The sequence below is a fragment of the Maylandia zebra genome, linkage group LG22 (assembly GCF_041146795.1).
Source record: "Maylandia zebra isolate NMK-2024a linkage group LG22, Mzebra_GT3a, whole genome shotgun sequence".
In the NCBI taxonomy this organism is placed as follows: domain Eukaryota; kingdom Metazoa; phylum Chordata; class Actinopteri; order Cichliformes; family Cichlidae; genus Maylandia; species Maylandia zebra.
The window spans coordinates 22,051,026-22,187,970 of record NC_135187.1 but is presented as its reverse complement, the minus strand read 5'-3'; the positions used below and the strand labels follow the sequence as shown (position 1 = coordinate 22,187,970).

General features: G+C 41.3%; 6 protein-coding genes and 1 long non-coding RNA gene across 18 annotated transcripts; 3 read left to right on the top strand and 4 right to left on the bottom strand.

Moving 5' to 3' along the window:
- The first annotated feature begins 2,308 nt into the window (after nucleotides 1-2,308).
- oxnad1 (oxidoreductase NAD-binding domain containing 1) lies at nucleotides 2,309-14,785 on the top strand. Of its 3 annotated transcripts, none has more exons than XM_004547868.5 (8): nucleotides 2,309-2,994; nucleotides 3,275-3,387; nucleotides 5,367-5,433; nucleotides 5,552-5,655; nucleotides 10,256-10,397; nucleotides 12,583-12,828; nucleotides 12,943-13,051; nucleotides 13,243-14,785. In XM_004547868.5, the coding sequence occupies exons 1-8, from the start codon at nucleotides 2,989-2,991 to the stop codon at nucleotides 13,398-13,400; spliced, it is 945 nt and encodes a 314-aa protein (XP_004547925.1). In that variant the 5' UTR covers nucleotides 2,309-2,988; the 3' UTR covers nucleotides 13,401-14,785. The 3 variants fall into 3 exon arrangements, with proteins under 3 accessions (XP_004547925.1, XP_076735185.1, XP_004547924.1); XM_076879070.1 differs by having other exon boundaries at nucleotides 2,313-2,938; nucleotides 5,364-5,433; XM_004547867.5 differs by having other exon boundaries at nucleotides 2,318-2,994; nucleotides 5,364-5,433.
- rftn1a (raftlin, lipid raft linker 1a) lies at nucleotides 13,862-39,400 on the bottom strand. Its single transcript, XM_004548148.5, has 10 exons — nucleotides 39,094-39,400; nucleotides 32,635-32,786; nucleotides 25,830-26,013; nucleotides 21,868-21,976; nucleotides 19,306-20,029; nucleotides 19,018-19,221; nucleotides 18,309-18,418; nucleotides 18,042-18,145; nucleotides 17,534-17,609; nucleotides 13,862-17,216 (listed from the first exon to the last, which is right to left on the bottom strand). Exons 2-10 carry the CDS (start codon nucleotides 32,780-32,782, stop codon nucleotides 16,767-16,769), a joined length of 2,109 nt encoding a protein of 702 aa, XP_004548205.1. The 5' UTR covers nucleotides 32,783-32,786; nucleotides 39,094-39,400; the 3' UTR covers nucleotides 13,862-16,766.
- A 583-nt stretch (nucleotides 39,401-39,983) lies between these two features.
- dazl (deleted in azoospermia-like) lies at nucleotides 39,984-46,017 on the bottom strand. 4 transcript variants are annotated; one of them, XM_004547869.2, is made up of 10 exons: nucleotides 45,880-46,017; nucleotides 45,080-45,202; nucleotides 44,003-44,094; nucleotides 43,708-43,759; nucleotides 43,540-43,606; nucleotides 43,295-43,434; nucleotides 42,224-42,304; nucleotides 41,957-42,032; nucleotides 41,457-41,527; nucleotides 39,984-41,276 (listed from the first exon to the last, which is right to left on the bottom strand). In XM_004547869.2, exons 1-9 carry the CDS (start codon nucleotides 45,880-45,882, stop codon nucleotides 41,469-41,471), a joined length of 693 nt encoding a protein of 230 aa, XP_004547926.2. In that variant the 5' UTR covers nucleotides 45,883-46,017; the 3' UTR covers nucleotides 39,984-41,276; nucleotides 41,457-41,468. The 4 variants fall into 4 exon arrangements, with proteins under 4 accessions (XP_004547926.2, XP_004547927.2, XP_004547929.1 ...); XM_004547870.2 differs by having other exon boundaries at nucleotides 41,957-42,007; XM_004547872.2 differs by lacking the exon at nucleotides 45,880-46,017 and adding an exon at nucleotides 45,635-45,828.
- Nucleotides 46,018-54,356: 8,339 nt separating this feature from the next.
- Nucleotides 54,357-77,333, top strand: LOC101473012 (dynein axonemal heavy chain 3-like). The gene is given in 43 exon segments (XM_076879049.1): nucleotides 54,357-54,365; nucleotides 54,469-54,676; nucleotides 54,844-54,885; nucleotides 54,988-55,149; nucleotides 55,359-55,421; nucleotides 55,533-55,649; nucleotides 56,751-56,832; nucleotides 65,679-65,832; nucleotides 65,994-66,084; nucleotides 66,639-66,820; nucleotides 66,915-66,943; nucleotides 67,108-67,204; nucleotides 67,207-67,398; nucleotides 67,574-67,679; nucleotides 67,914-68,040; nucleotides 68,399-68,555; nucleotides 68,679-68,793; nucleotides 68,880-69,073; nucleotides 69,734-69,846; nucleotides 70,268-70,298; nucleotides 71,114-71,208; nucleotides 71,337-71,438; nucleotides 71,675-71,894; nucleotides 71,989-72,123; nucleotides 72,177-72,288; nucleotides 72,464-72,619; nucleotides 72,811-73,041; nucleotides 73,074-73,364; nucleotides 73,367-73,413; nucleotides 73,487-73,643; nucleotides 73,646-73,723; nucleotides 73,831-74,050; nucleotides 74,137-74,260; nucleotides 74,262-74,347; nucleotides 74,349-74,407; nucleotides 75,140-75,177; nucleotides 75,230-75,394; nucleotides 75,444-75,541; nucleotides 76,240-76,284; nucleotides 76,402-76,600; nucleotides 76,881-76,979; nucleotides 77,080-77,262; nucleotides 77,265-77,333. Coding segments are annotated over 43 exon segments (5,280 nt in total).
- LOC105940847 (uncharacterized) lies at nucleotides 60,836-62,374 on the bottom strand. 2 transcript variants are annotated; one of them, XR_013095400.1, is made up of 4 exons: nucleotides 62,361-62,374; nucleotides 61,983-62,272; nucleotides 61,769-61,848; nucleotides 60,838-61,685 (listed from the first exon to the last, which is right to left on the bottom strand). It is a non-coding gene; the product is annotated as an uncharacterized LOC105940847 (long non-coding RNA). The 2 variants fall into 2 exon arrangements; XR_001167491.2 differs by having other exon boundaries at nucleotides 60,836-61,685; nucleotides 61,983-62,368.
- Nucleotides 77,334-82,490: 5,157 nt separating the features above from the next.
- LOC101474746 (inactive phospholipase C-like protein 2) lies at nucleotides 82,491-109,107 on the top strand. Of its 2 annotated transcripts, XM_076879188.1 has the most exons (13): nucleotides 82,491-83,040; nucleotides 91,393-91,494; nucleotides 91,684-91,833; nucleotides 92,042-92,202; nucleotides 93,293-93,761; nucleotides 93,850-95,058; nucleotides 95,415-95,664; nucleotides 95,761-96,047; nucleotides 98,318-98,521; nucleotides 101,483-101,558; nucleotides 107,559-107,668; nucleotides 107,851-108,036; nucleotides 108,643-109,107. In XM_076879188.1, the coding sequence occupies exons 1-12, from the start codon at nucleotides 82,795-82,797 to the stop codon at nucleotides 108,031-108,033; spliced, it is 3,447 nt and encodes a 1,148-aa protein (XP_076735303.1). In that variant the 5' UTR covers nucleotides 82,491-82,794; the 3' UTR covers nucleotides 108,034-108,036; nucleotides 108,643-109,107. The 2 variants fall into 2 exon arrangements, with proteins under 2 accessions (XP_076735303.1, XP_004547930.2); XM_004547873.5 differs by having other exon boundaries at nucleotides 107,851-109,107.
- A 1,706-nt stretch (nucleotides 109,108-110,813) lies between these two features.
- tbc1d5 (TBC1 domain family, member 5) lies at nucleotides 110,814-131,297 on the bottom strand. 5 transcript variants are annotated; one of them, XM_004547877.4, is made up of 23 exons: nucleotides 131,163-131,297; nucleotides 125,514-125,566; nucleotides 125,111-125,229; nucleotides 124,280-124,334; nucleotides 124,002-124,110; nucleotides 123,691-123,780; nucleotides 123,389-123,463; nucleotides 123,125-123,192; nucleotides 122,928-123,030; nucleotides 122,514-122,602; nucleotides 122,345-122,395; nucleotides 122,185-122,254; nucleotides 120,664-120,836; nucleotides 120,405-120,547; nucleotides 119,708-119,814; nucleotides 116,513-116,598; nucleotides 114,987-115,282; nucleotides 114,726-114,782; nucleotides 113,362-113,570; nucleotides 113,159-113,258; nucleotides 112,841-112,920; nucleotides 112,480-112,737; nucleotides 110,814-112,100 (listed from the first exon to the last, which is right to left on the bottom strand). In XM_004547877.4, the coding sequence occupies exons 3-23, from the start codon at nucleotides 125,208-125,210 to the stop codon at nucleotides 111,819-111,821; spliced, it is 2,601 nt and encodes an 866-aa protein (XP_004547934.2). In that variant the 5' UTR covers nucleotides 125,211-125,229; nucleotides 125,514-125,566; nucleotides 131,163-131,297; the 3' UTR covers nucleotides 110,814-111,818. The 5 variants fall into 5 exon arrangements, with proteins under 5 accessions (XP_004547934.2, XP_004547932.2, XP_076735233.1 ...); XM_004547875.4 differs by having other exon boundaries at nucleotides 124,280-124,337; nucleotides 131,163-131,296; XM_076879118.1 differs by lacking the exon at nucleotides 131,163-131,297 and adding an exon at nucleotides 130,951-131,096 and having other exon boundaries at nucleotides 124,280-124,337.
- Nucleotides 131,298-136,945: the final 5,648 nt, after the last annotated feature.

The window sequence follows — 136,945 nt, the reverse complement described above, 5'->3', positions numbered from 1 at the left end:
GAAATGAGGGGTGGCTGAAGACTTTTGTACTGTATTATACAATCCTTTATCCTCCACATCAAAAAATGTGAAAGCAGTTGTGAAAAAAGCAAAAAGCATGTGGCTGTATTAGTGAAATCATTAAGAAACATTAAACAAACATGAAGGAGACTTTAAAAGAAGGAGCAAGCTGTGTGTCCTGGTCCCAGGCTTTCTAAGTTTTGGGCCTGTTTTGAGTTTTCTTTATCCTGGTATTTTTGATTATCTGTGGCCTAAGGGTTAGTCTTTTATGTTCTGGTTTCATACTTTAAGTATTATTTATTGGTTTCAGTGTGTTACAGGAATCCCTGGTTATTCCTGCCTAAATGTGTTTCTGTCTCTTGTCTGTGTTTGTTTACCTTTCTGTCTTTGTGTCATGTCTGCCTTTCTTTTCTTGTATTCTGTTCCTTCCTTCTTTTTGGGGGGTTTGTCTCCACTAAGCCTCGTGCCGAGTTTTACTTCCTCCGATGTCAATATGTTAGTGATCCCCAGCTGTGTTCCCACCTGTTTCCCATCCTCTTGTTATCCTGTGTTTGTATATATTTGCCTTGCCCTTGCTTTTTGTCTCATCCTCCTGCCTTGTTGTGTCTTCCCTTGCAGTAATCCTCTTCCATGAAGAGTTGTAGATTTTATTTTTTCATCTTATTATATTGTGCTTAGTTTAAGTTAATAAAGCCACTTTTTAGTTTGTGCTTCTAATTTCCGAGTCCTGCATTTACAGTGGGGCAAAAAAGTATTTAGTCAGCCACCGATTGTGCAAGTTCCCCCACCTAAAATGATGACAGAGGTCAGTAATTTGCACCAGAGGTACACTTCAACTGTGAGAGACAGAATGTGAAAAAAAAAAATTCCATGAATCCACATGGTAGGATTTGTAAAGAATTTATTCGTAAATCAGGGTGGAAAATAAGTATTTGGTCAATAACAAAAATACAACTCAATACTTTGTAACATAACCTTTGTTGGCAATAACAGAGGTCAAACGTTTACTATAGGTCTTTACCAGGTTTGCACACACAGTAGCTGGTATTTTGGCCCATTCCTCCATGCAGATCTTCTCGAGAGCAGTGATGTTTTGGGGCTGTCGCCGAGCAACACGGACTTTCAACTCCCGCCACAGATTTTCTATGGGGTTGAGGTCTGGAGACTCGCTAGGCCACTCCAGGACTTTCAAATGCTTCTTACGGAGCCACTCCTTTGTTGCCCGGGCGGTGTGTTTTGGATCATTGTCATGTTGGAAGACCCAGCCTCGTTTCATCTTCAAAGTTCTCACTGATGGAAGGAGGTTTTGGCTCAAAATCTCACGATACATGGCCCCATTCATTCTGTCCTTAACACGGATCAGTCGTCCTGTCCCCTTGGCAGAAAAACAGCCCCATAGCATGATGTTTCCACCCCCATGCTTCACAGTAGGTATGGTGTTCTTGGGATGCAACTCAGTATTCTTCTTCCTCCAAACACGACGAGTTGAGTTTATACCAAAAAGTTCTACTTTGGTTTCATCTGACCACATGACATTCTCCCAATCCTCTGCTGTATCATCCATGTGCTCTCTGGCAAACTTCAGACGGGCCTGGACATGCACTGGCTTCAGCAGCGGAACACTTCTGGCACTGCGGGATTTGATTCCCTGCCGTTGTAGTGTGTTACTGATGGTGACCTTTGTTACTTTGGTCCCAGCTCTCTGCAGGTCATTCACCAGGTCCCCCCGTGTGGTTCTGGGATCTTTGCTCACCGTTCTCATGATCATTTTGACCCCACGGGATGAGATCTTACGTGGAGCCCCAGATCGAGGGAGATTATCAGTGGTCTTGTATGTCTTCCATTTTCTGATGATTGCTCCCACAGTTGATTTTTTCACACCAAGCTGCTTGCCTATTGTAGATTCACTCTTCCCAGTCTGGTGCAGGTCTACAATACTTTTCCTGGTGTCCTTCGAAAGCTCTTTGGTCTTGGCCATGGCGGCGTTTGGAGTCTGACTGTTTGAGGCTGTGGACAGGTGTCTTTTATAAAGATGATGAGTTCAAACAGGTGCCATTCATACAGGTAACGAGTGGGGGACAGAAAAGCTTCTTACAGAAGACGTTACAGGTCTGTGAGAGCCAGAGATTTTCCTTGTTTGAGGTGACCAAATACTTATTTTCCAAATTCTTTACAAATCCTACCATGTGAATTCATGGATTTTTTTTTTTCACATTCTGTCTCTCACAGTTGAAGTGTACCTCTGGTGCAAATTACTGACCTCTGTCATCATTTTAAGTGGGGGAACTTGCACAATCGGTGGCTGACTAAATACTTTTTTGCCCCACTGTAGGTCCAATTCTTGCCTGCTCCACAGCCAGCCTTGACACTACCACAATTTCACCCTCTGGCGTTGCAATGTTCACTGTTTATGGCCACAAGATGGAGCCAAATTTATTTCTATATTGCCTGTTATCCATGCATTAATAAGTAAAATTCAACAGAGCAGCCATGTGACAAAAAACTAAAGTGGAGATTGCCCTCATTAATATGGCATTTTGTTAATTTTTGAATTAAAGTATTTAAAGGATTCTATCCATTAAAATGGGCTATATAAACTGTGAGACTGTCTAATACACTATGGCACCTATAACAGAGAAGGCAAAAATCTCCTGCAGAGCTCAACGCTAAACATTAAACTTTGGTGAATAAGTCACTATTAAAATAATGAGACCGTAGCACAAGTGACATCTGATGGATTTACGTTGTGTTTGTGTTTTTTTCTGAGGGAGTACAATTGCTTTTGAACTAAGAATGTGGGTTCTGGTCAGGCGCTGGATGCTATTTGCCAACAGGGGGCGTTACTAGAACAGAAGAAGTCGCCAGCCGCAGTAAAACGACGAAGAAGAAGTCACCTGTCGCGTCATGTCATCATAAGACCACCAAGGTTATTCCGAAGGTACACGAGACAATTATGAAGAGCGTTTGACAGAAGTAAAGTCCTCTCTTATGCCGGTAAGAAGAAAAATATGATTAGTTTGTGTCAAGTAATGAAATGTAACCGGCATTTACTCGGTAGCTAGCTTCAACTAGCCGGCTAACCTCATGATGGAGGCGGTCACACCAAACTCCATTAAAAATAGTCTGATTTTAATACATGGAGGTGTATACTGATCGGAAAAGAAACAAAAGTGGGTGTATAAAATACTCATATGTGATGCTAAGCATAAGGTACAGACTCCGGCTTTGAAAGCTAAATCCAGGTGTTTTCTGCTCTAATCTGACATGAACCCAGGTCGCGATGAGGATCTCCTGTTTACTGTCCGCCACTGCTCGAACCTTCAGTCTGTCGTGTCCTGCAGCCGGTCTGCTCTGCTGTAGGCTGCTGGGCCCCAGCTCTGTCGTGAGGTGAGTTTCCTGAGGGGGCAAAGTAGATTCTGACAACGAAAGAAGTGTATGTTTTTGAGTGGACCCCCATCTCCCCTGTTCTTGTATTACGAGCAACAGAAAATCAGAGCCCATATAGTCTGATTTAAACTATCCACAGGCCTAAATGAAATGAGAAAGAATGTCAGATTATGGCTTTTGTTCTCATTTTTGTCTTCATCTCTTCTTCAAGATCTTGGAGACTACCTCCAGCATTGCTGTTATTTTTAGATCACTTCCTATAAGGGGTAATCCTTACATCAGCCTTGAAATTCATTCTTATATTGCTTCCTATATATTTCTGTTGCGTCCCATTATGATCATTGCACTGTGATTTCACTGTGGCTCTTAAACATTTGCAGAGAGCAAACATCATCATTATTTGGTACCAACTGTCCTGACTTCAATGTGTAGAATCATTGGAGGCGGTGAGTTGGGTCTCTAGCTACAAACAAATAGTTTTCATTTATGTCCATGTGGGAAATAGGAACAGGAATTAATTTCGAGGCTGATATTGTCAACTTGGTTATCCACTTTGCCAAAGTAGACATCAGGTGTAAGGATCACAGTTTTGACATACTGGTGGAGATCCCGCATCCTTTTTAGAGCCAAAGTGCACAAGCAAGGGTGCATAATGGAACTTCTAGGATGTGATTTATATATTTAATGGTCACATTCCTGGAACTTTTCAGTGACACTTTGAGAAATATCCATGTGCCCAATAATGACCGTTCCTTAAATCTCGGTTTTTGAATAAACTGAAAAAACTCAATAAGAATTATATTTTGGCCCCTAGTAAACACAAAAGAGCTTTAGTGACATTAAATATAAAATGTTCCCACAGCTGTGATGGCAGGAGAATGGTTGCTGGGATTTTCTGTGTTACAGGTGCATAACACAGAGTGTACAGAGTGAGACGTGCATAAGGTCCAGACTGATCTCGAGTCTCTGCTTGGATTAAATTATGGGAATAATTACTAAAGATCCTGCTGTTGTGCTAAATGTGTAAATGCATGCAGCTCTCTGGTTACATGTTTCAGTCTGTGGCTTTTCTCAGCATTTGTGAAATGTTTCTGGGTGTAACCCTGATAAAACAGTCATTCATTAACTAATGAAAAATCAAATAGAAGAAGAAAATATGCAGTTCGTTTACCCACCACAAAAAAAATGATATACAAATGTATCAGTAATGCATCCATGTAAACACGTGGAGTAGTTCAAATACTGTAACCTGCAAATAAAATTGAAGCAAAAAATTATATCATTTTATAATGAAAAAATTATGTCTTATTCTGTATTAGCAGGGTGTAGTAATACACACTAATAATCCTGCTGCTTTAAGTAACCCTATAAATCTGCATGCTTTTAATAAACTCACAAGAAAGTCAGCAGTTAACAACAAGCACTACTTCAGCTGCTGTTTTGTTAAACCCAGGCTGCATTCATTACTGGTGACTCTCATTAAGTAGTCTGTGTGCACATCATGGTAGTAGGCAGCGGGTCTGTTGCTAACCGCTGGGAGATGAAGTAGGGGGCACCATAATTCATTGTAGTATTTATATTGCTTCTAATTGTCTGACGGTGCCTAATGTACTTTTTCTTGAATTTAAATAAGTTCTTATGATTGTTATGATCGATGATCATTAGCCTGTTTTGGAGCCCCCTCCAGCACTTGGTGCCCTGTGCACACCACAGTGTGCGAGGTGCTGTGAATGAGCTGCGAAGAGTTAGTGAGAAACTGTGTTTTTGTTTTAGGGTTTTTTGTATTTTTAATGTTGATGAACTGGATCCTTAACTCGATGGTTCCCTGTTGACAGTGAGGGCAAACTCCACTTGCTGCCTATATTTTTTTTTTTTTTTTTCTTGTGTGTGTGTCACATGTGGCTGCTTTCTTGCTCTTCACTGCACGACACAGTATTTTTCATACGAGACAAGTGACCAGACCGTTTCCTTTTCAGTAGAAGAAATATGTCCTCCAAAAGGCAAATGGACCACCTAGAGAGGACCTCGAACAACTACAGACAAAATGTAAGTCTACAGTGTGTAGCTGAGGAATCTGATCTTGATGTCTGTTAACTGTGCCACACTATTATTAACCCACCACTGAACTCTTCTCTGTGTGTCTCTAACTGGGTTTTTGACTTAGACTCTGTATCCAGCACAAGTATGTGGAATTATAAATGAGTCAGAGACGGTAAAAAGACTGAGAATAGCCGTGCATCCAAACTTCACCTTCAAAGCAGGCCAGTGGTGAGTAGACTCTCATTAAGTTTTAAATAAGAGAAGGTACAACTGAAATCAGCATTTTCCAGGTCAAACTACACACAGTACCAGGGTCGACTGCAGTTTTCTGAAACTTATGTCTGTGAGAATACTCATATGACAGCTTCAGTCAGTAGTAGAAGATCCCAGAGTGGGATACACTCTAGGAGCACATCAAACACAACTTATAGACAGTTATAGACTGTATTTGAACAGTATTCAGTATTTGAACAGTATTACCAATATGGATCATTCTGTCATATTTAATGGCATGCCAGTATTAAAACTTTTTTTTTTAAATACACAATGCTTGGGGTGATTTAGAAATGGTGGCATGACAAAGTTTGTCCGACTGAACATCTCCTACCCAAGTAATTACTACTATCCTATTAACACAGGTTGGCACATTCATAGTAAAAGTCAAGTCAGAGTTCATTCCTATATGCTATATATATATTCCAGTCACTAAATCACCATTCACTATACACTGAAAATCAAATAAAATGAGTAGATAAGAGTGTTTGCATTAGGGCTGGGTATCGTCACTGATTTCTAGAATGGATTTGATTGCAATTCACAAGGCCCCGAATCGATTCGATTCAATTTGAATCGGGGAAATTTTGCCTCAGACAGTCAGAAATATTATAATTCAGATCATGCATCAGTACATTTCCATATTCGTATACCTATAAAAAGAAAGCTGACACTTGCGAGACTTTACCAAAGGTGTGAGCATCACAGCAGATGCCTTTGTGTCAAAGTAGCTGTGGATAAAACACAGAAAAACATGAAGGTGATTTTCCTGGCCTGGGATTTTATAAATATATTGTGCAGTCAATCAAAAACGAAAGAAAACCATTAATCAACATATGAATATTACCTGATGCTGCTGAAGTGAAGCAGAGCAAAGTTACAGATGTTTTATTAGAGACACAGCCAAGCGTTTTGCAATTTTGCATAATTTTAAAAAGTTTAAATTTGTTCAGTAGCTTACTGAACAGCAGAAATGAGGAAAAAACAGCGGCCGACAGCGCTGTAAACAACGGTAGACTTGTGCGCAAGCGAATAATGAAGAAAACAGATTTTTAGATGGGAAACTGTTCTTGAAGTATAATGTGAGAGAGAGAGAGAGAGCTGTGCATGAAGTGTGGTTTTTATCGTGGTGGAAGCAAAACAGCAAAAGTCAGAGTGAATTCTTGACGATGTTTATGTGAAGCAAAGTTTGGATCTTCTTTTGCTGCTGGTTCAGTCAATATTGTTTGGAGAGAGATCAAACTAACAGCTTTAGAATCAGCGCAAAAAGGACGTAAACACAAAGCGCAGACCCGCCGAAACATCAGAATCAGCGAGCTGTCAGCTTTCAGCCCCGACCGTGTCCGTGCCGTCAGGTGAGAAAGGCAACATCTCACTGCTTCTGATCCGTTGGGTCCGCGCTTTGTGTTTACGTCTTTGTGCAGAATCCATGTTCCTGCTCTCATTTACTGTTTTAGCTGTTTGGTGGTTGTTGAAACTTTGTGAGGTTTAACCTGAGATTCTGGCATTTCGGGCAAAATAAATTTATATTAAAAAATCGATTCAGGATTTTAATGAATCAATATCACGTTATCCAAGCCGGAATCGATTTTAATTGATAATCAAAACCCACCCCTAGTTTGCATACTCTGCTCTGCTCAACTAGACTTGAAGGTAAACAAGAACAAATATGTTTTTAAAAGTGGTTTAAAATGACTGAGAAACTGGGGATCTCTTATGTAAAAAGGTTGCAGAGTATATATCACAGCTGATGATCTCAGAAGTTCAGTGTTGGTCAGTGTCAGTTTTTAACATTTGAATAATTCAGAGTAAAATGGTTCTATTCACACACTGTGCTACAACTTGGAAATGTTAAGAGTTAGCATGGGATAAGAGTCCCTGAGGCTTTCTTTGCTTTATTTGTCTTGACAAAACGTAAAACCTCAGTTAGAGATGGCAGGTATCACAACAGTAACTGTAAGCTTTCTTTGTTAAGCCAGGCTTTCTGCTTCATTGTCTGTGATATGACTCTTCTTCCACACAAATGAGCCCTGATAGTGTGTCCTACTCCAATCAGAGGTGATGATACAGATAAAATGGTGTTTAGAAATCTACAAAGAACATAAACAAATACCAGTAAATTGTAAATAAAGGAGTGTAATGCTGCAGAAAATCATTAATCTGGTCATTTAGCACACCGAGCGGAAAAATAAACATTTTAATTTAAGGTAAATTGCACGTTAAAGCTCTGCAACATTAAACTGGATACATTTTAAGATTAAAGTTTACTGTCCCATAGTCTAATAAAGGAGACCTGGGAATCGCTTTGGTTTATGGCCGGCTCAAAGAGAAATTAGATTTATTGATTCAGCTGGTATTCTTGTTGTGTTTTCTGTGCCTTAATAGCTGCATTTCCAACAATATAAAAGAGATTAGTCATCAGATTAGAAACAAGTATAAAAACATTTAAACATTTTCTGCATCACCAGCTGAATACATAAATACATAAAGGTTATGTGTTCAGCATAAGTTACTGCAGTGATTTAGCCAGATAGAGACCCATTTTTCTGATACAGAAAACTCTGAGTTCAACATGGCTTACGAAGCTATTAATCTGGCCTCGTAGTACACCCGTCTGTTCAGACTTGTAATACATATCCTGACACCGCTGGCTTTGTCGTTCTGTTTATGCAGTAGTGTGGTTTTTCAGACATGCCCATGGCGTTTGCCATATGGGAAGTACACTAAGTGGCATATAATGCATGATGTTTTCTTTCTACAGCACGGCACACAAACAAGAGCGTGTCCTTGTTTTGTTTTATTACACTGTAATTTATGTGTAATTGGGTATAAACAGCATTGTTAGCTCCAACCACGAGTGCTTGGGCCCGTCATTCTATATGCCTCAGGTAAAATGGCCGTATTGTTGTGTAGTGACACTGGGTTGTAATAGCGTCTGTCAATTTAGAAAAACCAAGGACGACAAAAGGCAACAGAGCTGCATCGTTATTGGTGTGACTCGAGAGTGCAGCCTGGTAATGTGGGCAGAGATTTGGCTTTCAGTTGTAAACTGTAGTGCTGTAAAAGAAAAATGCGTCCATTAACACACAAAGGCCTGTTCTCTTTCTAAAGACTTTGGGAATAACTTAATTTAAAATAGTGGATACACTCCCATCTTCTTTGATTTCTAGCTGCAAAAGACAATAAATTACATAGCATGTATTCATAAAGTAATTACAAGTATATTTGGTTTACTACTAAAATTTAAGCTAATAGTTTTTCTGTTTTCTTCATGGTGCCATTAGAAACCCAATACAGTGATAGCACTTAGGTCTTCCTTCATCAGTCATTGTCATGTAGTGCCTATAATCACCACATGGGGGCAGGGTTGTGTCAGATTCATCTTTTCCAAGCACTTCTTACAGAACTTCCAGTAAATTTCAGCTGTAGTCCTCATATTGGTCAATACCATCAACCGGAGGAAGGATCGAAGCCTCTTAATCATTTAAAGCCTTGAGTCAGATGAGGATGACTGAAAATAGACACACGGGGAAGCGTTTATCGTCCTTGATGTTGCTCGTATACTGGCAGCTTTTTGACCGATGCATAACATGAGGAAATGTTTAAGCTAACGTCAAGAGACTCTTCCAATAGCAGGTTGGGAACTTCTTCAATGAGCCAGAGCTTTTTTTTTTTTTTGGTTCTGTTTTGTTCTCAGTCCTGGTCTGTCAGTCAGTGTTGCCATTGTTAATTAGTGTAGCTTGCACATGCAGTATGTACATGAGCCCATACTGTTGGTGGGCGGTGGTGAGAAATAAAACTGGCAGCCAGTTGCCCTGCGGCGGCTGATAATGAATGTAAATAGATGGAAATTCTCAACTTGCAATGTTTTTTAAGAAAAAAGGGACTGTTTAGTTGTTCATCTCCAGGTGGGAGAGGAGGAAGAGAAGGAGGAGGTGGATGGAACATATGTACATGATTTCACAGCGGATCCATATTTATGATGCCTCTGAGGGTCTCTCTGGTGTAACAGTAGGTCATTGTGTTGGTGGAACATTAGCCCAACTGTTTAGCACTGCATTTTTCCCACTGTGACTACTCTATTGTTCCTACTGATTGACAGATGTGACTATGTGTAAGAAAGAGATGCTTCACTTTGAATAAACTGATCAGCTTTACATCTGGTTCTGTTTTGTTGTCCCTGGTTTCCAAAAGAGGATTTCTGCTGCGTCGATGCACATGGAAACACTCTATAAGCATTTCGACTTTGGCCCTGTTTTTGTTTTTGCTGTTTTATTAACTGTTAGCAAGTAGGCATGTACCAATTTGTGCTACAGTCACCATTCCTGGCCCTTATGATGGCTAGACCCGATCAATTTCCCAAAGTTTGTCTAATATATTACTCTTCTTCGCTGGCTAACTGTTCAAAGACATCTTTATATTGTTCCCAAAAATAATAACTAAGTGACAATAAAATCAGTGAAACAATCTATGGATCAAGTTCAAACATCTGCTAATGTAAATAATCAATAAACTGAATGATTAAATGCTGTGTTTTGCTGTTGTGTGTCTGCAGGGTGGATTTCTTTATCCCTGATGTGGAGAAGGTTGGAGGCTTCTCCATGTGCTCCAGCCCAGGTCTGCTGCAGAGGGAGGGAGTTGTTGAACTGGCTGTCAAATATGCCAAACACCCACCAGCCCACTGGGTCCACACTACAGTGAGTACAATAATCAAGACCTTTATGGTATCCAGATCTCTGGTTTTGTATGAAAATCAAGAAAACTGAAAGGAATATTATAAAACAGCAGAGGTTCAAAAATCATGAGGCTAAGACCAATAATGGATAAGGTGTTACAGCATTACAATCCACATTACGACATAATCACACAAGTGTTGAATGGAACAAGATAAATGAGCTGATATTTTTAGAATTGTTTGATGTGTGTGTGTTTGCATACACCCTATTATCTGCGAACAACCATTAATTGAGCTCTCTTGTATCTTTCCTTTTGTGTCATTTATTTATTATAATGGTGGATTTAATTTTAAACATGGCTCAAAATGTCACACAGTGAGGTCAGCAAACATGAGTCAGAAATTCAGACTGCTCTAAATGCTCAGTGTCAAACAGTTTCTTTGCTCCCAACTCATGGCTCTTCATGATGTCATCAAGAGCAGATGGAGATAATTTTGTCATCTCAAATAAACACCTCTGACTGTATGTACAGGAGGGTTCCCTTAAACAGAATAGAATAGAGTAGCCTTTTATTGTTATTGTACATGCAATGTTCCCTCTAATTTTTCACGTGTCTGAGCGAACACGCAAACTCCCCGAGCGGTCCCTTGGACCACTGTGAGCGACATCAGACGTGTGCACTGTGGTCACGCCAGCATCAAATCCATCCAAGTTACATGGTTTATTAAAATAATCAAATTACAGCATTTACATTTATGTTAGACTACTTTTAATTAACTGCTTTAGCCCATTTACAATGAAAATTTTTTAAAAATCTAGTCATTGACCTGTGTAGTATGGTAACACTATTGGAAGTAAAAATAACTTGAACTCCAATTTTGAAAACACAACTTTCTTTCTTTTTAAAAAAAGCTTTGACTTGTATTATGAGTCTGTGGTCTGGTTTTACGTGGCCTATCAACACAATTTTAAAAACTGGTATAAAGTCCACACTTTTTCCGTCAATTGTTCCGTCTGTCCTGCTCACATCTCCAATGGTTGTACACGTTGTCATTAACGTGGCTTCACTCCACATCAGCCACGCCGCTTTGCTAGCTAAAACACCGGTGTCGGCACATAAGGACGCTGTCATAGCTGTCAGCAACGTTGATTAACTGCGTATATACGAATGTGAATCGCATCATTGGCTGGACTATGGGATATGGTGGCATCGTTCTAATCCCATACTGGAGCAGCCAGTTACTTACTGACTAACACTGCAAAACAGAATTGTTAAAGTATTAATTTTAATTTCAATGCAGGTTAGATTTTTTTCTTTTGTGCGCAACACAGATTTTCTGTGCGCAGAGGGAATATTGTGTACATGTATAACAAAATTGTCGGTGATCTGCACCAACTCTGTTGGAATAAAATATAAATGGTAGACCGCAGGAATAAATGACAAGGGTGACAATTACTTTTTTTAAAACAGGACCAGATAGGTATGGATAGCTTTTTTCACAACAGTGTGTGTGTGTGTGTGTGTGTGTGTGTGTGTGTGTGTGTGTGTGTGTGTGTGTGTGTGTGTGTGTGTGTGTGTGTGTGTGTGTGTGTGTGTGTGACAAACGCATCATTTTTAAACTCCACTGGTGCCAGTAGTTGTATGAATATTAACAGCGTTTTCTTCCAGCTCTGTCTCCCTTTCTGTAGTCTACATGTTTGTTTGCAGCTTCTTTGTTTGATGATGGGCTCAAAAAAATAGCTTTGAGCTACTATGCTGTGTGTAAATAGGAACGAGCGATGTGTGTTTGAGGGTACTGAGACTTACATCTATCAGCTCTGAGATCACTTTATGATCCTTTTGTTTGATATTGTGTTACAGGGATAGTGTAGGGACCATCACAGCAGATTACGACTGCATGCATTATCATGTGGGCGAGTGGTCATGTGTGCTAAAGCAGATAAAGGCATATTTAGTGCTCTCCTCGACTTCAAAAGGCCTTTTGTAACTTGTAATATCGGCTGCACTCGTACAGCAGCAACATCGATTTGTAGTGCGTATGATCTAAAATTGGCTTTTTACACTTGTTGAGGCTGGTTTTAGATGCAGTTTGTTGTCTCTGAAAATTTTTATTTCAGCTTCTTATCACGGATGGATGCGAGTTAGCTGGCTTTGCAGTTTGTTTCAAACTCCTTCCACTTCTCCGTCTCTCCCTCTTCCTCTCAGTGTACAGTGGGCTCCAGAGTGGCCATGCGTGTCGGCGGGGAATTCTTCTTTGACCCATCGCCATCTGAACCCTCTGTGGATTTGCTGCTGGTGGCTGGAGGTGTAGGGATCAATCCCTTGTATTCAATTATGCTGCACACAGCAGATCTGCTGCGTCTCAATCGAGCTTCAGGTGGCCAGGATTACAACATAGGCTCCGCCCACCTCTGTTACAGTGCCAAGAACACCGAAGAGCTGCTGTTCAAGGTATGCTTTAGAAAATTTCCATGTGTGTAAAATCTATGAGAAGGTTTGTTTTTTTTTTAAATTATTTTAATAAACTTTTATAAATGTACAACATCCTACCTTCTGTGTTCCCAGAATTCTATCATTGAGGTGTGCCAAGAGTTTCCTGACAAGTTCTCCTGTGACTTCCATGTCACGCAGCAGAGCACAGACGTCGACCTACAACTCCTGCCGTTTGTCAACCGTAAATACTGCACTTTCGCTTTTCTTTGTTTGGATGAGATGATTGAGTAACTGTCACATTCAACCACAGCCTGTCTTGGTTGATTTATGTGTGTCATCATAGGCTAAGTCTCCATGTAGGCGACTGAGATGGGATAGGTGCCGCAGCACCGCGTCTTAATTAATTGATTTGCTTCCCTTGTGTCTCATCAGATGGGAGACTCACAGAGGAAGTGTTGCGGAAACACGTGGACCCACAAAAAACTCTGTGTTACTTGTGTGGACCCCCGCCAATGATTGAATCAATTTCAAAAACCCTCATGGACCTCAGCCTCCCCAAAGATAGGATCTTCTTCGAGAAGTGGTGGTAGGGGCCCTCCTACAGCTCCCAGAAACCAATTCCTGCCTTTTGTTGTCATCAGTGGGGAAGGTGTACATCTGGGAGAATGGAAAGCAAGTGAAATGTTCCAGTGATCTGGATTTCAGTATGAATGTTTGTGTAGATGAGGAAACTCATCCTCTGATCCCTGCCACAGCAACCCGTGCTTGATTTGCGATAGACCGCTGGGACCGCCCACGCCTCAGCTAGCAGCTGACACACAAAGACAATAGAGATTATTTATATTTCCTATAGTATAAACCAGCAAGATGAGTGAAATTCCAGTGTCCTGTACATGTGTGCATCTTCAGATCTGTTCACATTTGCAGACACTTCTGCTGCAATGTCAAATCAGGTTTTCAGCGAAAAACTGTGTTAACAAGGGGACCAAGAACCAATGTAGAGGGGAGAGACTAAAGAAATAACAAAAATGAAGACCGCTGGAAAAATCAGCATGTTTGAAGGGTTTTAATTGTGAAACAGAACTCTTCCTTTGGGAAATAAGCTTTTGGTGTTGTTGAAAAGATTGATCTGTAAAATTTAAAATTAGATTACAAAGTTGGACTGTATGAGTGTGAGGAGATATGTTGCTAACTGAAAAATACTCCAATACAAAACAGTTTGTAAAATAACGACTTTTTTTTCACAGTTTCTGCACCGATGAAACGAGCGCTAGGTAAAGTGTAACCAGAGAGATTTGGAAGTGATAGCAGATGGACTTATTGGGTGCTTAAGTTATTTAAAGGAAATGGAGGGATATTTGAAACATTAGCATTGTGTACTTTTATTTTACGCTGTACATTAGCGTTTTAATGACTCTCTTTTAACGCAGTACCTCACCTATTTGATACAATGTAACTTAGAAGTATTACGGTGTTTATATTCAGTGTACTGACACTTTTTATTTAAAGAGCCGCAGGTTTTAGAGTTGCATCAAAGCATTTGTTTTTCACATATTACTCCTCAGCTTTACACCACTGATCATATTTTTAGATTTAAAACTTCACAGGCTCCCACACATTGGCCAGTATCCCCCCCCGCTTTACTCACTTACGCTGTTACCACATGCATGCGCAGCGCCCATCCCCTATACAGCCTCTTCTTCAGCCACAGGCATTCACATACCCATAAACGGTTTCTCATCACAGGGTAGAGTAAATATCCCATGGTGCCATGTAATGGAACCTCCAGGTGGTCTGCAATTGGCTCGGATCACTGAACATCCCTCAGAGATGGTTGCAAGCTTCCTGTTGTCATCTCTCAGTGGGGGGTTGTACCGTTGAGACTCAATTTTGAGTTGTTTGTGCATTTCTTCCTCATATGAGGACAGCTGTTTATGATTTTAAAGGAAATAAAGAAAATTGAGTCAAGTCCGCCTGCAAAGACTTTATTGACTCTTTTTTTTTTTTATATGAAGACCTACATGTTACACTACTTATACACAACACAGGTGGTCCAGGAAATGAGTCGTAAATATCTGATTTTTAAATTACACATTTTCTAAGGTCAAGTTTACCCAAATTACAAAAAAAGTAAATTAATCAACAGCCTCTAGTAGTTTCTAGCCCTGTAGACAGTTAATTTGTTTAACACAGGCTTTGTTATCTTTTCCTCTGACAAATTGCAACCAACACCTTATTACAATAATAAAAACAAAACTCAAGACTTCAGTGCACTTCAAATCCCGACCCTTGCTGTTTATCTGAGATTCATACTGATAATGTTGCAGGATAAAGGTTTATAAACCGTTAGTTTTTTCTATATTTCTGCACAAATTAGATCCAAACTGTTACCGGATTTTAACAAAAGTCCTAACTACTGATTAAATTTTTAAAAAAAGATGCTCACTTATTAACTTCATTTAGTTATTGAGGAAAATGATCCATGATTGTATGTCTGTGTGTGGCAAAGGTAGGTGAAATCTGAACCTAAGAATTTCCAGTTTTAATCAGCTAAAACTTGACTGTGTGTGTGCTCTCTGTTTTTATTTATAGAACTATCAAAGTCTATTCTTCATAACTCACATTTAGGGAAGTGAATAATTACCCTTTGTCGCCGTACGTACAAAGGAAGGAAGTAATTTCTAAGGATTTCAGAATAACAATTGTTTACGCTTACCACCCTGAAAAAGGATGCAAACCCACCCACTAGTGTTGCCCTCCCCAGGAGTGGCTGACAAAGAGAAAGGAGTACGAACCCCAAAGAAACCCAGGCTAACTGCTTGGATAATGTTTGTAAGTCTATCATCAGGAGAACACTGAACAATAATGGTGAGCTGCAGAGGAGTGTAAGGCGAAAAGCACTGCTCTCCAAGAACACTGGTGCAATTTACTAAAGATCACATGCACAAGTGAGATTTGTAGCTCAATGAGACTAAAAGAAATTGTCTTTTTGAAAGCACCCCATTGAAGGATAAGAACCTCGTCTGATATGTGAAACCTAGTGTTGGTAGACTTATCGTTTGAAGCTTTTTTTGTGGCATCTAGGCCATAATGGCTTACCAGTGGCCAAGTCATACCAGTAAATGGTCACTTTCCTCAATAGAGAGTGTCACATAATATTTTCTACTTTTCACACTAGACAAATTTGATGACATATTAGATCATGTTGTTACAGAAATATGGAAAAAAAACTAACTTTTTCCTGCACCTGTGAGAATTTAAGCCATCTGATAATTATATATGTGCTATTATTATTCATTCTAAACAAATCCTTCAAAATAGGGTAGATTATTAACAATCGTGACCGAGATACGTGAGCAAAAACACACATTTAAGCGCTCACAAACTGGAATCAAAACAACGTATCAAATGATTTAAATACCATCAACATCACTGAGCTGCATCCTTGTTACTCTTCCGCCGTCGCATAAGCGAACACAAACGGATCGATTCAGGCTGTAATGCAGTACTACGCACTTGTTTTTCCTCTTAAATTATACTTTTTTTCATACATATAAAAATACAGTGAGCCCATTGAAATCAAAACTCACAGTCCTATTACAAGAATGTAGTAAAATACAACAGTGTGAAAGAATAATACTTAAGGCTTGGACTGGAGGCTAACTCTAGGTTGTACAGTCTCATTTCATTTAAAGACACATAGCAGCACCAACCCGAAGCAGAAGACTGCACAACACTTTTCCCATTTACAGGAGCTACGACCTCAAAAGGCATTGTGTTAATGCCCTAAACAGAGCAGATAGAAGCGTTAGCAACAGAACGCAATATGAATACAGTGGTTATTTCTGGGCTTGTTCACAAAGAACTAAAAAAAATGCAAGTCAACAAAAAGTTGAAAAGCTTTTTTATAGACTAACCAGCTTTTAGTGCCCTTTGCCCGCTTTGTGCCGAATATGTCAACAAACACCAGAAAAGAGCTGTTGTCTGATCCGCTCTTCCACCCTCGCCGCCTCCTTGGGCCCTGCGTTGGCTTCCTGATAGAAATCTGTCCATCTTACTGACTTCTCCTGCTTGGGCAGTGGGATCTTGTCAATGTCAGTTTCCTCTTCCTGGTCTTCAAGAGAAGCCCTGCTCTTCGACAGGAACAAGAAGTCCTTTTGATGTGGTGCATCCTCTTCCCCTTTATCCCCACCTTGCTGCAGGACTGCTCTTTTGCGCTTTCCGCTGTCCCTGCTCTTCCCTCTTCCTCCCGCCTCCTCTTCCTCCTCCTCCTCCTCCTCCTCTTTTGAGTTTCTTCTTAACCTGTCCATCTCTGTCTCTATCAAAGGGGACCTGGTTTCTCTCTCTTCTAGTAATTCTCCAGTAGCACTTTTCTTTGCCTTGCTGCGACCCCTGAGGTTCAGCATCTGAAATCAAATACATGCATTTGAGACAGTTTTGTGCTTTGTGTCATGTCTTCTTCTTTCTATCTCTCCAGACACCTGACAAAGTACAACAAAGCCTCTTTTATTGATGCCTTCTTCCTGTACAGTTTTAGGCCAACTATTTGCCTATTATTAGACTTTTCCAGAGTGGATTTATATATTCGCTGTACATCCCATATTTAGAAACATGACTTTTTAATGGCACCTTCTGTGACATAAAGTCACGTGCCCTAAAGGCACAACAGAAGAAGAGTGACAGGTTTGTTGCGAAGATTGAAGAAGAAGAAAGGGAGACAAACCTTGAAGTCTTTTCTCTTGCGCTGCAAAACGGGTCTCTGAAGAAAAAGAATTTGCTTCGTCGACAAACTCCCGTCACTGCACAAAGACAGAGAGCTGCACTTTTACTACTGTTAACCCGCTACGCTGTAGTGCGAGAAGCGTGCACGCCACTGTATTTACTGAAATCCAGTTTCTGCATGCTGCAGTTTGTAAAAGTGACAGGTTACAAGACAACAGCAGTTCAATGACAGCGTTACTGCTCGCGAGCCCTGGCTGATTTCAAAAGCGGTTTCATGTTGTGATGAGCATATGATCAAGATTTGTCAGATCTTGGACCATCTGTCCTGCATATCTAAGCCACGCTGTCAGTCCTAATCCTAAAAACAATGAGGCAGGCAACATCTTAGGAGAAAGAATCAGTCTACAAAGCGTAGTCCTTGCTGAGTTTAGGTGATACGATTCAGAGCACGTACTGACTCAGTGGATCTGGGTGCATGGTAGGACAGTTGTGTGTTTTTTCTTGGGTACCTGTTTGTCTTGACAATGGGTGTGGGTAGCACGCACATCAGTCTCCATCCATACGGAGCTAAAGACTGAAGCAGTGGGATGTAGTCTGTCTTCACCATAACACCCTGGACAGAGGAAAGAGTGCTAATGTCTCACATATAAAGAATGCAGTCATACATATATGCATGCAAAATGCAAGCAGGTAGGTAATGGCACAAGCTTAAGGCCAAAATGGTTGCTCAAAAGAGCACATTTTATCTAGAGCTTTAAAAGCCTGAAAAACCTCACGTCAACAACTGTCCACTGCTCAACTACGATAGCATCATAAGAAGTGTTTGCAGTTTCCTCAGCAGAGGTCTGGAGGATGAACACGCTATCCACAGATGAAACCCCATTAGCTGGAGAGAAAAAGGGGACAAATTGGAGACAAGAGTTAGATAAACACAAATGGATAAATGGGATTCAAAGAGGAACTAAAAACTAAATCTCTATTCTCCAATCTCTCATTTTTCATCCCCTGTTCCACTCGACTTAAGCCTGCTTATTCCATGGGTGGCTGAACAGTGACTTATGGCATAAGCCGTGGACTTTCTGCACATAACACCATGCATATCATCCATTACTCAACAGTGAAGCATGGATCTACAGCCTGAGCTCAGGCTGTAGATCCATGCATCCATGAAATGCAGTGTCATAGATTTAGTGGGTGAGGAGTTTGTGCTATTGTATTGGTTATGTTAAAGATGGGTGCTTTCCACACCATGAATCTATGCAAGCATATAGTATGAAAGGATTCATTTAGATTAATTACTGAATTGGATAAAAATAAGCCAAAATGACTCCATACTTTCAGTTTTGAAACTAAAATCAAACAAGTGAAAACAATCAATTAAAGACATGAAAGGAGTGGAAGCACAACCTTGGTCTGTCAACTTTTATTTTACGTATGACAGTACATGGAAAAATGGTGTTGCATTGCTATGGTTACAGGACTTACCGTTATCATCTCCGAGATGGAAAAACCCATCAATGAGGTGTGCTCCGCTGTTGAAATGCTGGGTCAAGTGGTCGAGCCAGTGTGCATCTACTCCTGTGATTAGCCCTGCCTCCTTTTGCACTTGCAGTGGCACCCTGAGTGAGTAGAACCTCATAGAGCTGTTCAGCTCTTCTGTGTGGTTGTACAGTGCAAAGAGCTGCATTCCTACAGGACATGCAAACAGGTAAAATTCACAAACGGAGAAACAACCCAACGAGTAAACAAGCAAACAGGATCCTGCGTACTTACTGGCCTGTGCCAGTGGCGAGGTTGCCCCCTTGTCTTCTTCGGAACTCTTTAGCCTGATGTGGTTGTTGTTGTGCGTCGTCACTGTGCTCTGCCCACGTGCACGAGCAGACTTTCTTTCACTGTTACGATCCAGCTCTGGAGAGCTGAGCCAGCTGTCTGAGCTTGAACCACGTCTCTCTCTCTGGTCTGGAAGGCTAAAACGTTTTTCTGTGCATCCACTCAAGTTTCCTTTAGCTCCTGGTACACCACGCTCCTGCGGCCTTGTTGAACCTACTGTTTCTGGAAGGGTCGGAGTTAGCCCGTTCCCCTGGGTCTCTGCAGAGCTTTGAACTATGTCTAAACCAGGTTTGACGTGATTTTGAGGTTCATTTGTTGACTCTTTGAAGCTGATCTGTGAGGTAAGAACTTGTTCACTAGACTCTCCTGGGGCGGGGCTAAAGTCTGGTTCTCTTGGGCCCAAAGTGCTGTGCTCCTGTGGATTACATTTAAACTCACAATGATCTAACTCAGAGGAGCACCGATCAGTTTCAGCACCATTTTGACGAGGTTCTGTAGGATCCGTTGGGCTGGTGTTGGCACTGAAGGGGTGTCGATGTATGGGAGAAGGGCTTGAATGTAAGGACGACAGCTCGTCGGGATCCCAATTTCCTAAGAAGCAAGGTCCTCCCCCCGGCTGCTGGAGAAAGCCCACAAACATCACACCTTGCTCTGCTACATCCTGGATCTGCAACAGCAATATATGCACACCCATACGCTCTATTACAACAAAGCTGAGCGATGCATACATATAAAGGATGTCTTTCACTGCACCACAAATAAATTTGCAGTCTTTTTTTTTTTTACTATAGGCAAACAAAGCTTCATTTACACACAAACAAAGGCTGACATACGCAGACTAGATATTCTGCAAAATAACAACCTACCTAATCATCTGCAAAGATCAAATATTCAAATGACAAAAGGACCTCATTATCTCAACGCACCCGTGTGTGTACATGTGTGACAGAGTTTGTGTGTGGGTCTGTGTATGTGTGCGCATGCTGCTCCCTCCCACGGAGCTCTGGTGGTTAATTGTCAGCTGATATTTGGGCTGACAGTTTTAGACAGACTCGACAGGAGAGAAATCAGATCGCAAACTAACACTGAACAATAATGAGACACATCTTCCCCTATTACCCGCTACTTTTGACACTTCACTCGTCCATACATGCATATCACATTTTTAAAAACACTCGCTATTACCAACACACGCGCAAAGTTTACACACAGATTTATCTGATGAGTATGTCCAGAGGGAGACAGAGTGGGTACCCTAGTGGGGCGAGAAAAAAAAGTATAAAATTTCAAAACTGAACACACACACACACACACACACGCGCACACACGCGCACACACGCGCGCACACACGCGCACACACGCGCGCACACACGCGCACACACACGCGCGCGCACACACACACACACACACACACACACACATATATATATATTCCATCAGTCTGCCTGCTCGATGCAGCTCCTGGGTTCTTATCTCGAACTCTCTCTGGCAGCTTGTGATCTGATTGGTTATTCATGTCACGCTGCCGAAGCCTATCATATTATACTCAGTGATGTGCATTTCCATCCAATCAGGTTTTCCTTTGTGCTCTCTGGGTGTTCAAATGCCAATCTATTCAATAGTGCACATTTTCATTTCCCAATGTAGAACTGTTGGAGAATTCATGAGCAGAAAGACTAAAAGTGAGTTTAACAGCTGATAAATGCCAACCATGAGGCTCTGTGTTGGCATGCCATCTTTGGGGCTTACTTCTTTCTGTAGTTTACAATGACACTCTCTTCGTTATGTTCCTTCTCCTTTGGTTTCCTTGTTACGGGTTTAGCAAACAGTGTAATTGGAAACTAGTCAAAATCCAGTGTCTTTTGCTGATTTCTTCTCTTCCATCTTTTTTTTTTTTAAACTCCCTCTTGGGTCCTACGTATGACATCTGGGCTTGGGTTTTTGTTCAGCTCCTGTCACAACGCGTTGTTAAAATCTCTTCAGCCAGGTGAATTTGCAAGATTTTAAAATGGAAAAGCCCCATTTGAAATGAAGACGATCTGCATGCTAGTACCAAAGGCAGAGCTACCATATGGCACAGACAGGCAATTATAGGCAGTTGCCTGTGGCCATATGAGCAGGGTAATATTTCCTTTACCGTCACAGTCGTGCTGTGCCAACGTGAAACACACAAACACACAGAGAAACAGTGCAACAGGTATGGAGACAGTGAGCGAGGAGGGTAAGTATGGTAAGGCAACCATGAAAGAAGAAGAATTTTAAATATACTTAATGTCTTCCTGTCTTCTTCTGACCAAGCAGGAAACAACCTGTGTGCATTTTTCACAACAAGGCCTTTCCTCCAAATACTTGTAGAAACATGAGGACCAGCATTCTGCACATGCGGCTTCAATAAAGTAACACTGGATGATGTTTTGGGTATACAAGGTGATGAAAGTGACATACTATTTTACATCTATATGACACAGTGAAGCTTGAGCTGCCTACACTTGCAATTGAACTCACCCTCTTGACGTAGCTCTGGATGACTTCTGGGTCAGCGGCTTGATGACCAGCCACACAGACATCCGTCTCCAGACGATTTCTTGCCCATCTCAGTTGGCTTTTCTCTGAACTAAAGGGTGAGAAATAAATTTAAGGTGAGAAATGTATACTTTAGCTAAATTCTGCTCTTGTGAAGTAGAAAATGCCAGAATACGCTGGCTCTCTAATGACATTGTGCTAGACGGTCTCATTTAGTTTTTTATGTCCTGGTCATTATAGCCACAGCATGACAAAGTAGCATTACATAGTAGCATTAGTCTAAAGGAGCCACAGCTATATAGTATCTGGCAGATGTGCTCCTGTTCACAAGCACTCATTGGCTCAAAATGATTGCAGCAGAAACATAATGTCAAATCTGATTCAGGGAGAATTTTCCATTTTAGGAGAACACACATTCATCAAAACCACAAAAGACTTATTAGACAGAAGAAGGACTGAATTTCCTTCTGCTCCCGCTGCAAGACACCATCATAAAAGGAGTATTCAGATACGCCTCTTCAGATTTGGATTGAGGTCAGTGGGAAGGCCGTGGTAATATCTTGCGCTCTGAGGCGTGAGCGACATTCTCAGCTAGATTTGAAACAGTAGATCTGTCATATTTTTTTTCCCTTTCATTTTTAGGGTTTTTGATGAAAGGGGATGGTGGTGATGGGGAGATAAAAGGCAGAGTAAAGGGGACGAAAGGGGGGTGACGAGGACAAAGGAAAAGTGGGGGACGGTCATCACTGAAGAAAGCAGATGAAAGGATGGAGAGATGGTTTCTCTCTTTCAGTGTGCCGTTCCCCTCTGGCGAGTGCTGATGATGCAATCAGCCGTCTCCACGGTGACAGGTGCCAGGAAGCAGCAGGACCACTTGGCAGGAGGGGCATCAAAGGAGCAGCTTGGCACCTGTCGGTACACTACAGAGTGTGTGTGTGTGTGTGTGTGTGTGTGTGTGTGTGTGTGTGTGTGTGTGTGTGTGTGTGTGTGTGTAAACCATTGCTTGAATTCACACAAGAGGAAGAGAGAAGGCTAGCCAAAAACTGCAGACTAAACAAAGTAATGCCTTTAATTTCATGGTGTATAGATGACAACCAATGGGAGTTTACAAACTATGTAATCAAAGCTCTCTGAATAAAAGACAAAGGAATGATCCTGTCTACATGAGACATCTTTATTCAAATAATTATTTTAAAAAGGTTCTAGTAAGATGATGACTTGTTGGAGAGAGCATGAGCTGTTAAAAGGATCAGATCCTATCCATATATTTTGAAAATGGAAAAACAAATAGTGACAGAAATGGGATGCAATAAACTACCACCATCTAAAAACAATATCCAAAGAGAGAATTTCCTCTTTGTTCAAATACTGGTGGGCTTATAGACTGCAGCTCTGTAGCCATGCTAGTTCCAACATGAGACACGCCATTGTTTTTATGCTAGCACCACTTCCACATGCTAGCCTGCTAACCATAGACCAGAGGTGTCCCAGGACCAGCATCACCCTGGCAAAGACTCCAGTCCAGCCCACTTGAAGACTTTGGAAAATGTGAACAGTATTTTCACCACTTTAAAGCTTTTCTTAATGATAAAGACCTCCGCCATGGCACTTCATATTACACCAAAGTAATCAAGTAATGGGTAAAAAAAAAATTTATGACAGAAGATATCCATTTTTTCCCCACTACAATAGAAATATAACATTTTCACAGTGAAGAAAAAAAAATCTGTCATCAAAAAAAATTGAAATGTAACTTTTTTTTTTCTTATATTACAATATTTGAGAGTGAATTTGTGTAGTTTAACTTCTTCACACTGACAGAAAGAGGAGTTTCACTGGTCCGGCCCACTTAAGATCAGAGTGATCTCTACGTGGCTCAAAGTGTAAAATTAGCTTGATATCCCTGCCATAGACAGTAAAAAGCATGAACATAACTTCCAGGTCAGAAAAATAGAAGCCAATGCAGAAGTGCCTTGAATCTGAAGGCCACTAGATGGGAAAGCTGTGGCTACAAAACCCTTGAGGTGTTCCTCACTCACCTCTCATTCCATCAGTAATGATTAAACTCTGGCTCTCTTTCACTGTTTGTCTTTTGGCCTCTCTCTCCCATCATCCCCAACCTGACGCAGCAGATGGCTGCCCTTCCTTGAGCCTGGTTCTGCTGGAGGTTTCTTCCTGTTAAAAGCGAATTTTTCTTTCCCGCTGCCACCAAGTGCTTGCTCATAGGGGGTCATCTGGCTGTTGGGTTTTTTTCTCTGTTATTGTAGAGTCTTTACCCTACAATATAATGCACCTTAAGGCAACTGTTTTTGTGATTTGGTGCTATATAAATAAAAATGAATTGAACTGAACTGATGACAGTGCTAAACCTTAGTGAATCCCTGAAACATAAATGTTTCTCTAAATTCAGTCGGGCAGATTTTTAGGTAAGTCACAAAATGGGAGAAACATTTTAAACCTCTTATGGTCAGACTAGCCAACCATTATTCTTCTACTGGGAGCAACTGAAGTCATCATAAAATTTAGTACTCCACAAACTATAAAACTGATCTATCCTCTGGGTCTGAAAAGTAATATGCAGCAGTGCCCTAAACTTATTTTGTTTCTAACAGCCAGTACGGGAAACTCTTGTCCAAAGAAGTTTGATCATATAGAAGACCATGGGAAATGTACCAAACGTCTGGTTCAATATTCCTCAATAATAAGGCCTCATCATATCTTATAGACCTCATAGTACCATCGTATCCCAACAGAGCTCTTCAATCTCAGAGCGCAGAGGCATATTTTCATTTTCCAGAAGAAGAGCCTTCAGTTATCAGTTTGGACTCTGAAGACAGCCACCCTATCTACTTTTAAGATTAGGGCCCAAACTTTCATTTTTGATAAAGCTTAAAATTGGGGCTGGATCACATGACACTGAACCCTTACTTAGTTGTGCTGCTTTAGGCTGGCTGAGCATTCCTCCTCCTTTCACCATTGTTCATTGCCAGCTCGTTTTCATGCCACAGTAGCATTTCATAAACTTTTCTCTTCTGTCTCCTAAAGTTTGTGTTTTGTCTGTGCTCCTTTTTTTTTTTCCTCGCTCTTTCTCCTCCACCACACAACCAATTGCAGCAGACAGTTCACCCTCCCTGAGCCCAGTTCTGCAGTTTCTTCCTGTTAAAAGAGAGTTCTTCCTTTCTACTCTCACCAAGTGCTTACTCATTGGGGATTGTCTGACTACAGGGGTTCTCTGAATAATATTGTAGTGTCTTTACCTTACAATACAGTCTCAAGACAACTTCCTGTGCCAAAATGGCTAAAAAGCTAGCACAGGCAACTGGAAAAAACAGGAACGTCAACATAGGATAAATGAAAATCAGGAAAACAGACGGAGAACGTTGGGAAAACTTAATATGATGCAAAGATAAAAATGAAACCGAGCCATCAATAAACACATCAACAGGACTACACATATGATGATATATACTCATAAATAATGAACAGTGTTAGGAGAGCTCATGGTTTATATTTGGGTTCATTAACTTCTTTGATGAGACGCTGAAAATGAACTCAGGTTGGAAACATGCAAGAAGTGAAGAAGAACTGGGTTACAGATGAGACAGCTACACGATTTAGTCTCAGTACAGTATATTACATTTATAGTCAAGAGTGAGAGAATTGGGATACAGAGCTAAAGTTAGCCATTTTAAGTGGCTGACTCACCAGCAATTTAAAAAAAAAAGCAGGTGAGGAAGCTTGTGATAATGAGTCTCAATTGGCTTCCATGTCAAAACAATGAAGTCACATAGGTTGGCAGCTTCAAACGAGTGCCTAAATGAGGCTGCAAATTAATCATCTTAATTATCTTAATCAATCTGGAGTGAATAATCTTACAGGTTACAATTTCTTCCCTAAAGCTGGGTACAGTTGCTCATAGGCATAAGCATGTTTAATAGGTTTACCTCGGTGTCTCTCGGACCAGCACGGCCCGGTGGAGCTGGCGCTGGATGTGTGCTTGGCGGGGCCCGCAGGGGTGAACAAAAGGGTGGACGGCAACCAGGACAAAACCCTGTGTGTAGAGCTCCCTGACTTGAACCGGCAGCTCTCTGACCGAGGACAGACAAAGGACTGATGACACCGGCACCTCTGGAGGGAGGAAAATGGGTGAGAGGAAAGGGAGAACAACAAGGTTATACAAGGATAGGGTAATGGGAAATAAGGAGCAGGTTGTAAAAGGTGGCAGAGAATTACATAGGAGTGGATAAAAGCTGAAACAAAGAGGTGGGGGCAGAAAAAAAAACAGAGAGGTGGGGAAAGAGACAAAGGGACAAAGGGTGTGAAGGAACAAAGATGGAGCATGTTTCATTATGATAATTCACACTGAACAACAACACATGGCATCTTCATGCTAAATCTGAAACTAATTACACCGGAACTATTAGCCTCTGTCCTCACTGTCACCAGCACAGTCTGGCTTTTGGAAAACACACACAAGTGTGCAGGGACACACACTGTTATGGATGGACAGATGCTGGAAAGTGCTTATTAGGAACCACATTCGCCCATATTAACAGAGAGTTTAACACATCTTTCCCCCCGACACAGACACACACACACACACACACACATCAAAAGGTTTGACAGACAATGCTATCACATCGCCTGTTTGGGCGTACGGTATTAGCAGCAATCGCTAACACAGAGCTGCTTCTCTTATTACCAAACACAATGGAAAGAAAACCCGTTTACTTCAGTGGAAATGGTTAGCAGAGCTTATCGTATGGAGGCAAATCCACCAGGGAGAGCGCAATGTTTGTGAGAGCGACCCTCTTGAGGTCGGTGCATTGTAGTAAGGCTCTCTGCCTGTTTACAGGCTTTTAAGGAAGCATGCACATGGCTGGGTGTTTGAGCGAAGCCAGGTGTGTGAGAGGGAGGAGGGCGGCAGGGAGGGGAATAAAAAAAAGAGAGAAGACAAGTAAAGAAAACAGCAGACAGAAAGAACGAGTCGGTTAGCAGAGCTGGGTTGGAGAAGGAGGAGAGCAGAGAAAGAGAGCGAGAGATGAGGCTGTCTGTTTGTGCCTGAATGCTTGTCATCCTTCCCCATTCAATCTCATTTGCATGGGTCTGGAGAAGAGAAAATAACCTGAATAAATTAACTAGACACACACACAAAACACACAGACATCCACACATGGAGAGAGAGAGGGAAAGAAAATGTGCAAACCATCTCATTTTCAATTTGTTCCTCATCATCTGGCATGTTCACACATACACACACATACAGACACCCAAGAAGCTGGCAAGTATGTTAGGGATACAAGCACATGAGGACACATTCTCCTGACTCCCATCTCAGTGAAACAATAGGAGAAAGAAAGGGGAAAAAAACTCCCAGAGAAAATCCAACCATCACATCATTTTGGCATAAATGCTTGGAACCACAAGAGCCTTTCATCAGGCAAACACTTAAAAGGGTGTCTGTGGGGACTTATCAAAAGCAGTACAGTGATAATAATAATAACAGCTGGAGACTGGGGTAGGGTGGTGGTGGTGTGGGGGGGGATAACAACGATCCTGTCACCGTAAACAGTCATTAGCCGTCATTAGCCCTGCACGGCTGGCACTCACCCACCAACGAGATGCAGGCGAGGCATCGCAGCTAATGCCGACAGGAATACAGAAAGTTATTAGGGTGTTCTGCAAGTGCTTTAGGCTGGGAAGCGACTTCATTTATACCGTCTGCCACTGTGGGATTTAAAAGGGAGGATGCGATTCTGCTCCAGAATGGGAACGGCTCAGGGCCGAAAAGCCGGCTGGAGTTTTGTGGTGCCAGGGAGGTTAGTGTCAGAAGGGTGAAAGAGTCTGATGGGTGCATCAGTATCAAACTGTCTTTTTTTCTGTGACTTTTGGGGTTTGAAACTAAGAGGGCAAAGTGCACATTTAAGTAAGTATGAGTGTTTTTATCAAAATGTCCATCCACACACTACAACTGCTTAAAAGAGAGACTAATCCAAGGATACATTGTTTCACGGGCACAAGAAGCAACTGTGGGACAGTTCTGTGGATCTTCTATTTTTATCTCAGCTTTGACCACATCATTGCCACACTGGGCTAAAGGCAATGTCTCACTTTTTGACCCATGATTTCACAAGCTACATGTAGAGCGTGAGAGTCATCCCCTTCCTGTAGTTGCCTGAAAGGGCTTATTAATTCCTTGTACAAATCCCAGAATTTCAATGTGTGACTGTAAAGCATATTTTGCAGTGTATGTGTGCCACAGCATCACTGTGCGAGCGAATGCGCGTGTGCGTGCGGGCCATCTTTTTGCCTCTGTTGTCTGAGTGTGTGCGTGCGTTAGGAAGAAAGCGCTTGCGCTAAGCCTGCTAGGTGATGCATGCGGATTACTACTTACAGCCACCCTCAAGGCTTATCCCCCTGCTTGCTGGAGGTTCACGTTTATTTAAATAGCCTTCTAATGACTTGCAGAGGTTTTAGGCGAGAATATGTGCCAAAACAGTGACTATAAAATAATCAACTTCCAGGAGCCTGGAGCTCCCCCGCCGTTTGAGGAATGTAGCTCCAAGTTATGAGAGTTGCCGGTCAGTATCTGAGTTTTGACAATGGAGGAACGATGTCCTCAGTACACACACTTTATGAGAAATGTCTCAGAGAAAGCGTCGGGTTCACAAAAAATGGCTGACAAGTACAAACCAGAGAGAAAAGGTTTTGCTGTGGTGAGAACACAGTGTGGCGCTTAAGGCACATACAGTGCCCATGTACTTGTGATGCTGTGAATTCCAGTCTGGCTCACTTTTGACACATAGCATCTCTCTGCCATCTTTGCTGGCATTCTCTCAAGGCCTTTTGCCAATAAGACTGAAACTGCAAAAAAAAAAAATGGGATGATTTGAACTACGTCAGGCTGACAAGCTCTCCGTTTTGAAAAATGTTGATATGCTTACCTTGAAAAAAAATGCGTCAGGCAATGTGCAGATGCCACAAGTGATGGATCTGTGGCATGCCAAATGCATCACATGAGATATTCTAATAGCAAGGCCATGTAAGGAAAAATCCGCCATAACGTTGTGGTGTGAGTGAAGTACACAAAAAATACTTCAATTATACACGCAAAACCATTGCAAAAACTGTGCGCATAACTCTGCTCGAAAATAAACTTGCCCACAGGTATGCAAAAGCACCGCAAACAGCTCCAGCTACACACACACACACACACACACAGGGACACACACAGAGCTGAGCATTAGACACATGTTGTAAGTTTTAATGAGCCGAGTGGGTCTCCATCTCTGCAGGGCAGCAGAAAGTCATCAGCAGAGTTCAGCTCCTCGCTGTCTGCTCCAGAGACCAGCGTTAGTCACACAGCATCACACCTAACTTCCTTCCTCACACGTCGGCAGAGTCCTGGCTCCCGCTCACTCGTTCTCACACCTCTAGCTCTCTCTCTCTCGACTTCTCCTCTCTCCTCACTCACAAGCTGCTCGTTCCCCTCCCCGCACCAGACCCAGCGAGCATTCACCACAACTCTTCTTTTTTTTTGTCCTCTGTTCTCTAATAAACCACCATGACTGCACTCTCCACTCTTTTCTACCTGGTTTTCCATTCTTTTCCATTTCTTCTGTTCATTACTGAGCAGATCTTCCACACCAAAGCCGGCCGGGTTTAAATGCCACACCTGGCTGTTAGATTTCATACATTCACGCTGACAATGTCGAGGTAACCGATCAGTGTTACAGCATCGATAATGAAGATCATCGTACCTTTCGCCAAGCCAAGACGATCTGTCAAGCTACAGCAGACCGGTGATTAGAGAGTAATAAGACCGCTGAATAGAAGGAGACATTAGAATGGAGTCACGTGACGAGACGCGCCTTGACAAACCAAATAAATGGCCATGTGTGAACCGCAGGGCAAATGCCCGAAATGTTGAACATATTTCTCCTCATCCTCCTTGGATTAATCACAGGGTTGCCGTGACCCGGAGCTGGGCTTAGTCACATGGAAAACAAATAATATTTTTCTTTTTTAGCTCAACCACTGCGAGAGCTCAGAAAACAAAGGCTGACACTGTATCATCAGCAACATTGTTTCTGGTGAGTTTCATCACTCAGCGGTCAAAGGTCAAGTTAGAAATCACACTGTGTTCCTCCTCACTCTGAACATTAAGTTCCTCTTCCCGAGAACACAACTTAGTTTAATAAACAGCCATCCAGTCTTCCATATTTCACAGCGGCACCGGGGAAAATATTTGTTTTTCGTTACTGTGGAGGAGTCATCAAGTCACGCTGGCAGGGAAATAATACTATTAATGGAAGCCAAATTGAATTAAAGCACGCATTTGACCGTGGGTTTCCTCAATGACACAGGCTGACATACAGATTCCTCTATCTGCCTCCTACATACACACAAACACATACACGCGCACACACACAAATACAAATAAATCCCTTTGCTGGGAATGAGGTCTCTCAATCTCCACAAACAATCAGATAATCCTCCAGGAATCCTTCAATTCTCTTGGTCTCTCTATCACAAATGGAGAGAGAGGGGCCGGCATATACACTCTCACAGACACACACACACACACACACACAATCAATTCATAGTAGCTGTGTTTATCCTAAAATAGTCTACCAATCTTAAGCAGCTCAGGTGGCGTCAGTGAGTTTACCATATAAATGACCTGCCTGTCTGTTGAACGATAACACTAACTCTGTTGACTAAGTGCTATGAAGTGTTTTTTTGTGTGTGAATGTAGCACCGTGGATGCTTATATGATCACCGTGTAAGAGTGTGTGTGGTCCTCCTGTATCTATATGTGTGTATGCTGCGGCACATGTGATTAGACAATTTATCTGCTACCGCCTTCAGCAACAAGGAAGACAAGCAATCCTCATGTCTATTGTCTGTTTTGGTCACCACCATTTGGGGTTGCCATATTTCTCTCTGCCAACACTAGAGCCTAACCCACTTGCCAAACATAACAGGGCTGGCTGAAAACGAAGCCGACTGGCAACCGGACCAGTGCCACTTGGCTGTGGCTTTGTGCCTGCTGTCTGTTACACTGTTGCATTTGAAACTCGAACAGAAAAAGGATTTCGGTGAGCTGCTCGCACCTGCTTCTCCTTGTCAGGTGATGAAGTGCACAGCAGAGGGTCTTAGAAACATTAAGCCATAAGGCAAAGAGGCTTCGACGCAACGGTTTCTCCTTCACACCCCTATTTTTCCCCTCACGCCTTCTCTCCACAGACCACACCGGCATAATGGCAGAATTAGTATTTTTAGAAACCAAATGCCTCTTGAGGATTCTCATCAAATGTTCTAAAGACGCAGTCAGCATACACGCCCACGCATTATCATACACACAATTGTTCATATTTGCAAAACGGTGCAAACAAAAACGCGCATTTCCAAAGGCGGCATGTCGCGCACACTCGTCAGCTTTACTACACTGTCACTGTGAGAGGGAGCAGCAAAGGGATGTTAGAGGGCACTGCTGCAGCACAATAACAGCTGAATCTCAGAATTAGAGGCTTTGAACTCACTGCAACAGGAGCTGCACACAGAAACAACTTCAACTTATAAGCCACTTTCTTCCCTCAAGATACTTAATGTAGGAAAAAAAAGACAAGAGCTGCTGACCTAAACATTTCACTTGACTGTTTAAAGTTAGAATAGCTACTGTGGCTATTTTACGAGTAGTACACACACACATGCGTGCGCACAAATCTGTAACCAGAGTTCAGGATGACAAAGCAAAGGAGAGTTCGACATAAAACAGCAAACTACAGCAAACAACCAGGCTCAGTTTAAAGAATTCCTCCGAATCACTTTGGAATGGCCAAATGTGAAGGCACATTCCTCGGAGCCTCCTCCAGACTGGAACTGGGACAAACAGGAATCAGATCTAAATGAAGCTTGCCTGCTGCATATCAGGGCCAAGATTTATTCTTCTTATTTGAGCTGCGTCTGAAATCTCTATCAGTCATTCATTTAGTCAGTCACTCATTCATTGCTGTCATAACGATTGTTAGCAAGCAGAAGGATTCGGGAACTAAAATTTGTAAAGGCATCTTTAGATTCGCTCTGCCAAGAATCAATTATAAAACCGATCTATCGGTTACAAAGGAAACAAATACTGAGAGAGCTCTTGTTAAAGCCAATAGCTATTAGACTAAGCTGAAACAATATGGAACAGACAGATGATACTGCTAATGGGTGATGACTTAGTTTCTTATTTATGGTTCTGGCACTTAAGAAGGAATAACTCTCATCATCTGTTTTAACTTTTGTTACTGGTTAGCTGGAAAACTGAGTCAAGTATCCTGCAGCTCTTCCTTCCTTCAGTTTTGGCCTCTAGTAACCATGGACTGTATTTGGCTATTTTAGCTGCTAATTACACACCTATGTTTGCCAGCTACTCACTCACTCGCTTTAACGTCAGTTTGGCACTTGGCAGGAGCTCATAGTCAGGTTGTCAGAGCTTTTTTTTCACCGTAGAAAACAGGATGGCATCAAAACCGTAAAGGCATAGGTCGTATAACTAATATAATGAGCTGAAGGATGCTGATAAAAAGCTCCACACAGCTGATGTGACCAGCGATCTTGCCGTATGTGTTTCAGCGAGATTACGCAGGGCCAGCTTGCGCTCTCAAGAAGAACAAAGAAAACACCTGTACACATAAATGGGGATATGTTTCTGTCTGTTAAACAGAGATGACTGACAGGACGTGGAGCTGCACTTCATACCTTCTTTTCCCAACAGGAAATCCAGGAAGTGGTAGGTGTAGGCCACTCCTACTTTGGTCTCCACCTGAGGACGTCGGAGGGTGGAGTAAATGTTTCCTGGGCTGTGCCTCTCTTCGGTCTTGCGCAACTTTGGGAGCCTACACCCCATATCTCTGTGTGAGGAGAGGAGATGGGTGAGATTAGAAAGCTTGTTCAAAAGATCTGCGATGATAAGAAAAAAAAAAAAACAGAGAAGCATGGAACAAAGACTTGAGTGGGAGACATGGAATCGATTGAGTTTCTAAATATACAAAATGCATTAGCACTTCCAATAAAGTGTGTGATAGTCACACACAAACCTAAATCCATTTTTTGGGGGGGAGGTAATGTGTGTATCTAAGGTTTGCACGTTCATACCTCACACAGACACGTGTGCTGCTGTAGCGCACTGAAATATGAGAGCGTCAGCCATTACCTGTTTGGTGGGGTGTGATACGGGCATCTCCTAATCAAATAGGGCTGATTGAGAGCGACATGTTTGATCAGAACGAATTAAAGGAGAAATGAGACTGATTTCCTGCCCTGTCAAGCAGAGCGACACGAGACTAGATAGAAAGAGGAGAGGAGAGGGCAACCAAGGTATTAGGCATGTTGTACAGCTAACCAATTTATATGTTGATCCAAAGCTTGCCTTGAAGCACAAAGAAATCAGTGTTCTTTTAATAAATGTAAAAAAAAAAATGATGTAAGGACACCAGATTGCCTTGAGAACAGGTGATTGGAAAAACAGCTCGGTGTATGGCTTGAAATTTCTCTGGAAAATGCTATAAATAATTGGGAACAGAAAGTAGAATTACAAAAAGAGGGGGGCAGAGAAAGGGGCTAAATGACAAGAGACTGGGGGGTGTGGCCAAAATCAAGCTAATCAGATGTGACAGGGTTGGCACTCTCCAAACATCTCCACAGATAAGCTTAATATTCCCGTCTACCACGGCCCGTAAGAGTCACAAGATGAGGCATCTGCATATCTATGGGTGCGAGTGTGTTCTTGTGAGCGTGTATATGTGTTCCCCAGGGCCAGGTCTATATCTGTATCGCCATATCTGTTCAGGGAGCATGGAGAATGACACAGACGCTCCCATTGGGCCAAGTGCATGGACATTAACTCGGCTAACGATCCCAACAGACTACATTAAGCCTGGTTTGCGCATGCATGCATGTGCGTGTCTATGTGTGTGTGCGTTATGTGGGTTTGGGTGACTTACAGTTTTTATCGTATTGTACATGCATTTTTGAAAGGTTAAAAAGTTGCAAAAAATAAAAAGGGAAGCAGCTTTGTTATATTTTTGTAGGTCATCTGTCTTAAAAGAGTACACTCCGTTATAATAAATTTTGCAAAGAGAACATAATTAAAACTCATCATTCTTTCAATAGAACATGCTGCTTCATAATGAGGACAAATGAGGAGAGATGGAGGGATGATGCTTTGGGGGAAGGACAAGGAGAGAGTCAACAGCATATCTTATCAGATTGTCTCCCTTTTCCTCTTGACCCTTCTTAAACTCCCATAAACCATTAGATCTTCGCTGTCTCCTGTTCTTAATTTGCAGAACGCTCGCTCTTACGTCTTCTGTCCACCACCTTTGATTAGGGCCACTCCGTGCACACTGCTGGCACAATGGCCTTGATTATCCTTACAGTAAACTCTTCATTTTTCTCATTCTTGCTTTTTGTGTCCGTCTGATTGCCAGTCTTGCAACATCCTCTTTCTTGTCACCAGTTCTGACCTCTACATTTGCTTCATCCAACCACATTTCTTTTCTTAACATCTCTCCAGTCATGCCATTTCAGTCCTCACCTTGCCCGACCTCGCTTCTCACTGTGTCCCTCATATCACCATGTGGACCCCAGGAAGAATAGATACTGCTGTGCTTTAGCTGATGGGAATTCCAATAAACTAAACCTTTGCCGCATCTATTGCCATGTGCCACTTCTAATCCTTTCTGTCTTTACAATATAACATTACAGTGTGCCCTTCCACACCCCCTGTCCTCTAGCCATCCATTCCCTTTGTCTGTTGTCTCACGAGTCTTCTCCCCTGCAGAGCCTACTAAGTCCCGTAAAAGTATTACAGTGTCTCCAGACAGGCAAACAGACAGTCGAGTAGGCCCCGAGTTATGACTGAGTTACAGCATGTACATCCACTCCTAAATATTTTCCCTCCTGGGCTCTACTTTAATACACTCTGTCTGCTGACGGGGGTAAAGGTAGGGTAATGTGGGGATGTTTAGCAGACTTCATCCTGGCTGGTTAGGGAATAGGGATTTAGGTTTGGGAGTAGATGGTAGGATCAAATTTAGGAGGGAGGAGGAAAGATGGGGAGTACAATCATATAGAAAGACAACAGTCTTCCATCACTTCCCTTGGATCTGCTCATCATCCGATTCCAAGTTTTGCCCCACTCCATGCAAAATCTTCAGACACATCACATCCATTCAAAGTCTCACTCCATTCACAAGGCACTATGCAACAGTGGGAAACCATCACCACTTGGGATAACACACTTACCGTTTTGATAGTAACAGCTGATTTAGTTGTTCTTAAATAAATTGTGATTGGTCTTGGTCCTGACTGGCCAACTGCTCTATTCTATTTATTCGACACCTCATTATCCCTTTCGTTGTATTCTGTATCTGTAATTGGACGCAACACTGAAATGAAAAACCTAGGTTGTAGTGCAACAGAAACTCGTCTGAGTTGAAGACTTGAGGCCTTTTTCGCTACACGCGAGGCCTTTTTCTCTACATGTCGACTTCAAACAGAATCTCTCGCTTGCTGTCGCGCAAACACACAGGCAAGAAAAGGCCTTGACAGCAAAAAAACATCCATTAAACGGGTAGAGACAGGAGAGGGAGACAGATAAAAGGAGAGAAGAAGAGAGAGAGGAGAGTGAAGAGGGAGACAGACAGGGAGTAGCAGAGGGCTTCTCATTAGAGAATCTCTTGTAACAGAGAGTTTTGAAATGACAGCAGATTTACGCGAGAGCATAATCCGTCTGCACTATGCCACCGCTCTGCTAACTCCTGTGCCACACGGGAAGGGGTGGGAGGGTGGGGGTGTGGGATGCCCGATTTCCAAGTAGCAATATTCATCGGCAGCAGAGTGAGAGCTAAATGATGGACGCAGGCTGTGGGAATTTCACAGTAAATGCAGATAGAACCACTTGGGAGTCACCACAATGGTGAAAAGCTGAAACTGGCATTTTCTGTCTGATACTGAACACTGTTATTGTTTTAGGTCTAACTCAATAGCATACCTGCATTAGGCCCCTCATAATCTATTGTATTAGTCGCTTTAGCTGAAAACAGTGGCATCTGGTGCGGTCTTCTGCAGCTGTTGCACATCTGCTTCAAGGTTTAATATGTTGTGTGTTCAGAGATGCTCTTCTGCATAACCTGCTTGTAAATAGGGGGGAATATCTGAGTTACTGTTGCCTTCCTGTCAGCTTAAAGTAGTCTGGCCATTGTCCTCTGAAATCTCCCATCAACGAGGCATTTTTCCCCAAGGAACTGCTGCTCACTGGATATTTTCTCTTTCTGGACCATTCTCTGTAAACTCTAGAGACGGTCGTGTGTAACAATCTCATCAGATCAAGACCAGCCCATCTGGCACCAACAACCATGCCAGATACAAAGTCACTTAAATTGCCTTTCTTCCCCATTTTGATGAACCTCCCATACTGAAGTTCATTTTGAACATCTTGACATATCTACATGACTAAATGAACTCTTGTTTTAGCGTTTTATTGTTTAATAAACTAAATAAAAATAAATAAACTAAAAAACAAAACAGATGCATATAAATGTGACACTTCTTGAATGTGTAGGAGTTTTTTTTAAACAACCTTATACACAAATACACCCTAAAATCATTTACTGACATTTGACATCTTCCCAAAAATACAATAGAACAAAAGAGGAAATCCTACCTGTGTGCGTGTGTGTGTGTCTATGTGTGTGTGTGTCTGTGTGTGTGTGTTGACTGATCAGGGCAAGTTGCCAATTATTTAAAAGCAATGGAGAATGTCAGAGCTTGGCTGCAATATATTCCAGTATGTGCTGCTACAAAAATAGAGATGTTTCCATCATACACAGAAACATGGATCAGCATATTTACAAGTAAATCATCTGAACTAAAAGGTCAGTCCTCTGACTGCTGGTAAGGCTCAGATTCAGACAGGTTTCTCTCTCTTAGCTCTTTATGCTGTCAGACAGAGCAGACACACCTTATATGGTCATCTCAGGTGCACAGCTCTGGATGTGATCCCCAACCACCAGCCATTCAAATCTTCTGCTTATGAGGGGCAGCCAATCACAAGAAAACTGACTTAAAAGAAGAGGGAGGGATGCACTCTGGGCCAGCGTAAAATAAGCAAGGATTACTCTAAACTGTGACTTTAAGTATATTATTATCAGAGTAATAACATTAATATCTCTTCGCTATTTGCTAGCATAATGAAATACTAACCAAATTCTAATGAAAACCACATGCTTATTTAAACCAAATGATTACAGTAGTCTAATTTACAGTTTCTGGGATAGTAAAAATATAACAGGGGCTTGAAATTGTACCATGCTTGTTACCAGAAGTTAAAGAAGAGTGTTTGCTTATGCTTGCTGCAAAAGGCAGCTTATAGTGCTTGTTATCTTGTGTATCTGTTGCACTAAAGTGATTTATAGCTACAAAGAGGCAAATAAAACAGTCACTGCTAGCTTCTATTTTACTTTATGGGCCAACTTTAAAAGCCACAATTTGCACTATTTGTGAGTGGATGGCATTATAAATAGGTTAGTGTACATGCAGAGTTTTGTTATTAGTTTATCTTATTCCCCTTTAAAATCTATGTATTTGTTGAATTTATATATATTTTATATAAAATATGTTTCAAATATTATTTTTCTATTTTATATGACATATTTTAAGTCCATTGTTCAGTACTTTGGTCAGTGGTTACTGTTTTTAAAACGCTTTATAAATAAAGTTGGCTTGGCTCCCAAAATAGTTTGGAACTCTGATTTAAGTCACGCAGTTTACGCAGTTGTTTAACAGTAAATCAAGGCACTATAATGAAAACTGCATGCTTATTTTAGCTATCTTACATACATGCGTTTGCACAGTATTTCACTGAATTTCAAAATTAGAGGTGACAGACTAAGCCCTGGGGCGACAGCTCACCTCCCACTGGGTGGGGAGCTCCACTCAGATCCTATTCAAGCATGATGGACGCTGATCATCAGGAAAGAGAAGGGGAAAAAATACAATGAGGCAAAAGGAGACAGAGAGAGTGATAAAAGACAGGCAGGGAGCAGAGAGGGAGCATGTCAAGTTGCTAGGAGCGAAGTGTGACTCCCCCTAAGCAACAAAGTAGTCACCTCAAACGGTGTTTTAATGAGGATGCACTGGGAGGATAAAAACAAATTATGACATTGATGTATTGGTCTGTCTCACAGCTTCTCGCACAGCCTATTTTTCTTTTCTTTTCTTTTTTTAAAGCACAGTTTATGAACAAAGGAAGATGGCTTAGACTGGAGCATCAATTTACTAAGCCCCGAGGTTCCTGAATCCATCATACACGGGCCTATTAGACTGGATATCAGAGGAGCGAGAATAACTGGTGACACAGAGAACATCAGGCAGCTCTTAGCACGGCCAGTATGATAAACTGGGTGTCAGTCACCGCTGTTGCTGTACAGTGAGCAGTCATACATACCCGTGTAACTAATCGCTGTCCCGTGCATTTTGTGAGCGCAGCCTAGCTTGAAATTACATGTTTCTGGTTTTCCTTTCCCTCCCCCCCTCTCTGGTGTGTTCAACCCCAACCACACACACACAACACGTGGCTGGCTGGTGGAGCCCGTTAACGGCGGTAGTTTAGTGAACGGGAAATGATACATGACAGGGCGCTTACGCACCAAATCCTTCACGATGTGACGCGCGCGCACACACGCACACACACGTGCGCTTTTCCATCTCCGCTCGGCACATTTAGCTTACTCCGTCACGCTATATCTTGAGTTCACTTCAACCTGTGACAGTGAGCAGAAGGCTTATTCATTTCGTTCCGCCATGAATATAAATGGCACACAACATCACACAAATCAAATGACTGTCTGAACGTCTAAACCAAAATCATTTCTCTAGCTGTCACCGGTGTTTTATAGTGCAAGGCTCCCAAATCTAAAGTAAAAAAGAACTAAAGAAAGAAGGATTTCTTACTCTTGGAAACGCAACCCCGCCTTTTAAGTTGTTTTGAAAGCTGTACGCTCTAGAAGATAAGTTACTCAACAGTGAGAAAAGTTATATAAACATTATGTGCACTTTAAAAAAAAATGCGCAAACTCCAAACGCCAAGAATCATATATACATTGCTCCCATTACTTTACAGAAATTAAAGAAAACCCTATAGTTGTTTTTACTCACGATCACGCAAGTCCCGGTCTTACGGTGTACTGGAAACCTCCTCACGCTTGAGTCAGTCTACGCGCTTCCCTCTCCTCTCTCTTATTTCTTTGCCGTGTGCGCTCCAGTCACTGCTGCTGGAATGAGACGCACTCACTCTCCTCTCTGACAGCTCCAATAGGTAGAAAACACGAATCCTTCATTTAGAAACAACTGACTTCACTGCAGGCTAGCGATAAAGTCCCTCTTCCTCCCTGCAGCAGCAGCGTGTGGTGGAGACGAGTGAAGGAGAGGGCGGTTTATCTCATCCTCTCTCCTCCTTCCTGTTGTTCCTCACTCGCTGCTCTAGGTTTGGATTCTCTGAAACACTTTAGGAGAAATATGCACCCCTTTAGATGAGGGAGAAAAAAAAAGTTACCTCAATGACTACCCCAGGGTAATTTACAGATGTTTTTGCTCCAATAAGTAGTCACAAGTCACATTCTGGGTACTATTGGGGTCATTAGGCTCTGAGACTTTTGTTTTTCCAAGGGCTACCCCCCTTTTAAAATTCATATTTCATAAGAAGCAATCCAGACTTATCCATAATTCAGAAACGTCTGACTGAGGGGGGTGGGTGCGGTTTGGTGGGTGGCCACAGGGCTGAACAGAGCACCCTGGGGAACCCTGTCACACCACCAGACTGTGACAAAAACAAAAAACTGTGACCAGGAGATGATGGGCTTGTTGCCAGGGAAAGACAGGCAATCCAACCCTGACTGAAAACTAGCAGCCACAGACAGGCTTATGAGGCCTGGGAGCAGCAGCTGCAACCGGTATGTTGCCTGTCTGTACCTCCACACAGATCACCAAAGTATGACAAACAGGAAGTTTCAAAATAAGCAAGAGATGGAAAAACATTAACAGCCTCAAATGATAACACATTTCAACTTTTATTTATCAACAAACCCTGAAAAACATGAACAGTAACAACCCTAACAGTGCTGTGCCCAGGCTCTCTGAACAAAACAACACAATCATGTCTGCGCACAGCAACAAGACCTCAGAGGTCAATCTCCATATGTAACTACACAGAACTGGGTCAAAGAAAAGCCGTGATGTACACCACACACCGATGTGCATTTTCAATCACACAAAGCTACTTCTACTATTAAACCTCAAACACATTTTAAGTGCACTTACTGGAAGAAAAATGCCTAAAAACATTTCTCAATTATGACATATCTGTAAAACACTTTGTGTAAACTGCACTAAAATCCCAAAACAAATACAAACTAAACCCTAACAGTGAACCTTGTCTTAAAGAGATGAAATACAGCATATTGTTTTAAATCATGTCCTTCATTTTTTAAGTATGAGTTGATTAATGAGTTAATGTAAACAAAAATTATGCCGTGATTGTCCTCGAGTGTGGAACCACTGGACAAACATTAGACCAATGATGAAGATGAGAAGTAAGTAATAATGATGAGGCGACTGAGATTGGTTTACTGCCTCAACCTACACCCCATGAATCTAAATAAACAACCAAAAAAAAAAAAAAAAAAAAAAAGGAAACAAAAGGAGGGTGGTGCGCTCCAAATTAATGGAATGACCAAGTGCTCTTATGCTATAGTAAACAAGTTAATGAAGATTATTAATCTGAGGAGCATTAGACCAGAACTTGAGTTAGAAGACAAATATGCCAATGCTGAAAAAAACAGATTGAGGTCAAGACATTGTAGTAATATACAAATATATACATATGTACAGAGAGCCCAAGCACAGGATAAAACCCTCCAACCAAACATTTAAAATAATTCCAAAAGTAAATTAAAACTAAAATATAAATAAGCACAAAAGGTGGGCTTAAAAAAGTCGTCCCGTTCTATGTTTGGGATACTTAAAAAGAAAGAAACAAACAAAAAAAAAAGTGATCCCATGTGCCAGCTGGTTTGGTGAGGGTGCTTTGCTCTTCCTGTGCTGTCACTGTGATCCATGTGGGTTAAAAGCAGCTGACTGCAGGTCAGCACTACAAATTGTAATTGTGGGATGAGATTAGCTGAAGTGTAAAGATCATGCAGTTTGGTGTTAAAATGGCTCTCAAACGTTTGAGGCATGGAATGAGAGGCGAGGGCATTTGGAAAACAGCCTGAAGAGTTGGGTTACTCCAGATGTCCAGAGTATCAAGGTGTAATCTTGTCTAAATTCTGACTCCCTGAGGCCTGCAGAGAAAGGACAAATAAATAAATCGCAAGTAAGTAAAGTTGTTTTCCCAAATCACACAGACAAACAGAAAAAGTCTTTTTAAAAGCGTTGGTCAAACATTTTTGCTTTGTGTGACTTCAATAAAGATTAACAAAGTTCTTAGGAAAATACAACCATTTGCAGTGGTTCTGCTTTACCTGGCATGGTTCTCAGTAGCTGTGGACTACAGCACAGTCAGCATGGTCTGGACTCCACAGTCCACAAAGCTCTGGAAACAAAGTGTAACACAAGAAAAAGAGTTTGGTGGAATAATCCTATAGATGTGCTTCAAAGACATGAACAACTACAAAAACAAGCACAAACAGAAAAGCACTGGATGTGTCATGAATTGTCAAGCCCACAAAATTAACTTTTGTGGAAAAAAGGGAAGGTTAGAGTGCATTGTTGAGCCATTCTTCAGGATGCCAACACAGGCCAGACAACACCATCTAGTGGTGTACATGGACATCACAGTTCTGGACAACAATGACTTTTGTTCCTAGGGGGGCAAACCAAAAACGGAGGGAAAAGAAAAGAAGGGAAAAAACGAAAAAGAAAAAACAAGGTTCATCTGCAATAGTTAACCAATTCTCAAAGAACATCTGTTTAGTCTTTCTTTTTAATGACTTCTATTCTTACTCCTATTCAATGCAGTCACCTGATTGACAGGCCGTGTCCTCTGGTCCGGCGTCCAGGGAGGTGGGGTGTACTGTGTATGAGGGGAGAGGCGTCAGCTGTCAAACAGAGGGCAACAGACAAACCCAGACTCGCTACTATAGGAGGACGGGAGGGTATGTTGGATTGTGGGGTAAGCAGGGCCAGGTGTACTTTAACCAGATTAAACCCCTCATCTCACATGCAGGAGCATATGTGCAATGGCTGCGAGACCCTTTGTGTGGGGGTGTGTGTTTTTGTGTGCGTGTACCTGATAGGCATAGGCATTCTGCGCGTAATTCACTGGCATCTGCGGGATCATGACCCCTCCAAAGTTGGCATAGGAGTATGGCTGCAATCAAAGCCAGTAACAACACATGAAACCACAGCACAGAGTTTGTAGAGCCAAACAACATACCATTTACTGAATAACTGGCCAATTTGGAGATTATTTATAACAAAGCTACTTACAATTGTTGCCTTTTCAATTAAAGTTATACATTATTGTACACTTTGCAACTTTATTCTTTGTGAGGATTAACCAACTGTCTCAGCAAATACATGTTCCATTTTATATTTCAGAAGTATTATCACTGGAGAAAACACAAAACAAATATATATATATATATATATATATATATATATATATATATATATATATATATATAAATAAGAGACTCCAACTAAAAACAAAAACAACATGACAATAAAATTCTAAACATTTTACAAATTACAATGATAAAACTTGAATAGCTCCGTTTGTTAAACTCACATTCAGTAAAATAGGTTAACAACTTCACTGAACATCATCGCACTAGTTTCTTGGCATTATTCCATCCATGCATGTTTTTTTTCTCCAGTAATTGCATGGAGTTTCTCAGCTGTGACTGACAAATCACATTGCCCTCATCTTCCACCTGTTTTCCTCCTTTTCTAGTGGTCTGTTGCCGTTTTTCCCAACCACATTTATTTTGATGTAAAAACTTCTTTTTTTTCTCCCCCCACTTGTGCTGTTTCACTGGATACAACAAGTACCATCTCAAATGTTTCAGCCTGCTTTTTACTTTATCCCCCATAAAAACCACCACCAGTCCCAAGGAAACACTATTGTATCAATTTCTACATGGAAATTCTTTTGTTTTTGCTCAAGCAGCCGCCTGACTTGTGTTTTACAATAGCTTTGGCACTTTCTTGATGATCAATCTAAAGGTAACCATGTTTTCTTATCTAAAATTGGTGGTTATGGTAATATGTAGTTTGTGAGCAAGCGCTTATCGATTACAAATGATCAGCATTTAACAACATTCAATAACAATCTGAAGGTAATTTCAGTGTAAGATACCTGATTGTATGGGTTGCCTCCGTTTATGATGGGCGAAGGTTGTGGCACCCCACCTCCCATGGGTGAGCAGCAAGCACAGTAGAAGTACTGGGTGGGATTCACCCAAGGAGCGGGGCCAACCAGACGCGACGGCATCGACCCTGGATGTGGGGTGGGGGGAATCAGTTTGGCATTAACATTATAAACCCTATTTAGTGAAAACAGAACAATAAGTACATGCACTACCCAACAAACAGAATACATACGAGAGACCCTTTCTTTCATGATGGCAGGGCCCAACTTGAGTTTCCGTCCCTTAAAACTGATCTGTTGCTATGGCAAAAATATTTACAGAAAATATATATTATTATTATTATTATTCCACATTAGACATATGCATAGACACAAAATAGATCCAATGACGGGCTTCTTACCTCAATGACTGACTGAATGTTGACATCTTCACTGAAGTACACAAATCCATAACTAGGAACAAACACACAAAATAAATCAGAATATCCAAATATATCGAAGAAGTAATAACATTCACTCTGAAATGTAAGTAGATTAATAAACTTCACTAATACTTCTACATGTTCAATAATCTGATCATCACACTCCAAAATTTAACCTCAGTACGTTGAAACAGAAAGTGAAGCAATAGTCATTTCATTACCTCTTCAAAATCTGGGAGCAAAACCCGAATTACTCTGAACAGAAAAAACTTACCCTTTGCAGATTCCTCCACGGTATGTGATAATCTTTACTTCCTTAACAGTACCATATCTTGCAAAGAAGTCCCGGATTTCATTTTCATCCACCTAAAGATTAAAACAAGTGAAGAGAGAAACCAGATTTTTAGCAGACTGGTAACCTGTCCAGGGTGTATCACACCTGACTCCACAGGCTCCTGACAAATCTCTTCGTTTTCATGTGATTTTCAATAGATTTATAAACAAAATTCTTAAGAAAATACCCAGAAAAGTCCTATTATTCCCAGGCCATCTGAGAGATGTAATCTCTCCAGCATGTCCCAGGTCTGTTCTGGGGTCTCCTCCTCCTTTCAAGTAGTGTCTCTACTGTGAGCTGCAGTGCCTGGCTATTGCCACATGTTCTAATTAATACGTTTTAAAAGAACCATGTAGTTTGTTTTTTTTCTTCTCGAAATGTGTGCGGTTAAAGAAAGCAAATTATTTTTCTTTAAATTTTTGCTCGATATGTTAAACCCCGCCCCAAAAAAGGATTATACACAATTCACCAAATTTAGAGTGGCATGTATGTATAATTTTAAGTGATTTAAATTTTAATTATTAATAATTTTTAATGTCATATTTTAGCTTATATTGGTAAATGGGCTCTAGTAAACAGGATTCACAAATTGTAACATATAAGAAAAAGAAATTACCTCTTTTACAAGCATCCTTAATAGTCTGCGTTTTTCTACCCTACTCTGTGTTCCACACTATAATCAATCGAGTCCTTTTTAGCCACTGAAAATACATTCGTATCACTATTTTGTTGCTTTTCTTGCAATTTCTGCTGCCCTATGACCAGCTCTGTCTTGAAATTAACACTTCTAATATTAACTAGTATTAAGCTAAATAAGTAAAGGATATTCAAGAGTTCAAAAAACAACTGCTGCTTCTGCCCTATGAAAGGAGTATTCTGTGTGACTCAAAATGACTTTTTATCAGTAATGAGATATGTTAGCGTAAAGGTCAACAAGTCTTTTACAACAACTTAAAATACTGGCGTTTTTTGGCAAATGTCGGATAATACTTTCTGGCTTGACAGCTTCGGCATTACCTTCATGTCGATCCCGCCAACAAAGAGGGCATTAGGAGTCAATTTGCCCTCAGGTAAGATGTATCCATTTGACAACTTCAAAGAAGATATGGTCTGGTTAGCGCTTCTGGGCTTGTTGATATCCTTAAAATTTAAAAAAGAAAGAAAACAACAAACAAGCCATTTCAATTCACAAGCTTATATTTCGGGAATATACCTATCTCTACAAGATCGCGAGTGTGCCTAACATGCGTTCGCTACTCGGAACTGCCACCATGTGATGGCTGCTGGCCCAACCACTAAAACCAATTTAAAAGTGCAGACTTATTTAAGTTACAAAACTTTACTGTAGATTTAGCATTAACTACCCTTGTAAAGATCATATAGTGTCTAAGCCTTATTTTTAATGCGATTTCCCGCAAAAAAAAAAATCAGCTTGTTCAGGCACTGATGCTAGCAGTAGTGCACCGAGGTCTTCGACATATAAATCTTTAAAAAAATAGAAACTACAAAATAATAAAACAGTATGAAAACACAAGTTTGTTTCGTAAGCCATGTAATTTATGTTAACATTACCTTTTTTCCTTTTTTTTAACAGTTATTGTTAAATGTGGCTTAAATGGGCTGTTAGCTAAAGCAAGTGCGCCTTTTTAACTTTAGCAGGCAAGGTCAAGCTATCAACTAGCTAGCTAAGAGAAAGTTAGCACAGTGATGACTGGTGAGCCGCCGTACCAATTAAGAAGTTAACAAGTACAATAACCTGCATCACTAAGACTGTTGTGCTACACTTTCGGGTGCAGAAATTTAACAGTGGAACTTACCATGTCTAAAACCTGACCAGACACACTGAAAGGTACGCCGTCGACCTTGTTCTGCCCGACAACAGTGACCTCCACCCGTGGTGAAACCACGCCCACCCAGTCCACGTGACTAACTCAAGCAGGACGTGAGTAATGTCATTATTTTCATAATTTTGTTAAGTTAAATAGCATGGAATAATGAAATAGCTGCAAATTAAAATCTCTCAATCGTATGTAAACTTATATGAAAAGTTTTGATGACTCACAATTTGACTCGGTGCTGTGTTTTACATATGCAACAGAATTTATGTGATATATATATATATATATATATATATATATATATATATATATATATATATATATATATATATATAGTATTTTGTATTTTGCATGCACTATATGTATTCATCGTTTTATATCAATGTTAATGCTATATCAGAAGTATATTTGATGTGTGGTATATTCTATCATAAGACATTTTGTTCGGATACCGTCCCGAATGAGATCAACGGTGTATCAGTTTATGGTACATGATGATTATTCTTGATTTAAAGCCTTGACAGAGCAAACGGTAGCCTGAGGTAGAGTGTGTGCAGATATGTGCAATATGTGAGTGGCGGATTAATACGTGCTACAACCGCAGCATTTCCAAGCTACAGGTTACAACAGCTGGACTTTTAAATTGAAAATCTAACCTGGCGCTGCTCAAAAATCTGCCAGTGTTGCCAACTTAGCGACTTTGTCGCTATATTTAGCGAGTTTTCAGACCTCCTTAGCGACTTTTTTTTTTTCTAAAAAGCGACTAGCGACAAATCTGGCGACTTTTTCTGGTGTTGTCGGAGACTTATTTATGACGACTTTTTGCTGTGAAAACGCGTATCGCTCTCAACAAGCAGCGGGTGCTGCCGTGGGCATCTCGCCCGTGCCAGAGTGTTCACAGGTGGAGGATAGTCCTCCCCCAGCTGCAGGAGTTGTTCACACCTATGCGTCCAAACTGCAAATGAATCGCGCATGAGCGAAGCCGCTGCTCCCGCCCTGACCGTTCAATTCTTCTTTTACTGTTATGTTGTTTTGTGGTGCCTATTTCGGGCACTTTTGCCGGTTTTCTGAGAAACCATCCTACTCTGACAAAACGTCCTACCCGTATTATAATTTGACAGTGACTTGCTACTAAACCTAACCCTACCCATAACCTTAAGAAGTATTCCGGATGGGTGAAAGAAAAAGAAGTTAATTCGGCGTTGGTGTAGTGCGCATGCTCCGCGTCTGCGCAGAAACATTGGGCAGGATGTTTTTTCAGGTAGGATGGATTCCCAGAACACCTGTCCAAGCCCGGATAAAGGAGCAGGGTTGGAATTGTGACATTAAAAAAAACAATAATTGCCAAAAGAAAATTAATTTGTAGTTCTAAATACATTCTACATGCATTTAGGACGTTTTCACTGACTTTATGTGACCAATTATGCAAATTAGGCGATGACGTCATTTAGCGACTTTTAGGACAGCCAATAGCGATTTTCCTTACTGAGGAGTTGGCATCACTGAATCCTGCTAGCATAACATTACAAAGACCGAAACGAGGTAACTGACAGCACACCTGCATTTTTCCGGCTTTAGTCTTTAAATCTGACAAGATGTGAATGTGAATTTATATCATTTTTGCTTCTATAGTCACAAGTTCCCATGCTTTTATTTTCCTTTGTAACAGAAAAGCTGAACAAAATGGAAAGGCTGAAAAAAGTAAAAAAAATAAAACTAAAAAATTACTCTGCCACGGGTCGCTGAACTCTACTTGGTTTATAGGGGAGAGAGAAATTGGGTTAAAATATAGGCTTGTCAATGTCCACAGAATATACGTGATGGTTAATGGATAAATTTAACGTTGGCTTCCAGTTTATAAACGTTTGGAAGGGAAAACTTTGTCGTGTTGGTTCCAGCAACAAACAAAAGGCTCTGGCCTCTAACTGCATCAGTTCCTTCTTTCTTGCCTATGCATTTATCCTTCTTTAATTTACAGCATGTTTGTAATATTTCTTTTATCAGTTAATCCTAATTGAAAAATAAGCACTGACAGATCAAAACAATTGGTTTATGCAGAATGCAAATTACGGTAATAAAGCTTTAAGTGTGTGTTTAAGTGTCTTTGTGTTCCAACCAATGCTTCCTCTAAGCTGCGTGCGTGCGCAATTGCGCACTGCTGGCACGGTCTCTGCGCACAGAAAATCTGCGTTGTGCACAAAAAAAAAAATCTAACCTGAATTGAAATTAAAAAAGCTAAAGCTAAAGGCTAGGCCTGAAACTCTGATTGTGGGTGACTCTGCCGTAAAGGATGTACAAAGGATGTGCGGTAAGAACACTAAAGTCCTCTGCTTTCCTAACGATATGGTCAACAACCTGAAGGAGAGAATTCTTCAAATTGCAGATGAATATCCAACTGTGACAAACATTGTTCTGCATACAGGGTCAAACGATGTGCCCAAACAACAGTCGGAGGTTCTGAAACGGGACTTTACTGGATTATTAAATACTGTAAACTCTCTGAATGCAGCTGTATTCATCAGTGGACCTGTACCGCCGGTCAGAGGAGGAGACGAGAGATTCAGCAGGTTGTTTACACTGAATAAATGGCTTATATCAGCATGTGCTGACCACTCAGTGCACTTTATCGACAACTTTAATATTTTTTGGGAACGCAGGCATCTGTTCAAAGCAAATGGATTTAATTTTAACAAGTCAGGGGTGAAACTGTTCACCTCCAACTTGTTTTATTCCATACGTCATCCATCCGTGCTTGGTGCCAAGGCTGAGATAAACGAGGAGTTATCTCATAAAGAGGAACAAACAGTACTCCAAGAACAGACAAAGCCCAGCAGAAACCTCGAGGAGGAGCTCCATTTGCCCCCACCCGGGAAGAGCCTCAGAAAGGAGAGACATCTAAGGCAAGAAGAGGGGTCCCTATTTGCCTCCAACTCTCTCAACAACACCAACGACCAGGACAAGAGACCACGACCTTCCCCAGGACAATCTTGACAAGACACAAATGAACAACTACAGGCCGATCTCAAATCTCCCGTTTTTAAGTAAGATCATTGAAAAAGCAGTTTCTCAACAGCTCAGTTACTTCTTAAAACAGAATAATTGCTACGATGCCGTCCAGTCAGGTTTTAGACAGAACCACAGCACTGAAACCGCTCTGACCAAAGTGTTTAATGACATATGTCTGAATACAGACAGTGGAAAAATGTCAGTCCTAGTTTTACTGGATCTCAGTGCAGCATTTGATACAGTTGACCACAACATATTACTCAAACGACTGGAGAACTGGACAGGTCTTTCAGGAACTGTACTAAACTGGTTCAAAACATACGTAGAAAACAGGAAATACTTTGTATCAATAGGTAACTTCACATCTGAGCAGACAAGTATCACATGTGGAGTTCCCCAAGGTTCCATCTTGGGACCCCTTCTGTTTAACATCTACATGCTCCCACTGGCACAGATTATAAACAACAACAAAATAAACTATCACAGCTATGCAGATGACACACAAATATATATCACAATGTCACCAGGAGACCGAGGCCCTGTACAGGCTCTTGGTAAATGCATTGAGGAAATCAATGACTGGTTGTGCCACAATTTTCTCCAGCTAAACAAAAACAAAACTGAGGTAATAGTCTTTGGCGCCAAAGAAAAACGATTACAGGTCACCAGAGAACTTCAATCTATACATCTAAAAACCACAAACCAGGCGAGAAATTTGGGTGTAGTGATGGATGCAGACCTAAACTTAGAAAAACACATTAAGACAATAACAAAGTCAGCTTACTATCACCTCAAGAATATATCAAGGATAAAAGATCTGATGTCTCAACAGGACCTGGAAAAACTAGTCCATGCATTCATCTTTAGTAGGCTTGATTACTGTAACAGCATCTTTACAGGTCTACCTAAAAAATCAGTCAGACAACTACAGCTCATTCAGAACTCTGCTGCTCGAGTCCTCACTAAGACCAAAAAAGTGGACCACATCAGTCCAGCTCTGAGGTCCTTACACTGGCTGCCTGTCCATCAGAGGATAGACTTTAAAGTTCTGATGCTGGCCTATAAAGCTCTGAATGGTTTAGGACCAAAATACATCAATGACCTCCTGACCCAGTATGAACCATCCAGATCCCTCAGGTCATCTGGATCCGGTCTTTTATCAGTTCCCAGAGTCAGAACCAGACACGGAGAAGCTGCATTCAGCTTTTATGCTCCTTATATCTGGAACAAACTCCCAGAAAGCCTCAGATCAGCTGAAACACTCAGTTTATTTAAATCCAGGTTGAAGACTCACCTGTTCTCAGCTGCATTTGAATAAAGCACCAAATCCACACTTTAAGCTTAAATTTCAAAACTTACATTTAACTACTGATTTTATCTACTGTTCTGATTTTATCTGTTTTGATTTTATATACTGTTGTTTGTTTGTTTGTTTGTTTGTTAATTAGTTAGTTAGTTTATTTGCTTGTTTTATTCAATTTTAAATCATGCTTTTTATTTGTTCTTGTTTCTAATGTCTCTGTAAAGCACTTTGAATCACCTTGTTGTTGAATTGTGCTATACAAATAAACTTGCCTTGCCTTGCCTAAAATAAATACGTTAACAATTCTGTTTTGCAGTGTTAGTCAGTAAGTGACTGGCTGCTCCTGTATGGGATGCCACCTTATCCCATAGTCCAGCTAATAATGCGATTCACATTCGTATATACGCAGCTAATCAACGTCGTTGACAGGCTATAGCTGTGTCCCAATTCAGGGTCTGCACGCTTGAAGTACGCGCACTACGCGTACTATGTACGGTGCGTACTATAAGTACGAGAAGTACGGAAGTGAGAGGCTTGTGAAATGGGACGGACTAGCCTTCGTTGGGCTGTTCAGGTTGCCTAGCAACCATGATACTAACCGCATTGTTTGACATAAATGAAGGAGAAACAATGTTTTGTTGGTCATTCGTTTTTGTCATGACATCATTTTGATTAGTTGAGTATCTGAGGCTGAGACCACGGGACTGTAAAACATGATAGTTGGGCGTCATTTCTGTACTAAACAGTCATTTCAAGATTAGTTACTAAATAACAATTAGCTAATGTTGGTCATGAGACTCACTGTGGTAATGTAAATATAATATGTATTGTCAGATTATTATGATATAGATAGATAGATAGATAGATAGATAGATAGATAGATAGATAGATATTACATCACTGAGCTTGAACTCTGGGTCAAAGATTCAAGTTGCAGTTATTTATATTTCCTATCACCTTAAATCTTCACTCAAAGACAAGTATCTTTGACAGTGTATATATAGATTTATTATACATATGAGACAAGTATTGTTCGTTTAATATGTTGGCATTATTACATTTGGCTCAATGCTTACATATATGTGTAAAAAGGAAAATGTACGAGCTGTGAAAACTGTTTCTGATAGAATGAAGAGTAGACTGATATATTAAATATTCCTTTATTGGGTGAGAAAATCAGACCATGTCATAACTGCTTAAAGTCATACAGAATAGATATCAGAGCCTTAAACAGGCTGACGTCTGCTAAATGGGTCAAACTGGGCAGAAAGTCTACAAACACATAACATCCTTATAGAATATGATGTAACACTATAGATCAACTTACCTCAGAATATATAAAGCATATAAACAATTACAGCAATATGATGCAACAAACACAGCAGTGCTACTAATCCAAAATACTCAAAGCTTCATAGAACTGAAACAAACATTTATTTTTAGGTCCATTCTGCTGCTGATACATATTGAACTGAATATTAAACTTGTTTCTGCCTTTCATAGTGTTTCACTTGAAGGCCCTGAGTACTTTCTCCCACACTGAAAACACTGGAATGATAAAATTATTTGAACATTACCTAATGAGACTGATTTAGGACAGACAATTAGTTCTTTTAAACTTTGCTAGCAGTCCTTCACAAACAGGGAACAGTCTGTCTATTCTCTCCATCTGTCAGCTGCTGCTGGCTCTTCCTCTTCTTCCTCACACACTGCTGAGTTTGTCCTGGTGGATCATCAGGGGTGCAAAGCCTCACAGATGATGTGCAGCAGTGGGTCCCTCAGTCTGTCCTCACTCTGGACACTTGCAGTTGTCACACATGGAAATCAAATGTGTGATAAGCTGCAGGATTCAAACACAAGTGTAACTTCTAAATACATGTTCATACTTTTATTACACAATCAGAGAGAAAGAAAAAGAGAGAGATTGCAGGACAGACAGGTGACAGTCTCAGGTGTACACTGTTACAAAACAGCACAAGAGAAGGAGGATTTAGTGTTTGTGTTATTACGAGTGCTAAACAAGAAGAGTTTCCAGATGGTACAGTGGACACATGTGTGACTCCTGTGATTTCAGCTTAACGAGTGAACCGTCAGCTCGTTCAAACACACGTTAAAGTCCGTTTGGCTCGACACCACCGAACAGAGGCAGCGATATAACAAAGCTAACATTAACAGTGCAGTGAATCCTGCTTGTGCCGTGATATTCAGGACTGCAAACTGAGCAGCATCACTGACTTTCAGCTTGTTGTGTTTGTGGATATATGACTGACTTTAATTATCCACAGAATCATCAGATTCTCTGTAAGATTAAGGTCGACTATTGAACGGCGTATATTTTGAAGTAAAGGCTTTAAAACCAAGTTAGTACAAACATCACTAATGTCACATAACTTTCCCGACATGTGGCCAACAGTAATGATTTAATGTTCTTCGTTATTAAACATTCGCACATAAATAAGTGACATCATATTCAGTACTTACTTTTGACAGTTCACTCTTTGGATGCTGCCGTCTGCCGTATTTTGTGGCAAAATTATCCACACCCACCGCCGCACTATGTATTGTGGGATATATGGGACCGCGAAGCGTGCACCGGACCACGCTTGATATTTGGGGAAATCGACGGCGCATTTGGAGTATGCATTTGAAGTACACTTTGAATTGGGACAGCCGTCGTCGCGTGGCGGTGACGTAATCACACTCAAGTACTTCAAGCGTGCGGTCTCTTAATTGGGACACAGCGACCTTATGTGTTTTAGCTAGCAAAGCCGCATGGCTGATGTGGAGTGAAGCCACGTCAATGACAACGTGTACAACCATTGGAGATGTGAGCAGGAGAGACGGAACAATTGACGGAAAAAGTGTGGACTTTATACCAGTTTTTAAATTGTGTTGATAGGCCATTTAAAACCAGAGTTATGATAAAAATATCTGCAATGTTTAGTTTTCTTCCTGAAGACTATCCTTGTTTATATTTACTGTGGGAAGAAATGGTAAAACAGCGTTTTATAAGGAAAACGCTCGAAAGCACTCTCCGCCTGTGAGCAAAAACAAAACCAAAAAAAACCCCACCCTTTCCTATTGGTCGAAAAATGTACCACGTCGACCAATCAAAAAATGATATGGCAACATGGCATTTAGTTGTTTAGGAAGGGGGAAAGTTTTAGGAGTGATGGCGGTGTTTTGAGATGTGAGAGATTTGTGACGTTTAGCACAAATCTTGTGTAGTTAGTGTGTAGTGTAGTCAATAGTTTTGTTGTGTGTGTCAGAACAACGAGGTGACTGCTGAATGTTACAGGTGTTACAGGAGTGATACATCTCCTGTTGTCAGGCCTGCAGGTATCAGGCTGTTGTTGTCCTTTATCTCATAGTGGACAGAAATTGTTTTTTGGAGTGGCACAAATGATTTGTGTGGCATCAAATTTGATGCAGAACAGCTGATTGTTCTGTAAATAGTTTGAAATGTTTATTTTTTTTAAAAAACAAAACACCTTGGCTGCATTTTTAGGTAAACAGCTGCAAGAAACTTTGTTGTTTGCAAAACTCAGTTACTTTTTTTGAAGAACTATATAATTAATTGCCCAACATTGATCATTATTTACTGTATTTTGCAGACAGAGTTACAGGACTCTTTCCCAGACCACCATACTCATAAAAGTCAAAGCTTTATACAAAGAAAAAAAAAGAAAAAAGAAGAAAGTTGTGTTTTCAAAATTGGGGTTCAAGTTATTTTTACTTCCAATAGTGTTAACATACTACACAGGTCATGAACAATTTTTTTTTAAATTTTCATTGTAAGTGGGATAAAGCAGTTAATTAAAAGTAGTCTAACATAAATGTAAATGCTGTAATTTGATTATTTTAATAAACCATGTAACTTGGATGGATTTGATGCTGGCATGACCACAGTGCACACGTCTGCTGTTGCTCACAGTGGTACACGGGACCGCTCAGGGAGTTTGTGTGTTCGCTCAGACACATGAAAAATTAGAGGGAACATTGGTTCCAACCCTCACTGTTTTCATCCGATTTACAGATGGATGACGACTCCATTTTTAATACAAGTCAGAAGAGAGAATATTCTGTTCCCCCACCTTTGCCCTTGAGCTGTAACAGCGAACCCTCCGAACTCAATCAAATACGAATAATGTTTACGGTGCCGCATATGAACTAGTGCTTTAGAAAAGTCAGTTAAGTAATTGTCTGGAGTTAGAAGCAAAAATCCTTGTGCCACCTTTTAACCTTTTATTTGAACTCAGATCGTCTTAAGGCACAGCGAATACCAAACCATTCTCCAGATCAAATCATGGACGCTGGCAGTTCCATTTAAAGAGCAGCGTCACTACCGAACCCCCAGTGAGTCCATTGGAAACAACTACAGGCCCTGGGCTAAGGATCTGAAAATTAATCAGCTCCAGCGCAGACGACACACTCTCCATCAATCCTTGGCAAAACCAGCGGGGTCTTGTATCCTTTTGAGCTTGTCTCGCTGTGGGATTAAAAAGGGAAGGCTTTGTAAAGCGATGTGAGACTGCAGTATTCTTTGATTTGCTATCTGATAATTTAGTACTTCTTAAGACTTGCCTGAGAAACTTCACTTCAGCATATATTTTTGATCTTAATGAGGCTTTTAGCACTAACACCACCTGGAAAGAGAAAAGCAATAACCCCAAGGAGCAGGTAATTATACATTTAAGCAAACAAATGACATCAGTAACTTAACTTTAAGGTGTTCTTCTTCGTAAAACACTTGATCTAATTCACTCACCCTTTCATAGGGATGCATCTCCTCATGTATCATTTCAGGTCCAGGTCTAGAAGCTTGCCCAGACCCAGCAGGCGACCTATGAGTCCTGAAGAGCAGCTGGACACAATGCTTGAGCAAGAGAAGATGATCAGGGCCACTCAGGCAGAACCTAATGACACAGACCTGGAAGCAAGTATCACTTAATTTAGTGTGTAATTAGTCAGACGCTGATTTAAACCCCTTTTTTTAAACACATGTATGACCTTGACTTTGCTGTCACAGAGGTAAATATACTACATCAACACTGTTCCCAGCTCAGTGTTGGCCCTCCAGCCCTGCCAGCAGATGATCAACATCGTGCAGCTGCTGTCTCCCAACACTAAGGATAGTAAACCCCTCCAGAGTTGAGTGCTGCCATGGAAGAGGAAGTCAAAAGAGATTATTACTTCAGCTTGAAAAGCGTAGGTACTAAACAGTGATAGTAATCCTTAGTGATTGCACACATCTCCACTGTTAGCATTTGTTCTATAATTAAACAGACAAAAACTAATGATTCTTTCATGATCATTTGACCAGTGAACTACATTCTCATGGACCCATTTGAACGTCATCGATTATCCATATGCAGTGTCCCTCAGCTTTTTCCCCAGGAGGTTTTTTCGTGCAGTGTCCAGGGCAACCAGCTACAGGGATGTTAAGTTGTGGCAAAGACAGCATCTCTTTGCTGTCACTCATATTATGCTCCTACTGCAGGAGGTGTGGCTAAGCAGGTAATGTGTTCTTCCTGTTCACTTAGATTATGCTGTTTTACTTGCAGTGCATGGGATATTTTCAGTGAAGTATTTCACTTGTAAATTGTCATACTGAGCGCACAGGAAACAACCTCATGCCTCCCCCACAGCTAATTCAGCTCAGTTTCTAAGATGTAAAGCTAAAATGTTATGCCAGATACAAAGAGAAACAGCATGAGTATTGTGGTGTGAAGCTGAATTTCTGTACTAGGTTGTATTAATTAACTGACTGAACCAATTAAAAGTGTAACTTTTAAAGTGTGAAATGCAAGTCATTATCTTTGATCTCCTTTCAGCTTTTCTTCCTTGAGGTTTATCAAGCTGGAGGACCTTTTTCTCCTCCAACCTCCCCCTCCTACCATCTGAGTTTGAAGTTTGTCCAGAGACAGTGCCAAAGTACAAGAGACGAACTGATTCAAAAGTGAGTATTGCCAATTTAACAGACTGCCTCAAAACAGGCAGCCTGTCACTGAAACTTGTATGCTAATGTCCACACTTAATAACTGTAGTGTAGCTTTACGCTGGCATAGAGCTGCAGTATGTGCCCAGGCAAATCCAATTGTAGGTGCTGACTCATGTTTCAACCCTGTCCACTCTGTAAGGCCCATGTCAGACTCCTTTTCAGGGATCGCTTACAGTGCCACCTTTTGGGATTCCATCAATACCTTTGTATGTCTGTTGTATTTCAGGTTAGACCATTTAGCAGTCCTCTGGGATTTCTATCTAGAACACTGAAATATAAGCCATTGTAATCTGTAGAAATTAGCATGTGTATGTTAATTCCTGTATGCATAACTCCTACCTGCATGGTTACCTTACCTTTAAATAATGTGCTCAAAGGAAGAATGTTATCAATAATGTATTTTGCACATGTGTTCCTCAAAACACCAATAATGACTGACACAAATAAACAAGTCAGTGGCTTATGTGGACTTAGGTTAGACAAAGCATACACTTCCACTCTGTTCTGTGTATTGATGAGCTGTGCCTTTTCCATGTCCAGGCATTCAGAATGGAACCAGCGGTTACAGTTATCACACTGAATCTGTGAACAACAAATACATGAGTTTTCATAAAGACATAAAGTAAATAAGTACATAAATAAAATAATTTGAATCAGAAGCAAATATGTCATCCTAGACAACAAAACTATTTTTAAAACATTGTACCCAGTCAGTGATGGAGGGTCCTGGATTGGGTGGTTTCACTGTTGCACACATAACACAGTTGTCACTGTTGAATACTAATACATGGAAAAATATACATATATGTTAGTGTTCAGCAGTTTGACACGAATAAATAAATGAAACTTAAAGATGTTACACACCTGAGGCCTCAAGTATTGTCTGCGGCAATGTCCTTTGTGCCTGGCCATCTCTTTTTTAGTTGTCAAAATGTAATTTCAGGTTTCTTTGGGAATGCGTCCATTACAAACAAACAAACAAAAATAGAATTAAAGTGAAAATATCAGTACAGCAGGTACAGTTTCTGTTGCATGATAAAAGTTACACACAAAATGATCCTTCTCTTCTTTTTCATGAATCAGACAGACACATGAATGAATCTCAACATGTTTTTGAAGCTGTGTGAGAATGCCCTGTGATCTATATTATGTTACATGAAGTTAAAATACATATGTTCTTTTAAATCTACAAATTGTGCTAATGTCTTTCTCCTTAAGCATTGTAAGGGTATTTTTATTTTTGGAAATTGCTTGTGTCTAGTTTGGAAATACTTGTTTAAATAACTGATAACCATGGATTTTATTACCCTTTCATCTCCAACCATATGTTCAAATATAGAAACAGATGTCCTCCATAAACAGGTGAATGCCCTATTCAGATACTAATCCTTTGTAATTCATGTAAGATGACTGTTTTCTAACAATTCTTTATTCATCTTTAGTGCAGTTTATTAAGCTACAAATTTAAAAAAAAAATTATGTTAGAGGGCAGTCTGTGTCACGCAGTTCGAAAGCACCTTTAGATAAAGGCCCTTGGTCCTGCCACTTTTCTAATGACATCACAGAATACCTAATATTTTGTTATAATAATAAAGACGTAAATAATGCATAATTACCAGAATCTTTGGGCTACCCGGTCAGACTCTTCCTGCTCCAAAGACTTTCTTGAAGGATCGACCAAATACAGAGAGCTGTCATTGTACTGTGATAGATCTAGTTTTTAAAATTACATAAATTATGAACACTGTTAATGGAAAAAAAAAATTAGTGTAACAAAAATGTTGCTAGTACTAACCAGACTTCCGGTGTATATTTCCAATGTGTACAAATGATACAATGGCTTTGTAGTTGTCAAAGTTCACCTGTGACACATTAGAAATTCATAACAAATCTGCAGAAATACTTTTTCCATTTATTTAAAGACATTACAAAATTTCCAAAATCAGAAATCTCTAATATATGAAATAAAAATTTACCTTGGACAAACTTTGCCTCCTGATGATTTCTATCGCTCCAAAGATCACAAAATAAAAAGCAGGTATGGAGGAGATCAAAACTCCAGACATCCAGAGGCCCCCAGGACACAAGAGACCAAGGAAGACCAACAGAGGGGCAGCCACGCCACTGTCCCAGAAAGAGCTGAGGAGAGTCCCAGATGAGGGCTCACTCAGCAGCCGCGGAGCAGAAGCCAGGGGGACTTGCAGTGACGTGCCCGTGAGCTCCGCTAGCAGCCAGCTGTGCCTGAGTGACCGAGCCCCAGGCCGAGAGGCCGGGGGCACCCCACCTCCGAAGTGGCCCGAGCGAGCCCCAGGCTCCAGGCCCCGATAAGCGGCCGCCAAGGAGTGAGCCGGTGTGTACCTGGACGCCCATCCCCGGACACAAAGAACCACCAACGCACCGATGTCTGAGGGAGTCCGCCACTGGCAGGGGAAGTGGTGGTAGGGGGAGATAGGCCTCCAAACCTTGGAGGGCCTGAGATGTCCCCAGAGAGGTGGCGCCTGACACCCAACCTGACATATAGACACAGACATACAGGCACACACAGATACAAACATCCATTCCCACCCTCATGCTTCATATGCACTTACTCCACACTCAACCAACGTGGAGACAGACATAAAGAGACGCTGTACACACGATCACACTCCCCAAGCGTACTCTACAAACCGGGTCTAGGTACCCTTGCCCCTGGAGGGGGAACTGCACCCAGACCCAGGTGGTGTTACCCTTTTCCCTGCGGTGGGGAGAGGCAGACCGCCCCGACTCCGCAGCAGCAGGGAGGCCCCACACTCCAGACCGCAGTCGGACGGCCAACTCCTCCTCCTAGCCCCCCCGCTCCAGCAGGTCGCAGAGAACGGGGGTGAGAGAAGACTCCAAACCTCCCTCCACCCGCTCATTGTAGTGTTGATGCATGTGTGTTCTAAGGTGCATTGAAAACCCAGGAGGGCATGGAGCTACCTGCCAGAGAGCAGCAGGTAAGCGCATGGTCCCTCCTGCTAGCCCTCAATGTCTAAGTGTATTTAACCTTGAGAGGTGGGCAACGACGCCAGGGGTGGGGTGTACACCCTGATGGTACTTTGGATTCCGTGTATCGTGCCCACCCCCAAGATCCTATATGTATGTGTAATGAGAGTGTGAGTAATGTGAATGTCTAAGTTGTGGGATAAAATTGAGGCAGAGGCAGCCAGAAGGGGACAGAGGGGGGGGGTAGCCTCCTCTGCACCCTGGTGACATACCCCTACTCCAAGGTCCTGCATGTGTGGGTGGTTGTGGTGGAGCAGGAAGAGGGAGGCAGCTGGAGATGGGGAGGGAAGGAAGGGAGGGGCAGGTGACCCCTCCCTGGGGCCAGCTCCCCCGCTGACCCCAGTAGGCACCCCCATACTCCGCGACCCGCCAGGGAAAGGGGGCCCAGGCCCATCCAGACCGGGGCCCAGTGCAGCAGCGCCGCCCGGCCCCACAGAGCCCGGGACAGTCCACCCAACCCCACCACAGAGAAAACTGCACCCACCCCACCATCCACTCATCTTCCAGACTACATAAGACAATAAACACCCAGGCTGAGATCTTCCTCCACCTCTCCTGTATCTCCCCCTCCTGCAGAGGGAGCTCCTGAGGAGAGGAAAGCTCCTGCAAGATGTGACAATCTCCCCCACCAGTTGAAGAGCCCCCCCAGGTGGCTCGATGCACCGGTGGCACCCTCCTCCTAGGGCTGGGCCCCCTTGCACCCACCCGCCCACAACCCCGGCAACACACCAACCAGGACCCAAGCCCCCGAGGCCCGGCCCGGGCCCCAGCCCAGAGACGGAGCTCCCCCAGAACCTCACACCCATCCCGGACCCACCCAGGGGAAGCCAGGCTACCAGGTCAGTAACCCACGTCCATCAGCACAGACCCTCCCCTAGCCCCGCTGCACGCAGCCGCGAGGAAACAGTCACCTGAGAGCCAACAGAGCCCCCAACCGGGCATGACCGCTACCCCGGGTTGAGCCCCCCAAGGAAGATGCCTCCGGGGAACCCCCCGACGCCCTAAGCCTGTCCCTACCCCCACACCAATCACAACAGTGAAGGCGGGACCAAACTATGACCTCCCACCCCCACTAGGTGATGGAGCTGATCAAAGGAGCCCAGAGCAATTGATCTGATGTGGTGGCAGAGGCTGTATCAAGACTAATGTAATCTAATAGATAATTTCTATATTGGTTAGAATTAAGATTATTTTTATTTTTCCTGTTCATGAGGACTGTTTTCTTGGCTATGCATAGGGCAGTGAAAACCATATGGGAGATATTCTTTTCTGAAGTGACATTATCTAAGCTGCCCAACAAACACACTAAGGGGGAAGTTGGAATGTTACATTTCAGACACTTCGATAAGTCTTCACATATCTCGCGCCAAAACTTCTGAACTGGTGGACAGAACCAAAGAGCGTGGATATAATTGTCCGGTGAATTGGTTTGGCAGTGTGAGCAGTTGTTGGTAGACGTAAAGCCCATCTTGAACATCCGATGACCTGTATAGTGCACTCTATGTAATATTTTGTATTGAATTAATTGAAGATTTTGTTTTGTTTTTAATACTAGGAGTACATACATCTCCTACAAGCCAGCTGTGTGGTCTAAGGGACAGGAGCTCACTGTGACATATGATGAAGTCGTTACCTCTAATTTGAGACAGGACCACAAAGACAACTTCTGTTTCATGGTGTTTCCACGAATATGTGAGCTGTGAGTCAACAACAGAAGAGTAATTTGTTATGAGTTCAAAAACTCATTCTTCTGAGAACATTCATTGTACCGTAATAGATTACAATGGTTTTAAATGTAATTAAAAAAAAAAAAAAAAAGTACATCATGCAACAACAACAAAATATCTCCAGATTTTACATGATTACATAAATAAAGTCCAATAATTGAAATGCATTTTATTTGTGATGTTAAACAAAATTCAGAAATTCATACTTGTCTCATTTACTCTTGTTCTTGTAAAACACTTTAATGCTGATATATTACACATAATATTTGTGGGGTGTGTTTGATTAGAAATCATAACAGCTGAAAAAAAAAAAAAACATAGTTTGAATCTATTTAATGACTGCTACTTTTTGTGGACTAATTTATCATTTTATTTTACTTTAGCAGTGGATATCATGCGCACTGTTGGGTCATTCTGCAGACATGGGCCTACCAAATGAATAAGCGTCATGCAAGGTAGTTTCCCTGCTTACCGCTACTTGTCCTGTCTTTAATTTGCCATTTTTGGCAAAGAAGACATTGCTCTCTGCTTTGATATTACATCCACCAGTGGCAAATAGTGCCTTTGTAAGTCTGCCCATGTGAGAAAGAGTTCAATTAGCAGCATTCACAATTGCAGCCATTTCGAAGGCACTGAAATCTCCTTTCCAAAATGTGACTGACGCTTTCTTAGCCATGTATGTTGCAGTTTTCTGGCAAACAGCTACTTGTTCCTGGCTTTCAGCCTACAAAGACAGACATGTGACAATAATCAGACTCATGTACGATAATAACACACAACGGTAGACATAAAATAAACGTAAAATACCTGGTTTTAGACAATATCATGTTGTTTGAGCTGTTCCTGTTCCAAGGTTTTGACAGGAACCGTGGGAGTCGTGTCTTTCTCTGTTAACAAATAACATTTTTGAATGACTTCTTTTGTTTATTTTATAGAACGACGAAAGGATAATTGTGAGCTTAAAGAATTGAAAGTCCGGTTGTCATTTAATTCTTGAAATTAACGGAACATTAAAACATACCTCAGTTTTCTCTTTTTTCAGTGGCAAGCCTGTCACTAATGGTGACACGTACACACTGTCATGGCTGGCAGACCGTGGGGATGTGGGGAAATCAGGACCCACAATGCAGGACTCTGGTGCAGAAAACAGTGCGTTTATTGACAGTGCTGTGAATATTACACAATAGATCCCCGTGCGCTCCCCTGACTCCCTTGTCGTGTCTTTCTACACCCGAAGTCCGTGCTCTGTATTTTCAGCTCCCGTGTGTCCGCACACCCCGTGCTTGCTGCCCTCTCGTTTCCATGCTCCGCCTGGGGGGGAAATAACAGAGGCAGCTGTCAGGATACACAACTACAGCTTGCATACACTCAAAAGACTTTGCTCAGTAAGACAACTGACATGCCGTCTCACACAACAATCGCACATCAGTAGGAGCTCAATCACACCCTTAAATAGCTCCCCTGACAAGGCTGATCAACTGCAGGTGCGTGGCATCATCTTCAGGTGTGGCCAGCCACCTGGCAGGGCCACACCCACCAGGCCTGAAGGTGCCTGTAGCCCGGCCTACCGGATACAGCCGCACCCACACACAAACACCTGCCTATACATGTAAGCATGGAAACAGGGACAGCAGCATAGCAGCAACCATACATATAAGATATTATACAAGTCCACAACTGCTCACGGACCCTGGGTCACTCAGACTGTGTTTGTCTTTCCATTTCTCCATGCCTGTTGAGTATACAGACATACTTTTAATGCTTACAGATTCCATCACCAGTTGTTTCTGTACATAGGCAAATATTTTCACTGGTTCTGACTATGTTGCTCTATTTGTATAAAATATCATTTTTAGTAACAGGAAATTGTTCATACTTTCTTGATATTTTCATGTTTGCATATTCAAGAAGGAGGGCATCGTGCATTTTTTGATATATGTCAACAAAGTCATCAAGCCGTGTCAGTCTCCTTCTCTGGATACGGATTCTTTTCATATCCTACTGGCTTTTCTCCATGATTCGCTGGCTTCTGTTGTCTTGTGTAAAATGATGTAATGTAATAGTACATAGTGATTGATTGATTGATTGATTGGTAATTTATTTCAACATGTGAACAATATACAAGTACATTTAGAAAAGAAATGAGAGAAAAAAAAATATACTATACAAATTACATACAAAAAAACATTCTGATTAGTGAGTTAAACAATCTATGTATTTCAATTTTATCTACAATTTCTGTTTCTTTTACACTTATTCTTCTCTTCATGATACCTGGTTCTTGGATTGCTGAATGTCACCATGGAGTTAATCAGGATCAGTACCATGACGTCCAAGATCCCCTGAGGAGCATCCAAATACTTCAGAAATATAAGTAACAAACAAAAGCTACTGACTGACAAATCTTTACTGAGTTGTCACTTTTACAGTTATTTATAAATGACAAGTTATAAAAATAATACAAAAAATAAAATGTACCGAGCATCAGTGCTGACCACAAAGTTGCATGTGGTAGAAGGTGATTTACCAGACCTGAAATACATTTCGGCATAAAAGAGGTTTCGTTCACCCTCACAGTCCAGTGTTGCACTGTCAACAATTTCCTGGAAATGGGTCTTCAAGGGGGCGTTCTGAACATCAGTCTGTAAAACTTATATATAATCAGTAATATCACAAAGCAAAAAAAATAAAATAAAATTCTTACTTTCATGCAATGTTAAATTCATTAAAGTATGTACATATGAAAGCATGTTTTCATAATTATTTCATTTTTTTAACAGATTATTGAGTTTTAAAAATACATTGTTATTTTTAATAATATAAAGTAATGAATTGTTATGGGACAGAGACAAATAAACACTTATTACTAATATTACTTTACTAATAAATATAAGTTAACTTTGTAGTCCTCAGCAATCACAGTCTTTTCATCCACATCTAGGGTCCCCCTTTTTTGCATAAGGAGTTTCAGGTTGTTGTAATGCTTTGTTATATTCCTTCCACTACAAGGACTGCGAAACACTACTGCTGCACTATGGACAACCTCATCCATGTCTTTTAAGTTAGCACAACATGCAAGCAGCCCAAATAGATGCATTCCAAGCCTGTAGTTCTCTGGAATGCTGGGGAAAGAAATAAATGGAATCACTGTTAGTAGTACCTTTAAATTAGAAATGTTATATTCTCAAAGAATTATTGATGTAAATGTGCATACTGTTTTTTACAAAGGTCCTTGGCATTTTTCATGACGTGGCTCAAATACCGATGAAGAAAATGGTAAAATGGTAAATGGCCTGTATTTATATAGCGCTTTACTAGTCCCTAAGGACCCCAAAGCGCTTTACATATCCAGTCATCCACCCATTCACGCACTGGGAATGGGAACGTTGAATGTCTGTGATGAATGTTTGCCAGTGAGCAAGAGAAAGTTCTTCTGCAGCAGATCCTCACAACTTGTTCTGCAGAATGTGATGGAAATGGATCAGAGGAGTACTAGTGATCCATCACACATGAACATGACAGGCCTTTTGTAGGCCCGATTTACAAAAGCTCTCACCAGATCTGTTTGAAAGGCCTGCAAGAAGTATGTTACAGAGGCATATGTAGCAACAGGAAGAGGAGGTGCACCTTTGGATGGGTTTCTGACAACCAATTCATACACATAGTATGGTGGCATTCCAGCACTTTCTTTTCTTACTATAGCATCAAAGTACACAATGTCTTCTTTGCATTGCTGATACAAACTGACAAGGTTTTTTTTGACCACCTATCCAGGATGTACTGTCACAGTTGGGACAGGCTTGAGCAACCCCTTTACCTTATATTGGATAAGCAGCTAAGAAAATGGACAAATTGACACAAATATAATTTGCGGATACAAAAAAGTATCAAATATATTTATATGTTAATACAATTAGAACAATAGAATCGAAATATATGATCTAAAAAGAAAGCATTCTCTTACGAAAGAAGGAAAGTCAACATCTGATTGTAAAGAATTAAAAACAGTGTATCTATTAATTACAGTGTCATCAGTTCACTGTGTTTCCGGATTCTTCTTTCTGTCTAATGATGAGCTCCTGGAGATTCTGCCACAGACCAAAGACCCCCTGTGTGTCCAACCCCACCTGAAGAAGTGTTTTAAAGGCATTGCGAAGCTGGAATTTACTGAGGACATGGCGATTACTGGCAAAATATCAACTCTGAAAAGGAGACAGTGCCCTTGACAGAGAAGATTTATCCAGCTCAAGCTAAGGTATACAGCAAAACAGTGTTAGCTAGTAACACAAAAAATGCTATTTTGCATATTTCATATATATAAAAAATAGATATCTAATTTACATTGTTTCACTTTTTTTTTTTTTTTTTTTGCAGTTTTTCAGTTCACATAGTGCAGAGGCCATATTTTGTTACTTTTTACTGTTATCGCTTTTAGGTTATGGTGGGAAAATGGTTGGTCAGCTGTCCTTTTTTTCACTAGGATATGTGAAAAGAGTGAGGAAATTACTAAGATGGTCAGAGGCACCCCAAAAACTACAGAAGAGATCGTGACTGAGCTTGAAGACAGCAGAGCAAGTCTAAATAAACAGAAAACAGATTGAGGACCACCTTCAAACAAGGTAAGAAATGCAGCTTTACTGTCTGTTTTCCCAGCTTCTTTTTAATGTAAATACCAACAATTCAAACTGACTGCCCTGTCCCCATTTGACTGTTTCAGGGTCTTTAGCTTTAACCAGAGGCTGCAAGATGTGCAGAAAGAGATACTGGCTTTTAAGAAAAAGAAACTGATGAACATGGAGGAAATAAAGAACAATGTGAGAAATCTCACTCAAATCACTACCAACCTGGTGGACGCTGTCACTGAGCTGGAGGTCAGAGAGGCTACATTCTTACTTCCCTTAAAGTACACATGTTATCTTTTCATTTGGTAATGTAGCTTAAATAGTTTTTGTACCTGTTAAAACATAGACCTTTCTTTATCCTGTAAGGCCAGAGGGTGCTGCACGATTGTTGTTGTTCTTCCTCCATACAGCATATCAACAAAGAACAGGCTTTGCTAGATATGGAGCAGACATGATTTCTTCATTCCCTCCTTGCTTATAGAATAAAGCAGCAGCACTACTGTTCATGTTGTTCCAACATTTTGCATGCAAAAATAGTGCCACTGTGACTAATGTGTAATTACATAAACATGAAACTCTGCAGATGGCTCACTCCTGCTGCTTTATAATGGATGCAGGTGTTCTACTTTGATTTTAATATTTGTATTTGAATGCGTACTAGATGTAATAATGGGGCACTGGCACTGCTAAAATTCAAATTCAAACATCTGTGGGATTAGCGTGCACTTCCGTTTAAAAAGCGGTCTGAGTAAGTGATATGCAAGCTCTGTTTCCAACAAGAACAAAATTACTTGACCTGCTTAAGCACAGCCTCAGGCAACGAAATTACAATATATTTATCCTTTTAGTGTATATTTTTCTGAATTTCCATTTTTATGCTCTTCCATGCTAATATTACAGTTATGTACATCTCTAGTCTTGTATTTATTCTTTAAGACATTTATCTGAATTTAGTCGTTGGTAAATTCTACATTAGAAATGCTATGACTATGAGATACAACAAAAGCTCATTTTAAATGCAGTTGTGTTATTCTTACTGATACTTTCCTAAATAGCAATGGGAGGACAAGCTGCAGGACGTATGCAGGACATACTAGATGCCATGTTGAAGTGTCAGGCTATGTGGCTCTACCTTGAGCCCATCTTCAGCTCAGAGGACATCGTTGCCCAGATGCCTGAGGAGGGACGCAAGTTTGCCATTGTGGACAGCTACTGGAACAATATCATGACGGAGGCGGTATAATCCCTATGACACTGTCAAAAGGCGTTTTAGTTTCTGTAATTGGATCTCGTGAATTTTGTTTCGAATTCTGTGTGATAACACTTTCCAGGTTAAGGATACGCGTGTGTTAGTGGCTACGTGTTAGTGATATTTCAGCTATTTTGACTCCCATTTGTAGGCTAAAATACACATTGACAGTCTATGTTTGCTAAATAAAATTTAAAAAAAAAAATAGAACTAACGTAAAGCAGAAGCATCTACAGTGCTGTAGATGCCTGTAGGAAAATCTTACATTAATACAGAAAAATAAATATGGAAGAGTTACTTAATCAATTTACTAATATTAGAAATACTGTTAAGGATCTTCTCAAGTGGCTGTTTCAGCTTTCTTTGTTCACTGTGTTTCCAGATTCTTCTTTCCGTCTAATGATGAGCTCCTGGAGATTCTTTCACAGACCAGATACCCCCTGTGTGTCCAACCCCACCTGAAGAAGTGTTTTGAAGGCATAGCAAAGCTGGAATTTACTGAGGACATGGCGATTACTGGCAAAATATCAACTGACAAGGAGAAGATTTATCCAGCTCAAGCTAAGGTATACAGCAAAACAGTGTTAGCATGTGTTGTGTTACTAACTATTTTACATATTTCATATGCATAAAATAGATTCCTGTTTCATATCTGATTTACATTGTTATACTTTTGCCGTTTTTCACTTCACATAGTGCAGAGGCCATATTTTGTGACTTTTTATTATGATCACTTCTAAGGTTTGCTGGAAAAATGGTTGGTCAGCTGTCCTTTTTTTCACTGGGATATGTAAAATGTATGAGGAAATTACGAAGATGGTCAGAGGCACCCGGAAACTTCAGAAGAGTTGCTGTCTCTTAACCAGTACATTAAAAACACCAGGGATGTGACCATTCACAAGCTGATAGACGAGGTTGATGAGGCAACCAGGCATCTCAGCTTCCTCTTCGATTATGCTACTCTGACTTGTATGCCCATCAAATCTTTTCCTAACAAAATAAATGCTTACTTTACTCTTTATCTTGTTTTTAGGATAAGGAATGCTAATGTATCTGTCTTGAGGTCGCTACCAACTGTCAGATTTAGGCACCATGTGTAATGGGGAAGCTCAGGCACTAGTCGAACACTGCACAATGCCCAGGCGCTCCATGGTCGCAAACTCCTCCCGAGCGACAGACAATTTGGCGGGGTCACGCGTGAACACCAGGTGCCCGACCGTAGTGATATAAATGGTTGCTGCAAGTGGAGAACCCAACGCTCAGAAGTGTTCGGCATGTTTAAAACACAATAAAGTGAGAAGATATGTGAAATAGTTGTTGAAGCTAGGTTAAGAAGATGGGTGATGATCAGCGAGCAGCAGTGCGACTTCATGCCAGATTATTTTTTTGCTTTAAGAGTGTTGATGTAGAAGTATAGAGAAGGTCAGAAGGAGCTGCACTGAGTCTTTGTGGATCTAGAGAAAGCATATGATAGACCCCTCTAAAATATAGAGGGGTTGTAAAATATGATTAAAGAATACTATAACTCCTATCATCCTGATTCAAATATTCAAATAGTGTTTTCAGTTATTTTATCAAGAGTTCAAACTTATCTGAATTTTGTTTCATGTAGATTCCCCGGAAGAAGTGGGTGTTGCAGTGGCCTGGCCAAGTTCTTATTTGTGCCTCTTCTATATATTAGACCAGCCAAGTGTCTGAAGCCATCCAGACCAACCCTCTGCCTGTCAGTCTTTAAAAAAATGTAAAAGTTGAAAAAAAAAATCCAATTATGAAATGATACTGTGTGGGTTTCTTTAAAACTTAAAACTTCTTTTACATTTGTTTTTATTGGTTTCATCTTCCAAAGGCCTATGTGGAGAATTGCAATGCCCAGATTGCTGACATTGTAGACCTGGTGCGTGGGAAGTTCCCTGGAGGGGCAAGGATGACCCTTGGTGCTCTTACTGCGATTGATGTTCATGGTAATTTCTAAATATCAAAAGTATTAGATTTTGTTTTAACATAATATGTTATCTGTGTTTAACCTGTTTTGTTTTTTCTCTCCTAGCTTGAGATGTTGTGGCAAAACTTGCAGAGGACAGTATCTCCTCACTGAATGACTTTGTGTGGATTTTTCAGTTGCGTTACTTTTGGGAGGATGGAGAAGTGATGTTGCGGATGATTACAACCTGCTTGAAATATGGCTATGAATATCTGGGCAGTTCCCCCCGTCTGGTCATCACACAGCTTACTGATCGCTGCTATAGATAACTTTCAGTTGGTTTGGTCACTTATGGTTTTAGCTTGAAGTGCAATGCTATAAAATATAAAAAGAGGACCCAGCCGAAGGCAGAAGGTCGCGGCCGCAGTCGCAGGAGAAGGAGAGAGGGCCTTCGGTCCGTGGGTGGCAGACTATTCCAGGTGGTAGCAAGACGCCAGCTAAAAAGCTTAAGGCATGGAACAGTGGCGAGCGGAGTTTGGAGCTCCTCCCTCGCGGGGTAAGTCCCGTTTGTTAAAATGCATAAAGACATCCCCGGTAAATTAGGAAGGGTGACTGCCGCTGCTTTCCTGTGTCTAGCGGTAACAGAGTGGCAGAGGACACTACATGAGGACACTGTTGGCCTGGCCCCACTGGTGGAGTTCGGCAGACTTTTAGTGGCCTTAAGTGTGGCGGAGACTGATTGGGACCCTTGGGGGCTTCAGCTCGCGGACTGAGGACTGGACTTTTGTTATCCTTAGTTTTATGTCTTTTTTAAAAATTATTCTTTTCCCTGATCGGGGTATCTTTATGCTGTAAATAAAGTATATATTTTTATTAATTATTTTAACCGAGTATTACATGTCTTTCTGTTTCCGTGATCATCCCCTGCTGCTCGTCCCGTTTAGAAGGGTTTCCCTTCTAGCATACACCTGTGACACTAGTGTGTGGTGTTCAATTGATCAGATGGTCTGGACTACAAGGCCATGAGTAAATTCTTAAAAGGACTTGCTCAGTCGGGAGCTTGGGCATGTTTGAATTAATTTAATCGTGTTGAGGTAAAGAATTAGGCCAAATGTGTGTACGAATGCGTGACTGAGATACGTTTGTGCCAAATGAGAACCAGTTTACAATTGAAACGAACCCTATTTAAACCTAATATAGTATAAATGCTGTCTTCCTCTAAAATAGAAGCAGATTCTCCCCCTCGAGCTTACAGGTGGGTCCTGGGGTGTTAGAGGGATCAAAACAACAAGAAGAAATGTACAACCTTGATATGTCAGAGGGAAAGAAGATGGAAAATTTTAAAGTTAAATAGATCACTAAATAGGGAATAGTGTTTGCTCTATTTAGTGTGAACAGCACTTCAGTATTTTTTTTAACAATTTTAGTACGTCTTCATATTGTTATTATACGAACATATTTACATAGAAATGTCTTTACAAGTCTACTCACAATATAGATTTTTGCGTGTCACGGGTGGAAGTGCCCTCTGTGGTGGCTCAGCAGGTTCTCTGTCAGGGACTGGGTCTGTGACCCAGCGTTTTGTATTATTTTTGTATTATTTTCTTATGTTTATATTGTGTTCTATTCATGTGCTGTTCTTAAGTTGAGGGTTAATTAGTTATTTTGTATTTTTTGATTATTTATGAAATGATATTAAGTCTATTATTATTATTATTATTATTATTATTACCTTGAATTGCAGTATAGTTTAGGTTCTTTTATGTCTGCTTAGTTATGAGACTCTTCGTGTCCCCTGGTGTAAGTCTGTCCCAGTCTTCTGTGTCATGTATTTTCTGTCTCTGTGTTTTCATGTTGCTCATGTCATGTCCACATGTTTCCTGTTTTATTTTGAAAGAGTCTTGTGTTCTTGGTTCCTCATGTTTAGTTTTGTTCTCCCTTTTGTAATTATTCTGTTAAGCCCCACGCCCCAGTACCGGGGGCAAAAAGAAGGAGATCACGTTTAATCGGTTATAACACGGGGTCAGAAATAGAAGTCCTGACATGTGTGGTATCCACAGAAACCTCTGAATCTCAGCTAAAATCTCATATAAACCATTTCTACAACCACCAAACACAAGGAAAACAAGCCATGATTAAAAGAGCTGTTACCTAAATGCGCAAAAGTCCGCTAAACAAACAAAACAGAACCAGAAATTCTTCAGAGTTAATGTAACCGGTTTTCTGACAAAACGTCCTACTTTGTCAAAACATCCTACTGTAGCATAAATTTATAGTCATGTCTATCAATCTGATGAAATTTCACAAATGTTAGCTTTATTTTGATACCATGATTGTATACACAAAGTTTGTAATTGCAGAGAAATACTCAATTAATTTTGGACATTTCATTATCTGTCTTTATCACCATGAACCCTGGTTATGCTGGCAGGGCTGAGCTTCCTGACAACCTAAAGGTACATATCAGACCAGTTAATACAGTTATACAGTTAATACAGGCTAACAACACTGTTAACATAATATAATATAAACAGTAAGGTGAATAAAATATACTGTATGTTGAGCTGGCAGTCTTAGTCTTCCAGGCTCTTTCCATACCGTGGCTATGATGGCGCCAGACTATGGTCTCATTGGTGAAATCTCACTATTCTCTATGGGCTTCATGGGGAAAATATTCCACAAAATGTTTTGGTCTGAAAATTATTTTAAGAAGAAGACTTGTTTGGTAAAAAAACAAAACAAAAACCCTCTAATTCAACCCTTCCTATCTTATTCATAGCCTTTTCCTTTTTTGTTTTCTTTAGGTCACGAGCAGTTGTCCAAGCATTTCACTACATATCGTACTGTGTATGACTGTGTACGTGACAAATAAAATTTGAATTTGATTTGAATTTGAATTTGAATTCAAATTTTACTGACAGTTTGGCCCAGAAGATTGTGGCCACCTGTCGTTTGTGCTCTGAGCAGCTGTCTTCTCAGCATCACTACGACTACGGTATGCGAGCTGTGAAATCTGTGCTGACTGCAGCAGGGAACCTAAAGCTGAAATATCCCTAGGAGAATGCAAGCGTGCTGTTGCTTAGAGGGCTGATGGATGTCAACATGGCCAAATGTCTGGCGCAGGATGTGCCACTGTTTCAGGTGTCAGATTTTGTACCACGTCCACTGATAGACTGAGTCTGTTAGCTATAAATCAGGGCATGTTAACATATCATTCTCCTGCTGCTCCCTGCACGGCATCATCTCTGATTTATTTCCTGGAGTTGTCCTTCTAAATCCAGACTATGACCTCCTCCTCAAAGCACTCAGTGACAACATTGCAAAGCTTAACCTCCAGCCTGTTCCATGGTTCATTGGCAAAATCATCCAGGTATTGATTCAAATTTATAAATGTTTGCAGAATAAATTTTACTGTATATACAGGTGTATGAGATGATGTTGGTGTGTCATGGCTTCATGATAGTAGGGGATCCTTTAGGAGGAAAGACTTCTGTCTATAAAGTTCTTACTCCTGCACTTGGAGATCTTTACAATGGCAAATATTCACAGTTTATAGTATACACAGTTTTTACTGTGATTGCCAGCAAGTTTCTTTGACCGCCACATTTTTGCTTCAGACTGACCCATTGCAAGCTATTGATTAATTAAATGTATTTATGTTATGTTTTTGTTCCTCTGTTTAAATTGTTATGCAAATTATCTCCATTTAGCCAAGTTCATGGATGAATTTGCAGTGAATCTTTGCATCATCAACCCCTAGGCCATGGATCAATTGTATGGTTGCTTCGATCCAGTCAGCCATGATGGTGTCCTGGCCACCTCCTTCAGGGATCATCTCCACCTATCTCCACCTCAGAAGATTGACGGTGGATAATCTTTGATGGTTTGACCTTTTGTCCCAAAGATCCTATCCACTTGGCACAAAGCCTATACAAACTGTATTCCTGCATGATGGGTTAGTAAGAATGACTTCTAATTAATAATTGGTTGGTCAGAATGTATTCATATTTCTCACTGTGTGTGTATGTGTTTGTTTTAACATTTCTGTCAACACCAGATGAAATTTGTGCACCAGAAACCACACAGAATATTGTCAGCCAGCAGATAGCCATGTGGTTGCAGGGTCTTTTCCTATTCACTGTGGTATGGTCTCTTGGTGTTATCATAACTGGAAATAGTTGTAAGACGTTTGATGTCTTCTACCGCAAACTGATCATGGACATGTATGATGAGCACCCTCGGCCCAAAACCATCAAACTCAAAAAGAATAATATCTTTCCTAAGAGAGGTAATGAAAATGTCTCACACAATCCCGAGAGGGTCTCTGCAAATGGGTCAGGGCAACGGAGGTTTATGAGTGTGTAGCCAAGGTTGTAGCCCCCAAAAAGTAAAGATTGAAGCTGACTGAGAATGAGCTGGTTGTGCAGATGGAAAAGCTGGCTGTGAAAAGAGCTGAGCTAAAAAAAAAAGAAAAAAAAGTGCAAGACCATCTACAGAGCCTGAATGATGACTTGTCAGCCATGATTAAAAAGAAGAACGAACTGGAGGACAACATCGAATTGTGTTCTCAGAAACTGATCAAGGCAGAGAAATGAATAGGAGGACTGGGGGGAAGGAGGATAGGTGGACAGAGGCTGCAAGGCAACTAGAAATTAGGTATGTGAAAATACGTATATGATGTGCTCATTTTTACTGTTAGTTCAGATGTATGGTCATGTGTGCCTGAGTTTTAGCATTAATCGGGTTTGTATCATATTTGTCTGTCTTACCTTGTGGCTTTTACTGTAGATTATCGTGTAGAATGCCAGGCACAGTGGCATATTGTATGTAAAGAGAAGAAAATCCCCTGCTCTGAGGACTTTACCCTCACTAACACCCAGAGTAGCCAGGTGGCTTCAGGGCATGGCAAATTGCGAGATTGCCAGTGGACTCGTTCTCCACAGACAATGGCATTGTTGTGTTTAACTCCCGTCGGTATTAACCCCCTGCTTTTGGCCTGGAAGGGAGCTACAAAGACTCTTTTATTATAAATCTGAATCATAAAAGGCTTTAATAAAGTCTGGCTTTGTGTCATTAGGTCTGCTGAAATTTGACCTAGATATGGGGGGCAGTAAGACCCAAACCATCTCCCTTGTTCAAGGGCAGAGACCCATAGCAGCTCGAATGATTGACAAAGCCATCAAGGAGGGAACCTGGGTGGTACTGCAGAACTGTCATCGAGCCACCAGCTGGATGCCCATTTTGGAGCGGCTCTGTGAGGAAACCTTTACTCCAGAGAAGACACACCCAAGCTTTAAGTAGCAGATTCTACATTTTTTTTTATTAATTTATTGCATCAATAACATAAAAAAACAAAATTATACATTTATGCTTTTCCACTCAGGTTATCGTTAACCAGTTACCCATCTGATAAGTTCCCAGTCAATATCCTGCAGAATGGGCTGAAAATGACAAACAAGCCTCCTAAAGGGATTAAAGCCAACCTGTTGCACTCATACCAGAGTCATCCCCATCTCTGACCCGGACTTTTTTGGTGGTTCCAAGAAACAGGTCATTTGGCAGAAGCTCCTGTTCGGCCTAACCTTCTTCCATGCTCCAGATGTTCCTTAATGAATATGAAGAGGTTCCACTGGAGGCCCTTACATACCTTACAGGTGAGAGTCAACATAGCAGTTTACTGAGCAGGTTATCAGTTAACACCAATGAAATGAGCAGCAGCAAATGAGGAAATGTGATTTTTTTTTTTTATGTGACCTTTTTTGTGACATTGTCATCTGTTAACTCTACACTGTAAGATATCCATAATTTTCAGTGATATTAGATGGAGCATCGATATTATCAGGCCATTATTCCCAAAGTACATACAGTTGCATTTAATAAAAGAACACAATAGCCACAGATTTTATTGTTAACCCAGAGGTGTTATGTGTCACCAGCAGTTTTAAGGGAGGACCCATGGTGCAAGACACTTAACACTTAACATTTATTTAATTAACTTCATGACAAATGATACAGCCATAGAAGTATTTCATCAGACAAAATTATAGTGGTGAGACAGGACTAGATATACCATGAGGGGTGACAGAAAACAAGACAGGTTGAAGCAACTATGGTGGAAAATAAAAAGGTGGGAAACAAAGTACAGCAATTAGACACAAAGAAAGAAAGTTTAAAAGCACAAAAGTAAATGTCACTGAGATGCACACAGAAACAACAAGGGGAGACAAACAACCACAGCTGACATTGAGAAAATGTCAAATATGAGAAGGATAACAATTAAATAAAAGAGGAGCAGCCAAAACTCAAACTCTTAACAAAACATCATGACAGAAGGATTAATTTGTTTTTAATTAGCAAATGTAATATATGTCTGTAATTAAATCTAGATTATCTTGAGCCTTGGAGAACCAGTCTGTCCATGATAGTCCGATCTGATAAAGAGTTGAATACAAAAACAATATATTTATGTATTCCAGACTTATGTAGACTACATTTGAAGCCTGCCAATTTCTGCTGATCCCTGTGTGTTCAGACTTAACAGTAACGCGGAAATCACCAAGGACAATCAAGAGACCAATCAGCTCTTAGAAGGAGTACTGCTGACACTTTGCAGGCAGTTGGGTGGGGGTTACCACCCAACTGCCTGGGTGGTATCATGAGGCTTCATGCTCTTGTCTGTTTGTGTTGTAGGAATTAGTAGATGAGCTTGCAGAGGACATCTTGTCTAAGCTGCCCACAGACTTTGGCATGCAAATGGTGATGGATAAATACCCAGTCAAGTATGAAGAGTCCATGAACACAGTTTTTTTTTACTCAATTTTTATTATAATTTACAACATTGCAACTTGTACTGGTCAATGTTCACAAGTAGGACAGTTACAGGAAAAAAAACCCAACAAAAACAACCAAAAAAAACCAAAAAACAAAAACTTTATGTAATATTAAATAACACGTGACAATCTTAGCCATAAATGAACAAAACGAAACAGACCTATGCTAAATTATTGAAACAGTAAAGCATGTATGGGTCGCCAACGCTCAGTAAACAATTCTCTCTGAATCCGCAGAGCATATGTTATTTCCTCCATTTGGTAAATTTCTCTTACTTTATCAATCCACATATTATATGAAGGTGGGTCAAGATTCAGCCATTTAATAGTAATACACTTTAGTGCTGCTGTAAGCAAGATTCTTAAGAGATACTTTTTATTGTTTCCCGCTAAACCATTTGGTAATACTCCTAAAATGGCTAGCTGTTGGTCTTTTGTTAATGGTTGTTGGAAAACTGTATTGAGAACTTTAAATATGTCATTCCAAAATGAGCAGATTTTTGGGCATGACCAGGATATATGTGAGTGGGTTCCTAAATAAGTACCACAATTTCACCAGCAGGTGTCAGGATTTGTAGGCTTCATTTTGGCAATTATCTCTGGGGTTCTAAAATATCTCATGACCACCTTCCATTTAAATTCTCTCCACAGCCCAGAATTATGAACGCTGTTTTGAGGCAGGAAGTCATCCGATTTAACAGGTAGCATTAACTTGTGATGCCATGCAGGTAGATGAAGTTGGGAAACAAATGTGTTGTGTTCACTGATCTGTTGAAATTCTTTACAATTCACCCTGAATCGCTCTCCCCTCCTGTCAGACTTACAGATGTGGTATGTGTCACGCTGGTAAAAATCAGAAAAGCTTTGAAGGGCCAAATTGCTATGTCTACTGAACTCAAGAGCATCTTTAACAGCATGCTGGTGGGCAAGGTGCCCGCTATGTGGGCGGCCAAGTCGTACACTTCTTTCAATCATATGCGGAGTTACATGACTGATCTGTTAGCCATGCAGGCTACAGTTTCTACAAGTAAGATTTATGATTGTTGTGAGTCACCTAGACCATGACCATCTTTGGAATATGACTGCCAAAATAAGTGTTGCACATACTAAAGAGTTGAAGGTCAGCAGCATACTATGTGCAGCTTGCTAGGTCTTCAGTTATTGTTCAGATATTCAGAAAAAATGCATGCAGAAAAAGTACAAGCAAAAACACTGAGAATATGTATTATTACTAACGATCTATTGTCCTGCATTTTAGCTGTGACTATTTTTTTATTGTCTGTCATAACAGAATTAGATAGATAACGGCCAACCTACACGTCTTGTGGCTCTCCAGCTTCAGAATTTTGCCAGGAAGTACAACATCCCCATTGACTACACCAGTTTTGAATTTGAGGCATGTATTTCTATTTCTAACTTCCCTCTGTGTTTTTGGTCATATTCACTCCAATTGATCTAAAGATATTTTATACTTACACCTTTGAGCTGTATTCCAGGTAACTACGGAAGAGTCGCAAATGGATGAAAAGCCAGAGGACGGAGCTTATATCAAAGGTCTGTTCATGGAGGGGGCACGCTGGGACAGGCAGAACATTGGAGAGTCTCTCCCCAAGATTCTGGTTGACTCTTTGCCCAAGCATAAACCAGGAGAAATGGACAAGTTTTGACATGAAAACATATGTATGTATGTCCTCTTTACAAAACCAGTGCCCGCCGGGGGACTTATACACATTTTATGCATCTTAGATGACTTTAGATTTCTCCAACCATTTTAACTTTTACAAATTGAAATATGCAAAACATCATACCAACACAAGAACAGAAAGTTAAAGAAAAATTAAATAAATTAGAAAAAACAAAACAAAAAGATTTTTCTTTCATTTATAAGGGTGGGGGGGGGGGGGGGGGGGGGGGGGGTCACTTAAATCTTATGTCTACATTAAATAAAAGCATTGCAGTATTAAATAAAATTATTACAGTATTAACCCATAGAGATGCAGATGGAGACGTGGGAGATTTCCAAATACGTGGAATACTGTGCCTAGCTCAAAGGGAACAGGAAGCCAAGATCTGTTTCCTGGGGAGATATATTAAGAGGGGTCATTGGAATTCCAAATATGGCAATTAGAGGGGATAATTTGTGCAAACTTGGACAGAAGAAAAACATGTGGCTTAAATGGCAAGGGGAGGTTTGGCATCTGTCACATTGGTCTAGAATTGAAGGAAAGATTTTAGATAAACAAGATTTTGAAAAATGGACTCTGTTTATTACTTTAAACGGTACAAGCTGTAGCCTAACACATGGTGTACTTGAACGTATTGGGAGATTCACCTTTCCCCACCATGATTCAAAAAGTTCTGATTTTACTTGATGAGTCAGATTCGATCGCCATAAGCGTATGATAGTATGACTTTTTGTTAGGCCTAAGAGCCAGAATTATCTACAAACCCATTTTGAGACATGAAGTCCGAGATTGATTTTGACATAGAGGACTGAGTAAAGATACGAGGTGAGGAGCGGTCTGATGTTGGGTTCATTACACAATTTAGGTCCCCGGCGAGAATTAAACAATGGGTATCAATAAAAGGAAGAGTGCTAAATAGGTTATTTGTAAAATCTGGGTTATTAAAATTTGGAGCATAAATGTTTACTAATAAAATGGGAGTATGAAATACACTACCAGCAAATATAAGAAATCTAGCATTTTTTATACTTTATTATTTTAAAAACTGTAAAATGAACCTTCTTACTAATTAAAATAGCTGCTCTTCTGGCTTTAGAGTTAAAAGCTGAATGAAAGGTCTCCCCAACTGATGAATACTTGAGCTTGAAATGATGTGTATCCTGCAGGAGTGTTTCTTGTAAAAAAAATTACTATATCTGGGTTTAGATCTGAAAATATTTTAGAGCGCTTCATCAGGTTGTTAAGGCCTTTGATGTTCCAAGTAAAAAATCTGACTGAGAAAGACCTTGATGAAGCTTGGATAACAGGGGACATGCAATCAGTTGTTAATGGTAGAAGTGAATAGACCCCCCCCCCCTCCCCCCCCAAAAAAAACAACCAAACAAAAATTCAACAAAAACAAAGGCCGCCCATCCCTCCCTCTCCTTGCTTGCACTCTGTCCTTCCTCAAACGAAGGAACGGTGCAGACTCCTGACAAACTTGTGCTAACAGCTAAATGGCGCAATAGGAAAATACAAAAGCACCTCTAAGTGCTGGGTGAGTCCTGCAGAACTGGACAAGTAGTATAAAAAATACTATTCTCGGGAACCAAGAATGCCTGCGGTGAAAGTACTGTGTTTAAATTAAACCCGTAAGGAACAAACATTTCAAAACCGACCATGAACTTCTTTCTAGTAAAGCCATCAAACTGTCACAAGTGAATGGAGTCATCTTTCTCTTCACCTGTTAACCCACTACACCACACAATCTGCGTAGGAAACATTCAGTCATAAATATCAAAATATAAGAGTGCGCCTTATCAGGCTGAATGAGCGGCAGGATTTATTGAAATCAAACACTAGATGGCAGCAAAGGAAAAGCACTGTTTGTATCATTTTTAACAAAGTGCAACGGGGACTCACAATACTGAATGCCTTTGCACAATGCGTCTTGAGTCAGATACATTTTCTGCAAATAACAAACATTCATGTGTCCATTCATCAGATAACTCTGAAAGAAAACACTAGTGTTGATATATTTCTAGCAAGCAGATTCAAGTTTGTGCAAGCATGACAGCAGGTCATCTATCTCCGCTCAGGCCCAATATGATGCCAAATATCTGCTTCACCAACCATGATTGAAAACTGGCTGAAGTGACAATAATTTTCCCCCATGACAGCAGATTTATGGTCTAATTATGAAATGCTGAAATTCAATATTGGATTCATATTCTCTGCATACGGGATGCCACAAATCACCATTGAATGTTTTCACGAAAGACCCGGCTCATGTAAACCTTTGCAAAGGGATTTGTTTTAGCATTTGAAACCCCAGGGTGTAGTTTCACAAACTCCAACACAATAACTTTAGATCAGGTGGCTGCTGAGTGGTGCTCACTGGCTGTATTTATGTCAGCATTGCTTGATGTTCCCTGTGGTCAGCACTTGTGAGTTTAAACATAAATAATCTGACATCTGAATCCAGCTGCTGCACCATTACCCACCACATTGCCTAGGTCATAAAATATTGCAACCTTAAATGTATGTCTAATACAAATGGAGCTGATGGAGGTGGACGTGTCAAATGCTCCAAACTTAAGTGATGACGCATGTCCAGCAGCTGTGGTCTGCAGTGTGTATATTATCAAAAATACAGAAGAATCGCAGTGTTTTGGGGAACTCTTGCAGTGAGGCAAAACATTAAGGATTCCAGCTTTGTAAAAGCCGTTATCTCCTCACCACAGGCCTCCTTAAGCTAATGTGTAAATGTCTACCAGAAAGAGCCCCCAGGAGAATAATATGATCGCATCCCTTTAATGAAATGACCAAAGTGAACCGTCAAAGCACAGGCATCTCTTCCTACGCTTGATAGAAGAGTGACACCTTCGTTCAGTCAGAATAAGACTACAGAAATTGTGCTTCAGGTCTATGAGCAACGGCACCCTGGAGTCCACAGTCATTATATTATGTTAATGCAAAGCTGATAAAATGCAAGCCTCTCCTGCTTCTTCAGATAAGCTACTGTTTAATGATTATTTATATATATATATATATATATATATATATATATATATATATATATATAATTAATACTGTATTTTATTACGGTGTTATTACACTGAAAATGGGGAACTGCTGTGGCTGTTGCACTGAGCTTGTTTTTGTGCAAGAATGGCAGTGAGTCAACAATTAAAAGGACCAGGGTTTTTTTTTAAGGTACTTTAGACCAAGTTTGTCCTGCAGAAGCACATAAACAGTGCAGCAAAGGACAGAGTGACATTATATGATCTGGCTACACTTTTCTCTGAGTGTCCTTTTATTCTTAGAAAAAATGGACCTATTTTATTAGGCTTTTCCACTCAGGAAATCATCTTGGCAGCTATCCCTGTAAGTAATGCATCACAGTAAATTGCCCCTGTGTTCTCCAGCATAATCCACAACCTTTCTAATGACTTTTAAAAGGACAATACTTTGTCCTCTGTGTTTTTTAGGACGATACATTTTTGGACATGACACTTTTTTTGCTTTGACATCAAGGCACAAAAGTTACTGGACAACTAACTGACAAACTTTTTCATGGCCAACTGAGACATGTGCCCTCATTATTTTGAGATGGAATCAACTGCATGTCCTTTATCCAAGTGTATTTGATAGTTTTCACTGGACGCTTTTATGAGGTCCAAAGAGATGTTGAAGTAAGTTAGGGAACACATCATTAGGCCGAAAAACCAAAATAAAGCAATCAGAGAGACAGCAAAGACTTTAGCAGTGGTCAAATCGACATTCTGATTCACTTTTAAAAAGACTGAAGACCAAAAGGCCTGAAGGCGACTGAGGCCAGTGCATGATCGCAGAATCATTTCCTCGAATAAGAAAAACAGTTCACACTTCTAACCAAGTAAAGAAAAGTCTCAAGTTGGTAGTTGAATCACTGTCAACTTCAATTAAGCCTCCAATTAAGAGACACCTTTGTGGATGGAAACAGAGACACACAGGTGCAAACCACTGTTTACACTCAAGTGCAAGAATTTCAGATCAGGGTGTAATAGAAAACACCTAAATAAGCCTGTACAGTTCTACAAAAGGAAAAAACAAAATCTTTGGACAGATGAAACCAAGACGAACTTGTACCAGAATGATAGGAAAGAAAAGCATTGAAAAGGAGAGAAACAGCTGATGATCATCATCTGTCAAACATGGTGGAGGCAATGCTATGGCATGCGAATGGGCCATTAGTGTTTATAGATGATGTAACGGCTGATAGAAGCAGCAGGACGAATTGTGAATCATACAAGGCGACACTCTGCTCAGATTCAACCGAATGCTACAAAACTGATCAGACAGTACTTCACAGTGATAGTGGATAACGACCCAAACATAGTGCAAAAACAGCCCAGCGTCAAAGACAGTCACCTGATCTCTACCCAGCAGATCAGCTTGTTAGCTATTAAATACAAAACTGAATGAAAAGACTCAAACAAGCAGCAGCTGAAGGCGACTGCAGTAAAAGCCTGACGTCTCAAGGGAACAAATGCAGCATTTGGTAATGTCTGTGGCTTCTAGACTTCAAGCAGTCATTCACTGCAGAGGATTTTTCATTCAAGTATTAAAAACAATCCTCATAGCATTTTAATATCACTGGTTTCCATTCATCCATAATATGAGTTCTGCCTTTATTCCTAAATCTGGGTGATCAAGAGGATATGCCGCTGCACTTTAAAGTCAAGCTAATGCATTATCAGCCACACGGACAGTTACATAGAGCTGGTACATTAAATCATAACAAGGCTACTGAAAACAGTGGCAACTGTTCAGTAACTGCAGTAACAGGTTTTCCAAAATGGCAAAATGGGAGTTTCTCACAACCCAGAAGTTGTGAATACGCATAAAGCTGATTATTTACAAAAAACAAGTATGAAACAAAAAGCGCATTATGTGAGCCTCGTTTCTTGGGAAGGACGAAAAAAAGCATAAAACCCCCCAAAACAAAAAAACAAAAAAACCCGCCCCCGAGATTATCGACACGTGACGACTTTATTAGCGCGCGCGTATCTAGCTTCAAAGGATCAAGTCTGGACACGAAATAAAAACAAATCATAAATAGTTTGCACAATTGTGTGACACAGTGCTCTCATTTAAGATTTAGCACTCCGTGGAGGAGTAAGGGGAGGAGATGGTGGTGGGCGTGGTGGAGAGGTGGGGCGGAGCGGGCCGGCCCAGCTGCATCTAAAATTTCCTGAACACAAGCACACATCCAGCTGTCGGCGAGATGTGAGAGCTGCAGTAGGCGAAGGTCTGAAGGTGTGTCTGTCACTGCTGTCCCTCCTGTCGCCTCGCCCCTCAGCGCGCGAGCGGCTGTGAGAAAAAGAAAGAGAGCACGAGTGAAACAGAGAGAGAGAGAAGTTTCCGCTGTCTTTAGGCGCACGGTCGCCGATCGTTCACGTAACACGATGGCACGGCTGTGTCAGTGTGTATCGCTGTCGCTGTTGGAAGCTCGGCTGCTTTCATGAAAGCTAGGAAAACGGAAAAAACCCCGAAAGTGACACCATGGCAGAATTTGGAGAAAACATGAGCGCCGTCGGTCCACCGGTTGCTGGCTGTAAAGCTGCGTCAGGGGGAACCGGAACGAGCCTGGAGACGCACCGAGGAGAGCCTGTGTCGAACGGCAGCTGCAGCGTGCCAAACGCCGGCAAGAAGGTCCAGAACGATTCCAGCTGCGAGTCTCCGAAGTGGGAGAGCACGGGTCCAGACTCAGCTGCTAAACCAATCCCTCGACGCAGCAGTCTGATCAAGGTAGGCCACCAGTTTCATCAGCAGAAAACGGCTCATCTTCCTTATTGGAGGGGAGGGGGGGGGGATGCAAACTGTTGCAACTCCAGAAAACACCGAAAGCATGTCTCATATAGCGCAACCAGCAGTGCAGAAACGCCACGCTGATACTGTGTTGTTGTTGATTTAAGTGAGAATAAAAGCTCCACCGAGCCGTGCGCAGATGTGGCGACTTATCACCAAAGAATATCTCGCCAACACTACTCGATAGAATCAAGTTGTAATCTGGAAATAAACTGTTACGCTGCATTGTGACACATTCTGTTAACTTCCTGACCGTGTGTGCCAAATAGGCAACAATCAGGCCCCTCATCTCACCTCGTGTGTGCTGCTGGATGAAGGCATGCTGTGCATTAAGATGCACATCAGGCTAGTTCCTGTCACACTGGAGATGATTGTGTGTGTGTGTGTGTGTGTGTGTGTCACATATTTAGAGGACAAGTGTTGCCCTTTGGGCCCACGACTTCAAACCAAAACTTGCTCACAGTTCCAAATTTGCTTTGCCATACAGCTTCAAGCAGTGTTACCTAAAGGCATCCTGTCAGTGCAAGACCAGAGTAGGAGCTAATAGGTGAAACCACCTGCTGCAGCCTTTGATTAAAATGGGAAATTACATTCACTCCATCCTCTGTGGCCCACAGTAGACTACAAGACCCCCCACCCCATGTTCAATTAACCGCTCTGCCCACACTTACCTGAGTGTCTACGCGAGCAAACGTTTATTGAATGAAAGCCTCCAGACTTAATCATACCCCCCAATACACCCACACCCACCCCACTGGAACAGCGTTTCAGATATTGCCAGATCAATAACATCTAATTAATGAGTTATCCCCTGAGTTTGTCCTTTTATGGTTTTAGGCCTCCCTCTAGACCCGTGGGAGGTCTCGTATTGATCTCCAGTTGCTACTTGTCTCTAGAGCTGCTGCCTGTAAGGACTTGATTATTTGCACATGCCATCGTCCGAGTACCATTGGCTGTAACTCAGCAAGACAGGATGCCAGCCTGTTGGCCAATTTCCTCACACAGTTCGTTTTGCAATATTGCTATTAAGTCATGAACAGTTGGTTATGACAAGTCACTTTCACTGCACACACACAGGCAAATGTTTCTCACTTCCTCGCCCACACGCAGGCCGGCTCCTGTCTTTCTTCTGTTACCCTGGACGCTGTGGCCAGCTTGACACAAAGCATTAAAAAAAAAATCTCTTTGCTTCATTGTGGGTCGCAAATGTTGTCCAAATACCTCCTGGCGAGGGCCACACCTGATACACAGCGCCACGTTTGATGTGTGATGTTTAATGGCTCCAGGACATCCCTCTGACCCGCTGCTACAATGGATGGTGATGAAGGACAGCGTGGGAAAGCTCGCTGTACGCATCACATGCCTCCTTTGTGTCAAAGCAAAAAACGATCACGATTCGGTGCTCGCGTTTATAGGTTTCAGAGGGATGCAAAAAAAAAAAAAGCGAGGGGTTATGAGTGCATCTGTCAGCACAACAGCACCACACAACACTTGTTTGCTTGACTATGGCAAAACACAGAATTGCTCACAACAGGAGTCTGGGTGGTATGTAGGTAGATAAACAGGAAGCATGACATTCCAGAGCGGTTTTAACAGGAGTCAGGGATTCGTGTCCTGCGTTTGTATGTTCGCAGTAGCTTCGGCTGCAGTATCAGGAGGTCTCGGCAACTGTAATTCCTCAGTGTGGGCTTTATTCCACCTGCAAATCCATTTTTTTTTCCTGCCATGCTCTTATGTGCATGATCAGGAGTTTATGCCTGCTTTGAGTTCATCTTGATGTAGATAACATCAGGTAGTCTCCGAGTTTCAAACACCGCACACTTGCACAGACCTGCCTTCTAGTAAAATACAGCTTGGCACAGCTGATATCTGCTTTCCTCTTCACTCATTATTCATGCCAACATAACTTTAGAAAACACCCGGAAAGTGTTGCTGCATGTTTGTGAGAGTGTGTGTGTTTAATATGACACAAGGCGTATGTGTGGATACTGCAGTCCTGTACAAACTGTATATATTCAAAGATTTTTCCTTTTTCTTTTTGTATGAACTGCTTTTCCTCTGCATTTATAAATTATGCAGTGTGTTGTAACACTTACACTTGTCTGAGTAAGTAAAGGAGTCATTTGACATTTTGGATTACTCTTCCTTTCTCGCCAAGCATTATATTAGAAGACAGACAGCACTCGTATATCTATTAAGCCTGAATAATGGTCGTCTCGGCCTTGCGTAAACACTGAAAGCAAAAAGCAACAGCTCCCCAGGTTCCAGGTGTAATTTGTAACAGTCAGGTAGGAGGTTGGTGTCGCTTTTGTAGCTTAGCTCTCATAAAGACAACAAATTAGTTCCACCTACCTGATATATTGTGAACCCCCCCCCCCCCCATGTGTTGCCAAAGCATCGATGACCTCTTGGGTGCATGGAGACAGGACCAGTGGGGGTGTTCTAGCAGCAGATACTTTGGCTTCTGCATGCCGTGGCTTCTGTTTGTACGTCTGGATGTTCGTATATGTGGGTTTGGGGAGATGGGGGGCTGGTTTAACGCCATGGGCACTTTGCAGTAGGCGGTGACTGCTGCCATCAGTGAGCATCATTACCACGAGGACTCTGCTTGATCTGCACCAATGTCTTGATGGGTGGTGTGTATCACGGTAACATCTGGCTTTATTGCCAGAATCCAAGGTTTCCCAGCAGCATATCGCTTTGTAAATGTCACCTGAAAATGGTTTTTAATGTTGTGGCTGGCTGGTGTATAGAGTGTGTGTATACACATTATTTGTATTTTCTACCGTGGTCACGTTCAGTGGTGTGATCCGGGTGTGTGCCTGGAACGTGCGTGTCACTGCATGTTTTTCAAACTGAGGGAGCAGCATTTGCTGGAGGTGAACACAGCTGGGGAGGATAGCTGATGGAGTGAGAGTGAGCCCCCGAGCACAGTTCACATCAACATCTTTAGTCAGCTTTGTACCGCTTCAGCCTGCATAAGCATGACCCTGCACAGCACGAGGAGGGGATCAAGCTTCCTACTGACTGTGACGGAGCTGCAGGACAGTCTCCCTAATAGCTGACAGCTCATAGCTTTAACCGCTCCACACATGCACTCTAAATTCGTTGCAAAAGGACCCCATATAAGTGCAGTGACAGGTGCTGATGAGTTACGTGAGAAACTCACTTGGCTATGCGCTTGCAGGTGTTGCCCGACTTAGTCCTCAGCAGCCTGTTCTTGGTATTAACGGACCCGCTCTTTCTTCAGTAAATGCGTCTCTGACGTTTGTCAGCTGAAATTGTGGTTATCTCTCTGACAAGGTGACCTTTTTCAAGTCAACCTTTTGCTTGTTTCACTTTGTGTGTGTGTGTGTGTGTGCGCGCACATGGGACTTCAAAAGGTTCTAAGCGTAAAAGAGCATCTGCTGCTCTTCTTGCCACAAGGGCAGGTGTTCATAGTCAGAGCGAGCAGCTGAGTTACTGCGAAGGCTCGCCACATTTTCCCATACATGGAGCCTCAGACAGAGCTGACCACACGCTGCTTTGTCTGCTCTATTTATCTCCAGTGTCCTGGGCTCTGTTGTGGCCACACATGTGCACCCGACACCCATCACCCCACCCAACATACAGATACCAAGCATGTGAACACGAGATCAGCGTGCGATTAGCCTGCCTTAATGCATGAAGAATTGGCCTGATTAGTGCAGCAATGTGCAACTGTTTAAATCATCAGTTAAGGCAAGAGCGGTTCAGTCTCTTTTGTTGATTGGAAAAAAAACAAAAAAAACAACCAACGTCTCCATATACATGAAAAATATAAACAATCCTTTCATTAGAAAACCAGCTGTTATTCACCCCATTTTAATGTGGTTCTAAATCACATCCTTGGCCCCCCTGGTTGCACGGTGCTCCAGGGTAAAAGACTCTTGGAGGGGAAAAAAAATCTATGCTATTAAGAGTCCATAATCCACTGTCAAACAGTCCGGAGGCAGGACCCCTTTCCAATTTTCACTCCTCTATTCTTTTCCTCTCACTTAAACAGCCGTCTTTCATTCTATTTCTGTCTCATTTAACAAATCAAAGGCAACTTCCTTTGATGACCTACATCTTCATCCTGCTAGTATGATGTACCAGCTATGTCATCTCGCAAGCTCATACATGACACAATGCACTCCTTTTTTTTTTCTTCTTCTTCTGACTAATGAAAACACCGTGCTGCACCGCGTCCTGAACCCTGCGGGAGACCAAGTGCAAATCCTCTGATCGTGTGCACTGACGATATTTAGCAATCAAGCTAGAGAACATCTTTATCTATTTCTCTTTGCACTTATTTTTCAGAAGTTTATCTGCTTCCTCTTTCCTGTGTTAGCTAGAATTTGCTGTAACGTCTCTTGTACTCTGTGTCCTTCCCTAAAAACTGCCTCTAGTGTGCTCTGCCACCCAGTTCCTCCCATTTCTCTCACTCTCCATCTATCTATCCCTGTATTCGTCCATCCATCCATCCCGGATTTCTCCATCTGTTCAGTCAGTGTCGAAATCCTAACAGGGACATCAGTAATCTCGTAGTCTCACGATAATCCGAATCTATCTGCAGTAATCTTTTGTGTAGTTTGAACAATTAAAAACTTGCAGACAAAGCCTCATTTTTGCTTTGGTATTAAATGTCAGTGAATTTGCAGTTTTGGTTCTCGTGACTCTTTTTTTTAAAAAAAACTTTTTTTTTAATCAGTTGTTTTTGGTTTCAGGAGGAAACTCCAACACTTTCACTGCTTTTAAAGCCCATATGGTACAATAGATATTCACTTCATGCATCTTGCCCATGTGAGCAACCCTACCCTTTTCCTACTTTTCGTGCAGCGTGGAAGGACAACTGCAAATGACTGTTAACGTGTCAATAGTTGAACAATTAAGAAAGACTGTTAGTCTGCATGGCTGGTATTGCAACATTATGAGAGATCAGTTTCTTCATAGTCATGTTCATGACTTGTTGGTCACATTGTTAAACCTAAAAATAACCATATCAAGTAGAAGGGTTTCACACGTTATTTTTTTTTCCGCTCTGTCTCTCTCTATCGTCACTTTACTCAAGTCTTGGTGGAGCCCACAGGAAACTCTCTGTGACGGGCTGACAGGCTTCCTGTTTTGAAGCGCAGTTGGTGGTTTTAGAGGCTCATCTCTGTGTGTGAGAAAAAAAAGCAGACTGAGACATGCAGTATAGAAGTACAAAGTAAATGGGAAATCTTATACGGGAATGGAGGCAGAACTTGTTTTTTTTGTTTGTTTGTTTGTTTTCCGTGTCCTTGGGTGTTCCAGTCTGATTTAATAGCATGCATGTTCTTTTATTTATTTTTTTTCTTGTAAGAAAAATTGATGTGTTTGCATTTGCATTTTTATTCAGTTGTTTATCCACTTGCGGGGTTAAAATGTGCCCTCCAGTTTTATCTTGCCAAAATAATTTATTTAGCTCCTGACGTCAGTGCTAGGTGGTTTGATGTTTAAGCTCTTTGTCTCTTTCTGTCAGTAATTTATGTCAGAGGATAACAGGGGTGATCAATCACAGCTTTTTGCAAAGCATGGCAAGGATTTAGTTTGTCGCAATCTCGAGTTTTGCTAGTGGTCAAGTGACGTGCAAATGTCAGTAGAGGTAATGATGATGGGTAATATGTGCACTGCAATTGGGTGCAGATCCAACCACAGAGAGACCCTTACTGGTAATGCCACAGACAGGAAGTGATGCACATTGAGGCCATCATAAGTCTCTTGTGCCTGTCAGTGCAGTGCATGACGGCGAAAAGAAATTCGTGAATGATCGGGTGGTCCTCCAAACTGCTGTGCGAAGGTGCATCCATCTCCATTTTTGTTTGCCGTGCCTCATTCTGGGTCACTGGGAACTTTGCCAGTTTTTCCAAATGAATTATTTTAACAAGACAGAATCAATCTTGGTTTGATTTTCAGATTTCCCCCCTGCTGATGCATCTGAGTCTTTCTAACTGAGTTAAATTTAGAGGTGTTGGTGCAACGGTGCACAGGGGTGTGGGATTTTTAACAAGAAAACGAAATCAGAGAGTTTAATTTTTTCTTTTTCATTCTGTAGTTTTCATATTGGAAGGGCATCTCCTCCACACCCCCTCTCGCTCCCTGTATCATCCCTGCAGGCACCAGGGGTATTTTTAGAGCACTCCCTCATTAAAGTGACTCAAAAAAAAAAAAAAAAAAGAGTTATTGTGATTGGAAACACTTTCCTGTCCTAATGAGGCGATTGATTCTGTGAGGATTTGGGATGGTTATGTGCCCTTCTTTCCGTCTGAGGGGAGCGTCTTCGTCCTCTGTTAATTATGCCCACCCCCCTTTATCACGTGTTCATTCATATTCCTCAGATGAAACGCATCTCCCTCCCCCCCTTCTGCCCTCTCTCTCTTATCTCTTTTTGCCTTTCATGTCCGCTGGGTTTCCTTCATATCAAGTGCCGCCTCTCTCTCCCCTCATAAAAGACACAAGTGCTCTCGAGGTTCATATGAAGTCTTATTTGAATGAAACCAGAGTTGTGCAGATGAGTAGGGATTCATCAGCCGCCGATCAATATTCACATATATTTGCTCTGAATGCGAAAACATTATGCTGCTAAGCAGCAATCTGTTAGACTTGTATTTAAAAAGTTTGTATTTAAAAATAAATAAATAAATAAATTAAGGATTGTTTGCTTGTTAGCTATGGACCAACAGAGTGCTGGATTTGATCTTCCTCTGTGCTGCTTTGATTTGTTCACTGTTTCAAAACAACCCTCGCAAATGTATCACTCTTTCAGACAGGGATATTGCTCTTGTGCACCTCAGCTTCATACCTTAAATTGGTTAATTACTTGGTTAACAGCTAAAAATGGTATGAATTAACGGATTTTGATTTATTTCTTTATTTAGTTTTGGTCTTTTTGCAGAATTCCAGTTTCCACTTTGAAATGTGAATCATGCAAAGCTAACCTTGTAACCATTACTACATGAACAATTTCCAAACCAAGCCATTTTACCCCCTCCCTTTAACACGACCTTTATGATTGGCTGTCCCTTGCAAACAGAAGGTTTGCTGTGCTAACAGCCAAAGCTTTTTGCCATATTAAGGAGATCAGTTCTAATTGTGGATCATGAGGCATCATCCAAATTAAGAAGCTTTTTTTTTTTTTTACTTATAGGGAATACTTCCACATGTGATGATTGCACCATTTGGAACTGTGGTCATGTTTATCCACCATAGTGCTGCTGATCATGAGGTAGAGCAGTTCATCCACCAGCAGACGGTGGATCGATTCCCTCGGGTACTCCAGTATTTTGACATGCCCACTATGGTGGGCAAGGTACTGAAGCTATCGGCGTATATGTGTTTGAACAAATGTTCTGGTACAGACAAAAGTGCTTGTGTGAATGTGCATATAAACTGGTGAATGAGGCTTGCAGTAGAAAAGATCTATATAACTTTCAGTCCATTTATCATTTATAACAATATATGTATAAGACATAAATAAGGCAAAGGATAGTAGGTCCACTTTAAGGGCATAAAATATTGATTAAATAAATTAAGGAACAATCACTGACACAATAATCTCTAATTAAAAATTTATGGGTAATTGCAGTGCTACAATGTTCTATTTCTCATCAATTACATTTTGCCTCCTTGCTTCTGAGAGTCACCAGCAGGTTGAGTTTGTGGGTGTTCTCAGTCAGGCTACTCAGCTGTAATTAAGTTATCCTGCTCCTCTTTGCAGCGTCAATTAAGTCTCTGATTTCATTTAATCAGGACTAGTATATCCATTATTGAATATATTTGCCCACATATATGCTCTTATCTGCAAGCATGAGGCTCTTTGCGGGGGCGACATCTGATTGGTCAATAAATCAGATGGATGAGCTGTGATGGTGTGCTCAGATAAACCGATTGGGTCGGCCTGTGTCATTGTGGAGGGGCAGAATTAGAATGCTGGAGCCTGCTGCTTCCGTCTAGTCAGGTGTGATTAATGGTGAAGGGCAAGAACGAGCAAAGGCTTTTAGCCTGGTATCAGGAAGAACAATAACAAATTGGGAGGAGGTGGCTCTATGAGGTAGACCCAATAATCTCATTTAGGTTTGGTTATATAAGCTGATATGTATTTTAATCCTTTGTGATCCATTCAACGCTGAAAAACTGTTGTCATGACTAAGCAAAGAGTACTCTTCAGAGGGATCGCTGTCTGCCTGAGTCATTTTTCTTATTATTATTACACCCCCTTCTTCTCCTCCTCCTCTTTGTCTGTCACATCCTTCTTCTCCCCCTCCTTTTCAGGATGGATCACGTGCTGGTCGGGAGAAGAAGAAGACGGTGTCCTTCAGCAGCAGTCTGTCAGAGAAAAAGATCAGCAGTGCTTCTGATTGCATCCACTCGATGGTGGGTCAGCTACCGTGAGAGCCTTTACATAAAATATAAGCTTTACATAGCTGTACATGAAATATATCTAAGGTAGTATCCATGCATCAAGGGTTTCGGGTAGATCAAAGTCTTACTTTCCAACATGGCTGAAGTCGACTGAGCTCTACTCTGAAAGTTAGTGAGTGATTAACCATATCTGGTTTCCAGGTTGAGGGGAGCGAGCTGAAGAAAATCCGACCCAACTCCCGTGTTTATCAGCGATACTATCTCCTTGATGCCGGCCTCCAGGCTCTATGCTGGGAGCCATCCAAGAAGGAGTCAGACAAAGCTCGGATCTCTCTCTCCTCTATACGTGAGGTCGGTGTCCAAGAAAAGGGAAAGACTTTTCTAAATCAGCCCACCATGGATTTGTTTCACGAATGCCTTCTTAAGCCTTTTAAAATGAATTAGCTGTACAAGTTTGTAACCGTTTCCATACGGTGGATAACAGTTCATTTGATTTTATTAAACCTCGCATAATTTCTTCTTCTCTTTTTTCCTCATCTTCGGGTGTCTCAAACTCCAGGTACGGACAGGTCGTAACACGGAGACCTTCCGCACCAGTGGAGTTTATGACCAGATTTCAGAGGACTGTGCATTCTCCATCATCTATGGAGACATTTATGAAAGCTTGGACCTGGTTGCCAACTCTGCAGAGGTGGCTAACATTTGGGTTATTGGTCTGAGGTAAGACACAGAAAGAAGAAAGAGCAGTTTTACATTGTACACTCATTGTTTAGCTTTTAATCCTTGTGTGTTTTCCACCTCTTAAGCAGCATATGACAGCACAAATATGTGAATAAATAAAAAACCAGCTGTGTGTGAAATTTACATAAAGCATCCTAAGCCTATTGTTTTGTAGTTACTCAGTTTAGTCTGAAGGACTAGTTCAAACATAAATTTAAATGTTTTTCTTCTTATTCTTTGTTCATATTAAAGATGCCTACACTCAATATGCATGTGTAAGTATTCCCTATGAGCCAACATCTTCAGACTATCAACACAGTTTGTTTCCAGCAGTGTTTTCCTGGTGAGGGAGAAGCAAGCTTGTTTCAGACATTGAATGAACTAACAAGGTTTAACAAGATAAAAATGGCTTATTTTGGATTTTAAATCATGCAAAGCTAGTCTATTATAGGTCAAAAGCTATGTGCCCTGTAATTCACACTCATTGTAAGCCAAACGTTTGGTAATAGACAGCTCATCCCTGTAATATTGGCCATCTCTGCAAACAATGTGCATGTTGACGGCCACCATGTTCCATCCATGCTTTAGTCGGGCTGCTTTTATTAATAAAGCCCAACAATCCTCTGGTGGTCTGACTGATGTTACGGTGAACAAGAACTGACGAAGGATTTAATGTGTGATTGAACTGAGATTTTTGTCTTGCAGGGAAGGTTAAGCAGACATAAAGTGTGTTTTTCTTTCATGCCAGTTCACTTTCATATCTTGTCACTTTTCTTTTATCTTGTTCTTTTTTGGTATTGATTGTACTGAGATGAACAGTGGGATTTTGCTCGGTTGCCTTTATTATGTAGTCCTTTTAAGTTTTCTTTTTATAAAAGCTTGTGCCGTCAAACATGGGCGGATTTTAAATTGATTTTACTGCTGCAGTAGTTGTATTTTATATTTCAAGCACTGTGCGAGATGTCTGAAATATAAATTAAAATGGAAATGTTTGTGCTGTAGATTTGATCATTTATACCAAAAATATTGTGTCCTACAATAGCTCAGTCTTTGTCTTTTTTTAAGTGCTTCTACATTTTTCTGTCTTTAGGTATCTGATGCAGTATGGGAAACATACCCTCGACATGCTTGCTAGCAGTCAGAACAGTCTTCGTCTTGGCTGGCTGGAGCAGTTGTTCTCCTCTGCTGCTAACCAGGACACACGGGGAGACGCGACAGAAGGGATTCATTTGGAATTGGCTATAAAGCTAATACAAGGCGTGAACCCCGGGGTGAACAGTGGCAAAGTGGAGCACAGGTTTAAGGAGCTTCAAAGACTCAGAGAGAGGATGTGCGAGCTTACGATAGATAACGGATCTGGACTTGAAGACTACAGCGAAAACAAAAAGCTAACGGCAAGAAATGAGCGGGTCACCAAGCAGGAGTTCGTTGAGGTCTTCCACGACTTTTGCACACGTCCTGAGATCTATTTTCTCCTAGTGCAGTTCTCCAGTAACAAAGAGTTCCTGGACACCAAAGACCTGATGAGGTTCATTGAGGCTGAGCAGGGCATGGCTCAAGTGGGTAACTTAGCTTAATCACACAGAAAATTCAGGACAAATATAATCCTAGTCTATCTAATGTCTGTTTACTCTTCTTGCCCTCTAGGTGAGTGAGGAAACCAGCCTGAAACTCATCCAGGCTCATGAGCCATCGGAGAAGGGGCGGGAGCAGGGATACCTGTCATTGGACGGCTTCACCAGCTACCTCACTTCGGCGGAGTGCCACCTCTTTGACCAAGAGCATAGCATCATATGCCAGGACATGACTCAGCCTTTGTCTCACTATTATATCAACTCGTCCCACAACACCTACCTCATCGAAGACCAGTTTCGAGGCCCCTCGGATATCTCCGGCTACATTCGTGCCCTCAAAATGGGCTGCCGGTGCGTGGAGTTAGATGTTTGGGATGGTGCAGATGAGGAGCCGCTAGTGTGTACTGGCCACAGCCTCTCCCCGCCGCTGTTGCTGCACTGTGTGTTAGAAGCAATCAGAAGGTTTGCCTTCGCAGCATCGGAGTACCCGTTAATTCTGTGTGTTGAAAACCACTGTTCGCTTCGACAGCAGAAAGTGATGTGGCAGCATCTCATGAGGATTTTAGGGGAGAAGCTGTACACAGATCCTCCAGATGAAGAGGCTTCATACCTTCCATCCCCGCATGCCCTAAGACATCGAATACTATTAAAGGGTAAAAAGCTAGTGCCGAGTTCTGATGGGGAAGATGGCGAGGTAAGTGAGGAGGATGAAGGAGCAGAGATGTGCCAGAAGATAAAGGCAGTTAATAGTGGAGGGGCAGCGCCTGGAGGAAGTGAGAAGGACACTGTGCAGAAAATCGTTGTCACGTCTAGTCCTTCGAGCGTTCCCCCCAAACGTTTCCAACTGTTGAAGGAGCTCTCGGACTTAGTAAATCTTTGCCAGTCTGTCACCTTTATTGACTTTCCAACCTCGTCCAAAAGCCAAAAACCTTGGGAGGTGTGCTCTTTTCACGAGTCTTTAGCAGTGCGTCTTGCTAGCGAGAACCCCGGGGACTTTGTCAACCACAACAAGCACTTCTTGTCACGGGTGTACCCCAACCCTATGCGTATTGACTCGAGCAACATGAACCCCCAGGACCTGTGGAAGTGCGGTTGCCAGATAGTGTCAATGAATTTTCAGACAGCAGGACTGATGATGGACCTAAACACAGCCTGGTTCCGGCAGAATGGGAACTGCGGTTACGTTCTGCGTCCGGCCATCATGCGGCAGGAGGTGTCTTACTTCAGCGCTGACACCAGAGACACGGTGCCTGGTGTGTCTCCGCAGCTGCTCCACGTGAAGGTGTGCAGGAATAGTGTGTAGACTGCAGTTTAAGTTTTCTAAAAATTCTCTTATAATGTTTGACATTGCAGTAATAATTATTATTATTAGAACTTTGTCCTTTGAAGTTTTGCCCTCATTCCTTTGGGTAACAATAGAACCCCATAACATGACAGAATGGCATACATTGCATTAAAAAAGCCATCAGTCTAGCAAAGCTTATTTAAACATCTGAACCTTTGGATTAAGTTGGACAGTGCATGCTTCTACGTTTACTTCCAAGCAAAGTCATATAATCTAGCTTAACTAGTTTATTATAAACAAGAAGTTTATAATGACTGAAACAGTTAATGAAATGATCTACCTTTCGCTTGCAGGTCATTAGCGGCCAGAATCTGCCAAAACCCAAAGGTTCTGGGGCTAAAGGGGACGTGGTGGACCCATATGTATATGTGGAGATCCATGGCATCCCAGCCGACTGCACAGAGCGCCGCACTAGGACTGTGAGCCAGAATGGAGACAACCCAATCTTCGATGAGAGCTTTGAGTTCCAGATCAACCTGCCTGAGCTTGCTATGGTTCGCTTTGTGGTGCTGGATGATGACTTTATTGGGGATGAATTCATAGGTCAGTACGCACAAGTTTTATACTTATTTATGAGCCCCACAGCTCCTGTGTAGCAACCATGAAATCAATGCGTATGTGATTTCTCCACCACAACAGGTCAGTATACCATACCTCTGGAGTGCCTCCAGCCTGGTTACCGACATGTACCCCTGCAGTCTCTGACAGGAGAGGAACTCCCACATGCCAAGCTGTTCGTGCACGTGGCCCTTACCAATCGCAGAGGTGGAGGAAAACCTCACAAAAGGGGTCTGTCAGTACGCAAGGCCCGAAAGGGGAGGGACTATACAGCTCTGAGGGACTTGGGAATTCGAGCAGTGGATGAAGTTTTCAAAATGGCTGCTCCTCTGCTGAGAGAAGCCACCGATCTGAGGGGAAACATGCAGGTGAGGAAAACTATTACTGGACACAGCCAGCACAATGTCACCATTTAGTTTGGGATCAGCTTTAGTGTTTTTTGGGCCATTTTCATGGTATTTGGAACTCGAAGTGTAAAACGATATCTGTTCACACTTGCTGAGGAAGAAAACAAGAATAAAGTAAAACGTGTCATTCTATAAAACGAGAACGTGCATATATAGTAAATATACATTACTTGGTGTAATTACGTCTTCCAACAAATTGAGAAGGGGTCGTCTTTCAACATAGAACTGAAAACACAGGAATCAGAATCTTAATAAAATGTCATCCTCTTCCTCCTCATTCCTCACTCCTTCCTCCTCCTAGTCAGGCCTCTAGCACATGAAAACGTACCTAAACATGCTAATTGATTCCCGATATTGTCACGATTAGTTACTGTCAGCAGATTAGACATGCAGCCCTGTCCTCTCTGGATTAGCCAGCTAAACAACAGCTGGTTATACTCTAACATTATGCCAGCTAATGTTAGGCTGTCTCTAATAAACAGTTTGAGTACATATGAGTCAATCATATGAGTGTTTATTCGCTAAGTGTCCAAGTCCATCAATGTTAGAGCCATTGCAGCTTGCAGAGGCAGCAGCTATCAGAGTCTAAGGGTTTGATATCCTCAACAACTCGCCTGAATATCGCTGTTATTGTTATTGCAAACTGACAGCCTACACTCACTACGAGTGAACGGTGTCCAGAGTTATTTGTCCTAAAGCAGCCACCATAGCTAGGATTAGGCACATGAATTGAGAGGGGTAAGAAAACAGAAATCAGTTGACATCTAGTGGTAAGATCTTACGCACTGTTGCTGTTGAGAAATGCATCTCCCAGCTGTGGTGGAGGAAACTGACTATACAAAGTAAAGTTGGCTTTTTTTCTGCCGATTTGTAAACTTGTTTATTTTACCTGCAAATTTCTGCATTTTAACCATGGGAATTCCTTAGGACTAAATTGATGTATTTTTCATGAGGAAATTAAATTACAGTTAAAGATTAATAGATATAAGTTGATCCATATTTCACTTCAGTCCCATTTTTATTCTATTTATTTATTTTTCATAGTGCCAAGTAACAACGATAACAGTCGCCTTAAGGCGCTTTATACTGTAAGGTAAAAACCCCAGAGAAAATCCCAACAAACAAGCCGCTATGAGCAAGCACTTGGTGATAGCAGGAAGAAAAAACTCCCTGTTGACAGAAAGAAACCCTTGGAAGAACCAGGCTCAGAGAGAGGCATCTGCCATGATCGGTTGGGGGTGAATGAACGAAGATGGGATAAAAGACACGCTGTGGAAGAGAGTCCGAGAATAATAACTAATAATTAAATACAAAACGGAGAGTACAAAGCAGTGAGTGAAGAAGACACTGTATATTGATATAAATATATCAACTGACATTGCACTAAAGAAGCTTACATAGGTGATAAACAGAGCTGAAGACTGACGATGCAGAGGGACAAGTGACGAGGTCACCGAAAGAGTTGAATTAATTTTATTATAAGTTGAGTGTTGGATTAATAAACTATCAGCCTCTGTAAACTATTAATAGAGGTTAACCTTAAACCTTGAAACTACGTGGCAGAGTCCCAACATGGTTGAGCTGAAGCAGGTTGGAGACTTGGATGAGGATCTCTGAGTGAACAGGGTGAGGTCGAGATAAATGAAAGACGAGCACTCAGGTTTATATCAGCAGGGACAGAGGCTGATTAGCTCCCAGAAAGCAGGCAAGGAAATTATTAACCCAAATGCCCGGGAATGTGTTGAACTTGCACAGAAGCTTCATTGTCTTTCATTAATGGTCGAATTAACCTTTATGAACCAAGCGGCAGTTTTGTCTGTGGGTCCTTTTGTTACCCTATGCCAAACAGTAATTACATGTTCTGTGAATGTGTATGAGACTGTTGGCCATCCACATCTCTTGATTGCTTCCATTTCACTCTGAACTACTGCCACAGCACAGCAGCAGGAGCGCAATCAAATACAAATAGCTCTGTTGCAGGATTTGGGGTGTAGGGTGTGCATGTGTGTGACAGAGAATGAAACGAAATCAAGTCGCAGACTTGTGTCGCAGAGTGTAGGAGAGATTTCACTAGTTTTCTTGTCTTTTTTTTCCACGCAATTCAGTGCCTCTGTTTTTTTTGTTTTTTTTTCGTCCAATTAGGACAGTGAATAGGAGAAGATCGTGTATTCTTATTTAGCTACTGATTAAACATGTCCTTCCTGCTTTTTTTCTTTCTTTCTTTTAAACAGAACTCAGTAGCAGTGTTCAGGGAGCTGTGTGGGGTGTCGGCTGTGGCTAACCTCATGCAGTGCATACTGGCTCTGAGCTCTAGAGTTTCAGAACCAGAGGGGATGCCTTTACTACTGTTTGACCTGCGGGACCAGTACCCCACCCTGGAGCCCCAGGGGTCTTTGCCTGATGTCCTCCGCCGGGTTGTCTCTACTTATGAGATGGTGAGAAAGGAAGAGACCTGACAGTTAATATTCTGTATGTTTTCGCACCAGATAAAGGGCTCTATGTGACTCATAAATCTGAAATTCATCAAAAGGAAGGAAAGACCAAACAAAGGCAACGTATCAGTCATCCCCCAACCGCTTGGCTTGACAATGAAAGCTCCCCTCCCAAACAAAAGCTTCCTTTTTAGCCAATAGTTTCTGAAACCCGACATGAGCTTTTCATTGTTATGTAGCGGGCAACATCCCCATTTGTTCAAGTCTCATAAACACGCTGGCGACATCCTCACCTTGACCTAAATCTACTTTGTGTTTCCATCCAAAACGAACTGCAGAGTTTCATTCACCAAGTGGTTTAACTGACTGAATTTATGTAACGGCGTCTAAAAATAAATCCAGTCACTGAAGAAGAACTTCCCCCGTGGAAACTAACACAATGAGAGGAGGAAAAAAAAACAAAAAACCAAGCAGGGTCAATTGGTCTGCAAGTTAACTCTTCATTCAGTCAATGAGGCAGGGTGAGTTGGTGTGTTCGAGTGGGTTTTCCTGTGTCGTAACTGAAAGGATGAGTCTTTCTTTCCATCCTCGCTTTTATATAACACTTTCAATAATTTTCCCTTTGGTTTTTGCCGCCATCTTTCAATGCCCTTCATATTTCCTCTATCACTGATTAATCTCTTGCAGTTACTGCGTTCTCTTGGTCCCTCTGGTGTCTCTTTGTGAATGTGGCTGTCCAGCATAAGTGGGTTTTGTACATCTGTGGGCTAGCATTCAGTGGACTGCTTTGCCTGTGTTGCAGTGTTAAAGTGTTGCTGTGGTGAAGAACGCTACGCCTCTGTCTTTTTCCTTCCACCATCTGCCTGCCTGCAACATTATTTCTTGAAATTGATATTTGCTCAAAGTGCACTTGTTCCCGTTTCATATTAGATGTATCCCGGGAATCTCTCGGGCAGGATGATGGACAGTCGGTATGAATTGCAAAGTTAGCAGCGCTATTGGGAGAGTATATGAAATGAGGCTGCGCAAGTGTGAATGAGAAAAAGAGACTTGCTGTCATGGAGAAAAATGAAAGGGTTTCTTCTTATTGAGTCATGATTAATGTTTAGCAGAATGATTTGTAACCCCTTAATTTAACTACAGCTTGTCAATGCTATGCATCTAGCCTCTGCACAGACACAGGCTGTCTATTTGTGAATTAGGATGTAAGCGTGTGTGTGTGCGCGTGTGTGCGTGCGTGCGTGTGCGTGCGATTAGCCACACTTGTTTCCAGCCGAGCAGATCAGAGTTTAAAAAGCTCCCGCTGTTGCTGAATACTATTTGCATAGATTTGAATGTTGTTCACATAAATGGATTCCACACCTCAATTCTGGTGCCTGCCGAGAGCGGTAAACAACAGAGACATCAAAGTTTGAATGAATGAATCTGCGTGTGTGTGTGTCTCTGTCTGTTTGTATTGCTAAACGAGATCTGGTCACAGTAATGTTGTGTGGTTAATCCCGTATTTGTTGAATAGCATTCCCCCCCCCCCCCCCCCCCCCCCGCACATCGTGAGGGTCAGATCCTGTAAGGGTTTGTGAGAGTTGATCAGGAAGAAGCGACTTGTTTTATCTGTCTTTGTGTTTGTCTTGTGGGGTCATGTTCAAAGAGCTGCCATATTAGTCTGGGGATGACTTTATTTGCATGCACCTGTCAATTTCCAGTCATCCATTAAATGTGGGAACAACACGTTATTATTGTTGTTGTTATTGTTATTACTACATTCTTTAAGTTGAAGTGCACAGTGTGGTATGTACAGACGGTACTGTGCCGAAGTTTTGAGTCAGCCCTCATTTCTTTAAATTTTGCTGGGAAAATGAGAAATATATCTGGCCATGATTATAATGTGCTTGAAAGTCAAAATGTATTATGTCCAACTTTATTCTTTAACACAGTCTGACCTCTCTTAGGTAAGTTTTCCTGTCATTACTTTAAGTAATCTTCAGGAATAGTTCTCCAGGTTTCTTGACACATTCAAAGCTCTTATATGGATGTTGGCTGCCTTCTTGTTTTGTTCTCTGTCAAGATGATCCCACACTGATTCAATAATGTTGAGGTCTGGGGAGGCTAATCCTTGACCGATAGTCTTCCATTATGTGTTTTGTTTTGTTTGTTTGTTTGTTTGTTTGTTTTTAATCCAGGTATGCTTTTGCTGTATTGGCAGTGTGTTTGGGATGATTGGCAATGGTTTCCTTTTTCAGAATGACAATCAGACTCTTTCCAGACTGTATTGCATGGTGGAGCAATACTTTTGTGTTTATAACTCCATCAGTTTTGACAAGATGTCTAACACCACTTATTGAAATGCAGACCCAAACCATGACTGAGCCTCCACTGTGTTTTGGCATACCTCAGCCTTTTCTCCCTGTTTCCCTTCTGTAAAAATGGCTTCTTGACAGCCATCCTATCAGAGAACAGCAGATGGGCTGGATTATTATTTTTTTTTTCATATTTCTTTAAGCCAGTTCATTGTTTGCGCTCAATTTCTCAAAGTCTCTTAACAGTTTTTAAGGACACACTGCAGAGCATGCTCAGAGAAAAGTTTTTGGCTAATCACTTTTTGGGAATCATCTTGTTGTTGCAAAGATACAAGGTTCATCCCTTGAGTTAGATGCTTAATGCAATAATTCTTGGTCAGTAGATTAAGTAAATGAATTAACAAACGAGCAAACATTCCTCTGAAAATGGATGAAAAAGCATCTAAAATCCAAGAAAATCCGGAGAACTATTATTCAAGAGGACTTGAAAGTCCTTAAAGATCTTAAAGGACTTAAAGATCTGAGTGGTGGCTCAACACTTTTGCACAGTGCTGTGCACTATATTCCTCTTCAGCAGATTAGACACATTTCTTCAAAGTTAAACTCTGTGATTTCTTCTCCTTCATGCTCTTTAATGTGAATCATGTTGATGCTTCCCTGTCTGCAGATGGTCCAGGCGAGCAGAGCAGTGATGGAGCTCTCAGATGGAATCCACGACAAGATCCTGCATATACAGACAACAGGTGTGTAGGCGTGCGTGCGTTTAAATGAGATTCTCCTATCTAGAGTGCGTGTAATGAGTATAAACCAATCTATCTCCATATTTCTAGCATACTCCCACACAGCCTCTTTAGCAGTGCTATATAGATGGCTGCAGTGGCTGATTACCGTCAGCTCCCTTCCTTTCCTCTCCCACTATATTTTATCTGTCTTATCACCGCTGTTAGACAAGGTTAGATGAGGCTTTATACTGGCTCAGTTTGTGTGTGTATATTTTGGCTGGAGGAGATTTTAAATTGGTGCAACTCCCATCATCCATCACCCATCTGTCTATTAAGTGAAGGGCATGAAATCTGACCTGCCGATATCATTTCTGTGATCTTTGGCAGAGGTTTGTTTACTTCAGCAGTATCCCTTGGGTCATCTGACTTTAGTTAGCCAGACTGTTGTCATAGAGGCCATAAACAACCCCCTCAAACACATTGCTGCACACAACACATTACGCACATCACGTTCATCACCCTGTTTTAGTGTCTGGCTGTCACCCAGGAAACAGCTTGACTGACATTTAGACATGTTAACCAGTTTGGTGCAAAGGGGGGAAAAAAAAGTGATAAACATTCACAGTATATATGTATGAATCTGAAGGCGGTGAATTTCACAAGCTGCGTTTACAAATGTCTCACTTTTGTTTTCCCTTCTAAAGAACTCTTAGTACACATTAAATATTAAAGCGTCCATGAGCTTTGTAAGAATGTTGCAGTTTGAAATGATGCAAAAAATTGTTGGCTTTTCCAATGCCACCCTTGAGCAAAATATGAATAGAAAAAAAAAAACCACACAAGGGAGGACTCCAGTTAAACTCCAAGTCAAATGATATTCGGAGAGAAAGATGATGGTTCAGCTGGGGCCACTCCAGTGGAGAGACAAAGTATTTGACTGAGATGAATGTTGTTTACAACTTTGCAGACTCCTCCACTCTGCTCCCAGACAACTCATCACATCCTCCATTGGACTTTATTTTCTTGTTTTCGGGGCCGCTGCTCGACTCTGCGATCAAACTGCATTTGACATATTCATCTGTTTTTTCGCAGTTACGAGTACAGCGATGGCCACTCTGTGCCGAGAGATCCCTAAAGTGTGTGTTTTCTGCACTCATCTGATAAAGAGCTGCTGCAGAGCCTTAGGTCTGATCTTGTGAGCAAAGCTCTTCCTGTGTACAAAGGAAATCTGGTGATCAAGTGATCCCAAAGGCGGAGGTCCACCTCTAAGCCTGGGAAGAGGGAGTTGGCAGCGAGAAGGCATAAACCAGTCACTTGGGGGGGCACGGGATGATTGGTGACAGAGATACTTGGCTGGAAGTTGCATCAGCCGTTACAAAAGCCGTGGGAAGATGAATGGGAGAGATGGATGGCTAGAAGGAATGCTGGGAGGGAGACAAGAACACCAAGGGAGAAGAAAGGAAATCCACTCCAGTTTAAGGGTGTGCTGGGGAGGGGAATTCTCAGCTGTCACTAGTGGTATACATGTATATTAGATGCTTTGTAACTTACATTTTGTTAAGTGTGAAACTATTATAACACCAGCCTCAAAAGCTGTTGCTTTGCTGCTGTTCCTGCTCACGAGCTACACTAGTTTCACTTCTGTCACACCCTGAAGTGCACAGGCAGCGAGGTGAGAAGTTAAACCTCAAAGAAAAAGCGAAAGCAAGATTCTTGTGGGTGTTAATTTTCACATCTGTCAGAGATGATGCTCCATCACTGATTCAAATGCACTGTCAATTTATGCTGCTGTGAACACCTCACATATAATTCTAGTCTCTCTCGGATGTGTGTAAATGGTAAATGGCCTGTATTTGTATAGCGCTTTACTAGTCCCTAAGGACCCCAAAGCGCTTTACACATTCAGTCATCCACCCATTCACACACACATTCACACACTGATGATGGCAAGCTACATTGTAGCCACAGCTGCCCTGGGCGCAGTGACAGAGGCGAGGCTGCTGGACACCAGTAGGCAACCGGTGAAGTGTCTTACCTAAGGACACAACCACCGAGACTGTCCAAGCCGGGGCTTGAACCGGCAACCTTCCAATTACAAGACGAACTGCCAACTCTTGAGCCACGATCGCCCCAAATCCAGCAGTAAAATGAATCTGCAAGGCTTGCCTGCTCAAATGAATGGGATTAAAAACTAAATGAAAAATCTAAACAAAGGACAGAAAAAGGTTGACTCTAAGCAGATGCTTGTGTAAAGCCCAGACATGGATCGTTTTTATCTTTTTGTTTTCCATCCCATCTCAGTAATCATCAATCGTCAATAAAACTTCTGCTTGTGAGAAATAACCTTCCTCTCATCTCATCCTGATCCCAGTTTAAGATTTTAAAAGGCACTTTTTTTTCTCTCCTTTCCCTGCATTGATGTTTCTTTGTGTGAAATAATAAGTTCTCAAGACAACAGCATAATCCAGAAGAAAGTTTGATTGGCTCATAGGGAAGCCTGCACACAGTAGTCCTAGCTTTGCGCGTCTTATCACCTGCTCTTCTTGTGTTTCTCCTTTCCGTCTTCAAACTGGACAGGATCATTCGTCCTGGACTTATTCTCTCACTCCTTATTTCTTCTGAGAGGGTGGCGACAGGAGAAACGGGTCAGGAAAAAAGACTATTGGAGAACAGCAACATTTTTCCTTCTTTGAGGGCCTCTTTAAATTGGTTGTTAGGTAGTAAAATTATCTTAATTGCGGGAGCATAACATTTGGAGGAGTACAGTTTGTTCCTCCAGTATGGAGAGGTCGGTCACAGATGAAAAACGCCATCAAGGGATATAGAGTCATACCCACTTTTTTTTCTAATTTTGGGAGAACTTGTCCGTCATTAACCCCAGATGATCAGCTGCTTTTCCCTCAGGGCGCTGGCCTCTGTGTGACATCTGGAAGTATAGATTTTACACTTCATCAGATGCTCACAGCCCGGTCGTTTCTTGACGAGATCTCTGCTGGAAGTCGGATCATTTCCATCTCAGTTGCTTCACGGTTCAGGCTGAGGACATAAAGTGACGATGACAAATACCTGTCACATGCTGATTGGCTGGCCCTGAAGGCTATTTTATCTCTGGGTCAAGACCCTGTATCTGGGAGTGTTGTTTGCCTGTGTATGCACACACTGAACAATATTGGCTTGAAAAATACCCCCCTCCCCACCCTCGACTTCGCTTGATTTCACAGGGAAATAGACACACAGTCGCACACGCACACTACAGTGGCACGTAGGCTTTGAGTTGCCTAGCAACCACGCAGTAAAGGTTATTATTCAGGCAACTTATGTAGGTGTGTGTGAATGTAGAGCAGTGACAGCGTATGTGTGTGCAGGTGCGTGTCCACGTTTGCAGACGTTTATTGACCGGGAAGAATCATGTGTCAGGGATGGGTGAAATAGACTAGCACCCAATCTGTTCACTCTTCTGCGTGTGTGTGTGGTCCACATTTTGGCATGTCTAACGTCTGGGTTCTTGTTGATAGCTCACACTGATGTGTGCCCCATGTTAACCCACTTCCGGGTTTCCATGGTAACAGTGGGACAGTGGCCCGGAGCGGCCAGAGGAAGCCAGGAACACAGCTCGTTGCACACAGGCTAACTAGCTGCTGGCCTGACTTCTGTGACGCTGTCTTAATTTCTCTGCGTCTTTCTCTCTCAAGTCTCTCAGACGCCTGGCAGTTTCATTTTGTAATCGGCTATTGTTTATTTGTTTATTTATAAGGAACCCCATTAGCTTCCACAACAGTGGTTGCTAGTCTTCCTGGGGCCCAAGCCATCAAATATCTCCAAATAAAATGTTACAACAATTAGATCTACAGTAAAGTTTTACAATACTGAAATGTAAACATGTGAATATTAAAAATTATATAAAAGCAGAAAACCAAAACAAAACACTCAAACAAAATACACAATTTCCATTACAAGTGATATTACCCTCTACAATTTTTACAAATACATTAAAAACTGCCTAAATAGGCTTTTAGGTGATTTTTAAAATTATGAATTGAAGCCAATTCTCTTATTGCCTCAGGCAACTTATTCCACTGAAAAGATGCTCTGAATATAACAGAGTTTTTCAAAAAGTTACTTTTAACACGAGGAATTACTAAATTGTGGTTGGTTGAGAATCGTGTGGCATGATTATGAATTTCATCTGGATACTGCAACTGAGCACAAAAAAAGTGTGGTGTGTTTAACAGTATTGTTTTCTTTAAAAATACAAGTAAGCCATAGTATAATTTAGCTTGTACAGAAAGCCAAGAAAGTTTATCATGCATTTTGTCAATACTTGTATAGTATGAACACCTTAACACTAATCTGTTAAGGTGTGTATGATGTGACTTAATTTCCCCCAAAAGTTTGAAGATTACACAGGTACACATCCTCCACCTGTGTCTTCTAGAATTTGGTTTGTTAAAAAAGTACAAAAAAACGTCATCAACTCCAGGCTTAAGAAGCCTGGAAGAAGACTCCAGGCTTGAGAATAATGGAAAAATGGCCATCAGTATTTACTGACTGAACAGAGACAGAGTTGGTCAAATAGACCTCCTTAATGCGATCCAAAGGTGAGCGTAGAATCTTCTGGGGCTTAAGCTTATGCAGATGTAATATTGAAACTCACTGATTGACCCAGAGCACAAAGATCATTGGGCAGATATGAACATTGAATGTGGGGACAGCCGAGCAAAGGTGATGTGAGAAGCTAAATATGCAGTACAAGTTAAAATGTAGCTGCAAGTGTCAGAGGGGGAAAAAAAAAACCATCAGAGAAAGGCAGGGTGCACTCAAGCAAGCTTGATGTTTAGACTCATACTTTTACAGTTCTGAATTTGCAGCACACAAAGCAACTGACTGCAGCAGTCACTTTGGAAAGATAAAACCCGGCCAGCAACGTGTGCGAGCTGTGGACCAAAGATTATCTTAACCAAAATTCAGCTACATTCATATAGCACCAAATCACAGCAGCAGTCGCCTCAAGGCGCTTTTATATTGTGAGGTAAAAACCCTCCAGTAATACAGGGAAAACCCCAACAGCCAGACAACCCATTGTGACCAAGCACTTGGTGAAAATAGGAAGAAAAAACTCCCTTTTAACAGGAAGAAACCTCCAGCAGGGCCAGGCTCAGGGAGGGGCAACTATCTGCCATGATCAATATTGTCCCAGCTGGGATAGACTCCAGCCCCTCAATAACCCCCAAATGAATAATAATGAAGGTTTAAAGAAACTGAACAGATGGATGTTTGAAAGGATAGAGCTGGCATCTAATATAAAAGGTCACTACGACATTCAATCGTAGTAATCGTGTAATTCCAGTTTTTTCCTCTTAGTCAGATTGTGAAGCAGGTAAGCTTTAGTACTCGAGATCAGCACATCCCTAGCATGATTATCTCAGTGTTCCTGGTAGATTTTGCTCCACTCGTTCGCTGTATGACTTAACAAAAAGTGGTGTGATGGGGCATTATTTTATTTTATTTTATTTTTTTTTGGGGGGGGGGCAAATGATGTGGGGGAAAAAAGAGCTTGTCTCTGTTTGTAAGCTAAATTATGTATGACATCCTTAGAAAGTCAGAGTAAGGTCAGATGAAATGTTCTCATATTGGACACAGCTCTGTGTGGAAGTAGGAGACCTGAAGGCTACTGCGTCAGTGATAATTATGTTGTTCACTTGGAGGAAAAAAAACAATTTTATTTAACATGATTCATTTTTGTTTTTATTTTCATAATGAGAGTATAGATTGAGGCACGGAAGTAATTTGAAATAAATGCTAACATGCTCACAACAGTGGCACTGTGCAGATGTTTAGCAGGTGTTGTCATGTTAGTATGGCCTGTTAGCCATGTTGATTGCCTTGGAGAAAAGTGCACCATGTTCCTGTAAAGGATGATATACTTCTTTTTTTAATTTTTTTTTAAATTAAATTTAAATGTACGAGATTGGACTTAAATGGAAGTCTGATCTGCTGTGGTTCTTTGCTTTTTCGTTCTAGCCATGGAGTTTCACGAAAAACTGCAAAGCCTGGGTACGAAAGAGGGGCTGAAAGGTTCCAAGGTCAGCAGAGCAGTTGAGCGTTTCAGCTGGAACATCACCATCCTTAAGGTCAGTTATACACTCATGCACGCTGAAAAAGCCCAACAGCCAATCGGGGCAGAGTATCAGAACATGTTTCAGCCTCTGGCTGGTTGCTCATACTTTGTTCTTTCAACCTCCCTGCCCTCACCCTTGTTCTTTGTAACCCCTGCCTCCTGATTTTTGTGTTCCCCATCTTTCCTGACACCCAGGGCCAGGCTGACCTGCTGAAACACGCCAAGGCTGAAGTCCTGGAGAACATGAAGCAGGTCCGTGATGCTGCTCTGGCTGGAAACCTCACCAAGGAGAGAGCCGGATTAAGACGGGCAAGCTCCCAAACACGCAGAGGCCACAATGAAAAACTTGCAATGAGTACTAGAGGACAGTCGGCATAGCAAGTAGAAAGAAAAAAAAAAAGAGGGCACCTAGCTGCTGTGAAAAACTCTTTTCACTTCTGTGTGTGTCTGTGTGTGTGTGTGTGTGTGAGACACTGTCTTAGTCTCCCAGAGTGGGCAAGCTATCAAAGTGTTTTGTAGGCATTACAGAGAGTAACAGATATTAAGAAAGAGAAACAGGAGAACTGATGAATGCAAGTCTTCAAAACGCAGCCACTGTAAGCTCACCTGTTACTGAACCTTCGAGCCAGAGAAGGCGGTGCACAGCCAAGGGAAGACTAATGAAATGCGAAGCTGCCGAGATGAATGTAGTTACTGAAGCCAAGGTTGAGCGGTTTGTACTGTATTAAACTGTAAATAAGCCAAATGTTTAATGTTCACTTGTTATGTGCAATGTTTTCTGAGGTCAGGGGATGATTGAAACCAGAAGCCAAAACCTTTTTTGAAAAAAAATGATGGTGACTTTTACTCCACAGTGATTAAATTCAGATTGGTGTGTAAGACAGCTTGCGTGTGAGTTAAAAGAAACAGTTTGTCAAAGGATGTGTGGATGTTTGAGGTCTTCTGTCGTTACTTGTGGACCAACGCAGTCTCTTTTTGTCTCTCTAGATTTTGATTACCTGTCTTTTGGTCCCCAGTCGCTGCTCTTCACTCAACTTCGATTCAATTAACTTGAGGTCCTTTGTCTTACTAAAAATCCACCACTTTGCCATCTTACTACGGTCTTACATACAGTATTCTATATTTTTGTATTTACATAAAAAAAAAAAAAAAGGCTTGTGCTAATGAACCCGGTGTTACCTACCAAAACGATCAATTCCAGAAGTGTAAATATGTGGTTAGAGGGAACTAATACTGTTATGTTTGTGTTTTAAAACTCTGTACAGTATTTTATTAAGTAATTCTATCCTTTTACTGCAAAGAATATTTTACATAAGTTATTGATCCTGAATGAAAACATTCCAGATACATATTATTGGTGTAGATAAATGAGGCTCGAGCAGTTCTGTAAAAGGTCAGTTCACGATTACCTTCCTCAGCAGCCAGGATGAAAATAAACTAGTTTTTAAATGACTTGTGCGCATGCCTCTGTTTTTCTGCAAGACTTGATGGAGCTTTCAGCTATAGTGACGCATGACACAAGCAAGAGGAGTGCTGCGATGACAGCTGGGGAAGCAGACCTGTGATGCTGCTGCGATGAGCAGTGGAAAAAAAAAAAAAAAAAACTAATTACAGCTTCCATATAAAGCTTCGGTGCATCACGGTTGAAAGGTCACAATTAATGACTATTTCCAACCATTAAAACATGCACCAATGACCACTTTATTAGGTACACCTTGCAAGCATACTGGCAGCGATTTTGGTTCATTGATATCAGTTTCTGCAGATTTATAAGCTGAACATTCATTATGTGAATCTCCCATTACAATATATCCCAAAGGTGCTCTATTGGATTGAGAGCTGCTGACTGGAGGCCATTTGAGTACATTGAACTCATTGTCATGCTCAAGAAACTAGTTTGATTAGTTTTGTGACATGGCATGTAATCCTTCTGGAAGCATGCCCACACTGTAGTCATAAAGGGATAGCTGTGTCAGCAACAATAGTCAGGTAATAGTCTGGGGTTTAAATGATGCTGAACTGGTACTAAAGGGCTCAAACTGTGCCAAGATCAGCCTCACCATTACATCATCACTAGCCTGAACCATTGATGATAAGGATGAACCAATGCTTTCATGTCACTTATGGCAAATTCTCTCTCTACCATCTTGCAGTAGGAATCATGGCATCAGACCAGGCAACATTTTTCCAATTTTCTACTCTGACTGGAGAACAGAAGTAGCTTCTCTTTCCTTTTCTTAGCTAACAGCATAACAACAGTGGTATGGCCTTCTGCTGGTGTAGCCCATCTCCATAACAGTTCAATGTGTCTTGCATTTAAAAATTGCCGTGGTTGTAATAAATAGTCATTTGAGTTGTTGTTGATTTCGAAGCAGTCTGGCTATTCTCCTCTGACGGCTGGTATCAACAATTTTTTTGCCCAAACTGCTGTTAATTGGATATTTCCCCCTTTTTCAGTGTAGAGATGGTTGTGCAGGAAAAATCCCAGCAGCTCAGCAGTTTTTGGAAACACTCAGATCAGCTCATCTGACACAACTGTTCAAACTCAAATCACCTTTCTTGTCCACTCAGAGGCTTGGTTTGAACTCCAGCAGGTCATTTTGACCAACTTTATGAGCCTAAACACATTGAGTTGTTGCTATGTGACTGGCTGATTACATATTTGCATTAACAAGCAGTTGTAAATGTGAACATAGTAAGTGTTTGTACATATAAATGCACATTTTATTTGCATGAGATCCAAGTTTTTACTGTCCTGGACATAATCATCTCTCAGTTTCACTGAAATACAGCAGCAGCATGGGTAAGCCTATAAGTATGGATGGCTTTGCAGTTAAATACGTTATAAACATCCAAAACATCTGTAGCAGCTCCTCGCAACAATGAATAATATCTGGAGATGAAGACCATTATTTAACCAAAACCCCAGAATAGCTTTTAAATAAACCACAAAGACTGATATCTCTGAAAAATTTGCTCAAAGTACACAGCATACGTAATAATACCATTAGCTGCGAATCCATGGTTCAGTTGTTATGCTCCTACTCCATTTACCCACACTTCCTGTCTGCTTTTTACTGCTGCTATCCAATCAGGACAATGTGTTAACTCAAAGTCTTGAGAGCAAGTAATCCAAAGAAGACACTAGAAGTTCAGCGTTTTAGCAAGAGCAATGTAGTTTTATTGGTCTAGAGTTAATTAGGCTGAATAGGCAGCTATAGAGGAACATTCTTTGTGTGCTGCTTTGTGTAATTTTGCCACAGAACACGAGAACAACTTACCTGTAACGTGAGCAAAGATAACAGACACTGAATTGTCCATATTGGAATCAATTTTAAAACAAAGGTAAAGGAGATTTATTCCATAATTTAATCATATACACCAGGGAAATTAAAGCACTAAAGGGTTAAAAATAAAAACAAAACAGTTTTCTTTAAAAGAGTTTTCTTAAAGAAAAAAAAAGAAAAAAAAAAGAAAAAAGAAAAAAAAGATCACAGAGTTAGGTTTTGTTTGGCTGAGAAGAATAACGGTCAGAGGCACTGGTTTATGGGGGGGGAGAAAGCTGCCCTCAACAAGTGACAGGACGACACCATCCTTCTTTCCTTCGAGTATCAGGGCAGAGCGCTTCCTCTTTAGAGGCATACACGCAGACAGAACACAGGCAGAGGTGTGGCCAGAGCTCCACATTCACGAGGAACAACAGCTCCACACTCTCAATCATTACAGTAAGAGAAAAGGAGTCCCCTCCTGAAGGTAAACTGCAGTTTCAGGTCCAACTCTTTAGAATCATCTTGTAGTGACAGGGTAAGCAGTTCAATGGCGCCCTCTCTCTGTAGAGCAGGGAACTACAAATCATCATGAGTGACGGATGAGGTTAGATTGTACCCACTAAAAAGGCCCAGCATAATAAGGAGATGAGACAGCATACAGCATCAGCTCAGACAGGACTGAAGTGGCACAGATTAAAGAGAGAGTATCGGGCATTTGTGACACAAGTGTCACAGTCCAGGTGTTCAATTTCTATGTTGAGAGCAGTTTCAGTTTCACCATTGACCTAAAGTCCCCTCACCAATTCCAGGTCACCTTTCTCTGATCAAACCCCGCTGAATGGATATGAACCAGAACGGGTATAGGTGAAGGAATAGGGCGGTGATTTAACACGTTCACAGGTCGTTCGGGTTAACGATGGTAAAGTCAGAGTCCTTGCTGTGGGTGGAGCCTTCATCTGGGCTGGAGGAACCTGAGGTGGTGCCTGCCATTAGGGGATCTTGGAAAGTTCCAGCCGCACCCTCAGGCTCCATCCGCACCATGCCACGCCCCCGTCTGATTTGAGGAGTGCGCTCGGATGCAGACCTTCCTCCAGTTTCGGCGTGTAGGTCTCCGTCCTGGGAAATAAGGATGTAATCGTCCCAGTTTTTGCCCTCCAACCCCAGAGAAGACGCCACCTGCATGCAAGAATCTTTTTTTAAAACTGCATAAATGCCTAAAGTGTGAGATCACGCTTGCCTTGGCCTAAAGCTGAGTGTTTTGAGATAAACTTGCTGTGCTCGGCGGTATCATTCAGAAATGGTATAATTCTTAGGAGAGCAGATTTAGCATGACACACCATAACCCTGGAAAGATACAAAACCACTCTGAACACAGACTTGCAGACATGAAAGGGATTAGGATTTAAAATGAATGAATCCTGGGATCAAAGGGTCAAACAGCAGAACAGACGACGAAACATAATCCTGTATGGAGTGAACGTTAAACTGTATTTGATGCCAATACAGCTGGCAGAGGTACAGAGCAATAATTTACGCAGACAGGAAAAACGCTGACCTGTTGATCAAATGGTGTCATGGCCTGCTGCTCCTCCTTCTCGTCCATGCTCGCGCTCCCTTCTAGCTCGGAGTCCCTGCTCGGCCTGATGTTTGCCTGCTGTTGCTGGCCACTGTGGAGGCTGCTGGTGCTTAGAACAGTTTCACCTGCTGCTGCTGTGGACGTGTAGTGATCGTCAGCAATGGTGATTTCTTCATTCTCCTCAGCTTCCAGCTGGCTCTGGTTGAAGCGCAGCGCTCCCTTTAGGATGTCTTTAATCTGACAGGGAGAAGGAGGCCACAGAGATGAGTTAGTGAATATGATTATAAAAGGGACATCACAAAAATGAATACACACTTATAGCATCTGCTCACACAGTCACCTGTTTGAGTCCAGCCAGTGAGACCAGGACCTCATCCTCTTTCTCGATGTGTTCTTGGAGAATCACTTCCTGGATTTTACCTAGAGGAACAATGAGTGGTCAGGCACTGATCGGCCACAAAAATCGACTATATTACTATCACTATATTACAATTCGAAAACAAACAGTATTATTATAGTCAGTAAATTTTTAGCAAAATTAGAAATTTACAAATTTAAGTTAGACAAAAATATAACCTGCAGCAGACGCTGACGCACGAGTGGAATTAGACTGAATGTTTTTTTTTTAAGCCATGTAACCATGTGTGGCTGAACTTACAGATGTGTGTGTTCATCATCTTAGCACAGTATTTGCTCATGGCCTCCAGGTCGTTGATCTGGCCCTGCAGGAAAGAGACTTGGGCTTCCAGGTCTTCTTCCTGTTGATCCCACAAACACAAACAGAGAAAACTGGAAACTGAAGGAAACCCTACAAAGAAGGGATTATGGTTAAAGCTGTGAGAGAAAATTAAAAAGACTTACCATCTCTTTCTTGCCCATAGTCTTGCTGTGGGAGCGCGAGCGAGTGATGTTAAAGAAGGACTCCTTCTTGGTGGCGGAGAGGGGCGGGGATGAAGTGCTGACATCACTCCCTCTGGATGGGGGAAGAGGCGGGGAGGCGGTGGATTGACCACGGCCACCAGAGAGGCTTTCTATGCTTGTAGAGGAGCTGACCGTCCTCGAGCTTTGGCCTAAGAAGCACAGACAGACATTTTTATTAGTAACACTAGGAAGTTGAAAACCTATGGACGTCACCTTATTTGAATTTACGGGAGAACAACCTGCACAGGAAATAAACATGAAAGAAACTATTGTTCCTTTAAACTCTATGAAGAACCCTATTTATGGAGGCCAAATCTCATAAATATCTGTAATTTAGAAAGATATTAAACAGCTAAGTGCAAGACAAGACTGAAACCTGGACTGTGAAGCTGGAATTGCAGATTTTTCCCCCCGTGCTGAATGAGATGTAGAAATTGTGAATTCATGTATTCATGAATTCACAATCAAAAAAGACATACATTGTGTTTTAAATGATTTTTTCCCCAAGTGCATCTAATAAATAAATAAATAAATAAATAGATAAATAAAAGTGTCTAGTAGTGCTAATGAGTCTGTCTGTTATATTTCCTTTCCTAGAGTTTTTAGCTTTCATGTCATCATCTGTTTTTAGATAATGCAAATCTGCAGCAGTGCGCCTCACCACAGAGCAAAGCAGGAGCTGATTGGAGAGGCGCAGTCCCTGCTGCTCAGAGAATGATGCTCATTAATGCAGCAATTAAATGCAAATGTAAGTAATCAATTAATAACAGACTTTTGCAGTTATTAATTGACTGCAAATCTGTTGGTCTATAATGAGTCATTAGATAAACCATTTCTTTGCATTTTACACACACACACACACACACACACACACACACACACACACACACACACACACACACACACACACACACACACACACACACACACACACACACGACAAATAGGGGTTTACAGCTACAGTGATGCAACAACAGAAACTTGCTGACAGGTTTTTTGTTCGGTTTTTTAAAGGACACAGTCTTAGCACTACTGATGAGAGATGTCGCAGCTCACTAGTGATGCCTATGCCATCATCTGCACTGATGCAGCGAGCTGTGATCTCCCTCTGGTGGTCACAGTTGAAAATCACATGCAGCACACACTCATGTCTGTTTATGGTAACATTTGGCACACCAACAGCAGGGACAGGTGAGCAAACGGCGTACAACATGCAGGATGCTTAGAAATGGGCTGGCAGTGATGAAAGCACGGACAAATAAGGGCGGGCATGTCACACAAGCAGTTGCCATGACAGCAGTTACCTTGTGTGTCACTGTGAGTCTGGGCTGAGGCCTGAGACACTCCACCTGAAACGCCATCTAACAGACAGGAGAGTCAAAGCCGATGCTGCCATAACCACACAAACCAAAAGGCTGAACAAACTTCAACAACCAGTGTTAAAAAGGGTGTAAGGGTAATTCACCGGGTACATAATACACCAACTAGTAGATGGTAAGAAGGATGTCATCACATCTGTCCTGCCACAAATCTGGAACATTTCTGTTTTGACTACTTGTGCTCACCTTTGCTCAGGTGGACAGGCATGCTTTCAGACTTGAGCAGGCGATAGTGCTGAGTCTGGGCCTGGCCCTGGGTCTGCGTCGGAGCTGACGGATCTGCCAGCAGGTGTGGTAAGATGGGCGTAGGGGCCGAGGCCGGGGAGGTGGACGAGGAGGAGGAAGAGGAGGAGTGTACCTCGCTGTTGATTGGTGAAATAGACGCACCAGACATAGCTGGAGCAATGAGCTTCCTGCCGAAGTTGAGCAGACTGCTGGAGACCTTGTTGATGTTGAGTGGAGCAGCTTTTGTAGAGCCAGAGCTAGAAAGAAAAGGATATGAGACACTTCACCTGATCTCATCTTTACCAGAAGATTTTCCAAACTACTACTTTTAGCATTATTTAACAAATGTTCTACCTTCAAGGTATCCAGAGGTTTATATTTTATAAGATAGAAAAATTAAACCCTGCTTCCAGAAATCTGGGATTAGCCTGAGAAGTCTCAAAGACAAAACAAATGCTATAAAATGGCTCATGAGAGGGGGTTTTTTTGGTGCTCAATTCTTGAATGCAAAACAGTTATCCCAGAATTTAAAACCTGGATTACCCAGCACAATAACATAAATTGACATCTCGTTCTTAATATTAACGACTGCAGATCTTAAGGTAGTTTTAGACCCTATAAAACTTTAATGCTCCGAGTGGAGGTCTGATTTCTAATAACATAAGGATCAGTGCAGGAGCAATTTTAGTATTTTATACATATAGACACATTTTTAATGTGAATATATAAATAATGATAAATACTGAAAACTGTAGCCATGTTCGAGTCAAATGGACCCATCTGTCATTTATGTGTGAAGGTTCAAAGTTCTGCAAGCTGTCATGGGCGTTATATAGAGCCCAGAATAGAGGGGGGGGTAGTTTGAAACAGCAGTCTGAACCTTTGGCTCACTGGGATTACTTGCACATAACTAAACTAAAGCAATTTTTATCAACGGCCACTAATGTAACCCATATTGTATGTGATACAGTTGAGTCCATAATTTTCTGGACAAAGACAAAATTTTCATTTTCTTTGGTCTGAACTTCACCACAGGGTGATGCTCTCAGATAAGATTCAAATAAAAGCAGCATGACTGGTCAGATGGTGCTTTACAATGCAAATGGATAATGATCTAAAGAATACCAAGACAGTCACCTCATCACAACCTAATAACCTTTCAGTTATTAAATACAAAATTAAATGGAGACCCACAAACAAGCAGCGACTGAAGGAGACTGCAGTAAAAACCTGGCAGAGCATCTCAAGGGAGGAAACGCAGCATTTGGTGAGGGTTGGGTTATAAACTTCAGGCAGTCTTTGACTGGAAAGTATTAAAAACATTCCTTATATTTTAAAATATCTTAGTTTGTCCAATTAATTTTGAATTGGAAACATGCATTTTTGTCCTGGATGCATGCATGTATGTATGCATGCCCCATATGTTTATACCCATGTGTGTGCGCAATGTCAGGTCCATTCAAAGACAAGGCTGTGCCTTATTTTACCGTGTCTTGTTCATCAGGTCAGCTCCCTTTGTTTTGTAGTAATCCAGGTTCTGCTGGAAGTGGTAGTTCACAGGTCGCGGGTTGTTCTACAAAAACAATAACTTAAGCTTAAACTGTTATTGTTAACAACTTTAACAAGACAGATTAAAAACCTCTGCTGTGCACAACAAACAAGTAATCTCACAGTAAACAAGTCAACCGAAAATATGTGCACATGCATGACTACATAAATAAGTCAATATATGTTTCTGAGTCAGTACTTATGAGCAACAAACCTCCACCATGCCCCTTCTTGCACTGTTATTAGGGACGAACCCTCCCCAACCACCCTCCAGGTATAAATCTGATGTTGACCTGGTTTGACATGGCTGTTCACCTGGGGGTAACACTGTCATGTCAGATCAACACCTTCCTGAAATTTCATCTCAGGAGAGTGGTGAACAGGAGTTTGGTGGAGTTGTTCAGTATACAGGTCAATGAATTTGGACGAGGAACAAAAGATAATTTAGGTGAGGTGTTCGCTAAGGTCAAAGACTCCGTGCTGATTTAACTTGTTCACACAACAACGTCGAGCTTACATGCAACTAAAACGGTACAACTACAAACATTCTGCGTGGGAGAAGTAACAGCACAGCAGACCTCTGGTTAAGTGAACAAAAATCAGAAAGACCGCAGGAGGAAAGAAACAAGTGTATGACAGGAAAAGTATGGTCAGGGCTGGGGAAATCTTGGCAAAAATGTATCAGGTCTTTTTTGGATTTCCAAACTAGACCAGAGTTTTGCACTTCACATAGTTTCACATTTACCAAGTGCACAAGTACTTCTGTTTTTACTTTAACTGTCTTGCAGTTGCATCATTGTGCCATTTTAGGATTTTCGTAATCAAACTCAGGACAGGACTTTTACATTGGAAGTTTTTTTCCACTGCATTTATCATCAAAGCTGAGCTCAGGTCCATCCCATTTCCACTGATCATCTGCCACTAGAGTCCACCTGTGGTAAATTCCGTTGATTGGACATGGTGTGGAAAGGCCCACATTTGTCTATATGAGGTCCCATAGTTGACAGTCCATTTCAGAGCACAAACCAAGCCATGAAGTCCAAGTCTGTAGACCTCAGAGACAGGAGTGTATTGAGGCACAGATCTGCGGAAGAGTACAGTTTCTGCAGCAATGAAAGTCACAGTAAGCAGAGTGACCTCCATCCATCCATTCGCTTCCGCTTATCCTTTTCAGGGTCGCGGGGGGCGCTGGAGCCTATCCCAGCTGTCATAGGGCGAGAGGCAGGGTACACCCTGGACAGGTCGCCAGTCTGTGGCAGGGCCAACACACAGGGACAGACAACCATTTGCACTCACATTCACACCTAGTGACAATTTGGATTATCCAATTAACCTATCCCCACAAGCTGCATGTCTTTGGACGTTGGGAGGAAGCCGGAGTACCCGGAGGGAACCCACGCAAACACGGGGAGAACATGCAAACTCCACACAGAAAGACCCCGGCCTGATGGTGGAATTGAACTCAGGACCTTCTTGCTGTGCGGCAACAGTGCTAACCACCGTGCCACCGTGCTGCCATTATATGTAAATTGAAGAAGTTTGGAACCACCAGGTATAACTGGCCGCCCGGCCAATTTGCCACACTCCACTAGTCAAGCCTGTAACAGAGCGGCCATACAGAAGCCTCTCTTCAGTAAAAGGCACGACAGCCCACCTGAAGGCAAAAAGCACCTGAAAGTCTCTCAGACCATGAGAAACAACAAAAAAAAAAAAAATTCTCTGGCCTAATGAAACCAAGCTTGAACTCTTTGCCCTGAATGCCAAGAGTCATGTCTGGAAGAAACCAGGTACTGTTCATCAGCTGACCAATACTAATCCCTACAATGAAGCACTGTGGTGGCAGCATCATGTTATTGGGATGTTTTTCAGGAGCTGGGAGGCTACTCAAGGTCAAGAGGAATGCAGTGATGTACAGAGACATCCTTGATGATATCCTGCTCAAGAGCACTTTAAACCTCAGACTGGCAGGGGAAGGGGGGTCTCTTTCCTTTGTTAATGTTCCAGCCAGAACCTAGACTTGAACCGACTTAACATTCTGGAGAGATCTGAAAATGGCTGAGGACCAATGCTCCCCACCATGACCTTGAGAGCTTCTGCAATGAAGAATGAGAGAAGCTGTCCAAAAATAAACCACCATTCTAAAAATGACTTGAGCCTGTAATTGCTGCCAACTGTACTTCAGCAAAATATTAAGCAAAGGCTGTGACTGTTTATATACATGTTGTATGTTTGTTTTTAATAAATTTGCAAAAATTGGAAGAAAATGTTTTCCCCTTTGCCATTAGAGGATATTGTGTTTAGGACATTGAGGTGAAAAATTTATTTCATCCATTTTAAATAAGGTTGTAAACATGACAAAATGTGGAACGAGTGAAGTGCTGTTGCAAAGACCATGAAACATGCACTGCTGAGCTGAACATTAACTAACCCAACCATAAACTCTGATATGCAAGGGGTGCTAGTTTAAGATTAATGTGTTTTAATTGTACATTAAACATACAAACATAAACACAGAGGCCTATTTGTTACACACAAAGATTAAAATGCACTTATATTTGTGCTACGACTACTTGTCATTAACTGCAGTGACCGCTTCATTGACTACACCTGCGTTTCCTGTATTTACTGTAAGTGCCCCGACATTAAAATGTAACCTCTCAAGCATGAGAAACTAAAATACTTGCTGCCAATTTTAACTTCACTTTTTACACCCAAGCGCTTTCTGAGAGTACAACAACACCACAAAAAGGTTTTTGGTCCTTGCTAAAAGTGTGTTGCTCGAGGATTTTAGCCCACTGTGCATATGAGTCTTTCCCTTCTGCAAAACTTCTACTTCCTCTGTGATGGGGACAAAAGGCAACTTGTTTTGAGTGAGGCATCGCCTTTACAGTAAGTACTTGATAAAAGCTGCTAGAAGAGAGCTTGTTTAACTGTAAGTTTGTTCTGATTTTGATCATGAGTCTCTTTCTCTCTTCCCCATTTTAACCTGTGACCAGTTAGACAGTGAAAGAGACACGTGAGCGCATAACACACATCAGCACTTTTATAGAGACTTACATCACCAACTGTCAATTCTATCAGCAAAACCAACATGTATTATTTTTCTAGTTAAGTACGCTGGTATAATAACTTACTTTGGGATCTCGAAGGAACAGAGCCTTTTGCAGCAGAGAGTTGATGTCTCCTATTGGGGGGTAGTGCATTAGGAGGCCCAGGCATGTCTGGAAGTTGCTAGCAATTACTAAAAAAAGAAAAACAGATTTAAGAAGAATCTTAAAAAAATAAAAATAAAAATCTGGTAACAGCTTGTGCTTTGCTTTAATCAAGTGTGAATCACCAAGAGTGTTTCAAGCTGTAGTCTCACTTCCTTAGTGTTTTCTATTTGACTTATTTGTCACAGACTAGACTCTGCATTCCAAGAAAAACAAAGCTAACCAAAAGAGTCCACAAAATATCAGAATAAAAAAAATAAATAAATAACTTAAAAAAAAAAAAAAAAAAAAAAAAAAAAAGAGAAGTTGCAGACTTATTTTCATATATAAAAAAAAAAAGAAAAAAAGTGCGAATGGACAAGCTTCATTAACTGCAGACTGAAATTGCATTGTGTTACATTTTGGCTCATTGGCATAACAGTAGCACTTATACAAGCAGAACTGCAGTCTATGCTATTTATATGAAAAGATCAATTGTAGTCCAAAGTAATATAACTCTGTCTAACTAAATGAGCCGGAGTAATTCACAGTTTTCCACTTATGTATGTCTTACGAAATTACATGCTACAAAGACAACACATGGCATTATTGGATTATTTAAGTAATAAATGGTGCGTACGAGCATCTCGGATATAGAGCAGCATGGCCACAAAGATGTAGTCCACAAGGTCCAGAGTGATACAATCAGCAAAAAGGGCATCCCACACCACCAGCAGGTCCTGAAGAGGAAATTCCCGGCCAAACAGCAGACGAACCCACCGGCTAAAGACACAGGAAAAAAAAAAAAAAAAAAAAAAAAAAGCTTTACTGCATTTGTGTCCAGCAGTGGATCAGGAAAAAAAAAAAAAGTCAGACTGCCCAAAGATGTAAATACTGACATCCCGTAGATCTGCGGGGCGATCTCCAGCCGATTGAGATGCATGTGCAGCTCGATATCGTGCTTCTTCACCAGCTGGTCCTGGATGCGGTTGACTTTGGTTACTATGGCAACAGATGGCCCTGCATCCTGGGGTCGAGCGAATGGGATGGTGGTCAGCATTTCTTCTTTACCCTGGGGAAGCAGATTGTTCCATCACAACTGAAACATCTTCATGCAAACATAAATGAGGAAAATCAGCAACAATGAGGAGCTGCATTATCCTTTTGGGAGGATATGCTATTCTGAGTTTTGTTAAGTTTACTTGCTTTACTTTATTTAATTCAATAAGGTGGAGTTTAATTATTAGATCTTTTGATTCATATTAACAGGATAGGAGGATATCTGGTGACTGGAGGGCATTTGAGTACAGTGAAGTCATTGTCATGGCCATGACATCAGTTTGAGATGGGCTGAGGTCACATGATGTCTTATGCTGCTGGAAGCAGTCGTCAGAAGATCGGCACATTGTGCCCATACTGAGGTAGGCTGTGGACTTTAAGTGATGCTCGCAATGACAGTGGCGCAAAGGCAACAACAAAAAAACAAAACAAACAAAAAAAACTAATTCCCCACACTAAACTGTTCTTAGATGGTAGGTTAGATTCATGTTTGCAAGTTGTTTACACCAACATGAAAGAGCATAACATCTGAATGTTGCAGCATAAATTGAGACTTGTCGAATCAGGCTACAGTTCCCCTCCCATCAGCTCAAAGCAGTCTGGCCATTCTGTTCTGATGTCTGATGTCAACAAGAAATTATTGCCCAGAGAAATCCTGCTCACTGGGTATTTTCTCTTTTTCAGACTATTCTCTGTAAACTCTAGAGATGGGCATGCGGGAAAATCCCAGCATAGCAGCCGTTTCTGAAACACAGACCAGCCCATTTGGCTGTCACTGAAATCCCCTTTCTTCCTCATTCTGATTCTCCGTTTGAAATTCAGCAGGTCAACTTGACAATGTCTGCAAACCTAATTGCACCAAGTTGTTGCCATGTCATTGGCTGATTAGATATCTGCGACAGTATAAAGTCTTATATTGCAAATTTGTCTCTAAGAGCTTTGAAGAGCCTCTACAGTCTGCTTAATTTGGAGTGGAAAAAGAAAAAAAAACTAATAAAAAAGTTCACAAAACATGAAGTGTTTTAAGTAACAATTTGACTGACAGTCAGTGATAATCATGGTTTCTGTTTGTTCCTGCACTTGTGCCACAAATCGGTTGGGTACATCAAACAGATCCAGCTGCTCGTCTGCATTTCTGACAACGAAGCCTCTCGTCCTATGTTCACTATAGTAATAAAAATGCAATTGCTGCTACCATGGTAACCACCTGAGTGGTCAAATTAACCAGGACTGAGCTCTTCAACATTGTAATTTAGCGTTAATATAATGTCATGTCTTCATGACAGTGCAATCAGCTGGTATTGTGTTACAATCTACAATCAATTTCAGTGTCAAAAGTAGTTTTTCAAATTAGAACAGACCTTCCTCACTTCCCTTTCAAAGCTGGAGAACCACGGCTCTGCTGTCTCCATTAGCTGCGAGAACATGGCACTACAGAGAGAGGCAAAGATAAATGTAGTGAGATTTTTTAAAAGTATAAACATTTCTTATTCTGAACCCTTTTAATCGGCTGATACTTACTAGGCATCGTGCTCGAGGTACACTGGGTCTAACAGACACTTCATCTCCTCACTGAAAAAAGTGAGAATCTTTCAATTTAATCTTTGGACAAATAAATACAAAAAATATGTTGTCATCAGAGAAGCAGGTCTGAAGGTGTTAATGGCTTTTCAGTGAAATGCAAACTGACCTGGGGCTGGCCGTCTCACTGGCATGCTGAAAGGCTTGATGGTCACAGTGCAGCACAAACACTATGGGAGCCAGCAACTCGTGCATCCCCTACAGACAGAAAAGCAGACAGAGGCAGAGAGAATGTAAGATGCATAAAAGGCAGAAGGGAGAGGAAACAAATACAGTTCAATTGTGGTCAGTCTTTCTTTAATAGTGATGCACGAGGTTTCTAATCCGTCATGACAGGTTTAATTTAGATATTGTTAGCCACTACTCAGCCATGTGTCACTTCCAGTTTGTAAAAAAGATGCTATGCTGGCCATCTATTCACAGGCTGGCACCTGTTACAGACACTTGTAATGCTTAGGTTACAAAGGCATTTTGTTCTGTGTGAGCTTGTTGAACAAACACACGGGACGATGTTGAATGTTACCTGTTTGTACAGTAACTGCTCATTTTCTCTGGCATAACAGAAGAGAATATCAGTCAGCTTGGTCCTCACATCTTCATCCTGGAAGTATCGGATCTCAGGGAATCTAATCCAAATACAAAAAGAGCAATTTTTTTTTCCTGCCATGTTAATAACAGAAAAATAAAATAAAATAAGCAAATAGTAACAGAGATACTTACGTTCTCAACACATCCTGCTTGACCATTCCCTTTAGCTCTTTATCCTGGAAGAACTTATTCCACAAACTCTGACAGAAAAAAAAATTACATTCAGAAAATCAAGGGAAGAGATTGTTGTCATTACAATGACAATGTGTGTAAATCTATATGTTAAAAACCAATATGTCATTGACAGTATCAATAATTATTAGAAGGTCACAAAGTGTCAAAGTGTCAGGGTCATATTTTGCACATAACCATGAAACATTTGTGGAGAAAACTCACCCCCTCATCCTGGGACAGTGGGTTGTTCACCACAAGGTCCTGCTGGCCTGCGGCCTTGCGGGGGTTGGTAATGTGCTGTGACAGAAAAAAACAAAACAAAACAAAACAACAATAATGCACAACAATTAGTTACAACCTTTGATGATTTGATAAGTGATCAGTTTTTTCCCCTCATGGGCTGCATATTATGCTCCGTGTTTCAGGATATAAGCACCTATAAATTCTACATATGAATGAGCAGTGAGGTTAATGGAGAACATTTATATCTTAGAACCACACTGGCCACAGATGGGTGCTCTCACCATCTCCTTGATCTTCTCATACTGGGCCCGGAGCTCCTTTGTCTTGTTTATCCACTGCTCTTTATCCTCTGGAAGAACCTCCAGGTACAGCTATAGACATGCAATGCACATATCAGTCCATGCAACAGTTCATCTTTGAGAAATCACTAACATGCAGAAAAATCAGCCCTTTCAGAACTACGCTCGAGGCTGTTATATCCACTGAGGAAAAAGTCTGTAAGCCACCACAACTTCCCTTTTCTGTGACAGGGAATTTGCCAAAGCCCCCTTAATCAAACTCGATAGGACCGCTTGATCCAACTGGCAGTTACCTTCCAGCACACACTCCGAAAGCGGCTGCTCCTCAGCCGCCCATTGATGCCTGCCTGCCGGATCCTGGCCAGGTAATTACTGTTGAGAAACAAGTCGTCCCATTCTTTCCTGCATTGGGGAGGGGGTGGTGGAGGCAAAGCATGAGGGGATTTACCAGCTTCAACTCAACTTGGGCAACTTGTGTCATCAAGCAGTAAACAAACAAGATAAGAAGCTAAGAGAAGTGGGCCGCGAGTTCACGATACCACCATGAAGGGATATTAATGGAATAACTCACCTATATGAGAGAAAGGTAGAATGAGACTCCGAAGTGCTGCTGTCAAGAGATCCTCCTACTGAGAACAGACACAGCCACAAGGGGGAGATGTAAACAACAAGTGCTAGGACGTCAAAGCAGAAATCAATTTGTGTGTGTGTGTGTGTGTGTGTGTGTGTGTGTGTGTGTGTGTGTGTGTGTGTGTGTGTGTGTGTGTGTGTGTGTGTGTGTGTGTATATATATATGTATATATATATATTTTTTTTTTAGACGAGGCAATGACAGAGCAACAAAAATGCATACTTAGACAATTTTACTGCATCACAATAACCCATCAGTTATTCTTTTACAAGGCACGCAGTAGAGCAAAAAGGGGAGCAGAGAAGGTGATTAAAGGAAGTAAAGTAACATACTCTGTTTCTTCTTTATTGGCCGTAATAAGTCTAATTTGGCCTGCAGGTGAACATGCATTGAAGTTGGAGAGCTGTCTATCAGCATTAGTTACAGGAGTGGATCGCTCCACAGGGACGCTCAGTATGAATATTCATCAGTTCCACAACATGCCAGCCACCAACGTTTTCTTTCAGTCACACGTTAACATAAAAAACACACTCAGCCTGGGGGTGTCGCAAGCCACATCTGTGACTCACACTTCAGTCAGCTCAAAATTTTCTTTTTAATCATCTCCAGAATGAACCTAAACTTATCATCTCCATTGTTGTGAGCCTGTTAGTCCCAAAAGGACTGCAGCATTGGTATATTATGATGTGGGTCTTGGTCCAAGGAAGGGGAAATGGTTACAGGTGTTATCTATAACAGAGGTTTGGAAGTCTTAACTGAAAGTTGACATACTGTTTTCATTCTTGTTGAAACTCTGGAGCGCGTCAAAACCTGTCTCCTGATGATCTTCACTCTGGAGTGGATGGCGGGTCTCAAAATTGGGATGCTGCATGACTGCGACCCAGCTGGACCTGGAGAATGAGGTAGCAGGTAAGAGCAAAAAAGAGAAAGATATAAAGAAGAAAGATAACTGAACACGATCTCCCAAAAAGTCCTGGTGTTAAAGCACAAACTAAACTTATTTCTTTTAACAGGGACACAGAGCTTCAGTTTCAGCTTCAGAACCTGTCCTGACTTTGCCAACTTTTCATGAACATTGTAGCCTCTGACCTCTTTTTATATAACAGTGCTGGCAAATCAGTCCACCGCAATCAGCAAAGTTTCTCCAAGCACACCATTTGATCTCGGTACTTACTGTCACAGCTTTGTGTTTCTCGTCAGTTGAGACTCAGAAGGAAAGGATCGTTTCTGCAAGTAGAGGGAGAAGGACTGATAATAAAGGGGAAATGAAGGACAAAGCTGCTAAAGGGCCAAAAATGACTCAGTGAAATATAATACAGTAGAGCAGAAGTAGGCAGCATTGGAAGAAAATTAAAAGACGTTGGTGAAAGAAATGCTTTGTAGAAACACCCAGCACTAAAGACGTAGACTAAAGTGACTGCAGATGCATTTCATAGTGAAGAATAAATCCAACAATTTATTTCTCAAAAAGTATTTTCATGAAGGAGCGACTTGATCAAAATTTGCTTTTTTGAGTTTGATACTGATTTTCAGCGAGTAAAACTACTGAAATATGCTTTATATAGTAAATTAATGTAGTATGTCAGGAAAAAGTCAATGTTTCAAGCAATGCTTAAAAAAAAAGAAAAAAAAATAGCAGGGTTGTATTTTTAGTTTTTTTTTTCCCTACACTGTGGCAATCGCACAAAGGGATATGGCATAGTCTCCCTTCAAATGTATTATTTTCAACTTAACATAAAATAAAACACTGACATTGATTACAGTCAGTGAAGAATGGCTGAAATTAACAAGAAGCACTTGAGCTGCCTGATGTTCCACGGTGCTCTTTGTGATACATTGAACATAACTGGTGAAGCTAATGAGGTCATTAAGTAGGCAAATTAATGCATTAATTACTGATGTTTAATGTGAAGAAACTTGTCTTCGCGTGGCTCACGGACAGCAGTGTTTCTGAAACAAAAATCAGCTCTGGCGAGCGGTCAGGACGGGACTTCCGGGGAGCGATCCAAATGCAGGAGGAATGTTGGACGTGGTGCTGAGATTCACAAAGAGACAACCTTCAAGGCGATGATGGATATGACTCTAATTTTAACGGGCACCGTGCCTTCCTCTTTGATCACACCACAAATTAATCTCCGTGTGATAATAATGTAATATTGTTTTTCTCTGTTTTGACTGTAAATTAACGACCAAACATATAATACGAAGAAAACAATTTGAAGAAGTTAGGAGAAACTTTTCCTTTGTTTCCCCCCACCCCCTATGTTCATTTTTCACATAGAAATACATTAATTGATTCATCTTAAAAAGAGAGGATGAATAGAAAGATTTCCCAATGATTTAATGCCATACTGAGTGGTTTACCAGAACAGAAAGATGGATTCATTAAAAATAAATAAATAAATTCCAAGAAAACACAAACAAAAAACCCCACTATTAATATCCCGACCAGGTAAACCGTGAGCCAAGTACTCGCTGCCAACTTCTGAGAGAAGTTTACTTTTTCCGTGAGACATCACAATCTAGGTTAACCAATCCTGCCTTCGTTCTTTATCCGGCTTGGGATTATTCCATGTTTATGAATATGTTTAGCCTAATGCGCAGGCCTACAGAATAGCACGTGCCCACAAAGCATTGTGTTTTCTTTCGATTTAATAATTGTGGAAATAACACAACAAAGGCATTTCTTAAACCAATTAACCATGTGAATGAAACACTGCTTGATAAATTAGCTACACATGCCATCAAAATAGAAATTATTTTATATGCATAATGTATGCGGCTGTTTTCACGGGGAACATCTGTTCTACTCGAAGACGAATGCTCTCCTTAAATCTGTGTGCTCCCCCCCCTCCCTGCTTTCCTAAAAAGGACATTATCCTATCAAATAATCGGCACCAGTCCACAACTATGGGAAAAAACAAACCCCCTCCAGAAGAATGGTGTGAATAGGTGTTTCCAATAATAGCATCTTCTGCTTTCAAAGATTGGCATGAAAGATTTAAAGTCTCCTGAGTGAATACAAATACAAGCGGTAGTCATCTTGCATAGAATATTAATTCATATGATCACTGTGACCAAAATTACTCATGCAAAGTACTTTGAAAATTCTTTTCCCTACAGTCTTGTAGTCACATTCGTCGCTTTGTCTCTTCTTTCCAAAAGTAAAAAGTGACTCTAAACTTTAGAGATCACTCATCCCTACTTGTTCTTTGCATAGGCATATCTTATGTGCGTGTCTCCGCAAGCCTTTCCGAGCGAGTGAAAGATGACGCGGGTGTTCGTCTTGAGGCCTCGCCGTGTTAGCACAGCCTTGCCTGAAGCGACTCTTCTCTTAGCCTTCTGCTGCTTTCATTACTTTTTCCCGGAGTCGAACGTAAAATGACATCCCAACTTTACTACATAATAATCAAGGCAAATTAGCTTCTGCATAATTTAATCCACGGCACCTGGAGACACCTCAATAATTCAAAGCACGAATCTTTCATGAAATAATCAAATCAATACATAATGAAATGCATAAATAAATCAACAGGCAAATAACAGCGAGTCCATCTGTTCGGAGGTAGAAGATCACTTACTGGGAATTGCTAACAAAAGCTTGCAAAGCTAAACTCAAACTGTAGCAGTGACATCATCCTGTGTTAGTTTTGCAGATTTTTTAGGATTTGGCTTCTTTAAGTTCTTACCCAAGATGGGATTTCAAATGAGCTATGCTGATGCCCGGGACTGTGGGAAGCACACTGAAATGATTTCAAAATTAAGCATACAGCCTCACTCTAAACCTCAATCCTTAATAGTCTTCCACAAGGCGTGCAACATAACAGTTCACTTTTCATTTCCCATCACACACATTCGGTCTGAAAGTGAGCTTAAAAACCACAGACTAACACTTCCCATTTGATCTAAGCCAAGAAGCATCACATTTTAAATAGAGCCCACAGTATGCTCAACTATAGGTTCATGATTTTATCTTTGGGGTCTGCTAGAACAGATTTCCACATCTTGGCATGTTTTCATACCATACTGTACACTTCTGCAGAACCTCCTTTTACCAGCTGTGTGAAATGCCTCATTTTAGATGGTCTCTTTACTACCGCCCTCCAGGGAAAGCCTGTCTGCTCTGATAGTTGGGCAACAGCAAAGCAACTGTTCTATGAAGCACATGGGTTGTCTTTCAGAGAGCTGTGCAGTGGTAATGACTCCCCAGAGTTAAACATGTTTAAATTAAAATTAGAACCAGAACAATGAGTGATTCCTGTCCACTTGCCTTTATTACACAGTGCACTATTTGAGCGATGACATTGTGGTTTCCAAAATTACCTCATTTTGGACATGCGTACCAGAGAACGCCAACCAAGAATCCAGCTGAGTTTGCGTTTCAGTGACGGACAATTAAAAAGACAGACGTAACTTCTGAAGGACCTTCAACCTGCATTCAAACTTCAGACCACCAGATGGCGATATCTGTGGTCGCAAAAACACTTTTGGTGCTGTAGAAATCTATGGGAAAACTGCTCTAACTTGATAACAGCCAAACAACGAAGAGCAAATTACTGCAAAAGTGACAGTCTACTGACCACAACCAACCAACCAACCCGGTGATGACATGTTCTGTACGGGCATGGCTCTAAATATGTTTTAAAAACTTTAAGCGCTTATTTCTTAAATGCAGCTTTGCAGACAGTGTTACATCTATGTCAGTTTTTGAGAGCAGGGCTCCTCGGTGTTACACATAAAGTGTTTCATGTAAATTTAAAAAAGAAAAAGAAAAACAGTGAGAGGGAAAACCGTAATCTCAAGAACTCAGAAGTTGATCGATGACCTCATGGTACGCTTTTATATCATCTATGGTTGCAGCATCCAAGCTGCTTTTTTTTTTTTTTTTTTTAAAGGTTTACACAATTTCTGGTTGTCCCTATAAGACACAAGATCAAAGCTAGCAATGGTAATCAGAGACATATTACTCTTAACACCTTAAACAGATTGCCAGTTTATTGATCTTAGTTAACTGACTTAATAACTACGTTAACTAGTTAACCAAATTAATTAGGTTAATTTATGGGGGAAGAAGCCAGAGTATCTGGAGAAAACCCACAGAGAGATGGGGAGAACATGAAAACTCTATAAAAGTCAAGGCCAGCTGGGGTGGATTCAAACCCAGGACCTTGGTGCTGTGTGGCAACTTCAACATGTAAAGCTGACTCTGCAGACTGATGTCTAATAAATATACTTCATGGAAATCATCCATATATATATATATATATATATATACACATACATATTCCAGGCTAGATAAGCTGGAAACTAAACCCAGATTAGTCAGTTGTATTAAACATTTTGCTGAAGTGCCTGCAGTATTTCCATTTGAAGACATCTGACTGAACTGCAACTACAGTTCTGCTCTCCGCTCAGGGATATGCTTTTTATCATTTCGCATTCAAATTCAGATGTTTTTTTTAAAAGTAGTAATAAACAGTAACAGCTGATCCACAAGAGTCTCAGCAGTTTCATGTGGGGGGAAACTGCTTTTACAGGATGAATATTCAAAGAGGATCCGGCAAACAGCGCTAATAGGAACTGTCAATGGCAGCTTCAGTCAAGACAGCAGCGAAACACCCCAGCTAAACAAACTCACATGCCTCTACTTCAGCACACAGTGAGAGCTCAAGAGCCTTTATGGTCACATGCTCTGCAAGAGACTGAGAACATGTCTGGAACCTTAGCCTTACCAAAATTCCAAGAACTTGTTGGGTCCTGAAAGATTTAATTACCAAAGATAAAACCTGACAGACATCTGTCTGTACTGAAATGGACAACTCGTTAGTAACATGGGGGAAGAGGACATCCACAAAGAGTCGCAAGGTAAATCTAAAAAATGGGCATTTCTAAAGTGCCTTTTCGCTGATAAAAGCTATTCAGATAAAACTAAGGGGACATCTTGCCTGGACTACTCAATGACATTTACATGTAACCTCATATAAAAGATCACAAGTTAAACAAAAATAATAAAAACACCACCACCAACAACAGCTAGGAAGCATTGCACTAAAGGGAACGAAACTCTGAATGCACAGAAACACTCAAGTCAGCAAGTACTGAACATTTCCTCCAATATTATTAGCAGGCGGTGTGTTTAAGTCCCGGGTCTCGCTCCTTTCTAGTCCAAACGGCCTTTCTGCAGTCCACGGTGTCCTACAGAAAGATTCCCACACGGACATTTGTACTGAACTTCATCTTGGCAGTGTGGAGAAGTATGTGTGAAACCACACGAAACTACACAGGCAGGTGGTGTTAGCTGTTACCAAACCTCTGCACTGCCCTGAACTAGTCACTGAATCTTTCACCCATAGTTAGTCCTCCACTTAGCAAACCCACGATTAGCTGTTTTTCCCCACATTTTTTTGACATCGTAACTTACATCAATGACAAGGTCTGTCCAAATTGAAGCAAAACGTACACAGGGTCCGTCTGGGATGCAGCACGAATGAGCTGCCAGGAAGATGATCGAAGCAGAGGGGGCTTAAAAAAGCAAAATAAAACGCCAAACAGCAGCTAAGCTAGCTTGTATCGTCCGTCGGCTAGCAAAGCTAAATATGAACTAAACTTACTCTGGCAGCTGAAGCTCTTCATGTTGACTGAATAAGAGTTGAAACGACAGGAAGCAGGAAGGCTAATATGACATTAGCCTAGCGAGCCAACTCGGGGCCCTGTTATTACTTCCAACACACACACAGCTTCTGCTTTAAACGAGACAAAGTTGCGCCGCACGCTCAGGAACTAGCACCAAAAAGCAATGCGTTAGCAGTTTTTATTCACGTACCTGTTCGGATCACGCAGGAAGCCTCATTCTGCTCACTCGGGCTCCGCTGATTTGTAAACAGTAGCGTGTCAGGCTCACTGGCTGAAGACCAGCTGACTGGTCACGTGACCCCCGGCCTGTGACGTTACTGACTGCCTGCAGGTAGCTGGTTGTTCTAGATTTGTCCAAAAGCTAAGCCTTACTTGTTTGTTAAATGCAAAGTAAGGGGGTCAATATATTTCAGCAAAATTGTGCAATAATGTTTAATAATTATTTATTAAGGCTTTGTGGCATTACTTGTATAAGTTCTTTGTAATATATAGTGAAGTTATGCGTTCATTTCATTTGTGAAGATCTCTAGAAGATAGCAGACAGCAGGCTGCAAAGACAAGGACCCAAACAATTGGCTGCTGGAAGAGGATAAGCAACAACCAGTAAGTTTTAAAAAACAAACAAAGAAACAAAAAACAACCTGACTAAGCAAAGGTTGAACTTTTTATTACTATAACCAGTCTATGAAGAATAAATGCCCAGTAAATGACACCTCTTAGAATTTGATAAGGCTTTAACAACTTCTGATTGAGTTCCAGTAATCTTCATAGCTCTGAATGAAACATGCAAGATATGAAGTTATTCATATTTCCACCAATAGGAATATCCATAGATGAGTTATGAGAGAGGACTGAGTCTCACAGATTGCACACTTACATGTCACAGATTGTACTTCTTCCCACAGCTCTGCACAGTCTCCCCACAAGGCAGGATTGCAAAAAACAACAACAGCAAAAAACAAAAAACTGAGACTACTCTAGCTACTTTAGATTGCAAAGATAAATAGACAGAGGAGATTGCAAATTCAGTTACCGATTTATCAGCACAAAGATTATGCCTTTCAGTTCACTTATCTGCATCAGCTAAAACATACTGCTTTGTAAAAGAAAAATATGGGTGGTAAGGCTGTAAAAAAAAAGAATAATGATCTTAATCTGTAATGGCAACATAGAATGTTGAGGTGGATCACACCACCAAGGAGAAATAAAAAACATCATTGAATGAGGAAGAACACCGAAGGGGCTACACAACGTGATGGCTAATTAAAACAGTTTTATGTAGACTTAATTACAGCAATTTCTGAGGTCAAACAAGTCAAGTTTATCCGTGGAGTGCTTTTAACAAACCGCTTTATCACAAAATGCTTCCAATATACAAAACACAAGATGCACAAAAATATAATTAAATCAAAGCAGCGAGATGGTCACAATGGGGAAAAGCGTAAATCCACCTGGTATGTACAGGTGGAGCCGTTAAGTAACATTGCTGATTCAAATGTGTACACTGGTGGTGGTGCTGTGTTTGTGCATTGATGGGGGGTTAACACAAAGCAGGAATAATGACCATTATCGCTATTACCATCATCATCACAGGCATGGCATTTCAAGAGCACCATTATCATCATTATTATAGCTAATATTACTGATGATGAGGCCTCTTTGTTGGCCCTGACTAAGGTATTGTCATGGAAACAGATGACAGAAAAGAGCATAGCTTTATTGAATTACACTATGATGCTATTCTGACCAAATGGGGCTTGAATGCTGCACTGTCTGAGTGGGGTATAGAAGCATCAATGTGAGAAGTCCTGAGGAGCGACAGATGAGAGTCAGGAGCAGAGAGCGGGAGACAGAAACACAGATGAAAATAGCTCTTCGTGCAGATCAAATAAAAGAGGAGCAAAAAGAGACAGAAGACAGAAAACTCCAGCAGTACTGAGGGTCATGTGATTGCAGGGAGTCACAGATCCACTGGTACAGAGTGAACTGGTGATCAGCACAGAGGAATATTGTCTGATGGCTGGAAACAATGACACCGATTCACCAGCACAGGGACAGTCATACGAGAGAAAATCATTAGTACTAATAACAATAATACAGACAATGGGCATAACAAGGGTTGATTGATTCAGTCTTTAACAGATCTGTTACAACAGGCTTAACATGGTCACCTGATGAATGAGCTTAATCTTTTTATGTATTTATTTTTGCTTCTCTTACTTGATTCGTAGTGTCTTTTAAAGTATTTCATCCTTTCTTCATATCCAGCTCTTCACATTGCTAACATCCCAATGTGGTATTTTAGTAAGTGCAAATGTAATCTAGAGGCAATATGCTACTTAAGATGAATGCAACCCTCTTTTTATTGTCAGAAAGCAGTAATAGCACGGTGGCCTTCCAGCTATCTTAGCCGCTGCAGATTTTATCACATGGGGGCCATAAACCTGGGAAATATGATGTGCCACTTTCTGTTTTACTTTTAATATATCTGATGAAAAGAGCTTGCCAGAGATGATTCTAGATTAACTATTTCCTGCCATTATCAAAAGATAAATCTTGCCTAAATCTTTATTATTGTCACTTAAATTTTGTGAAAATGGTTTTCTTCTGGAAGATGACCATGCTGAAACAGATTAAAGCAACCAAAAATATACTTGTGATATATGGAGCTCCAAGAGTGACAAAATGAATGAATTAAATACACCATTAAATGATTAATTAAATGTGTCAATAATTAATTTAAATTGGAATTAATTAATTAAATAAATAATGATGACACATTTAATTATTTATTTATTTCACATTTTAATTAATTATTGACACATTTAGCTAATTTTAATTGATCTGATCAAGTCAAAACCATTGCTTTGGCCTGGTGGCCATTCTTTTTAGTGGGCGTTTCGCCACACCAGCAACTGGCATGTGGGAAACTAACTGAACTGTACTTTGAAAAAAAAAAAAAAACCCTGTTTGTGTGTCACCAAATACACTTTTAATATTTTTATTTAGCTGACAATGTAGTGGTTTAATCTTCAGATATCTGGTCAGTTTGTCAAAGAATCAGAATCAGAATCAGAAACTTTATTGTCATTGTCACGAGAACAACGAAATGAAGAATGGTCCCCGATCATTGCATCATCCCTAGCAATATCAAAATATAAATAAAACAATAAAATTCAATAAATAAAATAGAATACTTAAAATACTAATAAGATGTAACAGTAAAACATTCACATACATTCCCACACACATGCTTCAGACCGTGCATAGATTAACACAAGAGTGGCGTGATGGACATTTTTTTGTAGTATTCAGATGTGTTATTGCAGTTGGATAACAGCTGTGTTTGAGTCTATTAGTCCTTGCTCTGATTGCCCTGTACCGTCTGCCTGAGGGCAACAGTTCGAACAGGGAGTGGCCAGGATGTGAGGTGTCTTTTATGATGTTTTGGGCCTTTTTAAAACAGTGGGCATTGTGTAGAACTTCCAGTGTGGGGAGAGGGCAGCCAGTGATCTTTTGGGCGGTGTTAATGATCCCTTGGAGTGCTTTCCTCTGAGCCCCTGTGCAGCTAGTGTACCAGATGCATATGCAGTAAGTTAGAACACTCTCAATGGTGGCTCTGTAGAAGGACACCAGCAGTTTCTGTGTGATGTTATTCCTCCTGAGAATTCTCAGGAAGTACAGTCTCTGTTGGGCCTTTTTCAGCAGCTCGGAGGTGTTCACACTCCAGGAAAGGTTCTCCTCTATATTGACTCCCAGGAAGCGGAAGCTTGCCACCCTTTCTACACAGTCCCCATTTATGAATAGTGGTTGGATCTCTGCCTTTTTCCTTCTGAAATCTATTATGAGTTCTTTGGTTTTTGAAGTGTTGAGGAGGAGGTTATTGGCCTTACACCATGACGTCAGCTGCTCCACCTCGTCTCTGTACGTAGACTCGTCTCCCTTGGAAATGAGCCCCACCACTGTGGTGTCATCTGCAAATTTCACAAAGATGTTGCTGTGGTGGCGAGGAGTGCAGTCGTGTGTGTAGAGAGAGTAGAGCAGTGGACTGAGCACACAGCCCTGGGGTGAGCCAGTGCTGAGACTCAGGGCTGAGGATGTGTGATGGCCAACTCTGACTCTCTGTCTACGGCCCGAGAGGAAGCTGTTGATCCACATGCAGGTGCTGTCTGGAAGCCCTGCATGTGGATCAAAGAGCCTCTTTGCAAAAGTGCTTCGACGATTTCGGAGATGTCCGCCCAGCCCAGTCTCACGGTAAAGTGTGTGATAGACCTGCTTGCATCGCAAATGCTCGAGCTGTTATACCGCCGACAAAGCTCAGGTCCTGGTACACAAATGTCATAACCTCCACTGACTGTGCACCAACTTTATTTACTGAGGTTATATCTATCAGGTCTTTATTTCTTGATGTTCATACGTGTCATACTTGTTTTAAGTCGCCAATTCTGAATTATAACTAGCATTAACATATCTTTAAGGAGAGAGCAAATCTGATTAACATCTGATCTTTGTGTTTTTTGTTCAGTAATCAGCATGACCTGTGTATACACGCATAACCTTTATTCAAATAGATAATGTTGGTGTTTCCATCATGTAGTAACTGTACAAAGCTTGTTAGACACTGTGAAGCACAGACTTCACAATGTTCGACTAATATTTTTGTTGTGAATATTAATCATGAGGGTAAACGGGCAGTCCAGCTGCTGCCTCAGAGCCCAGTACACCATGGAGCGAGGTCAGCATATCCAGGATATCTTCAGCTCTCTAAGTTAACCCCGAGTTTCCCAGCTCGGTCACATGAAAGTGGCGGCAGCATCAAACTAATCTAACGGTCATCTACGAATTTAATTCACAGGTCATATCGATATTCTTTTACAGAAAATCATCCTTATTACTGCCAACTATTCCAGAGACGTGAACTCCACAGTATAAAGAACACAAAAATATAGCAGTGCAACACAACACTGCTGTAAAAGAGATCAACGCTTCAGTTTGTTGCAGATCAAAGTGGAAAGAATGTGATTGGCTGAACAGGTGTTATTGCATGTTCTATGTTATCTGCATTTCCATCAGTGTAAGACACTCAGCAGCAGATTAGAATCAAGTATAATAGCATTTATACATTTAATAAATGTATTAATACACGGATGTTCCCGTGACAATGCCAGGCACTGTTTGCGCAGAGATTTTAGTACAGCACGATGCTCATTTAAAACACATTCCTGAGTCTATGTACACATTTGATATGAGGTCAGCAATTAAATGGCCTGTATTTGTATAGCGCTTTTCTAGTCCCTAAGGACCCCAAAGCGCTTTACACAACCTGTCATCCACCCATTCACACACACATTCACACATTTACAGTGTCTGTGTCCCGTGACAAGCTGACCAGGCATGTGAAGACTACTCCACTACATTCGTGGCTAAAACATTAAAAGTGTAGTTGGTGACAGAAAAACAGGGTATTTTAAAACTTTACCTACAGTTTAGAGTACCGGCACCATTGCTGCTTGGGATTTGAAATGCATCGTGGGATTCCAAGCTGCCCCAAGTCCACACTACCACCAGTTCATAGCAATCGATTATCTAGGATCGACCTTACTTTGCATTGTAACCAATCAGGTGTTAGACAAGCTGCAGTGGCAGCAGTAACGCTGTCCCCTGAGTTTGATGGGTGAGGCTGACAGATAAAATTAATTCATGAACAGCCAGAGGTCAGGACTGCTAAAATGAATTAAATAAATACATCAATAAATAATTAATCAAATGTGTCAATAATTAATTAAAATGCAAACAAATAAATAATGAATTAAATATGTCAATAATTAATTAAATGTGTCATCAATATTTAATTAATTAATTAATTCCAATTTTAATTAATTATTGACACATTTAATTAATTATTTAATGGTGTATCTAATTCATTCATTTTGTCACTCTTGGCACTCCATAATGAAAACATGTTAAAAGTTA

Excerpts from the sequence above, each read along its gene's own strand:
- oxnad1 (XM_004547867.5), top strand. Across the intron at positions 5,434-5,551 it reads CGAACAACTACAGACAAAAT|ACTCTGTATCCAGCACAAGT; the intron begins GTAAGTCTACAG and ends TTTTTGACTTAG. Across the intron at positions 5,656-10,255 it reads ACCTTCAAAGCAGGCCAGTG|GGTGGATTTCTTTATCCCTG; the intron begins GTGAGTAGACTC and ends GTGTGTCTGCAG.
- rftn1a (XM_004548148.5), bottom strand. The coding sequence starts at position 32,782 with ATGGGGTGTAGGCTCCCAAAGTTGCGCAAGACCGAAGAGAGGCACAGC. Across the intron at positions 17,610-18,041 it reads CCCATTGTCAAGACAAACAG|TGACGGGAGTTTGTCGACGA; the intron begins GTACCCAAGAAA and ends GTCTTTGTGCAG. Across the intron at positions 17,217-17,533 it reads GCAAGAGAAAAGACTTCAAG|ATGCTGAACCTCAGGGGTCG; the intron begins GTTTGTCTCCCT and ends ATTTGATTTCAG.
- dazl (XM_004547869.2), bottom strand. Across the intron at positions 43,607-43,707 it reads ACATTCAGTCAGTCATTGAG|CAACAGATCAGTTTTAAGGG; the intron begins GTAAGAAGCCCG and ends TTTTTGCCATAG. Across the intron at positions 41,528-41,956 it reads GGACACGGCCTGTCAATCAG|AGCTTTGTGGACTGTGGAGT; the intron begins GTGACTGCATTG and ends CTTTGTTTCCAG.
- LOC101474746 (XM_076879188.1), top strand. The coding sequence starts at position 82,795 with ATGGCAGAATTTGGAGAAAACATGAGCGCCGTCGGTCCACCGGTTGCT. Across the intron at positions 95,059-95,414 it reads CGCAGCTGCTCCACGTGAAG|GTCATTAGCGGCCAGAATCT; the intron begins GTGTGCAGGAAT and ends TTTCGCTTGCAG. Across the intron at positions 107,669-107,850 it reads GGAACATCACCATCCTTAAG|GGCCAGGCTGACCTGCTGAA; the intron begins GTCAGTTATACA and ends CCTGACACCCAG.
- tbc1d5 (XM_004547875.4), bottom strand. The coding sequence starts at position 125,210 with ATGCAGCATCCCAATTTTGAGACCCGCCATCCACTCCAGAGTGAAGAT. Across the intron at positions 115,283-116,512 it reads GACCTGATGAACAAGACACG|CTCTGGCTCTACAAAAGCTG; the intron begins GTAAAATAAGGC and ends TTTTCTTTCTAG. Across the intron at positions 113,571-114,725 it reads GACTCACAGTGACACACAAG|GCCAAAGCTCGAGGACGGTC; the intron begins GTAACTGCTGTC and ends TGTGCTTCTTAG.